The sequence below is a fragment of the Nicotiana tabacum genome, chromosome 9 (assembly GCF_000715075.1).
Source record: "Nicotiana tabacum cultivar K326 chromosome 9, ASM71507v2, whole genome shotgun sequence".
Classification (NCBI taxonomy): domain Eukaryota; kingdom Viridiplantae; phylum Streptophyta; class Magnoliopsida; order Solanales; family Solanaceae; genus Nicotiana; species Nicotiana tabacum.
In genome coordinates this window covers 99,314,722-99,458,900 of record NC_134088.1, presented here as the reverse complement: position 1 = coordinate 99,458,900, position 144,179 = coordinate 99,314,722, and the positions used below count along the sequence as shown (strand labels likewise).

Here is a 144,179-nt window from a genome sequence, read left to right as displayed (position 1 = left end):
CTAAGATGATTGAAAGGGATACCGAGGGTGGATCTTCTCAGACAATAGAAAATATTTCAAAGGATGAGTTCGGGATAGTTGATATTAGCGGATCCCCTCAGATTTCGGATGCCATGATTCGAGAGGCCGTCATGTTGGAGGATCGGTCCTATGAGGGTATTCAGGAGTCGGCTGATATCCATGGTTTTCTGGAGGGGCTTGAGTCAGGTGCCTCGAAGGAGGTTACCAGTTTTGGTGGAATGTCGGTACCCAAAAAAACATCGTGGTCGGGTTCTACCGAGCCTTCATCGATTCATAAACTGGTGGACCGATTTTCAGCCCCGAGTATCGATCCCGACCGAAAGCAGAAGATAGTGCTCTCCGTACCTGTAGATACCCGAATTTTTTCTTCCCCTGTAGGGATTGCTAGTTACCTTCGGTCCTTAGTGACCGAAGAAGATCAATCAGTGATGAATGCGGTGGGGCCCGCCTGTCTCTTCAACGAGGCCCAACATGCTTTGAATTGGGTAACTCTGATGGCGTTTTTGCCATTTCTTTTACACATAGAATTGTAGGTAATTCTAATGTTTCTCCTTTTGTTTGCAGGCTTCGGTGTTGCATCACGAGGCCTTTCTTCGAATCCGGGAGGAGCATGATGCTGAGGTTTGGAGCCTCACTGAGAAGAGTGACTCGTACAAGCTCCTTAGTGAAAAACTTTGAGCAGATTTGACAGCGGATCGGGAAGAGCATGAGGAGATGGCTGAGCAGGTATTCCGAATGTTCCATGATAGTGAAGATGAAAAAGAGATAACCACTAACGATCCGATTCTGCAGGTTCGGCAGAGGACCGAGCAGATTGGACGGCTTAACTCACAGGTAGATGCGCTACTGGCCGAGGCAGAAGAATTTGAAAAGTGTATGGATATACCTGCCTCGAAAAAGGAAGTCGTTCAAGCTCGGTTGGAGTTTTCTGATGCCCAGCTTCGATCTGCGAAAGAAAATGCTTCGGGGTTGATCGAAAAGACGAAATAGCTTCAGCATCAGTTAGATTTGGCCACTTCAGATAAAGCAGATTTGGCTAAAGAACTTGAAGTGGCCAGATCTGAGGTGATCGAGGCCAATGAGAGAGCTGATGCCAAAGTGGCTCAATTCAGGATCGATGTCGAGGTTAACCAAGCCAAAGCTGAGAGCATGGTCGAACATGCAAAATGGCAAGCTCGGAGAGCAGCTCTCGAGGAGGTCAGAGCTCAGGGCTTCGATATTAGGGCCAAGATTGAAGTTGCCAGGTCGGAGGAGAACAAAGCTCGAAGGTTAGCCTTTCCTAAGGAGGACTCCGATGACTCGGGGGAGTCTGAAGATGAGGACGATGCCGAGAATACGGCCTCCGATGAAGATTGAGTCATTTAGGGCCTTAGGTCGTTTGTTGTGTTCTTTTGATACCGCTTTCAATTTTTGTATGGAGAACTTCCCTTTGGCAGAGTAGCCGCCTCTGTATAAAAATTTGTAAATTATATCTTTCTTCCTTTCGAAGCAAAATAGCCTTTTAAGCTAAATAGATAGTTTGAATTTTAATCTCTGTTGCCTTCGGGCCTTGAGGGTAGTCCCCTTTGCTTTATCGGGTTCGAACATCCTTCAGCCTTAAATAGTCAAGCGTTCATTTGAATTCGAAGAAATGAGTAATTTTACTCGCAGTAATGTAGCCCGTAGGCGTAATGGTCTAGTGAGTGTTTGCTCGAACTCGAAATAAAAGTAGCTTGTAGGCATTATGGTCGAGTGAGTGCTTTCTCGAACTCGAAATAAAAGTAGCCTATAGGTTTAGTATTAGAGTGAATGGTAGGCGTAATGGTCGAGTGAGTGCTTGCTCGAACTCGAAATAAAAGTAGCCCGTAGGCTTAGTAGTCGAGCGAATGATTCGAACTCGATGTAATATAGCCCGTAGGCGTTATGGTCGAGTGAGTGCTTGCTCGAACTCGAAATAAAAGTAGCCCGTAGGCTTAGTAGTCAAGTGAATAATTCGAACTCGATATAATGTAGCCTGTAGGCACAATGGTCGAGTGAGTGCTTGCTCAAACTCGAAATAAAAGTAGCCCGTAGGCTTAGTAGTCGAGTGAATGATTCGAACTCGATGTAATGTAGCCCGTAGGCGTAATGGTCGAGTGAGTGCTTGCTCGAACTCGAAATAAAAGTAGCCCGTAGGCTTAGTAGTCGAGTGAATGATTCGAACTCGATGTAATGTAGCCCGTTGGCATAATGGTCGAGTGAGTGCTTGCTCAAACTCGAAATAAAAGCAGCTCGTAGGCTTAGTAGTCGAGCGAATGATTCAAACTCGATGTAATGTAGCCCGTAGGCATTATGGTCGAGTGAATGCTTGCTCGAACTCGAAATAAAAGTAGCATGTAGGCTTAGTAGTCGAGTGAATGATTCGAACTCGATATAATGTAGCCCCTAGGCGCAATGGTCGAGTGAGTGCTTGCTCGAACTCGAAATAAAAGTAGCCCATAGGCTTAGTAGTCGAGTGAATGATTCGAAATCGATGCAATGTAGCCCGTAGGCGCAATGTTCAAGTGAGTGCTTGCTCGAACTCGAAATAAAAGTAGCCTGCAGGCTTAGTAGTCGAGTGAATGGTTCGAACTCGATGCAATGTAGCCCGTAGGCGTAATGGTCGAGTGAGTGGTTGCTCGAACTCGAAATAAAAGTATCCCGTAGGCTTAGTGATCGAGTGAGTGCTTGCTCGAACTCGATCTTATTTTCGTAATAAATCTTGAACATAGAATATCGGTGAAGAAGAGGGCTTTCTTTGCAAGTCATTATACATGTGTTCATGTTTTGCGTCACGGCTCGGGCCAACTACATAAGCATGGTTCGTTTTGACCATTTGGCTCTTACAACATTTCCTGTCGAGACACTGTTTGTCATGAAATAATGAAGTAATTCCCTTTGCACCGACCTTGATAATCATCACAGATACGTTCAATGATAAAGCCCCCCAGTATACGAGGTTGATTTTAAAGAGGCCTCGGATACTCAGAAGTAGTATCGTTTTAGGCGTTACACGTTCCAATTGCTTGGTAGTTGATTGCCATTTTATCATAACGGGTTTGGAGGATTTCCGCTATATGGCCGGTATCGATCTCTGGTCGACCTTTGCTTGGTAGTTCTTTTGATAACGGAGCTAGAAATCGACTGGGCATCTTTGATTCTTATTTTGGATTGATATCAATTGTGCACATCGCTCCAAGTAATAGCTAGGTACTCGATCAGATTTTGCTTCAGCCGCCGTGAAGCCATCGAGCTCCGCTCGTTTAGACCTTGAGTGAAAGCTTGAACAACCCAATCGTCTGTGACTTGTGGCAGGTCCATTCGTTCCATTTGAAAACTAGATACGAACTCCCTTAGCATCTCGTTATCCTTTTGTATTACCTTGAACAAGTCCGACTTTCTTGTTTCGATCTTTATGGCTCCGGCATGTGCCTTTACGAAGCAATCTGCAAGTATAGCAAAAGAATCAATAGAGTTAGATGGTAAATTATGATACCATACCATTGCCCCCTTTTGACATGGTTTCACCAAATTATTTCAATAATACAGATTCGATCTCATCATCTTCCAAATCATTGCCCTTGATGGCACACGTGTAAGAAGTGACGTACTCGTTGGGGTCGGTCGTTCCGTTATATTCGGGTATTTCGGGCATACAAAATTTTTTGTGGATTGGTTTTGGGGTTGCACTCGAGGGAAAAGGCTTTTGAATGAATTTTTTCGAATCCAGACCTTTTATCATTGGTGGAGCTCCCGGGATCTGATCGACCCTGGAATTATATGTTTCTACTTTTTTATCGTTGGCTTCGACTCATTTTGTGAGTTCCTCGAGCAATTTAGTTATTTCGGGAGTAGTCCCCGATTCTTGCTCGTTTGACTTCACTATGGATGGCTCTGTTCTGTGGGTGATTCTCGAAGCGGATCGGGCTCCGGCCTGCTTTGTACCTGAGTTTGGCTCTGCAACTGGGCTATCGCTATTTGCTGGGCTTGTAACATCTCGAAGATCATCCGTAAGCTGGCTCCGATCTCCTCCACGTTATGGGCGTCTCGAGCTATGGATCGAGTACCGCCCTGAATGTTTTTTTCCGGTTCGGAATGTTGGTTCGCCTCAAGAGCCACTTGTGAATTGACATCTAGCGGTACTCCGACTCGGATTTCAGGTACTTCGACTCGAGCTTCAGTGACATCGTTAAGTGGCCTTCCCGCCCTGGGTATCAAGTTGTTGGTTTCATCCTGAAGGCCGACTTCGTGGTCGATAGGTAAAGCCATTGCTGATTTGAAGTTGTAAGCTAGTGTGTACTGTAGATTTATATCAAACAATCACTGTTATCCTTAGCCCCACGGTGGGCGCCAAACTGTTTACCCGAAAAATCGGATAGAGTTAAATGTGTACATGGTTCTAAGGACACGTGATAAATCTTGATACAAATTGTAGAATGAAATGCAAAAATCTCTATTCTTGGCAAATGGAATGAAATATAAGACAGGGAAGAGGAAAATGTTCAAGAACTAGCCCCCTTTCAATGTGCCAACCTACTCCTCTTATATTGGGGGATCCTACTTTATCTATAATAATAATATATAGTGGAGGACCCACGATGAATTGTCTTCCTCAATTTCCGCCAAGATTCTCTCCCATAATGCGGTTGCAACGGCTCTTGTCTGCGAGCTCGATACTGGCCCGAGCTCGGTATTGGATCGAGCCCTCGGCCTTGATTCGAGCTCGATTCTGACTTGGGGTCTTGATATTCGGGGTGAGTGTTGGTCGGTCTATGCATCTTCGATAATCTCCGCTTTGCCTCGTAGTTCGATTTGGATATGAGCTCGATAACGATACCGAGCTTGTCATTGATCTGTCTTAGAGCTCGAAGCTCGACGCCCTTACTTCGGACCTCGACCGAGCTTGTCATGCAAATACCCTTTGATCGAATTATTATCGTCTCGACCAGTCCGTACGACTGACTCAATCGGTTTTGACCGTACATAAGTTGACTTTTCTACGGTGATTTCATGGTTTTTTGTGAATTTTTCACGGTGGTTTAAGGGCTGATTTAAGGCAGCAGTTTGGTGAGGAAAAGGAGGGTTATTTTATTCTTCTTTTTAACTAAAATAAAATAAAAAATACAATTATCTTTTAATATAGAAGTTCATAATAATTTTAGTTTTAAAAAATACGTGTCACTCGATAATTTGTAGCGAGTGTAACTCACGCACGAAGCTTGTTGAACTTCACGAGACACGCCTGAGTCAAATAGAAGTGTATCTGGTCATATGCCGATGTTCAACTGATGGACAAATTAAAGGGGTCTATTTATGTATTTCTATTTGTTTTTATATCTTTTCCATCATCGTTTTCTCTGGTTGGCATTGACCAACCAACCAATTAGTTGATCAAAATTGTCTTATACTATTTACAATAAATTTAATGTGTTCCGATCTTTCTCAAATCCTATACATAGCGAAAGCTTAGTGCACCGAACTACCCATTATTAAATCTTGCTAACTTTCATTCTTATCTTATCAACTCCAAAAGAAGGAACATATCCACTTTTCCTCATTTACTCTCTTATAGTAATCTCTATCTGTACTTTCTCTCGACTTCCTCAGTTGTCAGCCAAAGGGTTAAGTGCCTCATAAGGATAACTAATAGTTTTTTAAATAGTGAAAAGTTATTATTAACATTTTGTTATTATAGTAATATAATTTGAGTGCTAAATCATTTCAAACTATCTATAAGCGTTAAGATCAATTTTAGTAGAGTTCAAGTAACAATAGCGCGACTTAGGAGAGACTATGCTGGTGGCTGTTTTACTGCAATTCTTACTACCATGCTTATCCAACAGGCAAATGAATATACAGAAGTATAGCTGTAAGATTATAGAAAACAACCAAGACAACAGGGTTTTTCATTGACCAGGATTGACTATCAACATGTTTCTCATACAAAAAAGACATTGAGTTGGCCAATTGGCAAGTCTCAAGGGATGTACAGCTGATAAAATGACAAACGACTACTATACAACCTTCGCAAAGAGGCGAAAATTTGTCACCTCACACTGAAACAAACAGCCCGGAGTTTCTGACTACTTTGGACGGCTCAGCAACGTACAAGATGCATATGTAAACAGGTCCTTGTCATTTGGGAGAGCTCTCTGCTTTACTGGATGTAGAAGTGAAACTAACAGGGCTCACCGCATGATCCCTCACGATCAAGCTAAGAACTTCAGGTCTTGCATAGTGCCCAACCACATCAAAATCAAACTTGGCTCGAGCTATTTCTCCAAGATCTGTTAAAATTGCTAGCTAATTAATAAAGGCTGGAGTATAATTCCTTGTGTGTGTGTGTGTGTGTGTGTGTGTTTTGGTGGGGTTGTGGGGGTAAATAAAATGTGTGCTAGCGACACCAAACTTCTTAAGAACAGGAGACAGGAGGAGAAGTGGAGTGAAATATCCACGTGTGAATCATGTTGAATGAATTCAGCTATGGATATATATATGATAAAGGGGTGGGTATATATATCCTGTACAAGTACATACAGTTTGGTAATTTTTAGTATGCTTTAAATAATCTGTATAAAATATCCACACACATGCCACACTCCTCCAATACGGGTACGTCAAGGCAAATAAACGGTCTATGTCATAATGCGTGAACAAATTTTAACTTGTCTTTTCATTGATCATACCGAATTTAGAAACCTGAGTACAATTGCAGTCAACTGCACTTTGCTTATACAAGTCAATAAACATAGTAGGAGTACCAAATGCAGCAAGTGTAACCTGTCTCACGTAGATCAAGCTTCCGATACCACAAAATAGTTAAATTAAGAAATGGTTAGATTGACAGTATTAATTAGAACAACTATCATAAAGGTAGTGTTGCAGGAGCTCAGAGATCTAAATGCAAAACAAGAAACAACGGAGGCACAACCAATATGCATATATCTAAGATATATGTACCTCATAGTCTCATAATGAGGAAACATTTCTGCCATAATATAACCAATGTTATTCAGCAGACCAATTCATGAGCAGCATACATGCTACGTGGAGAAGTAACTGGGCATAGGATTGGCGACAAGTAAAACAAACACCACTCTTTTTTGCATTCTTCTCTTTTCTTTTTTGGGGATGAGAAGACTTCTTTTCTTTTTTCCTACTATAACAAAGAAGCTGAGGTAATCACTTTTCAACAGCTAATGTATGACAATTCCATGCGTGGTACATAATGTCAATTTGAGAACACAAAATAAGAGAGCTCACTGATGTACCTAGATCAGCTGAGATGAGCGCCTCCCCTACATAATTTGGTCCGGCCAGCACAGCCCCTGATGGCGATATAATTACACTACCACCAGCACAAACAATGGAATCTGGTGTAAGATCTTCTTCTGTGCCGGAAAAAACATATTCAGGTGGAGGGGGATAATCTTTCCTTCGACAGAACTGATTGGCTGATAAAACAAAACAACCACCCTCCAATGCAATGTGGGTCATTGATGCCTGCCACACATCCCTAGAATCAGCTGTAGGTGCACAATATATCTCAATTCCTGCAAAAGAAAAGAACTTAGAAATTCATTTGGGAGCATATTGCAAATATGAACATCCACTTGCTTTCTGTGACATCTCAAGTAGTATCCATTTCTCAAACAAATGTGTTGAATTGTGTAACCATCTTAAACTAAAAGCTTAATCTATCAGAGATAACACACTTTTATTTATTTAATTGTCTCTTCAACACGCCCCCTCACGGGCAAGGTTTCATTTTTTTCATTGGCCAAGCATGTGAAATTCATTTTTTATAATGGGTGGTGGTGAGACTTGAACCCAGACCTTTGCCTGCTCTAATACTATGTTGAACTGTGTGACCATCTCATCTAAACGCTTAATCTATTAGAGAGAACACACTTCTATTTATTTAATTCTCTCTTCAACAAAATGTTACACAACAAAGGAGATAAACCAAGAAATCACATAGGACGATACAAAATACAAATTTCCCCCCTTTCTATTGCTAAAAAGAGCAAGATTAGTGGCTGAATACATCTCTTATTTACATTTTCAATTATCAAACTCTCTTATTACTCGTGTAAAATAAAAACAGGCCCCCTTTTTTAATGACCGAGATAACCTGTTGTTACAGCTTCAAACTCCGGGATAATGGTCGATTTGTCTACCCTTCTCAACTTAAATACCGATCTTGGTGCAACAACCAGGGTTTCAAACTAGTGATGTGCACCTAACGCTCATCCCAAACTGTACTACCTTTGCCATTGAACCAAAAGGGGGCTCAAAACAGGCCATTAAATGACAGCAATCATTTAAAGGCACATCCACAAAACTAATGATGATCATTCTTCTGTGGACAGCGACAATGAAATTCAGCTTCATGACCTAAAGTAAAAATAAGTATTTGACATTAGAAGACAACTGCTATACCACCCTGCGAAAAGACTTGCAAAATTCCCCCATAATGTATCCAGTAATTAAGAAGTTTGAAGACATTGTAATCAGAAACTACTAAAGCGTGAAAAAACAGTCAGTTCCAGATCAAAAATTATGCATAATTCTATTATCAGAAGCTGCACCAAGCCAGAAAAGCATCTCATTACCCCGGCACTTTGATGCCCTAGGGGTTCATTAATCATTACTTTAATAGCACAAATGAAACAACCGCTTTCATAGATGAATTTTATCGCTAAAGATGCTAGGAACTTAGAGGCAATTGGCATGGGAGAAAAAGCATGGCTCATTCCTCATATCAAAGGGTCCCTAAAAGCTAGGTATTCGACAACAAGAATAGAAGAACCTAAGAGATTAGCAACAAATGTCCAACCTTTAGCATACATTGCGGTCCTTAGAAGTGGCATTCTGTTCTCCCAACATATTGCAGCACCTATTTTTCCAAGTGGAGTGTCATAAACTGGAATTGTTGATCCGTCGCCAAAACCCCAAATTATCCGCTCCAACGCTGTTGGCATTATCTTCCGATGCTTTCCAAGAAAGTGACCCTGAGAGTCGAAGAAAAGCACGGTGCAATATAGTGTGTATCCATCTCTCTCAATAACACCCATCACTAAGTACACCTTGTATTTTCCAGCCATTGCTGCAAGACGATCAACCTCAGGACCTGCAACCAATCCCTGAGAGAGAGAGAGAGAGAGAGAGAGAGAGATGGGAAGCTTTTGCAATGAAGAAATTAGAAGCTGGGAAGAAAGGTTACAGAAGAGCACAGACAAGCAGCATACATATGTTTAGAGAAATGTAAAGGACCTAATAAGTTTTAGTATGAGCTATCTTAGCCACGAAATCCAGAACGAAAATTCAAATTTCATAACCTTTTTTTATCAAGATTTTCAGAACATGTTTGTCGCTTCTCTTTATCCCGAATCAACAGCTTTTTAATTCTTTAATTATCAAGCTAAGGTCCTCTTCTCTCTGTGCTGAAGTAATACTGAATACCTTCAATTTTCCTCTAACCACAATTAACTAGAAAATGGAACTGTGTTATACTGTTAAAAAAGATATGTAACTTAATCCTAGGAATGTGTCGCAAAGTATTTATCATCTTCTTAAATATACTTCTTTTTGTAAGTAATGCAGTGAAATAATCCAGTGAAATATATTCTCGAACCTGGAATATGCTCAAAGAAATTTCATGGTAGAGAGTTAATTGGTCAAGAAATCAAAGAGTTTCTGACCTGGCACATCAATGGCAGAAGCATGATATTTGCGAAACTCCTCCTTCCCCTTGGCTGTTCGATTCCCAATTGAGACACCAAAAGTTGATCCACGCGGATAACCACCGATAAATGCTTCAGGAAACACCACAAGCTGAGCACCATAAGAAGCCGCTTCTGCAAGCAGCCTCTCTGCTTTAACTGAAAAATTACCAAACAGTAACTATCCCAATTCAAGTTTTTTTTAACAAGTCCCAGATCAAGAATTTAACAAAGCCAGAAAACTTATAGGTCAAGTTATAACATTCCAGCTTCCAACCACACAAGTTACAAGACATAATTTCAGGAAGTAAACTCGATGTATTTGGCTCTTTTTTCTGCCCCACCCACTAAAACAGAAGCTTTCCTTCTCATGTGCAAGGAAAGAGAGTGGCAAAGGATCATATAATTTGAACTAATTGACCAGACATGATTGATTTAGGATAAGCACACTTCCAACTGCATTCGAACTCAAGTTTCATACTTTCTGCTGATAGCAGCTACTACTAAGCATGTAATTCTACCTTGCAATATAACGGATCAGCTCACAGACGCTGCTCATAAATGGTTAGAGGACTTCAGTATCCTTAATTCTTAATCAAGAGAACCACATGGTAACGCTTAAAAAATATGCCTTTGAAAAGAACTGAACGTTTAAAGGAGAATAAATCAACGTAAAGTGCCATTAGCGGGAAAGCTTTGAAAGAAAGGTTAAAGGAGTTCCCAAGTCAGAATCTTCTTTCTTTAATTAAGGATACATATTTAGTAGGACACCACGGAAATCTTCAAATCCTACACTAGACTTTTTAAATTCCTTGCTCCATTCTTTTTTGCTTCTCCCAGAGGGCTTCTGGAAATAACGCAATCAGTTCTCATCCAAGCCTTTGTTGGGGCTAATGCATTCCATTTTTTATTTTATTTTTTTTTGGGGGGGGGGGGGGCGCCTTAAAGTTCCAATGATTAAGTCTCATATGGACGCAAGGAGCTGAAACAACAGCGGAAAGACTTTGGATATATCCAGATTATGAGAGTGAAGTACGTCTCCAAGTTACTGAAGACATGCGTGCTTTGGAAGTAAAGGAGATTCTATATGGTAAAACAATTTTATAAGAAAGCTGCTGAAATAGGTCCTCGTGCCTTTGAGAGTCCTGGCCTTAATAGAAATGATGAAGAATCTACCTTCAGAATCACATCCATATGTTTTAGCCTTCAACCCCGGCATCTCCCATCACTATACCAGAAGGAAAATTTTCAGTTGCCCTTAATTGCAGTATTGTCCGCCGATGTTTTCAACATTGCCGTCTTCCATTTTTATTTAGCTTACAAAGATGATAATATAGTTTCTCATATATCCCCCTGTTGGTGCCTCTAGGTAGATGAATAACGGTGAAGATGAATTGCACAAAAAGGTCAGAAAAATGATAGACACATATTTAACCTCGTCTCTTCATTTAGTTGAAGATTCGTTCTGAATAATTTTTGGTTTCAACTGTATGCTATTTTTTACCGGCAAGATTTGGCACTGGCAAGGGATTTGGAGTTTTAGGAGGGGGTTATGGTCATGACGGTGGTGTATACATGTCGTTAAAACCTTGCTTGAGGTGCACTTAAGCCCTTAACTTAGGTGCAATGCAGGTCTGGATGCTTCAGTCTCATTCAGACAGTACTTCAGTGCATGCACCAAGGTTTTAAGGCATTGCGCTCAATCGCCATGAGATTTATCTTGATTAGGACAATACTAAACAACAATATAGTTGGCAAAGCAATTTAAGGAATGTCATGAATGAATTTTCCACTTACTAGGAATAAGAAATTAGAAATTTAATATAACAAAGCTACTTGATAGAACTTACAACTGTATCTATACATCTAAATGGGAAATCTAAAATGGGTTTCAGCTTCATTTACAAGACTTTTCTTAAGTTCATTTAGTGTTTTCCTTTTTCCAATCTTTTGGCTACAAAATAATTATTTGGATTTATAGTTTTTTTTTTTTTTGCATAAACCCGCAAGTCAAATGTTAAATCAACCAATAAAGAAACAAAAACCAATACTCAAGAAAATATAAACCCAAAAAATGAAACCGCTACAAGAAAAGAACATAGTAGTTAGATGAAGGAAAAAGGGGGCTAACCAAGAGTGGCAGGGGTGTCGTAAAAGATGGTAGAGGCCTGAACTACAGTGGCACGGACAGTGGGGGTGGAGGAATTATCTCCCATATCCACTTCAGCAAACAAAGGGCCTTCATTCACTGCTGGGGTTGGGACCAAAGCCATTTTTTCTTAGTTTTGCGCTTATTTCGTTATCTGATTCTGAATTTGCAGATGTGTTTTGTGTGGATTTTGCCTCTTTGTCACGGTGTTTTGGCAATGTCAGTAAAATAAGGATGTTGGTGTATATCCTTTTTGGAGAAGAGATTTCTAGAAATTATAATACATATACTAGTATACTTTATAATTTGTGGTAGGGTGATGTGGAAATTGTTTTTTGAATATTACCAATACCATGATTACTTGCTTTTCTTTCTTTATTTTTTCTTTTTAATTTCTTCATTATGATGTATTGCATAGAGCAATGTTTTTGTTGACTCAAATAATGGGGAAGAAGTCCACAAATATGCAGCTCTGTCAAAGCTATGCGACAATAAAGTTTTGGAAGAAAAAGAAGTGATTTTTAGGAGAAGTACAAGCAATTTTGGAAAACTTGAAAAAAATAACTTCTCTTCTAAATCACTTTTGAGAAAAATACATTTAGAAGTAGTATTTAAAAGTTTGGCCAAATACTAATTGTTGCTCAAAATTATTTTTCAAATTAATTAGTCAAACACAAATTGTTTCTCGCCAAAAGTACTTTTGAAAAAAAACACTCTTCAAAATAAGCTAATTTTTGCAGCTTGGCCAAACAGGCTACAGTTCTCTTCAAACTCCATAATATAGTATAATTTATGATACTTCTTAGGAGACTTAACATGATAAGTTGAGTGTTGTGCTGCTGGGTTCATCTGAACGTTGTACTTCGACGTGAAATATATATTATTGTGAAAAAAAGCCTTCCGCTTCAAGTGTATCCAACAAATATAAATTTGTTCGTCTAGCCCTATCATTTTATGTGTACTAATTCCCCAAGTTGCACATGAAAATGGATACAAATTTTAAGCTAAAATTGGTCAAGTTCTTTTAACTTCTAATATTTCTACTAGCAATAAGATAAAGTAAAAAGGAATGAAAGTTGCAATAACTTTCATGTTCTACCTTAAAGTTATATTTTTAATTCTTACAATTAAAGCTTTTTTATTTTTCAAATATGCTTCTCTGAATATGGCCTAATAATTGATGAAGTTAGTATAAAAATTATGTTAGATCAATTTTGTTTACCCTCAAAATGAGATAACAATTAAATTTGTAAATAATTTTAAAGATATGTAGATTAACTTGACACAAAACGATAAATTAGATTGCAATTGAAATAAATAATGATAAAGTAAATACAAACCACACGAATTGAACAGTCTCAGTCTTGGAAGATTAATCACCCTTGAGCCGGACGTACTTCGATCGGTATCAAGGCACAGAAGAATAAGAGATTAAAGAGAATAATAATGTATTGCTTTGAATTGCGTGTTACGATGTCTTTTACAGGTAACCATACCCCCTTTATATAGTAGGGGAGTCCTACATTAGTTATAACTCTATAAAAGGTAAAAATCTCTTGATTTGCTAATTGTCGATTCTTTATTGATACGTGCCGAGATTCCTGTCATAATATCCGACCAGTCATGGATATTTCGGTCTTCTGTTATGCTAACAATGTTTCTTCGAGGTTGTTTGAACCATGACTGATTCCGGAGTCACGGCCTTGGTGTTATCGAAGATAGGTGTTTGCACCCGGTTATTAACCCGATGAGGCTTGGGGGCGATCTTCAGCCCTTTATTTTCATGTCTCGAGCCTGACCTATCATGTCGGATGCTAGGGTATACTACAAGATCGATTTTACCCGTATACAAATAGTCCCCTCATTTTTCGGAGAGTAGATGACGAGAAACAATATGAGCTCCCGATTCTCACTTCGATATACCATGACAGAAACGACAAAATAGTTGAAACGTCCCGTCGGTCTAGTCTTAATGGCATTAAATGCTTGTCAGTTGCCGATCGGCCGCTCCCAGATTTGAACCGTCGCTGGAAAACTATAAAATACCCATCCCTTTGTTCATTCAAACTTTACATCCAAGCCTTCTGCCCTCGTGTCTAAGAATTTTCAATACTTTCAAGCACTTATATTCTGGTTACTTTGAGATCTTTTATAAGAACTTTCATTCGTCTTCATCTCAAACCATCAAGCGTACTATTTTAACTTTTTCTTTTCCCTCGTTTTTTCTCCATCTTTCAAAGAATTGGCGAATACTTCAAAATCCATTCCTCAAAAAGAAACTCCCTCTATCTCGTGGCCGACTATCGAGAAAAACGTCTTGCGTACTGTTGTCGAGGAACCGGTACCGGAACCTCCTCTAAAAATGTTCCTCCGGGGGATGCCCGATCAATGTTGATTTTAAGGTCGAAAAGCCCTCCTCCGTACCAGGTCGGTGTGAGGAGGTCTCGAGGTACATCTCCTCGATCACCAAGGATATTTTCTCTAAAGTCAAAAAGGATTGCAACTGGGTTGACAAACATGTGGTGATTCCCGAACCTGATGAAGCCATCACCACCCACGTCGAGGAATTTTTAAGTGTTTACACTTATCCCTCCATGTTGGGCCCCTTGGATCCGGTTATTATCAACTTTTGCAAAAGATACGAGGTAACCCTTGGTCAAATTCACCCTTCTTTCTAGAGCATCATAATCCTCCACCATTTCTTTGTAAGTAAGATCGAAGGGTGCCCCTTCACTATCGACCACCTCATGTGTTTATACAGTCCCCGACTCTACTGGGGGCTGATCAAGCTCGCCCATCAGGCCAGTAAAGCCCCGTTCTGGAGTATCAATAAAGATCGGTACTGAGGCTAGCTAGGTCATTTCGTCCGAGTGAGGACCTCGGACTTGATCCCAACCAAGCACATATCGTTTCCTAAGAAGCGGAACATGTCACATAAGTATGATTTTGCTTCCAAGATTTAATTTATTGCTTTTTTTCTTTCTTCTTATCGGTGTTCTGTGGTGGTGCAGCTGTTGCTCGGATCCCAAATGCAGTTCCTCGACTCAAGGAGTGGGTCGAGGGCATCGTATTACAAAGGCCTTATTCCGAGCGTTTATGGCGCGAGTTTTCAAAGGGGCGATGGAAGGCCCGTTCGCACTGTGAGATCTCTTTCATGAGTAATATTTGGTTTCCCTTTTGCATCATTAAATTCTCACTTGTTTATTTCTTTTTGCAAGTTTATCCAAGGATGTCAAAATGAGGGCCTCATCCGGTAGCGATGATTTCCCCACTAAGTCCCATGCTCCAAGACAGGGTGAAGAGAAGAAAATAAAAAGGGCTCCGAGTTCTCCGAGCTCGGAGAAAAAGAAGCCAAGGAGAAGTTTGGTGCGTAAATCCAAAGAAAGCACTAGTGCTCGAGCACCGTTTCCGGATTCACTCTATTGGCTGAGGGACGAATCCGAAGGAGAAGGAGAAGTTTTCGATCTGATGGCCAGCATGTCGTCACGGCTCGAAGGGCAAGGGGCCTCCGAACCAGAGGGAGGCGATACCGATCTTCATCAAGTTAGGGAGGTCGAGGAGGAGGTCGGGACCGAAGCTTCCCGAGATGTGGTCAATGCCCCGAAGGAAGCACTCCGTGAAGTTTTTGACCAATATTGTCCCTTATCTTTGAGGGTAGATCTATTTTGGTCCCTCAAATATAACCCTGAGCATATTTAGTTCCTTAAGTATGCTAAAGTGGAGCATCTTTAGTCTCACTAACACAATATGTTCAAAAACGAACGGTGTTACCCAACTTTAATTCATGAAACAAATCTTATACTCTGAAGCAAAACGTTTCCTTTGCTTTTATTGGATAACGCAAATTATCATTTTAATTTCTCATTTTTAGATAATGTCTTCTAAAATTTTGACCTTGAAAATAACCCCTTATGTGTCAGTTTTCAATGAGAATTTGACCTTGAAAATATCCCCTTTTGTGCCAGTTTTCAATGAGAAAATGACACTGTATAGCCGCTGTAAAAATAATAGCCGAAAAATGTATTAAATTTGTATATTTTTTTGTATATATATACATTTAAAAATTTCGGTTGATTTTTCCAAAAAGAAAAGTTAAAATTTGAAAAACATATAGCAGTCAGGATCACTTCTAGGCATATTATTGAAAGTAAACGAATAACCAAGTTGTATTATCACTTTTACCCCGTGCCAGAAACTATTTACATATGGTAGTGAAAAAAGTATATAAAATTTGTATAATTTTTGTATATTATAGGTTTATTTTGGTCCCTCAAATATAGTCCGGAGTATATATTTTTTTTGGCTATTATTTTTATAGCGGCTATACAGTGTCATTTTCTCATTGAAAACTAGCACAAAAGGGGATATTTTCAAGGTCAAAATTTTAAAAGACATTATCTAAAAATGAGGAATTAAAGTGATAATTTATTATCTAATAAAAGGAGAGGAAACGTTTTGCTTCAGAGTAGAAGATTTGCTTCATGAATCATAGCTGGGTAACATCGTTAGTTTTTGAACACATTATGTCAGTGAGACTAAAGGTGCTCCACTTTAGCATACTTAAGGGACTAAATATGCTTAGAGCTATATTTAAGGTATCAAAATAGACCTACCTTCAAAGATAAGGGATAATAATGGCCAAAAACTCCACTCGATGTGATAGAGATCACCGGGTCACCCTCGTTTACTGAGTCCATGTGCAATAAAGCCCAAACGGCTAAAGGTGTCACGACCCGAAATTCCACCTTCGGACCGTGATGGCGCCTAATATTTCACTTGCTAGACAAGTCAACGTTAGAATAATTTTAGCCATTTTTTAAACAAAATATTAATAACAGAGAAATAAATACGGAAGTAAAGTCTGAAATGTAGTGAATAATTCATAAAATAACAGTATCTAAATACCATCCCAGAATTGGTGTCACAAGTACACGAGCTTCTAGAATAATACAAATAAAGATCTGAATAAAATAAAGTTGTCTGGAAACAAACACACATCTAAGGTAAAATAGATGGGGACTTCAGAACTGCGGATGTAGTGCAGTTATACCTCAAGTCTCCTCTGATAGCTGAAATCCGAGCAAGTCTATGGTACGCCACTGGGACCAACTCCGAAATCTGCACAAGCAGTGCAGAGTGTTGTATCAGTACAACTGATCCCATGTACTGGTAAGTGCTGAGCCTAACCTCGACGAAGTAGTGACGAGGCTATTCAATACTCTCATATATTTATTTGAATCAAGTATATGTAGACTTTTAAATAATTCTGTTGCGGCGTGCAATCCGATCCCCCAATATTGACTTTTAAATAAGTCTATTGCAGCGTGCAATCCGATCCCCCCAATATTGACTTTTTAATAAGTCTGTTGCGGCGTACAACCCGATCCTCCAATATATTTATTTACCAATTCAATTCTGTTGCGGCGTGCAACCCGATCCTCCAATATATTTATTTTAATCAATTCTGTTGCGGCGTGCAACCCGATCCTCCAATATATACATTTACCAATTCAATTCTGTTGCGGCGTGCAACCCGATCCTCCAATATATTTATTTACCAATTCTTATAGAAGAAATTTTTCCAATAAATACAACAATTAATATAAAATTATAAGACAACAAGCAAAAAATAATTATGATTTAATTATGAAACAAACAATGACAAATAGCAAGTTATTATGGAAATGAGGGAGAAAATAGGCAGTTTAATATTTAATATGCTAAATGTCAAATAACAATTAAGACACGTAATTCAAATAGCATGTAACAATTAATGCAGGAACTCAAGAATTAATATTTGACAAAGAATATGAGATAAATAATTATTATAATAATTAATTCATGTTGTAAAACAATTTATGATTTTTCAAGTAGGCAAACAACTAATTTGATGATGTATAGACACTCGTCACCTTGTCTATATGCCGTTCACATGCATTTCACATAACAAATAATTTAAGGGTTCTATTCCCTCAAGTCAAGGTTAACCACGACACTTACCTCGCTTTGCAAATTCCAATCAATTACTCGACCAGAGCTTTTCCTTTTAAATTTGTCTCCAAAAGCTTCAAATCTATTCACAAACAATTCGATATACTCAATACGAATCATAGGAATTAATTCCATATGAATTTACTAATTTTTCGGATAAAAATCCGAAATTCATTTAAATATTCGACAATGGGACCCACGTCTCAAATTTCGGAAAAACTTATGAAATCCGAACACCCATTCCGAGACGAGTCCAACCATACAAAAATTATCAAATTCCGATGTCAAAGGTAGCTTCAAATCTTAAATTAAAGTCTGTGAAGATTTCTACCATTTTCAACCCAATCTTTACCCATTTGAACTCAAAAATCTTCCCACAAACCTTATTGGTATAAGCATATATAAATAATACTCTTACACCCAAGAATCATACTCCTAATCAACCGTCTTCTCCCCAAATCCGAAATTGAAAAACTAGGGTATGAAACCTTACCTCTTAGATGAAGAACTTAAGAGATTTCTTGTTGGATTTCAAGGCTTGAGCAAGATTTGATGAACAAAAACACTTGAGTTTCTTCCTCTCTCTCCAGAACACTCTCACTTCTCTCTAAAATATCAGTTTTTAGCTCAAAAATGACTTAACGTCGCTCCCTACCCAGCCTTGGGGGTATTAAATGAGCTCCTACGCGTGCAGCCGCGCACCTGGGCAAGTGGCCGCGCATCGGCCGCACACCTGAGGCAGAAAGTCTCAAATATGTGCGGTCGCGCATCGGTCGCGCACCTGATACAAGTCCAGTAAAATGGCCATAACTTTCTGTATATATATATCCAAATGACAAACGGTTTTAAGCGTTAGAAACTAGACTCGACGATATTTCATTGGATAGGCTGTACATCACATAACTCCTTATATATATGTATATATGCTAGTCCAAAGTTTTTTTTTGTGCGTATTCATTTGGAACTTTAGTCTATTATGAAATTTTCCGACTTGGCTTAGACTTAAGACTTTCCTTAGAGCCCATATCACTTTTAATATGCCTCGTACACTTATTATCATATCCAAAAGTTGTCCATCATGTTAATAGTCCTCGAATGAGAAGTAGAGTCTGTCCCCAAACACATAACATAACTTATCTCTTCTTTCGCACATTTCAATTTTCCCGAATTTTACTAACTCCCAAAATTTCCAAAAATTTCGCTAGAGTTTCCTTTGTAACTAGGCCTATCCACCTGCCAGAGAATCCAAGAAACCATCCTAACAACACATACATAATCTAATCAACGTAACATAACATGAAAACAATACTAACAACGGCCTCATAAGCAATATATTTCTAGAAAATAAACGCCATTAACATCAACTATTCAGGTGATACGTAACTCATAGCAGGTAAGCTCCCAACATCTTCATAAAACACAGAAATAAATGTTTAAATTAAAGATGACATTTTTGGGTCATCACAAAAGGACGCCCTAATGAGGGGGCCCATGGAGAGGACGACCCATTCCGTGTGTGTTTTGACAGAGTGGACTCTACGGCCACGGAGGACGTCACCGGGTTGGGTGACTTAGAGATACCGAGGAAGAGCCCATCTTCAGGAGCAAGCGAACCTACCTCGAGCCCCAAACTGGTCAATCGATTCCGTGCTCCGAGTGTCTCCGAGTGTAAATCCTGGCTGGAAGTGATCCATCGTTATCTCCCTTCCGTAGGATGCACGAGTCCTCTCCGCCCCCGTAGGGGTGGCCAGTTATCTTCTGTATCTGGTGACCGAGGATGATCAGGTTAAGACGAATGAGGCAGATGCACCATGTGTATTAAACAAAGCACAACATGCATTAAAACCGGGTAATCTTCATATATTCCTCGATGGTTTTCAATTTGTACTTAGGCTATTTTATAGATAACTCTAACATTTTCTCTTTGTGCTTGTAGGCCTCGGTGCTTCACCACGAGACTTTTCTCCAATACCGGGATGAGCTGAAACAGCTCGAAGCCGAGGTCCGAGGGCTCACTAAGAATAGAAGTGCTTATAAACTTCTTATCGAGCAGTTTAAAGGAAAGGATAAGAGCTTCCGAGCTGAGCTAGAGGTTGCACGGAAGGAGCATGCCGACCTGGCCGAGCATGTAAAAATATTTGAGGTTAGTGGCGATGAACTAGGTTCGGTGACTGATGGTCGAAATCCACATGTCCATTAGAAGATCGATCGGATCGATCATCTCCGAGTCGAGATGTATGCAATTAAGGCCGAGACTGAAGAATGGAGAGGCAGAATGGACAGTCTGACCTCGGAAAAAGAGGTTGCTCGGGCGAAACTGACTTCTGCTGAGGTCCAGCTTTGAGCGGTAAAGGAAAAGGCCGAGGTGCAGGGCAAAAAGGTTGAAGAGCTCCAGTATCATCTAAGTTTGGCCGCCTTTGATCGAGAAATTATGGCCAAGGCTTGAAACGACCAAGTCAGTGGCCGTGGTGGTCAAAGCCGAAGCCGACGAGATGGTGGCCCAATATAAGGCCGATGCCGAGGCGGCCCAGGACCGCTTGAAATACTTTGTTGAATATGAGAAACGGTTGTCACGAAGAGAGGCCCTTGAGGAGATTCATGCTCGGGGGGTTTGATATGTCAGCTAAGATCGAAAACGCTAAGGGGCTTGAGGTCGAGGCCAAGAAGTTGGCTTACCCAGAGGAAGAAGAAGAGGAAGACTATGAGGGTTCCGGTGGATCCGGGGCTGGAGAAGACCTGGCTATTTAGACGCATTTGTAAATGTTTTTTCTTTTTTGTTTTTTATACTTGTGTACTTTTGTATTTTTTTGTCAAGGCCATTTGGGTTTTGTAAAGACTTTATGTATATATAATACAAGGCTTCCTTTTCCCTTCGACAATTTCTGAGTTTTGTTTTTCTTTGCTTTATTCTTTATGTTTGCAAAGATCGAAATTCCTTAGAATGAACTAATTAGGTCATGTTCGGAGGTTCGAACATGCCTTGCCTTTGACGTTATTTTGTCTAAGGCATCGTGGGTGTCGGTATGACTATAACTTTTCCCCAAAGTACTTATAATTATTTTTATTATAGTTTGTCGAGGGTAGCCTTTATAACCGATTTAGAAATTTTTCAAGGCCTTGTTTTTTTATTACGGGTCACGGACGTCTCCGAGCCATTTTAAAATGATCGTAGCCTCTTTAATTCGGGTGTTGCCCAGTGGGCTTGTCACCTCCGAGCTCCCTTAGCTCGAGCCATCCGAGTTTGTTTTTGCAAGTGTTAGTTCAAAAATAAAAGAAATGAATGGGTTCGTACCTTAGCAGTAATATCGTTTCAAGTGAGTTATATTCTAGTTGTTCCGTAGTTGCTCGCCGTTCATTACACAGAGTTTGTAGGACCCCTTTCCGGTGATCTAGATAATTTGATACGGATCTTCCCAATTCGGCCCCAACTTCCCTTCGTTCATGTTTTGGGTGTTTAGTGTAACCTTCCTTAATTCCAAGTCCCCGACATTGAAGTGTTGAAGGTTAGCTCTTCGATTGTAATACCTCTCAATCCGCTGCTTTTGGGCGACCAGTCGAATAAGGGTGGCTTTGCGCCTTTCATCTAATAGATCCACGCTTGTATTTATGGCCTCGTCGTTTGATTCCTTGGTTGCATATAGGAACCTGAGACTTGGTTCTCCGACGTCGATCGGTATTAGAGCTTTGGCGCCGTAAACCAGCAAAAATGGGGTGGCCCCAGTACTGGACTTCGAGGTCGTGCGGTATGCCCATAAGACTTCGTGCAGGATTTCCTTTCATTTTTCTTTGGCGTCAGTTAACCTCTTTTTAAGGTTATGGAGTATGGTTTTGTTGGTCGATTCTGCTTGTCCGTTCCCACTAGGATGGTAGGGCATTGATATGATCCTTTTGATCTTATGGTCTTCGAGAAATTTGCTTACTTTGTTGCCGATGAATTATTTCCCGTTATCACACACGATCTCGATCAGCATTCTGAAACGGCATATGATGTGGTCCCAAATGAAGTCGATGACCTCCTTCTCCCTGACCTTATCGTATGCCCGGGCTTCCACCCACTTAGAAAAATAGTCAGTCATAAACAATATAAATTGAGCCTTACCGGGTTCCCATGGAAGGGGGGCAACGATATTCATTCCCCACTTCATGAACGACCATGGTGACAGAACCGAATGCAGTAACTCCCCGGTTTAATGAATCATCGGAGCATGTCTTTGACATTCATCACATTTTTGTACGAGCTCCTTCGCGTCTTTTTCCATATCGATCCGGTAGTAACCGGTTCTGGTTACTTTTCGAACCAATGATTCAGTGCACGAATGATTTCCATAGGTGCCTTCATGGATTTCCCTCAGAACGTATTCGGTGTCTCCCGTTCATAGATATATCACGAGCGGGCCATCGAATATTCTTCTTAACAGGGTTTTGTCTTCGGACAAAGTAAACCGAGTTGCCTTCGTATGCAGGGCCCTCGATTCTTTCTGATATGAGGGTAGTTTTTCGGTCTTCAAATATTCTATATATTTATTTCTCCAGTCCTAAGTTAGGATCGTTGAGTTAATCTCGGCATGGCCTTCTTCCACAACCGATCTCATAAGTTGTACGACTGACCCTGAGTTGAACTCGTCGTCCTCGACCGATGATCCTAAGTTAGCAAGGGCATCAACCTCACTGTTTTGATCCCAGGGTACGTGTTGCAAAGTTCATTCGTTGAACCGATGTAATGTTACCTGCAACTTATCCATGTACCTTTGCATTCGTTCTTCTCTGACCTCGAACGTCCCATTAACTTGGTTCACTATGAGGAGGGAGTTTCACTTAGCTTCGATCACCTCTGTTCCCAAGAGTTTTGCTAGTTCGAGACCTGCAATCATGGCCTCATATTCGACCTCGTTGCTAGTCAATTTCACAGTCCTAATAGATTGTCTAACTACATTGCCTGTTGGTGGCTTCAATACGATGCCAGGTCTGGTCCCTTTTGCGTTCGAGGCACTGTCCGTAAAGAGGATCCAGATCCCCGAAGACGTCCCCGAGTTCACAAACAACTCTCTTTAGACCTCGGGTATTAGGCCCGGCGTAAAGTTGGCCACGAAGTCCGCCAATATTTGAGATTTAATGGCGGTCCGGGGTCAATATTCAATATCGTACCCACTGATCTCTACGGCCCATTTGGCCAATCGCCCCCGAGAGCTCGGGTTTATGCATTATATTTTGCAATGGGTAAGTAGTCACAACACATATAGGATGACATTGAAAATATGGTTACAGCTTCCTAGAGGCACTTAGCAAAGCGAGCACCATTTTTTCTATGTGATGGTACCTAGTTTCGGCCTCACATAGAGTCCTGCTAACATAGTAAATTGGAAATTACGTACCTTGCTCTTGCCGGACCAGGACTCCACTTACCACTATCTCCGATACTGCCAGGTACAGGTATAGTTGTTCGTCTATCTTTGGTGTGTGAAGCAACAGTGGGCTCGATAGATACCGCTTGAGTTCCTCCAAGGCCCATTAGCACTCCGAGGTCCAGGAGAAGTTATTCTTCTTCTTCAGTAGTGAAAAGAATCGGTGGCTCTTATCGGAGGACCTCGAGATGAATCTCCCCATGGCGGCTATGCATCCGGTTAATCTTTGCACGACCTTCATGTTGTCCACGACCGTGATATCTTCGATGGCTTTGATATTGTCAGGGTTGATCTCGATTCTTCGATTGAATACTATGAATTCGAGGAATTTACCTGATCCAACTCCAAACACATATTTCTCCGGGTGCAGCTTCATATTGTATTTCTTCAATATGCTGAAGGTTTCCTACAAATGTTTTAAATGGTCCTCTGCTCGCAAGTACTTAACCAACATATCGTCATTGTAAACCTCCATTGATTTTCTTATTTGTTTCTCGAATATCCGGTTTACTAGGAGTTGGTAAGTGGCACCAACGCTTTTTAATCCGAATGGTATCACATTATAGCAGTATGTGCCGTATTTAGTGCTGAAAGAGGTTTTTTCCTGATCACCCCAATTCATCCGTATTTGGTTGTACCCAAAGTAGGCATCGAGAAAACTGAGGATCTCGTGGCCGACCGTGGTATTGATTATGCGATTGATGTTGGGAAAAAGGAAGGAGTCCCTGGGACATGCCTTATTCAAATCCTTATAGTCTACACACATTATTAATTTATTCCCTTTTTTAGGGACTACCACTAAGTTCTCTAACCAATCTGGATATTTAACCTCCCTAATGGACCCTATTTTAAGGAATATAGATACCTCGTCCTTGATGACAATATGTTTAACCTCGGACTGGGGTCTCCTCTTCTGCTTGAGCGGATGAAACTTCGGGTCCAGGCTTAGCTTGTGAGTGGTTATTTCCAGCGGGATCCATGTCATATCAAGGTGGGACCAAGTGAAACAATCTATGTTAGCGATAAGAAACTGAATGAGTTTTTTCCTGAGCTCGGGACTTAACTCCGTGCCCAGGTATATCTTCTGGTCGGATAGATGCTCGATCAATATGACCTGTTCCAGCTCATCGACCGTCGATTTAGTGGTGTTGGAATCATCGAGGACTATAAAAGACATATGAACCCCATAATCATCGTCTTCATCAGTCCTCTATTTCTCCGATTGGGTCGGGGCTGGTGTCGATAATTGCTATTTAGCTTCTTGCTTTGAGACCGAATTATCAGCCCCTTTGTCGTTGCAAGTGTGGATATCGGAATCGCCTCTTTGACCGCAAATATCTCCTTTACGACTAGCTGTTCTTTGTAGATTGTTTTAATCCCACCTAGTGTTGGGAATTTTAACACTTGGTGTAGAGTCGAGGGCACTACTCTCATGTTGTGGATCCATGGCCTCCTGAACAAAGCGTTGTACCTCATGTCTCCTTCGATCACATAAAACTTAGCTTTCTGGATGGTCCCGACGATGTTCACTAGTAATGTTATCTCCCCCTTAGTGGTTTCACATGCCATGTTGAATCCGTTTAGGACCCGGACTGCATGCACGATTTGATCTTGTAGACCGAGCTGCTCTACGACCTTCGATCAGATGATATTGACCGATCTACCTGGATCAATTAACACACGCTTATCTCGAGATTTATTTATAAGTACAGATATTACCAGTGCATCATTGTGTGGCTTGATAAGTAGGGATTCTGACTGTTTATTTGCTATCTTTTACTTGCATTTTAGCTCAAAAATGCTTAAAGGTATTCCCTAAAACTAATGAAATATGCTTTCTTGCAGGAATATTGGGAAACATGCCAAAAAAGTGAAAATCAACTCAAAAAGGAGTAAAATTAGACAAGAACCAAAACAAGGCAAAAAGGGCCACACTGCGGACCACACAATACTGTGTGCGGCCGCAAACTCTGAAGATGCACTGATGTAATTCCTTCACAGAGTGTGGACCGCACAATTATTGTGCGGCCGCAGAAGACTAGATTCAGAGACTTGTAGTTTGGGAGCTTAAAGATGTGCGGACAGCATCATTATTGTGCGGCCGTAGGATGCCAAAATACGACCGCACTCATAAATGTACGGTCCGCAGAATGAAGTCCATATCCAGTCCAAGAGCAAGAGTGCGGCCGTACTCAGAAATGTGCGGTCCGTATAATTAGAGGAAGTGCAGCCGCATCTCACTTTTATGTGACCGCATAAAGCCAACATGACTAGTCAATCTCAAAGTACGGACCGCACACATAATTATGTGGCCGCACAACATTCACAGGGCAATTTTGTTAGATATTTTTAACTGGGTATAAATAGATCTTTTTATCATTTTTAGGTTAAGTTTGGTGCACCTGAACACTTAGAGCCGTTTTTATTTACTGTATTGGGTAACTTTGTACTAGTTTAGCATTTAAACATCAGATTTTCTTTCCTTAATCAATTATTATGCATTTTATCTTAGTTTCTTCTTTAATTTTTTCATTTTCCATGAGTAGCTAAACCCTAGCTAGGGTTGTGACCCAAAACTAGTATGGGTACTTAATGGATGCTTGATTTAGGGCTTATTTATGATTGAGTATATGATATTTAGCCTAGTTCTTTCTTGAATTTGAGAATTGATGGTTGCAAATGTTGATTCATGTCTAATTGACTTAGTCTTTATTTGAGAAAATAAGACTAAGTCTAGGAAAACTTAGCTAACAAGAATTTGGGGTGAACTCAAGAAATTGACAGCCCTAATGAAAGGGTCAAATCTAGAGATAATAAGACTCGACTTGAGCATTTATCACTTGTTTCGTGGGATACCCATTTGGACTTGAGAAAGCCAAATTGGGCAAAATCAAACTACTGAGAGGTATAGAGTGAGTAATTGAGTATGATTGCTATATTGTATCCCGATCAACCAAATATGTCCTAAAGCTCTAAATCTGTTAGGTAACTAACTAGGGAAAAGTCGTAACCCTAGATCTTTTATAACTTAAAAAATAACCAAAACCAAAAACATTGTCTCTTACCGTTACAATTGCAAGCATTAGCGTAAAAGTAGAAGTAGAAACAACTATTGAAAATGTGGAAGTATAATCTTAGGCACGTCGTACATTTACACTAGGTATATACCTAATACCACATCAAGCTCCCTGTGGAATCGACCCGACTGGCATTGGCTTTTTATTATTGCATCGGCCGCCTCGCAACCTAAATTAGTGGTGTGAGTTTGGGCGACATCATGGTTGCACGATCCCTTCCGTGTCCTCGTCGTTAAAAGACAATGTTCCTTATGGTATGTAGTCTCGAGTCCATTTTTCCTCGTGATGGATACTTTGGTGCGTTTCAACATCGACCCCCGAGGGACATCGACCCCACCAATGATCATGTTAATGACGTGTTTAGGTTCTTCTTGTTTGGTCTGTTTGTTAGAATCCCTATTCCTGAAATGATTCTTGGCTCGGTCGCTCAGGAATTCGCGAAGATGCCCGTTGTTGAATAATCAGGCTACTTCCTTTCTCAATTGTCGACAATACTCTGTTCTGTGGCTGTGAGTGCCGTGATATTTACACATCTGGTTAGGCTCCATTTGGGTTGGATCAGATTGTTGAGGTTGAGGCCATTTGGTGTCTTTGATGCGTCCGATGACAGATACAATAGTGGTGGCATCGACGTTACAATTGTACTCCGATAATCTCGGTGCTTCTTTAGACCCAACGGGCCTGTCAAAGCTATTTTTGCTCATGAGTCCCCGGTTGCTCTGACCTTGATCACTTCTCCTTTCATTTTTCATAGAGCTCCGCCCAGACCCATTGCTTCTCCGGTCCTCATTGTACGACTGATATCGATCCCTGTTTGATCTCGATTCACGATCGATGTCTCTCTTGACTCTGTCAATGGTTCTGACGGGATACACGGACCTGGAAGGGCCCCCAAGTTGATCATCTTCGACCCTAATTTTCGATTGATATCGGTTATGGGCATCGACCCAAGTGACATCCAGATATTCTACCAAGTTTTGTTTCAACTGTTGTGAAGCCAGACGAGCTCAGAACGTTGAGTCTTTGGGTAAAAGCCTGAACGACCCAATCATCAGTGACCGGTGGTAGGTCATCCGTTCCATTTGAAATCGGGACACGAACTCTCTGAGCATCTCATTATCCCTCTGCTTTACTTTGAAAAGGTCCGATTTCATGGTCTAGGCCTTGATAGCCCCAACTTGTGCTTTCACGAAAGAATTTGCAAGCATAGCAAATGAATCAATAGAATTAGGAGGTAAGTTGTGGTACACTATCATAACTCCCTTTGACAGGGTTTCTCCAATCTTCTTCAACAAGACAGACTCGATCTCATCATCCTCCAAGTCATTCCCTTTGATGCCACACGTGTAGGAGGTTACATGCTCGTTTGGATCGGTCGTTCCATTGTACTTAGGAATCTCGGGCATGCGAAACTTCTTGGGGATTGGCTTTGGAGTCGCGCACGGAGGAAAAGGTTTCTGCACGAACTTCTTGGAATCCAGGCCTTTCAATATCGGCGGTGCTCCTAGGATTTGGTCGACCCTGGAATTGTAGGTTTCCATATTTTTGTCATTAGCTTCGATTTTCTTCTCCCCTGATTCTACCCGTTTGGTCAGTTCCTCGAGCATCTTTATGATCTCGGGGTTAGTCTCCGATTCATTTTCATTCGACCTCTCTACGACCGATTCATCCCTGCGGGTGACTTCTCCGGACGGATCGGGTTCAATTCTACTCGGTGCGCGACTTTGGTTATGTAACTGAGTTATCGCTGCCTGTTGAACCTGCAACATTTCAAAGATCACACGTAGACTGATCCTGTCTCACCAATATTTTGTGTATTTTGAGCTGCCGATTGGGTTCCACCACGGGTGCTATTCTCGGGGTCGGTAGGCAGGTTTTGTGTTGATAGCCACATGTGAATTAGCGTCAATTGGGTCTGCGACCGGAATTTCGATGGGATCAACGAGTGATACCTCGTCACCGGACGCTATGTTGTTTTCACCGTGATGACCGGACTCATTGTCAACATGTAGGGGTGATGATTGAGAGTTCGACATTTTGAGTTTTAACCCGAAATGAGAGACACTTCAAAGAACATGTGTAAAGTAGTATGTGTTATGGATAACAATTGAATTTGTAAGTGATTTTAAGGATACATGAATTAATTTGACACAAAACGATAAATTAGATTGCAATTGAAATAAATAATGATAAAGTAAATGCAAACCACACGAATTGAATAATCCCGGACTTGGAAGGTTAATCACCTTTGAGCCGGACGTACTTCGATTGGTATCAAGATAGAGAAGAATAAGAGATTAAAGAGAATAATAATGTATTGCTTTGGAATGCGTGTTACAATGTCTTTTACAAGTAACTAGACCCCCTTTATATAGTAGGGGAGTCCTACATTAGTTACAACTCTATAAAAGGTAAAAAATCTCTTGATTTGCTAATTGCCGGTTCCTTATTGATACGTGCCGAGATTCCCGCCGCAATATCCGACCGGTCACCGATATTTCGGTCTTTTGTTACGCTAACAATATTTCTTCGAGGTCGTTTGAACCAGGACCGATTCCGGAGTCACGGTCTTGATGTTATCGAAGGCAGGTGTTTGGTCCTGATTACTAACCCGGTAGGACTTGCGGCCTATCTTTAGTCCTTTATTGCCATGTCTCGAGTCCGGCCTATCATATCGGATGCTAGGGTATACTACAAGCTCGATTTTACTCGTATACAAAGTTACATGATTGTTTTTTAAATTTGCCTAGAGTTTGACGGGCAAAATACAAACATTAATTGTTCTATCTGTAGTCACTTTGACATGTATACATTTTCCCGAATTTTAAGCGAGTAAAGTCAAATTTAACCTTATTGTTGAAAAGAAGTTACAGTAGAAACAAAATGACAGATGTATTTCTTAAGTAAATAAAAACGTAGTAATGTTTGAGTTGAAGAAGAAGATTACTTATCCCCGTAAAGTGCGACCAGAAAGCTACTGTCAGTCACATTATTCAAATGCTCGACTCGTTCAACGCTTCCCACTCTCCAATGGCCGAAAACGCAGTCTCATCCAACTTCCCGTATTCCGTCAACGTTAACGGCGATTTCCCCAATGATTGTTTACCGCCGGATCCGCTGTTACAGTCCGGCACCTACATCCACGCCGATTCAAACGCAACCGTTGAGACCACACCGGAGAGGAGCCTACTAGATGAACCGCACGTGTCCGATCCAATGCCGGCGGCGCCGGCGATGGAAAGTACGGCGGAGATTCAAACGGTGTCGCCCGAGCTGGTAACGCCTAAGCGGCGGCAGAATAAATCGGTGGAGGTCACGTCGGAGAGGCCGAGCTGGTTGCCTGAGAATTGGAAGATTGAAATGAGAGTTCGGACCTCTGGCGCTACGGCTGGATCTACTGATAGAGTAATTCCCCCTCTCTTATTTTATATATATATATAGCAGCTCTCATGTTATGGATTTAACAAAGCAAATCTAGATTTTTACTTCATTCTGCTACGGAGTTTGAATTAGAATTTATTTCAGAACTCAAAGCATTAAGATTTTTTTGTTGTTGCAATATTCAGTAGAAGCAGAGAGACTGATGTGTTTTGATTATGTTCAAATGATAAGTTGTTACTATTTCACAAGTTTGTCCATAGGTTTTGTGGAAATTATTGTGTTTTCATTTTTATCATAGTGCATCTACTTCTCTGTTTTCTTTAGATATGGTTTACTCTCTGTCATTATTGGTTAGTGAATTCGTGTGTTTTATTGATGTATTGTTGTGATTAATCTGCCACAAGGTTTATTTGAGTGATACTGTCGTGTTAGAGCTTGCAGATTATTGAGAAATGGAGATTACTAATGGATTATACTAGCAAGAACCAATGGATTAGTTGCAAATTAGCAACAACTAGAGGGAAAATTGAATTGCTTGGTAATTCCCCCCTTGCTATTTGGAAAAGTTTAATACCAGATTTTGGATAATGATAGGCATCATACTGTGCCCTTGGTGAAATCGCACGTTTAACATGGTTTTATAGGGAAAAGATAGTATACATATTTTTCCTTTGGATTCAAATTTATGATTAGGTACTCCAACAGAGATATCTTTGCAAAACTGAAAGTATTCAAGTGGAAACGCGTATTATATAACATGAAACACCCCTAGCTCTCCTTCACTAAATTTGCACTTTGTGGTGTATTTCAAGCTTTTGACTGGAATTGTGATGGTCAAAATTGGGATTTCATCCCTATGCGAACATTTAGTCTCCAATCAAAGCTCTTTTTAGGAAGGGTGATCAATTGATTTTATTCGTTGAACTTTGCGGCAGTGAGATTGCTAGTGTTTTCTGTTGAAGCGGGAAAACATATTTCTTTCAGAGTTTTTGGACTTTGATTAGTTGAATATAACTGTGGTGATGAGATGATTTTTCCATTGAAGGTGAGTGACTCTTTGCTTGCTTTTCAGACTCTTCTATGTGGACTATCTCTAGCTCCTTTCTAGGTCAAGTGATTTACTTGAGGAAAGGAAAAACTTCTTCTTGACAAGTGCAACTTGTTATGACGGTAGCATTTTAGGTTTAGAGGACCTTATAATGAGATTAATATTTTCATATATACTAATTAAAAACAATGAGATTTTATTTTCCTATGAAAAAAATACTTGTTTTCAAGTGGAAAGGGCAAGTAGAAATAGATTGTTGTGCACACGCTTTAAGCTAAACTTGTTGGTCTTTTAGTTTTCACATTTATTACTTGATTTCCGGAAGAGAAGTGTGAACTTGAGGTCATTGATATGCTTTTGTGAGGGCCAAATACATAAGCAGCCCCTTAAACTTGTCAAGATATTCCATTTAGACAATTAAACTAAAGACATAACCTATTGGACACTTAATGTAGGTAAGAAGTGTGTCTATTAAGTATACACTGCTGACATGGACAATGCGTGTTTGTCACCAGAACTTTGGGCGTGTGAATGATTGAAAATTTAAATATAACAACAACAACAACAACAAATCCAGTATAATCCCACATCTGGAGTCTGCGGAAGGTAGTGTGCACGCATACCTTACCCCTCAGCTCAAGAAAAGGTGGCAAGGAAGAAAAGGGAAGAAGTAGATGAAAGAGGGGAAGAAAGAAAGACGGGGAGGAGGGAGACAAAAGACAATAAGGAAAATGGGGAGAAAAAATAGCATCAAATAGTAACAACTTGGGAGCAATAATTTCCAGTAAAAGGGGAGAAAAAGTAGTATCAAATAGTAACAGTTAGGGAGCAACAATTTCCAGTAGCAGTTTTCAAACAAACAACAATGGACGTGGTAGCTAAATACCAGATGCACTAACAATCTAAAAGAAAGTATCTCTCAACCAACAATCAGGGTACTACTAGTACTACTGGTAAACCTAGGAGGAAGTCACAACTACCTGTCAACCCACCACCTTAATCCTCGACTTCCGTACCTTCCTATTTTTAGTCATGTCCTCGGTTAGGTGAAGCACCGACATGTCCTGCCTAATCACCTCTTCCCAATATTTCTTTGGCCTACCCCTGCCTTTCCTCAAGCCCGCCATGTTTAACCTTTCACACCTCCTGACCGGGGCATCTATGTCTCTCCTCTTCACATGCCCAAACCATCGCAGTCTCGATTCCCGCAACTTGTCTTCCACAGATGCCACTCTCACCTTGTCCCTAATAACTTCATTCCTAATCTTGTCTTTCCTGGTATGCCCATACATCCATCTCAACATCCTCATTTCAGCTAAGCTCATCTTCTGGACATGTGACTTCTTGACGGGCCAACACTCAGCCCCATACAACATAGCCGGTCTAACCACCACCCTGTAGAACTTACCCTTAAGTCTAGGCGGCGCATTCTTGTCGCATAAAACCCCCGAAGCTAGCCTCCATCTCATCCAACCCACTCCAATGTGGTGAGTAACATCCTCGTCAATCTCCCCGTCGCCTTAGATTATAGACCCAAGATACTTGAAACTATCTCTTTTGGGAATGACTTGAGGATCAATCTTTACTAATGATTGAAAATTTAAATATCTCTGACAAATCACCCTGAACTTCCCCAGCCCCTCTTCCATCCCTTAGCGATGGTTGTATTCATTCACGCCGGAGCTTCAAACAAAAGCAAATGTTTATCTCCAAAGAAAATCTGAAAAACCTAAAGGGGAGAGCCAAAAAAAAGTAAAGAAAAAGTGGTTTTGCCTTAACCCAGTAGTGGCAAAATTCATTTTTCCCAGCAACAAAAAGGAAAGGTGCATTTTTAACCTTCACTGACTCCTCTGCATTCATATCCATTCTAAGAAGGAAAGAAGAGTACTGTTGCTACATAAATGTAAAGACACCATTAATGGGGTCATACAACATTCATGATTCATGAGGTGGAAAACAGGTGGTTAGTCACAAAAACGCTGATCTAGTCGACTAGAATTGGAGCTGAGCTTCAAAGCCAGTTGCTACAGTTGGGTTTACACTGACTTGCTAAATCTTTCTTCTTTAACCATCACAGATCAAAAACTTCCCATAAAATCAATGCTTTGAAAAACAGAGAGTCAATGCAAAGAAGAGTGAAAGTTAAAGCCCCGTATTAGTTGCGATAAATATAAGGAAGAGAGGGGGGTTGAAGGGCGGCGAAGATGGAGGTATTCTGGTATTGTCGGGGAATTAAGTGGTGGAGGTGAAGACTCCGCAAGAAGACTTTTTTTCTTCCGGCATGTCTCTTTTTTGCTTTTTGTGTGTGCTGATTTGTCCTATTTTCATTTGTAACATGCCATGTCAACCCCAAATGAATCTCACGCGTTTAAGTTTTTTGGTTAGCTATGAGTTTAGTGTTTAATAGACACACTTTTCACATACATTAACCTTAGTTTAGGTGTCTAAATAGAATATCTTGACAAGTTCAAGGGAGATTGCATGGTTTGTACTAAATTGTACTCCCTTTGGCCAACATTTAGTTTAACTGCATATGGAGGCTAACCAAACAAATATTAGAGTGGAGATGATAGATACAGTACAAGGATAAATATTGAATGGTGGCTGGAATCTGACAAAGATATAGATGTCTTATCAAGTGAAAAATATTGAAAAGCTATTTGATTTTTTTGTGATATGGCAACAACAAATTCCCACAAGTGGGATCTGGGGAGGGTAAGATGTACGCAGCCTTACCCCTACTCTGGGTGGGCAGAGGGGCTATTTTTGATAGACCCTCAGCTAAAGAAAATGTGAAAAGAAGCAGTGCCAACAAGTAGTAATAACAACAAGATAATAAGAATGCCAAAGACTAGACAGCAATTAACAGTATGTAGTAATAGCAATGTAGGAATAAATGATATCATTCTAACATTAATGCTATCGAATTGAGGAAGACAAATGGAAACGCTCGACTACCTACTAACCTTCTACCGTAATCCTCGACCTCCACACTCTCCTCAGTAAGCTCCATCGGTGCTTTTTTGTGATATGGCGAGATACTATAAGTTGTTGTAACAGTAAGACTTGAGATTTACGTCTATGGTTGAGAAACTGTTTCTTTGAGTTTCTGCAAAAAAAAAAAAGGTTCTTGGCGTTTGGTTGAAAAACAGTTTTTGCAAAAAACTTTCCATGTTCTAGTGTCATTTTCGTGGTAAGTCAGAGACGAGAGGTCAAGAGGGTATGATATTTTGCTGACCATCTAGTATGAAACTTTTTCTTAGCCTCTTCCACCAAAACTAAAAACTACGGAGTACTAACAAACTCCAGGGAACCACGAATAAGTTTTCGATATCTTTAATAGTTCTTATCTTATTAGAAAACAATAGATATCCTTAATAACTCCTATGTCATTTCCTGCTTTTCACCCCAATCAATGGACCAGTTGAACTCTTTTATGTAGCCTCTCTAGTCTGATCCCTTGGTTTTTTTCTCGAGTGAATCATGAAGCATCTATCTAAGCAAATAGTGTCTTCATAATCATAACTAAAACTCTTTTCATGAATCATGATCATAACTAACTAATCTGTTAAGTTTTTTATTCTTAAACAAACTTCTCATTTGTTTAATCTGTCTGATGTAAGAGATCCTTCCTATAACTCCAGTACGGTACCTGTGCATTTAGATAAAGCATGAAACTTTTGTGCTCAACCCATAATGAGAATGAAATGGAGGTAGAGTAGTCCAAAAGTTCAATTTGATGACCTGGTGTGCTCTAGAAACAAGAGCAAAAGATGATATTGTGTTTATTGAAAGGCAATCACAGAGACCTTTTGGAAGTATAGGAGGCAATGAATGTGAGGTGTGTAATTGTCCATCTCCCCTTAATGGGCAGTGTTATCCAAATACCTATACTAGTGAGAGGATGCAAGTACCCCGGGAACAGTCGATGTGTGGCCAAGTTATCCTAGACACCACCGTTACTCCAAAAAGAAATTGAATCTTCCATCTCTTAATGGCTGTATGATGTTGCTCGCATCAAGGAAATAATTGCTTGCTTGGGTAGCTTGTGTGGACAGAACCTCTTCTGCTCTCTCCTCTCTCACTTTGCTCTTCTTTGTAATCTCCTGTGATTTGTCCCTTCATGTTTTGTTGTTTCAGTTTCTTTATTTGTGAGAGCGTTGTATTTCTTTTTTCACTTCCAGTTGCAGGCGGTGGAAAATTATTGAGTTGGTTTAGTTGAAAATACTACTGCGTCATGTGCTTTCAATTTGCCTTCTTATTATTTAATTGAAGTCGCTGACATAGAAACTGAATTGCATAGCATTTGGCCTGTGTGTCTAATTGTTTGTGCCCTGGATTGCGCAGTACTTTTTTGAACCAGTGTCGGGGCGTAAATTCCGGTCAAAAGTTGAGGTGCTTTATTTCCTGGAAACAGGTGGCAAGCGCAAGAAGGGAAACACTGGCAATGAAGCTACAGTGAGTGAATCAAAACATTAATGACGTACCACTCTTCCATTTGCCAGAAAGAAACTTACATCTTCATTTGTGTTTTGATGGTACAATTTTTTTTTCCAGCCATCTGAAACCTCTAAGAGCCAAAAACAGAAGAAGGGTGGCTCAAAAACACAGAAAATTACCTCTTTTTACTTCGATTCTGGGAATCCACCACATAGTGTATGCTGGGTTCAGACGGATGGTTTTGCAGATACCTGGGCACCTTCTTGTAACGGTGGCATGATTCCTGAACGCAGAAGACAAGAATGGGATGCTGTCTTCTCAAGTGTATCCCAGCTACGGCGAAGAAATGTGTAAATTTTTTGTTAGGGATATAGGAGGCTCTAACTTGCACTAACCAGTTCACACGCTTTCTCCATATGTCTATCGTGTGTCAAATCTCATCTGAATTGGCCTTACTTCTTGGGTTTTAGTGCAGAGACTGCATAGTTCATACCTTTTTGTTTGCCAAAGGAGTAGGCAAAAGTTGCTCACCTAAATTATGTTCAAGATGTAGTATGGTATGTTCTTGGTCCCTCGATTGCTTAGTTAAACTCTTATTTATTTTGAAATTAGTTTCAAGACCTGCTTTATGAGCCTGTAGATTTTGAGCATTTAGCTAGGACTAGGATATATATTTGAGAAAATTGTAAGGAGAGTACGAAAATACTGGCTATTGAGTACGAGAGAGGGCTAAATGCTTGTGAAGTTGCAAGTGTGGTGAGTTAAAAGGATTACAAATGACATTATCTGCATAGGTGAGCGGATTACTCACCGAGGTTGGGTTATTTATCTTTTAAATGAAATTTTCATTTAATTCAATTTCTGTTACTGCAATTAATCCTCAGCTAGGAGTAATTGATGTGTACTTTTGGTCCTGTGTTGGAGAAAAATGATGATTTTTTATCATTCATTAAACACCTTCATTATCAACTATCACCAACCATTTCAATCAACAGCTTTTATTGCACAACCATCACTATGAAACAACACCACCAATCCTCACCATGGCAAACCAACACCGTCAGCTATTATTTCTAGTTGCAATAACGCAGCACCGGACAAGCATCATTGCCAGCCACTCATACCAATCACAACACCTAAAATAAACTTTTTCTATGATATTTTGTGATTGAAATATTTAACTATTGACTTTATATTTATTAATTTCAATAATAATAAATTATAAACTTAACTATTTAGTATTCGAATTTAAAATGATACTTTAATAATTGTAATATATTTAAAGTTAAATATTTTTATTTTAAAAAGAACAAATTAAACTTGAAGGGGATCCAACAATTATTTTCCTCAGGTGTAAAAAAGAGTGAGCATTATTATCTTTTAAAATAGGAAGAATATGGATTATAAAGCTCCAAATCAACATAAATACAGGAAAAGATGTGACACAACATCTTTTTGAATAAGATAAGAGGGGGAAAAAAAAAAAGAAAAAGGGGAAAGGTAAAAGCTTTATTAGCACACACATCTCTAGCCTCTAGCTGGTCTCTAGGTAAGATTTTTCCTGAATATCCTCCAAATTTATCTTGTTTCTTTTTTACCTTAAAAAAGAAAAAAAGTAGGCACGTGGACCCCCATGTCATCAACAAATGCAACTCTCTAAATACGTAGTTACGTACCAATATATATATCAAAGACAAGTACATGTTGAATTCCCACGTGAATCTAACGTGGCCACTACAAAAGAAAAAGCAGCTGACTCACTTCTGTTTTCTTCTTTTCCTCAAAAGTAACCGAAAGTAGAAATCTTCCCACAGGTTAAATTTTCCCATTGATTCTCTTATTCTTCTTCAAAGATCCCTCACACCCTTTTTACTATTCATACTTGTAAACCTTTTTTTAACTAGACGAGAGAAAAGGGTAAATTAAGAAGTTGGAGAAGAAGGTGGTTTGGTTATTTGTGTAATGGAAGATGGGGATGTATCAGGTTCTACAGATGAGAATAAAGCCAGAAAAATAGTACAAAGAAGTGAAAATATTAATGGCAATGACAAGAATGTGGGGATTTCAGTAGCTACAGCTTCTACTATGTTTCCAGGTTTTCGGTTTTGTCCAACGGATGAAGAGCTGATATCGTATTACCTGAAGAAGAAACTTGAAGGGTCTGATAAATGTGTTGAAGTTATTTCTGAAGTTGAGATTTGGAAACATGAACCTTGGGATCTCCCAGGTACCCCCTTTATTCTTTTTTCTTTTCTCGCACAGTGTTAATTAGTTATTTTAAAATTTAAATGGCAACTTTTTGTTCTTTATTTTTTGATTTATTGGAAGATATTTACAATTTTTACCTGGTGGTAAACTTGACACCAGAATATAGTCGTAGACTTTATCCTTACTAGAAGAGGTGATAACCACATGTAAGGACAGTCAGGGCGGATGCAGCTTGAAAGCACCGGGATCATCCGAACCCAATGCTTTCAACGCGGTGTATAAATTTAAGTATAAAAATTCACTAAAATTGCAAGAAATAGTAGATATGAACTCACAACTTTAAAAATATAATGGGTTTGAACTCATAAAACTTAAATTCTGAATCTGCCTCTTGGGACGGTAAGGTTATATTAGGAGAAGCAATAACCACCCAACATAGGTTGGTGGTCTTAAATGTAAAGCGTAAGAATAGAGTGAGAAAGGAGACAGAATTCGGTGATGGACATTAAAGGGCACTAACTAGCTTAGCTTTTCAAGAAAAAACTATGGGAGGAGGGAGTACACGAAATGTTAGGTTGCATTAGAAAAGTAGCAAGCGAAGTGTTAAGTATGACTAAAGGTTTAGGATCTCGACCGCAAGAATCTTGATTTTGGAATGAGAAGGTGCAAAGAGTTATTAGAACTAAAAGAGAGAGTTGTAGAAAATTAACAAAAACTCTGAAGCCTTTGAAGAGTACAAGAGAGCTATGAGGGAAGCTAAGAAAGCTATTAGTAAAGCTCGATAGGAAGCCCTAGATGGCTTGTAACAAAAGTTAGGGGCACGAGAAGGGGAGAAAGAAATGTTTAAACTGGTACGTCTGTGAGAGAAGTGGAGTAATTAAGGACTTAAACTCAATGAAGTATATTAAAGAAAATTTACAACAAGTGTTGACGAGAGATAATGAGATCAAGGAGAGATGAAGAGGTTATTTTGATCAATTGTTCAATTCGAACCACAAGAATAACATTTTGGATCTTCATACATTTATGCACACAAGAAACTTTGGCTATAGTCATAGAACTAGGCTGACAGCGGTAAAGGAGGATATGAGCCAGATAGTATCTCCATAGAGGTTTAGAAGTGTCTTGGAAAAGTTGGAGTAGGATGGTTTACCAAGTTATTGAGTGCTACTGAGAAGTGGTAGGATGCCTAATAAGTGAAGAAAGAGTACCTTGAATCCATTTTATAAAAAAAAGAGGTATTCAAAGTTATGCGAACTATTGTGACATTAAACTTATGAGTCATATGATTAAACTTTGAGAAAGGGTGGCAGTGCATAGTCGTAGGGACAGTACAAGAGTGACAGAGAACCAGTTCAAATTTATGCTTGGTAGATCTAACGGGTGCTACATTCTTGCTAAGAAGTTTGATGGAAATATATCACGAGAGGGAGAAAGATCTATACATGGTGTTGATTGACCTAGAGAAACATATGATAGAGTACCAAGAAAGGTCCTTTGGTGGATGTTGGAGAAGGCAGTAATTCATGTTGAATATGTAAATTCCACAAGAACATGTATGAAAGAGCTCTCACTAGCGTGAGAACAGTAGCATCAATCTCTTTGTCCTATTTGACCTACTTTGATAAACTAAGTCAATTTGACCCCTTGTAAGAGTTAGATTGAAATCAGGTTAGTTCATCCTCTTCAAATATTGTTTAGGCATCAATCTCTTTGACCCATTTATATCAAAATTTATCATCTTGATACATCCATGATATTTGATGAAGATTCTTCAAGTATAATTGTCTATATCAACTCAGCTGATCTGAGATTCTAATAGTTTTCTTTTTGTCCATCCTGTTTTATACCTTTTCTTTTCCTAGTAAATAAAATTGCACTCTCACTATATTGTCGTAGTTCTCTTTAGATTTTCTTTATCTATCCATTGTGCTCCTTGTTTTCTCGTCTTCTGAGGTGCTTCTTTCTATTCCTAACTTTTAATACTCTTGTATTGGTGAAGTAAATGGGAAAGCGCGCGCATTAAGAAAGAATCGTGCCCTCTTCAGTTAATATGATTCTTCTGCTGTTCACGTTTCTTCAATTGGATTTTAGGGTCGATTGAGTTGCATTGCGACTAAAAGGTAATAAATCTAGCTTGTTTTGATAAAAGATCAATCCTAGGAAGAATGCTCCTGCGGGTGTCATGGCATAGGGGTAGAAATCCAAAACAATGTAGACTACTTGCTGGAACATCTGTCCATACTTGCTCTTGGCATCTCTTATACCACATCCTTGTCAATATCTCAGCTGGCTTTGGGTTTGGACATAAGGTGCACATACCTTTTCTCAAGTGATTGTGATTGAAGATCTGTAATTTGGTTTTGTGGTCGGATTAGACGAGCTCATTCCTCGTGAGAAGCTATATAATGAGAAGTAAGATGTTGCACAATACAGCTTCGCAGATTTCTAAGTGGATCAAACTACATAGGTATCATGTTAAGACAATAGAAGAGAGACGTGAAAGGCCAAATATGGATTTGGAACCGCCGGATAATAGGTGGTACTAGTTAAAATTAGGGGAAAATAATGAGTTGCAAACTGATTTCCAGAGCCCCAAAGGAACACCAGAAGCAATGAATTTTAGCTGTATGAATCATCGTCATTATGCGCGATGGTGCCCGTGTATAGCAATTTTCGTCAACTAAGCCTGCTTCCCCTATTGATGTATTGATATACGCAGAAAATAAATATCTACTAGTGCAGAGTGTTGAGTCCTCAAGAATGAGAGGAGATACAGTAAAAAAGATCTTGTCAACTCATAAGTGAGGTCATACATGCTGAATGGGATAATTGCGAGTGTGCATGTCAACGCCATTTCCAAGAGGTCTAATGGCCAAAATCAAAATAAGTCGTGTCAAAGTAGAAACTTCTGGATGACCTTCATAGCATCTTCACTAGGACTTCCATTTTTTGGTTGGCTGAGTTTTGGATTATATTGCAAACAGAGACATGCAGTGGACAAATCTTTGTTTCAGAATTGCATTTCGTCGTGTGTACTCTAAGAACGATTAATGGAATTTGTCAGACATTGAATGAAGTTGGTGACAATTTATTCCTTTGTTCTCTACTCTAGATGATAATTCAAATGCCACCAACTGCTCCTCCTCATGCTAACTTCTTTCTTTGATTATTGGTATCTATTATTTGCATATGTTTACTCCATCCAAAAGGAATGAGCTTAGCTTCTGGATATTCAGAAATTTGGTCAGTGATAAAATTCGAATGTTGTTTTCTGAATCATACAAAATCTGTATGTTTTATTTTAAAAATAGCAACAATGTCTAAAATCAGGCCATAGTCTATTGAATATGAGATGGAGGGAGAATATTTCTTGCTTTCATTTACCTTAAATGGAGCAAAATATTCACTTTTCTCTTCTCTTAGAGTCTTAGTTATATGCTTTAATGTGTTGAGAATCTTAGCGTGGCTGCAACAATGGCTAGAGATGGGTCATCATAAACTATGTAGTACCCAAATTTTGCCATTATTATCATAATTTCCCTTATATATGTTTTTTGTTTAAGTTTGATTCTATAGCTTTTTGGGCATAAAAGCCGCAAAAGGAAATATATACTGAAGAGTAGCTGGAAGTCCAAAGAAACATTGCAATTTCATGCGTCCTTTGCTTCAGTATAAATATGTAGATGACTGTTTCTAAGTAACTTTCTTGACGTCATTCTTCCCAACCTTTCTGATTCATTACTTGATCATTCTTTTATTCATGCTTTACCAGATAAATCCGCTGTTCAATCAGATAATGAATGGTTCTTCTTCTCTCCTCGTGGAAGGAAATACCCGAATGGCTCGCAGAGTAAAAGGGCAACTGAGTCTGGTTACTGGAAGGCCACAGGAAAAGAACGTAATGTGAAGTCTGGTTCTAATATGATTGGCACAAAGAGAACCCTGGTGTTCCACACGGGTAGGGCACCGAAAGGACAGAGAACACAATGGATAATGCATGAATATTGCATGACCGGGAACTCTTATTATCAGGTATAAAAACTCTATAAGGTAACTATTAAACCATCGTCTTTTTATTAGAACTGCTGAATTTTGAGTTACAACTGCAAGCTAATAAGTCAGTCACTTAAGAAATTGAAAGTCACTTAAGATATATTTTCTGTAAAATATGAAAAAGAAACTTGAGGCTGCTAGTTTTAATTATTAACCGGTCCTATTAGTTTAATCTGGAAACTGGTTTGCTTATTATTTAGAATGTGGTTGACGAAAGATTAAATTTTACTACTTGATTGTTGAGCTTTATTTCAAGCTGTTTAAGTGGTATCATAGTAGCAAGGCACCATTCGTAATTTAGGGATTACCAATGTTAAATCATTAATGGTGAAATATGGTAATTGAGATGTCTATCTGGTAAACTCTTTTTTATTGATGTTTCAATAATTCTTCCACTTACTGCAAACGTGGAAGTTGCTGCCATGTGACCAGGAGGTCACGGGTTCGAGCCGTGGAAACAGCCTCTTGCAAAAAATACAGGGTAAGGCTACGTACGATAGACCCTTGTGGTCCGGCCCTTCCCCGGACCCCGCGCATAGCGGGAGCTTAGTGCACCGGGCTGCCCTTTTTTTTACTGCAAACATGGAGATCTTGTATTCTACAGATTGTGTTACAATGTTATGCTCGATGAAACAATTCCTTTGCTGCAGTGCCCAGCTTGCTTAAAATGTCATCTTCTACATGAAGGTAGTTATTTTAATGTTCTGATTCCATGTTTTATACAGGATTCAGTGGTTGTTTGCCGCCTACGGAAGAACAATGAATTTCATTTGAATGACACCCAAGGAAATCGAAGGAATCATCTGGCTGTTGACTGCTCCACTGCTTTGTCTGGGGCAGCACAGTTGGACAGTTGGGACTTGATAAATGGAGGGGAGTGCTGTTCAAAAGAGGGTAGTAGCAGTTTTAGTTCTCATTCGGTTGAGAAGGTTGAATCTGGATCAGAATCCGATAAGCTGACTAAAGTGTTGCCTCAGCATAATTCCTCTAGTCACTGGAAGGTTTTGGTTCTGCCTCCCTTCTATGTAGCTTGCCTTTGTACTAGTGTCGGCCTATACATTTGTTGCTTTACATATTTTGAGATAATTTCTTCAGTAAGGGGGATCTTGAACTAAGAAATAGACTCTAGAAGCTAAAAAAGGCTTTAGAAGATCTTATGTTGGTATATTCCTTTTATTATTATTTAAGAATAGTATTATATTATTTAATAATACTCCTTTCCTTGTTTGGTGTACCTACTTGAGCCGGATGAAAGGAAACTTTCATGTCCGATTTTGAAGGGGTTTCAACCTGGCATAAGCTAAGGTACCCCGCTCATTAGTCACTTCCCCTGCATGGTCAACTCTTGCCGGGTTAATGTATTTGCATTAATCATATATTCATTCTTACGCGTAGAGATACCAATTTATAGAGGTTTGTTCCTGCATCAATAGTAGCTTGAAGTAAGAGAAATGACAAGATCATCAAAAAAGGAATTCACTCAAGCTTGACTATACGATTGGAAGGAAAGATTTTAGACATGAGCATACGCCTTCTTCCTCTATGGATAGGGCGACGTGACACACAATGGATCGGTTAGGAAGGAGAACAAATTGATCACATGTTCCCTTCTCAACAACCTTTCCCACATCAGTAGATAGAGTAGCTTTCCTATCCTTGGTCAATCTAAGGATTTTCTTCTTTTTTGCCCCCTTCTTTAACTATATGTTTATATATGCATCATATTGTGAAGCTGATTCTGTTAAAGTAAAACTCAATAGAATAGCCCTTCAAGATGTCATAATGCATTGCTAGCCGGGCCTCACCCAAAAATTGGTTTACCTGAAAATGATTCTATCACATATGCAGTCTCGGAGGGATGGCCATTTCCATTCTTTTTTTTATCCATCTTTAGATGTAGGATGAGGGGACTGAGCCATGGGCGGAGCCAGGTGGGTGGAAGGGGGTCCGAACCCCGTTCGCCAGAAAATTACACTATATATACTAGGTCAAAATTATTCTATGTATAGTGTAGATGTTTAATCCTTTGACTTTTTCATATGTTTACGTCTTTATATTTTGAACCCCCTCACTAAGATTCCTGGCTCCGCCACTGGAGCAGTCTTACCATTCGAGTCATCGCTAAGCCGTTCTTTCTGTTTATCTGTGTTCTCTTCCAAACCTGATGACTCGTTATGCTTGAGTGCCAACCGTGTCAAAACTTGGGGTCCTAATATCTTGGTGTTTTGAATTCCAGGATTGCGACGAAGAGGACTGTTTTGCTGATATAATGAAAGATGATATCGTTAAGCTAGATGATTCTTCATATAAGGCAAGACAGAATCTGTTGCCAATAGTCACTAGAAAGCTTGAATCATCTACAAAGTCAACACCCCAGGAATTCCAAGATCTAATGTCTCATAGGCTGCCTTTCCAGGGCACTGCAAATCGAAGACTAAGACTACAAACAGAAATAGTGCCTCGTCGAGTAGAAGCATATGAAGCTAATAAGAAGAATAGCCGTGCTGCGGACACCACTAGACGTTTGATGATTAACATAATTCCAGTAAGAAGAATAAAGCAATGGTCGATACCTCTGCTTCTGGTTTCCTTGGTCTTAGCGGTCATATTTCTTTGTATGTTTGGAGTTCCACAGCAAGTAAAATGGCTTGGGCATCTTCTTGTTATTACTCCACCTGAAGTGAATACCAGACCTGCATAGATTTCTTTGTAGTATTTGGAGTGGCAGTTCAGAGAAAATTGGTTCAACTTTCTGGTGCACGAAATGGTAGCAGCTCAAAGAAGATTGGCTCAACTTTTGATGCATGAAAGGGAGGCAGCTTATGTCCTATGATCTGGATTTTTCCAACAAAACAAGAATGTAGAGGATGACACATTGTAAATTTGTATAGTAGTTGTATGGTAGTAACAGAACTTCAGGGTGGTGTCTAACTTAACATAGTTGTATAAGTCCTTGTAAAGATGTGTAGTTGTTTAATACTGCGCAGACAACAGTTTTTCATATTTTTCTGCATTAACAATTACCAATTTTGGGTTGATATGTAAGCCCTTGAAAGAATTCCTAATTTAGACTTGCCAAATGGAAGTTCAAGTTACATTACCATATTGTTGTAGTTATGCTTGTTTTGTGTGTCTGCCTTTGCCCTTGGGGGTGTAACTAATTTGGCATAGTAGTCGTATGTTGGAAAATCTGTTAAGAACTGGATCGGGATTTATCACTGATTATTGGCTTTTCATAGTGTTGTGTTTTAGTCTTTACTCCCCAATTTTGAAAGGATGGTAAAGGGATGGAGAAGGTTTGTAGAATTGTATAAGTACAGTTATTATGAGTTTCAGCAATGTCGGAATATCACGAGGAACCAAGAACTTATATGTAGCTTTTATATCATACCAATTAAGAATATTATCACATTAATAAGTAGTTTATATTTATTTTATCAACTTTTAATGTAGAATTTTGTTCGCACATCATAGACGTACGAAATATTCACACTTAAAATATAAAATAAGCAGGACTCTTGCATCTATGACAAGGGAGATTGTGTTGGGAAATAACAAGCACATGCAATGTGTATGACGAGGTAGCAGCGGAATAATACCCAAGTCAAACTTTCTCAATCTACTTGAACCAAGAGAAGACAATAAATTGGCACAAATGGTAATACGGGCAGCAACTATACCACAAGTAAATGAAGAATAACAAAGCAAACGTAATCAAGATACGACACACCAAATTTACGTGGAAAACCCTTTCAATGTGAAGAGGTAAAAAATTACGGGACCAAAGGCCCTCGAAGCTCCACTATATCAATCAACAATAGTTACAAAAGTTCTCTAAATTGGCCACAAAGCAAGTGTCAAACCAAGAACAACAATAAACATAAATTGCACTAAAACAATTGAAAAAAGGAGAGAAATCACCCCAAAATTGAGTTATTGTTCACGCCTCCAAAATCAAAGTTACAAGTCTCCAAATCCAATCTTCACCGTTGAACTCCAAGAACCTGATGTTGAGAGCTCCCAGTTAAAATTTGAGCACGATCCAACGGTTAACGAGTCGGAAAACGCTAATTGAAGCTAACTGCCTGAGAAATTTTCTCAAGTAAAAAAACACATTTTTTTCTCTCACAAGGCTTCAAAAACGGCGGCACCCTTATGTTTTCTCTCTTGTTACGTAAAATAGGTTATATTTATATGTTTTGATATTAGTAGGCTATAGGACAAAGTGGGCTAGGTCCAAAAGGTATTTTATTTATCCACGTAGGAAGGGAAAAAGCCCCAAAACCCAATAATTCTCCCCCTCCCGACTATGTGGAGGAGACAACCATCCCGGCGATCATGAAACACTCTTCAAAACTTTCAGCTTCTCCCCTAAAAGTCAAGAGTACATACTCAGTAGGAGTATAACGAGATGAAAGTACTTTCTCTCTAGTAGATCTTCTGAAAGAACTCTCTGGAGCATCGATAGTAGTTGGTAGCAGGTTAACCACATCGTCTTGCACCGGAGCATCAACAACATCATGTTGGTTATTTTGAACATGATCACCATCTTCATTATCAACTTGATTATCATTAGTTTGGATATTGAGAAATCTACGCGGTATGCCTACTAGAAACACCAGTTAACTCCATATACTTTTAAAATATTTATTTTACCTTGTATATCTACTTTATATAAGTTTATTTCATTTTAAAAATTTTAATATTATTATATGCCATTAAACAAATTTCACCTTTCAAGAAACTAGATTATTTCTCACTGATTCTCTCACGTATCTTCTATCTTCAGTCAAATAAAATCTTGGTATGCCGAACGCCCTTAGCTTAAAGCAAACATTCAGAATTTTAAAAACCAAAACATCATTAATCGTAGTCACATTCTTTAGGGTTTTTCATTAAAGGAAAAAAAAATATACAATTACTACACGACATCAACTTGAGTTCGTCGGTTATTTTTCCTTCTTGACTAGGTAAGACGATTGGACCATGAGTCCAGTAGTCTCTCATTGAAAGTATCGTTGATCAACCAATAGATGGAGTACTTTAGAACTGAGATTTAATTGCAGTAATGCAAATTTATTATGGACAAGATAATACTTCTTCACCATTTGTTTGTCCAATGTTTCTTCTCTTCCATCATGTAATCAAAAGAAAAACTAAAATAAAGTGAAAATATTCTAATTTGGAATACAATATCCAAATTAATATACAATATTAGAATATAGTATTCAGACCAACATATTACAATATTCTAATAAAAATACAATATTCAAATCAAATATATCACAATATTCTAATTTGGAATATAGTATTCAAACAAAACATACCACACAATTCTAATTTGAAATACAATATTCAAACAAAACAGGACTAATTGCAATATTCTAATGAAGAATATAATATTCAAACCAACGTACCATGATATTCTAATGAAGAATATAATATTCAAACTAAATATATCATAATATTCTAATTTGAAATATATTATTCAAACGAAAGATTCCATAATATTCAAATTTGGAATATCGTATTCAAACTAAACATACTTTCATTTTATTGGAATATTATTATATATATTTTATTTTGATTGGAATACTAGCATACTTTAATAGTATACAATGGCTAGTTATTGTATAAATTTGTATTGTATAGAAGAAAATAAGGACTAAGGTTCCATAATAAAAAAAATTATTTAATGAATAATCTTCTCTTATGTTCTTTAATTTTGGTCCAAGTTTAAAACGAATGGAGTACGATTAATTGTCGCTATCCCATACTCCTCCATGTTGAATCATGATTGGTATATTTTCCATTGCAACTGATGAAGTTTTATTGAATTGCATAAAATTTGAATACTGGAAAAAACAATATGGTGGAGAAGAGGAATATGTCTTGATTAGGAGAGATGTGAATCTTAATAATATTCTCTACATACATGTACAATAATCATGGCTACGTTTAAGGGATATTATCCCCTAAAATATTGATAGTTAGGATTATGTATATTAGTAAATGGGATATACGCTGTAATTATGTAAGGATTTCCTATGTAATTTTTATATTTAGGCATAAGAGTTTTTATAGATGGGTATACGATATTTTTTTCCCTTGGATATTTTCTTCAGATGGAACAGTCACAGGAACTGGATCAACATCAACTAAGCTCTCATTGCTTTGAGAATCAACCTTCTCAACCTTTTCAAAATCTTCAGTTGTCTGATCTTCAAAGAATACAACATCACGGCTTCTAACAAGTTTCTTTTCAACTGGATCGTAGAAACGATAGCCAAATTCATCTTAACCATAACCAATGAAGATACACTGCGTAGTTTTAACATCTAGCTTTGACCTCTCATCCTTATGAACATGCACAAAGGCCCTACACCCGAAGACTCTCAAATGATCATAAGAATCATTCTGACCAAACCAAACTCTGTCAGGGTCATCACCGTCCAAAGCAACAGTAGGAGACAAATTGATAACATAAGCAGCAATATTAAGTGCTTCTCCCAAAAGGAGTTTGGTAGCTTAGTATCTGAAAGCAAACATCTAACCCTCTCAACTAAAGTTCTATTCATCCTCTCTGTTAAACCATTCAACTGAGGAGTCTTTGGAGGAGTTTTCTGATGCTGAATACACTGCAATATGCAATAATTATCAAAAGGACCAATATACTCACCACCATTGTCTAATCAGATGCATTTTAATTTTTCCCCCATCTGCCTCTCAACTAAAGCCTGAAAATTCTTGAACACATCAAGTACTTAATACTTGGACTTCAAAGGAAATACCCAGAGTTTGCGAGAATGATCATCAATAAAGGTCACAAAGTAAAGTGCACTACCATGAGACCTTACTTCAAAAGGACCACATAAATCGGAATGCACCAATTCCAGCAAATCAAGCTTTCTCGAAGGCGGATGACTCTGAAAAGAAATTCTTTTCTGTTTTCCAGCTAAGCAATGAACACAACTCTGTAATTTTGCTTGATTTACTCCAGAAAGTAAATTCTTCTTAGCCAAACTATCAATCCCCTTCTCACTCATATGACTCAACCTTCTATTCCATAACTATGATGAATCATTCTCCACCAAATTAATTGAGTCAATAGAAATTGAACCATGTATTTTGTACAAGTTAGATACCTTGATACCCCAAATCACATCCATTGAGCCTCTAATAAGCTTCAACTGGCCACCACCAAGGATGTTATAATAGCCATCATCATCAAGTTTTCCTGCAGAGATTAGATTCATGCGGACTTCTGGAGCATGCTTGACATTGTTAAGAACTAACCTAGAGCTATTGTTAGTTTTCAAACAAACAGTACCAATGCCAAATACATCAACCTCACCATCATTACCCATTTTTAACTTTCTAAAGTTACCTGGAGTATAAGAAGAAAAGTACTCCTTCTTTGGCGTGACATAAGAAGTGGCACCTGAATCCACAAACCAGCTAGCCTCATCATGAAATAATTAATGGTATCTTCATTGTGGGCAAAAAGAAGATCATCATAAACAACTGTAGCAATACGATTTTCATTGTCGTCGTCTTTCTTTTGTTGTCTTATTTCTCTCTTAAACTTAAAACAGAACTTCTTCATGTGCCCCTTCTTGTTACAATAATCATATGTAACATTCCTGTACCTAGACGTTGACTTGCTTCTACTTCTGCCTCTATCATTCTGACCTCTGAAGTTACTTCTCCCCCTACCTTCAGTAACCAAAATATCGGAGTGTGAAGCTGAAGAAGATGAAGCTTGAGATCTTCTCCTCATCTCTTCATTTAAGAAACCACTCTTAGCATATTCCATAGTTACAACACCACTGGGAGCGAAATTAGTCAAAGAAACTCGAAGAGTTTTCCAAGAGTCAAGCAAAGTATTCAACAACCAGAGTCCCTGTATTTCTTCATCGAATCTTATACTCATTCCATACAGCTGGTCTAGGACACCCATAAAATCATTTATATGATCAGAAATAGGATTGCCCTTTTTGTATTGAATATTCATCAATTGGTTAAGCAAGAATAACTTATTATTGCCAGTCTTTTAAGCATAAAGTGTCTCAAGCTTTTTCCACAAAGTTCTAGCATATGTCTCATTAACAATATGATTACGAACATTATCTTCAACCCATTGTCTGATATAACCGCAAACCTGTAAGTGCTCAAATTCCAATCCTCATCAGATAGAGATTTAGGTTTGTTGGAAGCAAACATAAGTAAGTGCATTTTCTTTATAAATATAAGATCTTTTATCTTGCCTTTCCAAATGTGAAATTATTGCCATTCAAACAAACCATCTTGCTCGTATTTGCCTCCATAATTCAAATAGACAATCAACACAAATAAATATAACTGTCACGACCCAAAATCCGTTAAATGTCGTAATGGCGCCGGACACCACTGTCACGCAAGCCAACACTAAATAGTTAATTAATTTCTTATTTTAATATTTTTGAAATCCTAAATTCACTTTAATTTATCAAGTAAAAGATGTATTTACAGAATAAATAACAATGTTTTCCAATTTCAATACTGAATATCCCATAATCATCCCAGAACCCGGTGTCACAAGTACATGAGCCTTTTATAGGAATTTAAAATAAAATACAATAACTGTCCGGAATACAAATTTGGACAGGAAGGAAAGTACAATACTCTGAAGGAGACTCTGCTGGCTGCGGAGCATCGTATAGAATGCAGCTCATCTAAGTCCCCGCCATAATCGCGCCTTTGCGCCTACAAGGCCGCTAAACATATGTGTACCTGCACAAAAATATACAGCAAGTGTAGTATGAGTACGTAAATCAATTTGTACCGAGTAAGTATTCTGCCTAACCCCGAAGAAGTAGTGACAAGGGGTCGACTTTGACACTTACTGTGGGCTATAAATAAATGGAATAATATCATTAAATTAGACATTGATTAATTAATACTGTTGCAAGCCCATTATTATGAAGTAAGTAAATAGTTCTTTCATAATTAAGGAATCTCCAAGTTTTATCTCCCATTATTTAATGATTATATCTCCGGCCAATGAGGCCATATCAAATTATCAGTTTATCTCAGACCAGGGAGGCAATATCGTTATTTATAAATTTCAAGGTAAGCAATACAAGCATGCGCAAATCATGCCGAGGTCGTACGACCCGATCCAACAATTATTTAAACTATGCACTATCAGAGGGTCGAATGGCGCGAACCATAGATGCATTTATTTACTACCGAGGCGCTCGGCCCGATCCATAAATAACAATTATTTTCAAGAAAATACAAGTTTCTCATTTATAGTCAAGTATCTCATACAAACCTTCCAGTAAGTGAATTTAACCTCATATAAACCTTCAAGTAGTGAATTTAACCTTATACAATTCTTTTTATCAATTTCTATCGTGACTAGGTGATTATATTAGCAAGTAAGGGCACAAACATTCCAAGTATAGTATGATACATGTGCTAAACTATCCGGACAATAGCATAATAGCAGCTACGTATGGACTCTCTTCACCTCGTACGTACGTAGCCCCCACAATTAGGTACAAACATTTATTTAGTTCACCTATGAGGTTAATTCCCTCTTACAAGGTTAGAAAAGAGACTTACCTCGCTCCGAAATTCCATATCTAGCTCCAAAGCCTCCATAACACCTCAAACTGATACCAGTCGCTCCAAAACTAGTCAAATAAGTTACAACCCAATCAAAACATACTCTAATACTCATAATTAATCAATTGGTTACAATTCTAGCCCCGATCGAAAAGTCGATAAAAATCACCCTCGGACCCACGTGTCCGGATTCCAAAATTTTCGAAGATAACTTTACCCATAACCTCAAGAACTCAAATATATAGTTTATTCTCAATTCCATGCCCAATTTCGTGGTCAAAATCCAAAAATATCAAATTCTAGGTCTTCTACCAAAACCCCACAATTTATACTAATTTCCATGTTCCAATCCATGTATAATTTATGTTAACTCACAATGGGAAGAACTACTTACCTAGAATTGCTTGATGAAAATCTCCCCTTGAAGTTCTCCAAAATCGCCCAAACCAAATGAAAATGGGAGAAAAATGGCCAAAACCCTCGCTTAAAAGCATTCTGCCTAGCCCGGCCTTCACACTTGCGGTCCAATAGCCGCTCCTGCGGCTCCGCGGGTGCGGTCCAATTTTCGCTCCTGCGGTCCTCAACCCAGCCAAATCTCGCGCCTGCAGAAGTTTCTTTGCTTCTGCGAGCTTCGCAGGTGCGACCTGCTATGCGCATCTGCGCAAATATTACGCACCAGCCAAAGTCACTCAGGTGCGATTACACCAGGAGCATTAAGCTTCAGAAATTCTTAAGTCCAAAAATCGATCTGTTAACCTTCCGGAACCCACCGAGGCCCTCGGAACCTCAACCAAATATACCAACACGTCCCAAAACACGTTACGAACTTAGTCGAGCCTTCAAATCACATCAAACAACGTCGAATTCATGAATCACACCCCATTCCAAGCTTAATGAAATTTGAAACTTCAACTTCTACAATCGATGTCGAAACCTATCAAATCACGTTCGATTGACCTCAAAATTTTCACACAAGTCACATTTGACATTACGGACCTACTCCAACTTTCGGAATCAGAATCCAACCCCGATATCAAAAACTCCGCTTCCGGTCAAACTTCTCAAAAACCTTCAAATTCTAACTTTCACCAAACTACTCCAAAATGACCTACGGACCTCCAGATCCACTTTCGGATGCGCTCCCAGTAACGGAATCACCATACAGAGCTATTTTGAGACTCGGAATTTCAAACGGACATTGATATCATTGAAATGCACTTCAACCCAAATTTATGGAATTATTCTAAAATGCTAACTTCCACAATAGGTGCCGAAATATTCCCGGGGCATCCAAAACCCGATCCGAACATACGCCCAAGTCCGAAATTATCATACGAACCTGCTGGAACCTTCAAATCTCGATTCCGAGGCCGTTTACTCTAAAATCCAATCTTAGTCAATTCTTTCAACTTATGGCTTTTGAAATGAGAATTATCTTTCCAAATCATCTCCGAACTTCCCAAAATTAAATTCCGACCACGCGTACAAGTCATAATACCTGAAGTGAAGCTGCTCATGGCCTCAAACCACCGAATGATGTGCTAGATCTCAAAACGACCGATCGGGTCGTTACATTCTCTCCCACTTAAACATATGTCCATCCTCGAACGTGCTAAGAACTGCTCTGGAGTTATCCGAAATTCCCGGTTAACACCTCGTGCACCTACCCGTGCTACCACAACTCAGTTGAGCACATTAGCTCGATCAAATCTGAAGATATTCTCTTTTATTTAGGAAAATAATCCTTAGAGCCCATTTCCAACATCTGAAATCCTCTGCCAGGCCTGCTTCCAACATACGAACACCGTATCAATCACCACACGGTGTACCAGAACACGACTGCATACCTTTTCCGAATTCATACCATATAAAGCAACATTCACATGACCATAATAACATTCTCTGATCATAATAGACGACATTCCCCGAATCGGATGCTCGCCATGCACCTCATGACATATATAAGTCTGGTTCCAACTCTTGCAATACCGCCACGACAGAAGAGACGTGTAGAAATTCATAACCGACTGCCGAGTTAACAAAGCATTGAGTCTCTCCTCCTGACTAGAATCATCACCCCATTATAACCAAATAATGGTATTTGCTCTTTACTATACTTCATATAATCTGATCGCATTGATCCCGGGTCCAATAATCTCGTCTCACCCCAGTACAAGCTGCTCAGGCAATAAGCCACCTCAGACACGATCAAAAGTCTCATGTGATGCCACAATGTGCCAACAAGCTACCAACTCGAACATGATACATAAAGAAAACGAACTCTGGAAAGGACTACTCAACCCACGTAACTGATTAAACAACCGAAAAGGCGTTATGAACCTTCCCTGGAAAATGAGAAACAAAGCACACAAGAATAGATATAGGGAATTGTACTCCACATCACACTATTGCGGCGGGCAACCCGATCAGAACATAAAATCTATATAAGGAGATACTTATCGAGCTAGAATGTTCATTATTACAAAATACCCGAATATCAGCCACGAGCACGTTAAGTGAATAATACCATCCATGGGGAGACAGATAGTGCCATACGCTACAAAAGTCAAGCACAACTAAAGTGCGATATATGATCTGAACCTCGAGAGCCATCCTGCTCACATAACATCATCGCTACGCGGAACCTCAACACATATGAAATTAATAAGCCGTTTCACAACTCACACAACACAATATAGTATTACATGAAATAGCTGACGATGAAATAACATCCAACGTCTGAATACTCCTCCATAAAGAGCGCTATGCCGAAATGAATGCATCCTGCCTGACATAGAGCCCATATTCACTTTTACATCCATCCACAGACCTTAAGACGATTCTGATCGCACCGTACTAGACTAATAACCTTTCAGGGATTCATAATAACACTTTTTCCCATAACACACAAGAACAACCATCATAACCGGAACAAACTTCCACAGTCCACAACCAAATGAACCGAGTGCTCTCTAAATATAAATTCCCAATTAGCGATATTACCAAAATCTTCATACTTGGTTTTCATTCTTCAAACAATAAAGTGACTACATGTCACACTTATACAATCTTCCCGTGGGATATGCTCCCATGACCTGCCACACCAGGTAATAAGTCTGTACATTCATACTACTGGCCACACCAATCGCGGTAAAGCAAATTCAAGAATTTGCTTTCAGTATGCCAAGCCTCTTCACACCAGGTACCGATCTCAGGCAGCGCCAAAGACCATACCAGCTTACTCTAACGATCTAAATCCTTTCCCGCTCATCCGAGCTCTTGACATTCTTGTCGACACCAAACTGTAACCTTGATCCTCAACTTTCGAATCCCATGCCGATCACTACACTTAATCCTACAAATGCGCAAGAGTACAAGAATTTCATCTTAACCTCCGAACTACTAATAGGGTAACACTTCACCATATAGAACCATTTTACTTAACTCATTCCAAGAGAACCATCTCAACACGAGACTGAATCCTCATATCTGTAGAAATACCAACCTCAAGTAGTGGTCTAAACCGCCATAACCCTTCCGGGATCCATCTGCACATAACATGCCATAATACTCGAAAGCCTCCAAATAAGATCAGTTATGGCGACCGTCAAACCTCGCACGTACGGTCATAAATCACATGAATAACCCAACACACTGAAAGAGCTGATCATTTCCATCAGTATGCTGATTCAACCATTGCTAACCAAACCCGATTTCTCCTAATTTACTCTGGATCTTCCTTAGAACTAACAACAACCCCCTTATCAATATAACGAACTCAATTCGCACTTATCCTGAGTGACCCCATATCACGAGACCACATTGTCCCCAAAACCAACGAACCATCTCACACCTTCCTTGTGCGCACATCCGCATCTTCAACTGGTACACCCATTCTAATATTTTCTTTACGATTCCGAAGTTATTTTCTCCCATTCTTACATTGCTGCACCGCATACCGAAGATAACATAGAACACTACAAGTCACTTTTATCATAATCCGCTGCAAAAGCTCGATATTCAACCATACTATGGACTCGAAATCCTTAGACACCACATCTTAACTTTTGAATTTACTAGGACCGTTATTGGGAGTCACCCACTCTAACTTGGTCCCGAATATAATCAACTCCAAGGCTCCTCTAGCACATGAGAACCCTTTCAAAGAAGCACCTGGCCAAGTCATCTTCCTTGTAACTCGCCTCTACACGAAGCAGAAATCCTGAGTCTTCCCAAAGTCTGAGCATGAATCGGTAAGGCCAACTATAGCACACATTCCTCAAATCGCTTGCTCAAATTATCACTGATGTTCTCTTTCCTTAGTCGTAATAACCCATCAATATGATGATAACTAGAAATCTTTCAAATAGACGACCATGTAATCCAACTGTAGGCGGTGGGACTCTCCCACTTAGCTTGAAGCTACTATTGTATAAACCTGAAACCCACCAAGATTCTTCCTTCATCGACGTGATCTAGTACAATCAACCCGCTAAATTCCTCGAAATCCTTCCATTAACCTTTAATAAACACTCCGAACCACTAGCCACATTTACATATTAAATCTCTCACCGGATAGCCAGTAGAATTCTTTGCAGAAGCTTCGTCAATCACCACACGACCACTAACCTGCTCACAGGAGATAACCCACCTGTGGAGATTACATGCTGACATATTCCAATGTCGCTGCACTGGGTATAATTACTGTGAAATCAGTAGATCATCCTGAGTGTGAGTTTATTCACCAACTGCACCAGTCTGTTCACTCCTCACGGACGTCAACTAAAGGTGTGACAATACATTCCAATCCAAAGTCATGTGGTATCCTTCTTCATATCCTGCAACACCTTTCTATCACACCCAATCCTCCTCAATATAGCAGCCAATATTCCAAATTAAGTTCGTAGACCTAGTCACTGCCCACCATGAATCCCAAATCACTCTAAACTTCCTCAAGACGTGTAGCTATCCTACCCCGTAACCCATATGCTACCTTGCCACTCTCCCACTTTGGTCAAACTCTCTCCTTTAAGCAACTACTCGGCTTATGTTTCTCATACTTGGCCTTCTAGGAACTTAACCACCACAAGACACCTCCCACATGTCCTTCCTCATCCCTCGCTGCCCAGTTGTTGCCTTAAATCAAAATCTACTTCTGTAGCACTTGAACTGATGGACCACTACCAACTTTAAACCCTTCCAGAAATTATCTTTCTCGAGCCATAAATATCGGGAATGCCGATTCGATCCTGAACCACTGCACACTGCAACCTCAGACAATCGCTTTCCCGAAAACCATTTATAATACTCTGTCCCAAGGCGAATTGATGAAGACCATAACATCGGCGAACTTAACACATTCAATCCAGGGCGATGACACCACATCACAGATAAAAATTGCACCATGCTCGAAATACCAAGTCTCGCAATTCCGTCAACCTAAACCTCAACATTCATAGTCCGATTGCCTTTCCTTCGCCGGAAATAAAATATTGGATCTCTGAATCATGCAGTGAGTAAACCTCATTCCAAGTCATTCACTGCTTCGACACATAGACAAGCATCCTACTATTACATAGACACGGTACGATAGCAACGCACGAATCGTCATAACAATCAATGCCAAACTTCAAAATCTTAGGTAACACTGATACTGAGCTGCAACGATAGAACGACCTTCCGCAAGGCGACGACAATAGCCCAATCAAATACGCAGGGAGAAACATCCTGCACCACATCTGTAGTATCATTAAAATTCCTCGATCCCCAATTTATAACAAGCGCTTCACGTCACATAAGATTGAATAGAAAAGAAATGAAGGCATAAGCCTCAAAGGAATCAAATCACACGATGAGAAATCAAGAAGGGAAGTACTCCTAACAGCCTTGTAGCCTCTCGAAGATAAGTACAGACGTCTATGTACCGATCCGCAAGACCCTACTAGACTCGCTCATGAATCGTGAGACCTAAGTGAACCTAGTGCTCTAATACCATGTTGCCACGACCTAAAATCTATTAAAATTCGTGATGGAGCCGGACACCACTGTCAGGCAAGCCAACACTAAATAGTTAATTAAGTTCTTATTTTAATATTTTTAAAATCGTAAATTTACTTCAATTTATCAAGTAAAAGATGTATTTACAGAATAAATAACAATGTTTTCCAATTTCAATACTGAACATTCCATAATCATCCCAGAACCCGGTGTCACAAGTGCATGAGCCTTTTCTAGGAATTTAAAATAAAATACAGTAACTGTCCGGAATACAAATTTGGACAGGAAGGAAAATACAATACTCTGAAGGAGACTCTGCTGGTTGTGGAGCGTCGTATAGAATGCATCTCATCTAAGTCCCCGCCATAATTGCGCCTTTGCGCCCACAAAGCCACTAAACATATGTGTACCTACACAAATATGTGCAACAAGTGTAGTATGAGTACGTAAATCAACACGCACCCAGTAAGTATTCCACCTAACCCCGAAGAAGTAGTGATGAGGGGTCGACTTTGACACTTACTATGGGCTATAAGTAAATGGAATAATATCATTAAGTTATACATGGATTAATTAATGCGGTTGCAAGCCCATTATTCTGAAGTAAGTAAATAGTTCTTTCATAATTAAGGAATCTCCAAGTTTTATCTCCCATTATTTAACGATTATATCTTCGGCCAATGAGTCCATATCAAATTATCAGTTTATCTCAAACCAGGGAGGCAATATCGTTATTTATAAATTTCAATGTAAGCAATACAAGCATGCGCAAATGATGCCGAGGTCGTACGACCCGATCCAATAATTATTTAAACTATGCACTATCAGAGGGTCGAATGGCGTGAACCATAGATGCATTTATTTACTACCGAGGCGCTCGGCCCGATCCACAAATAATAATTATTTTTAAGAAAACACAAGTTTCTCATTTATAGTCAAGTATCTCATACAAATCTTTTAGTAAGTGAATTTAACCTCATACAAATCTTCAAGTAGTGAATTTAACCTTATACAATTCTTTTATCAATTTCTATCGTGACTAGGTGATTATATTAGCAAGTAAGGGCACAAACATTCTAAGTATAGCATGATACGGGTCCTAAACTACCCGAACAATAGCATAATAGCAGCTACGTACGGACTCTCATCATCTCGTACGTACGTAGCCCCCACAATTAGGTACAAATATTTATTTAGTTCACCTATGGGGTTAATTCCTTCTGACAAGGTTAGAAAGAAGACTTACCTCGCTCCGAAATTCTATAACTGGCTCCAAAGCCTCCCTAACACCTCAAATTAATGCTCGTCGCTCCAAAACTAATAAGTTGCAACCCAATCACAATATACTATAATACTCATAATTAATCAATTTATTATAATTTCTAGCCCCGATCGAAAAGTCGATAAAAATCACCCTCGGGCCCACGTGCCTGGATTCCAAATTTTTTGAAGATAACTTTACCCATAACCTCAAGAACTCAAATATATAGTTTATTCTCAATTCCATGCCCAATTTCGTAGTCAAAATCCAAAAATACCAAATTCTAGGTCTTCTACCAAAACCCCACAATTTATACTAATTTCCATGTTTCAATCCATGTATAATTCATATATTTAACTCACAATGGGAAGAAACTACTTACCTAGAATTGCTTGCTGAAAATATCCCCTTGAAGTTCTCCAAAATCGCCCAAACCAAATGAAAATGGGAGAAAAATGGCCAAAACTCTCGCTTAAAAGCATTCTGCCTAGCTAGACCTTCGCACTTGCGGTCCAATAACCGCTCCTGCGGCTCCGCAGGTGCAGTCCAATAGCCGCTCCTGCGGCTCTGCAGGTGCGGTCCAAATTCCGCTCCTGCGGTCCTCAATGCCCAGCCAAATCTCGTGCCTGCGGAAGTTTCTTCGCTTCTGTGAACTTCGCAGGTGCGACCTGCTATGCGCATGTGCGCAAATATTACGCACCAGCAGTGGCTGCCTCGCGCATGCGCACACACAGGTGCGCTTCTCTGGTACACTTCTGCGGCTCCCCCAGCTCCAGTCCCTTCTCGCTTCTGCGAGCAATTCGTCGAACCCGCGATCTCGCACCTGCAGCCAAAGTCACGCAGGTGCGATTACACCAGAAACATTAAGCTTCAGAAATTCTTAAGTCCAAAAATCAATCTGTTAACCTTCCGAAACTCACCCAAGGCCCTCGGGACCTCAACCAAATATACCAACACATCCCCAAAATACGTTACAAACTTAGTCGAGATTTAAAATCACATCAAACAACGTCAAATTCATGAATCGAACCCCATTCCAAGCTTAATAAAATTTGAAGCTTCAACTTCTACAATCGATGCTGAAACCTATCAAATCATGTCCGATTGACCTAAAATTTTGCACACAAGTCACATTTGACATTACGGACCTACTCCAACTGTCAGAATCGGAATTCGACCCCGATATTAAGAAGTCCGCTTCCGATCAAACTTCTCAAAAACCTTCAAATTCTAACTTTCGCCAAACGACTCCAAAATGACCTACAGACCTCCAGATCCACTTCCTAACGTGCTCCTAGTACCGGAATCACCATACGGAGATATTCTCAGACTTGAAATTCCAAACGGACATTGATAACATTGAAATGCACTTCAACCCAAATTTATGAAATTCTTCCAAAATGCTAACTTTCACAATAGGTGTCGAAACGTTCCCGGGCATCCAAAACCCGATCCTAACATACGCCCAAGTCCGAAATCATCATACGAACCTGTTGGGACCTTCAAATCCTGATTCTGAGGCCGTTTACTCTAAAATCCAATCTTAGTCAATTCTTTCAACTTAAGGCTTTTGAAATGAGAATTTGCTTTCCAAATCAAGTCCAAACTTCCCGAAATTAAATTTCGACCACGCGTAAAAGTCATAATACTTGAAGTGAAGCTTCTCAGGGCCTTAAACCGCCGAACGACGCGCCAGAGCTCAAAATAACAGGTCGGGTCGTTACAATAACCACAAACTATGATACCACTTGTTAGGATAAAAAAAATCAGGTGTCATGCAGAATCTAGTAAAGCAAACTTTGAACGACAATAAATCACATAACAAAAGAGAAATATACCAAAAGAGACACAAATATGTAACGTGATTTAGTCAATTGACCTACATCCACGGCGGAGATGAGCAATCTACTATATAAAAGAGAGTACAAAATATCGAAAGAACAACCTCAAGAAAAGGCAAACTCAAGTGACACACTAACACTTATCCCGTAAAGTTCTCCCCCTAAACAAGACTCTCAAACCCCTTATGGTTACAATGTGGATGCTACTTAAAAAGAAAAAATGATCCTCAATTTATAAAAGTCTAAAACCTTTTCTTATAAGAAAAGGAATTAGCCAAATATGAGAGATTTATACTTTTCTTCTACAAGAAGAAAAACTCAATTATGGTAATTATATTGCCCTTTTCCTTCAAGATATATAAAAACTAAATATGATAAGAAAACCAAGACAAACACCTAACAATTCTCCCCCTCTAGCCTAAATTTTCTGACAAAATAAATTTGATCCACATTCTTCACATAATCTTCAAGAGGTCGCATCTCCAAATCTCCACCACAAAATTTGTCTCAACGTGAGTAGTAATCGGTCAAATTTCCCATACAAAAATTACGATTACCGTCAAATAGGTTGAGACTAGAACTAAACCCACCAAGATGAACCTGTCTTAAACCTCGCTCTGATACCACTTTGTTAAAAAATAACAAGCACAAGCAATGTGCACGATGAGGTAGCAACGAAATAATCAAGTCAAACTTTCCCAATCTACTTGAACCAAGAGAAGACAATAAATTGGCACAAATGGTAATACGGGAAGCAACTATACAACAAGAAAACGAAGAATAACAAAGCAAAAGTAATCAAGATACGACACACCACATTTACGTAGAAAACCCCTTCAAGATGAAGAGGTAAAAAAACTACGGGACCAAAGGCCCTCAAAATTTTACTAAATCAATCAACAAGAGTTACAAAAGTTCTCTAAATTGGTCACAAAGCAAGTTTCAAACCAAGAGCAACAATAAAAATAAGATTGCACCGAAATAATTGAGGAAAAGAGAGAAATTACCCCAAAATCGAGCTACTATTTACGCCTCCAAAATCGCCGTTACAGGTCTCAAAATTCAATCTTTACCGTTGAACTCTAAGAGGCAGATGTTGAGAACTCCCCGTTCAAATTGGATCACGATCCAACGGTTAACGAGTCGGAAAACACTAACTGACGCAGACTAACTGAGCAGAAATTTTCTGGAGCAAAATAACACACTATTCTCTCTCACAAGGCTTCAAAAACGGTTGCACCCTTATGTTTTCTTTCTTGTTATGTGGGATATAGGGCAAAGTGGGCTAGGTCCAAAAGATATTTTATTTATCCACTTAGGAAGGGAAAAAACCCAAAAATCCAACTAATTGGCCTTCCGTGCTACACAACTACATGGAAGAAATGTCCACCGAAAATAAATTTATCCGCACTTAATATATTTACTTCAACTCAATCCAATCAATACATAATACAATCTTTTAATGTATTATTCTCACTTATTATGGTTGACTAGTATTAGTACCCGTGGAGATGCACGGACATTGATCATGTCAAATTATGATCTTAGTTATTTGGCTTATGTGTAAATAATATTAAAATTTAATTCTTCTACATAATTATAGATAATCATGGGAAATTAATAAAGAAACAATAGATGCTCACCCAACTGCTTAAATTTAAAATTTAAATGATGTATAATTTATATACAATCCATGTATAATATATATAATCGTGAATAATTAGTGTATCATTTATGTATATCAGCTATAAAAGATAAATAGTAAATTTGAACGCATATTTTATATAAATATTTTCTAAGATTTCAGTGACATGATTTAATACACGATATGACTTCTCTTATAATAATTCGAAAAAATATTTACTAAAATTCATAAATGTCTTATCCTTTTATTTTTAAAATGGCACTATATTCTAAAAAATATCCCATTTCGAAATACATATTTTTATAGTTTTTAAAAAATATTTCATGTCATACCAAATATTTTTTAAATATATACTTTTTGTTAAAGTTGAAAATTTATTTAGAAAACTATCAATTAGAAACCAATATCTCTTGTTGAAATTCGGGAAGAAAAATTTTCGTATAATCTAATGACTCAAAATTAATATTCTTAAATAAAAATAAATTATATTCTTTAACAATGAATATGATTCTAATGTTATTTATACCGTACCGTTGTGGTAGATCTTAAGAAATTCCATCATCTTATTCTGAGCTAGATAGCTTTCTTAACTTTAAAAGATTTAGTTTTTAATTCAAACTTATAGCTAAAATTTAGATGATATTATTTTTAAGTCGAGATATTTTTTCACACTTAATATTTACTTCAACTCAATCCAATCAATACATAATATAATTTTTTAATATATTATTCGCACTTATTATAGTTGATTAGTACACCTTTTTGCTTTAATTTTAACACGTAGATCATAATAAATTACTGTAATTTAGTGTAAATAGTAAGAGTGGATAAAAGATATTTCCCATTACTAACCATAGTCATCCTTTAGAGGACTAGAATCACACGTGAGCTAGTATGGGCTTTATATATCTATATACATATATATTAAAAGAATAAAATTATCATATATAATTGACATTGTGGTTAAGCCAAATATCAAACTATTAAAAAGTCACTTGGCATTTTTAAGTGAGTTTAGGGGGGAGATTTTCAAATAAGAAAATAGAACTTATATGAAATCCCATTTAATGGACATCTAAGTTTTTTTAAAATTTAGTTTTGACTCTTATATGGCAATCTTCAACTCAATTCTGTTATGAATCTTTAATTGTTTCATTTTCGGCTAAGTAGTTTTATTTGTCCAGACAAATATGAAAAAAAGGAAAAGTAGGAATTTATTAAGATAACTAAAAGATGTATCAATTTCCTAAAAAAATGTAGATGTCATATAGAATACTATAATTATGGAAAAAATAGAAAAGACAAATCCATCGAAACATTCATGGATATAAAAAGCAATAGGAATTACTTTAGCAAAAAGGAAGACGAAATAAATAAAGTTATTTGAACTGTTAAAAAAGAAAAGAGTAAATTGCTCTTCCACATAGTGCATTTGATATATATAATTGTTTATGTGTTTGAAATATAATAACTAAGAGAGTTTTATTTGTTTTCGTATTTTTCCTTTTATTCATAAAAAAATATATAAGTAAATTTACTATAAGAGCAAAAGGATAAACAACAAATATATTGAAAGGAAGAGAAATCTTATTAGAAGAAGAATAAAGGAAGATTGAAAGTGATGATTTCAAAAAATAATAAATATATTTATATTGAATAGTAGGTCAAAACTGATAAAAAGTCACTTAGTAAAATTAAGTAGCAAGCTAATAAAATGTCACTTGGCAAATTTAGGCCAAAACTAATAATTAAGAATTTGAGAAGGAAACATGATTAATGGGAAGCAACTGAACGAAGTTATCTAAAGTATAATTAATAAAAGTAATTAAATAAAGTTATCTAAAGCATTAAATAGTTTAAGTAATCTAACTAACGTTTTAGAAATATATAGAGAGATAAGAATATTTGAATTGAGAATTGTATTTTGAAAGATAAAAGTATATTAGTTTTAAATTTTGCCTCTAATTTCTAAGATCTAAAATAAAGACAGTTATAAAATTAATTACATGTCACGACCCAAAATCTACTCTAGGTCGTGATGGTGCCTAAAGCCGTTGTCAGGCAAACCAACGTTAATTCGTCAATTTGTTTACTCATTTTATTACTTTCGAGATCATAGTCTTCCTTACTTAAATAGTATAAAATGGAAGTTACAGGGTAAAAAGATAATAACTACGTGAACTACAATAACAAACAACCAGTAGGAACTCCCAAAATTCGGTATCACAAGTGCATGAGTATTTTTCTAAGGAGTACAATAATAATACAATATCTGTCCCGAATGTAATAAGACGGGATAAAATAAACAGTACAATGGAGAAGAGGTGGACTACGGTGTGTAGCCTGGAATATAGCTCACATAAAGTCTCCTCAACAGGCGTGCCTACGCGCCAAGGTGATCATCAAATGAACCTGTCAGATCCTGCACATTTAGTGCATAAGCGCAGCATGAGTACGTAAATCAATGCGTACTAGTAAGTATCTAGCCTAACCCCAGAGAAATAGTGACGAGCGGTCGACATCGACACTTACTAAAAGGTAAAGGGTCAAATATGCCCCTGAACTATTGAAAATATATCAATTATGCCCTCCGTTTGCATTTGGGTATAAAATTGCCCTTGCCGTTAATAAAGTGGTTCACTTTTTCCCTTCCCCACTAACAGACTTCACATCAAGGACAATTTTGTACCCAAATACAAATGGAGGACATAATTGCTCTATTCAATAGTTCAAGGGCATATTTTACCCTTTTCTGTATAAAATAATACTTTTTTGCTGAGTTGAAAAGGTCCAAATATGCCCATAAACTATTAAAAATAGAGCAATTATACCCTCCGTTTGTATTTGGGTACCAAAGGAGGGCATAAGTTTGTACCCAAATACCCACATCAGAGAAATGTAAAAGTGGAATTTGTGATAGTAACTTATGGATGTATCGATATGCGGTTGTAAATTAAAACAAGAAGACGAAACGAAAAAACTTTCACCATTAATTACTTGATACTCTAATAATAAGATTTTGCATTAAGAATTGATATTACAATGTAAAAGGTCATTTTATTACGGATACATCAATGATGAACAATGACATTGTATCCTTTGAGCAGATCCGGATTCGAGTCCCTCTAATGGGGTATTGTTTGGTTATCTTACATGCTAGGACTTAGGAATTCAAAGAAAATAAAAAATCAAATCACACGAATTTGATCTAGTAAGAAAATAATAAGTAAAAAAGTGAAGCATGAGGTTGTGATCAGCTGGCCGGAGAGATTTTCCGGTGAGATTTCTCGTCATCGTAGTAATTACTATGTAAAAGATATGGTAAGACATTCCTTTCCCTCTTTTTTTTTTTGAAGAGAAGACTTTTTCTCCAACATGGATTTTTAACTCAGCAAAAAAATATTATTTTATACGGAAAACGGTCAAATATACCCCCGAACTATTAAAAATAGAGTAATTATGCTCTTTGTTTGTATTTGGGTACAAAAGTGTCCTTGATGTAGAGTTTGTTAGTGGGGAAGGGCAAAAGTGAACCACTTTATTAACGACAAGGGAAATTTTGTACCCAAACGCAAAACGGAGGGCATAATTGCTCTATTTTCAATAGTTCAGGGACATATTTGAATATTTTTCGCTTACTAAAGGTCCAATAAAATAATGTAATACAACATGAGTAGATATGAAGCATACGACAATGATGAAGTAAATCTGTAAGTTACATAATCTTCCAATTACTTCTTTAAAAGCAAGAATTCTAAATATTGTATTCTACCTTAACAGTTCAGAAAATGGAAAATGTCATTATCAAATCAATAAGGAGTACCATATAAATGTCGGGCATGAGTGGGAAGATTAGCTCGTGAATAATCGGACTACTAGCGATATAACGTACGATTTTGCCGAAATCGTTCGGCCCGATCTAGAATAATGTGTACACTGCCGAGGGTCGAGCGACACGAATCATATATCCATCTATATACTGGCGAGGCGTTCGGCCCGTTCCTCATGAAAATGAAGGAAGTTACTGAATCACGAGACACATGTTTACAATCCAGCACATGAGCATAAAATGAATATAATCTTTACCATTTCTCAAATAACTCACCCAAAACTCAAAGTGTCAAGGCTTGACCTAATGTGCATATATCTATTTCTAAATCAATTTCAATTATAACTTCAATTAATTAAGCCAACGGAATGAGTCCAAATAATTCAAATATTACATGATAAGGGCCTAAGTCTACCCGGACATAAACATGTCGTAGCTACATACGGACTCTCGTCACCGCGCGCGTACATAGAAGTCACAACTAGTTGCACATAATAATAATTATCACCTAGGGGATAGTTTCCCCTTCACAAGGTTAGACATGAGACTTACCTCGCTCCGAAGTTCCATAACTGACTCCAAAAGCCACTCAAACACCTCAACCTGATGCTCGTCTCTTCAAAAATAGTAAAAAAACGTGCAAACCAATCAAAATATACCCCAATACGTATAATTTAACAATTTATAACAATTTCCAACTTCGCTCAAAAAGCCAACTAGGACAACCCTCGGGCCCACGTGCCCAAATTCCGAAATTTTTTGAAGATAAACTTTATCCATAACACAAAGAACTAAAATATATAACTTATTCTAAATTCCATGTCCAATTTTGTGGTTACAATCTAAAAATGCCAAATTCTAGGTTTTCTACCAAAATCCCAAATTCCTACTAATTTTTATGTCTAAATCCGTATACAAACCATGTATTTAATTTGTAATAGGTGGGTATCACTTACCTTGTGTTGCTTGATGAACATCTCCCCTTGAAGCTCTCCAAAATCTCCCCAACCAAATGAAAATGGAAGAAAATGGGTCAAATCCCGTTTTTATAAAAACACCTCTGCCGAGACGACCTTCCGCTTCTGCGATCATCTTGGTCGTTTCTGCAGCGTAATCCACGCTTCTGCGAAGTCGTGTCCAACAGCCCTGCCTGCTTTTGCGCTCACATAGGTGTGGGAATTACTTCGCACCTGCGGCCTCTGCCCTGGTCACCTCTAGTCGCTTCTGCGACCCACTTCATCGCTTATGCGGGCCTCACCCCGCAGGTGCGGTTCCGCTTCTGCGGACAGTCGATCGCATTTGCGGTCTCAGCCTTCCCCCAGCACAATTCGTATTTGCGCTAGCCTAGCCACTTATGCGGAGTCGCATCTGTGGCCCTGTTTTCCGCAGGTGCTATTGCACCAGCAATTGGCCAAAACCAGCATTCCTTAACTTTAAATCTTGATCTGATTCCAATTTGAAACTCACTCGAGGCCTCCGGGACCCCGTCCAATCATACCAACCAGTCCAAATACATGACACGAACCTGCCCGAGGCCTCAAATCACATCAAACAACATCAAAACTACGAATCGACAACCAAAATCCTTCTTAAAAAATTTCAAACTTCTAAACTTCGACGAACGCGTCCGAACCATATCAAAATATCCCAGAATGCCGCCAAACTTTGCGTACAAGTCATCAATCACAATATGAACCTATTCCAAGGCTCAGAATCCCAAACATACATCGATAATACCAAAGCCTACTTCAAACCAAACTTAGGAAATTCTAAAACCTTCCAAATGCCAACTTTCCACAATAAGCTCTGAAATACTCCCGGACGACCCGATACTCAATCCGAACATACGCCCAAGTCCGAAATTATCATGCGAACCTATTGGAACCTTAAATCTTGATTTCGAGATCATTTACTCAAAAGTCAAACCTTAGCCAATTCTTCCAACTTAAAGCATCCGAAATTAGAATTCTTTCCAAATAAATCTCGCACTTTCCGAAATTCAATTCCGACCACACGTACAAGTCATAATGCTTGAAGTGAAGCTACTCAAAGCCTCAAACCGCCAAACGAAGCGCTAGAGCTCAAAACGATCGGTCGGGTCGTTACATTCTCCCCCACTTAAACATACGCTCATCCTCGAACGTGCCAAGGACTGCTCCGGAGTTGTCCAAAATCATTGTTTAACATCTCGTGCACCTACCCCGTGCTACCACAATCTAGTTGAACACATCAGCTCGAGTCAGACTGAAGATCACTCCTTTTATTTGGTCAATAAACCTTAGGACCAAATTCCAACTTCCTAATTTCTCTATCGGTCCTGATTCTAACATACGAACACCATACCAATCACCACACACTGTACCAAACACATGATCACACACCTATGCTGAGATCACACCATGCACCACATAAGTCGGTTTCCCATAATAACATCCTCCGACCACAATATCTGAAATTTCACGAATTTGATGCCCGCAATATATCTCATGACACATATAAATCTTGTCCCAACTCTCGCAATAATGCCACGATGAAATAGATGTGTAGAAACGCATAACCACCTGCCGAGTCAATAATTAATGGAGTACCCCCTAATGACAAGAACCATTACCCTATTCTGAACTGAATAACGATATTTCTTCTTTAATGTACCTTATATAAATTTGATTGCACTAATTTCGGGTCCAATAATCTTGTCTCACCCCGTACAACTGCTCAGGAAATGAGTCACCTCAAACACTGACCAAGATCTTATGCAGCACCATCAAAGCGCCAATAAGCTACCCTTCGAATATAACTCATAAGGAAGAATGAACTCTAGAGAAGGACTACCCAGCCCGCGTAACGAATAAAATGGTCGAATAGATGCTGTGAACCTACCTCAGGGATGAAAACAAGGCACACAAAATAAGTGTAAGGAACTATGCTCAACATCTCATTGTTACGGCATGCAACTCGATCCGATATGACACTGTTGCGGCGTGCAAATCGATCCATATAACATGCCCGTGGCGGCGTGCCACCGGTTTCAGACAATATACCCGTGGCGCCGTGCCACCCCATCCGCACATAACATCAAGAAGAAAACACACACATCAAGCCGTAACGCTTATACTTACGAAATGTTCGAATATCGACCACAAGCACGCCAAGTGCATAATACAAATCTTGGGGAGATAGATAACGCCATATGCTACGAAACCCAAGCATAACTAAGGTGTAATGATGACCTGCATCTTGAGAGCCACCTGCTCACATAACACTACAAGCTACACGGGACCTCAACACGTGTGCGAATAATCAAGCCGCCTCGCAACCCACATGGTACAATAGAGATTTACATGGAATAGCTGACGACGAGAATAACATCCAATGCCCGAAGACTCCTCCGTTGGCAATGCTATGACGAACGAACACATCTGACATGACATAAAGCACACACTCGCACTAAACCCACCAACGGACCTCACACTAATTCTGATCATACCATACTTGGCCAATAACCTTCCAAAGATCCACAATGTCCTTATTCATGAAACATAAGAACAACCGTCAAATCCGAAACAAACACACACGGTCCACAACCCAAGGAACTTGACACCTCTCAAGCATAAATTCTCGCATTTGCGATATAACCATAACATCCATACTTGGTTTCAATCTTTCACGATCAAATGACTAACATGCCACACTTATACAATCTTCTCGTGGGGCACGCTCCCACGACCTTCCATACCAGGTAGCAAAATTCGTAACTCCGTACCACCAACCGTACCAATTCTGTAAGGCAAATCACAATTCGCAAATCAATACACAATGCCTCTTCCACAGAACACTATTCTCAGGCGACACTAAGATAACGCCAGTTTACTCTAAACATCTGAATTCTTCACTGCTCATTCGAGCTCGTGACATTCTTATCAACACTGTACCGCAACCTTGATCCTCAACTTCCAATTCCCATGTCGCTCATGGCACCCATCATGCTGTCATACAAGAGTACAAGAATTCATCATAAACCCTGAACTACTAGTAGAATGAACACTTCATTGGCTAGAAATCTTTCACTTAACTCATTTCAGAAGAACCAATGCAACACGCGACTGAATTTCCAAACCGCAAAAAAATACAAACCTCAAGTCGTGATCTAAACCGTCATGACTCTTTCGGAGTCCATTTACATAACAAGACCATTCGAACCCAATACTCCCCAATCAGGTTATGGCGGCTGCCAGGCCCGCGCACACAGCTACAAAGCACATGTATGACTTCACACGCTGAAGGAACTGATCATTGCCACAATCTTGCTGATTCAACAATTACTAACCGATCCAACTTCTTCCAATTTACTCTAGAATTACCTCAGAAATAATAATAGCTCCATTCAAACATACGAACCCAATCCTCACTCATACCGAGTGACCAAAATCGCGAGACCACATCGTCTCAATACTCATGAACCATCTCATACCCTCCTTATGTGCTCCATTGTATCTCCGACTAGTACACCCATTTTGCAAGCCCTTCCGCGAATCCGAAGCTAATTCTTCCTTCCCTCTAATACTGCACTGCATACCCGATGATAACATAGAATATTTTGAGTCCCGTTTGCAATCCATTGTGAAGGTTTGATCCTTAACCACACAGGGGACCCGAAAATCCTTAGGCATTTCACTTTAATTCTTAAACCACTAGAACCGTTGTTGAGAGTCACCCACTCTAACCTAATCCCGAATATCACCAAACTTCAACGCTCTGCTAGCACATGAACACACTCTCAAAGAAGAAACCAGCTGAATTCTTTTCCTTGTACATTACATCCATAAGAAGCATAAACTCGGAGTCTTCCCAAATTCTGTACCTCAATCGATAAGGCAAAGTATAACACACATTTATCAAGTTCCTTGTTCTACTTACTCCCGACATTTCCTTTCTCTTAGTCATAAATAATCCACCAATACACCAACAACCGAAAACCACACAAGCAGACATTCTCGCAATCTAATCGTAGACGGTGGGCTCCCCCACTTAGCTTTAAGCTACCACCACATAATATAAAGCCCACAATGATTCCCCCTTCTCAATTACCTTGATCTCGCACTGTTAACCCGCCAAATTTCTCGAAGTCTTTTGTTAAGCTTTTCATGAACATTCTGAATCATTAGTCACAATCATATATTTTGACTTCTTATCGGGTAGCAAGTAGTATTCTTCGCAGAAGCTTCATCAACATCACGCAACCGCTAACCTGCTCACAAGAGATAACCCACCTGTGGAATTCCTTACCGACATCTTCCAACGACGCTGTACGGGATACAACTACCAGTTAATCAGTAAATTCTCCTAAGCCTATGATCGCCCACCAGTTGTATAAGTCTATTCCTTCCCCCATTGACATCCACTGAAAGTTCGACAATACCCTCCAAATTCAAAGTCATGTTGCATCTAAAATGATAATCAAATCTTCACACCCCTCTCCATTTCAAGTAAACTCCTTTCTACCATATTCAATCTTTCTCCGTACAGTAACCACCAACCTAAATAAAATTCGCAGACCAAATCACCTTCCATCACGGTTCCCAAACCGTTTTGCGCTTCCTCAAGGCACACAGATAGTCCACCACAGAATTCATATGATAATCTGCCACTCTTACTTCAGTTAAATCATCTCCTTAAAGAAACTCCTCGACCTATGTTATTCATACTTGACCTGTTAGAAGTTCAACTACCACGAGACACCTCCCGTCCTTCCTCATACTTCGCTGCCCAAATGTTGCCTCAAATCAAATCCATACCTGTAGCACCAGAACTAATAAATTACTGCCAACTCTAAACCTTCTAGAATATCATCTTTCTCGAGCCATCAACATTAAAAATACCAATTCGATTCTGAACCGCTGCACATCTCTATCTCTAACAACCGCCCCTCAAGCACCATTTCACGACACCCTGCCCCGATGGCAAAATTAAAGAAGATCAAAACACTGATGAACCTTAATGCGTTCAAACTAGGACGACGGCACCGCATCACAATGAATATTCCAACACGCTTGAAAATACCAAGTCTCGTTACTCCATCGACCACAACCTGAACATCCATAGTCTGATTGCCTTTCCTTTGCTGGAATTAAATGCTGAACCTCTAAATCATGCACTGAGAAATCCTCCTTTCGAGTCATTCACTTCCTCGACACTAAGCACCTTACCATTACACCAACATTGTGCGATAATAACACATAGGCATCGTAGCAATCCGTGCACAGTCTCGAAACTATAGAAAATACAGATACTGAGCTGGAAAAAAAGAACAACCTTCCACAAGGCGACGATAATAGCCTGCCCGAACACGCAGGAAAAAACATCCTACACCATGTCTGCAGTACCACTACAACTCCTCGACGCCTAATTGATAACAAGCGCTTTGCGTCGCATCAAATTGAGTAAGAAGGAAATAAAGGCACCAACCTCAATGGAATCAAACCGCACAATGAGCACCAACTCCTAACAGCCTTGTAGCCTCTCGAAGATAAATACATACGTCTCTGTACCGATCCGCAAGACTCTACTAGATTTGCTCATGACTCGTGAGACCTAAGTGAACCTAACGCTCTGATACCAAGTTGTCACGACCCAAAATCCACTATAGGTCGTGATGGCGCCTGACATCGCCGTCAGGCAAGCCAATGTTAATTCGTCAATTTGTTTACTCATTTTATTACTTTCGAGATCATAATCTTCCTTACTTAAATAGTATAAAATGGAAGTTACATGGTAAAAAGATAATAATAATAATACAACATATGTCCCAAATGTAGTAAGACATAATAAAATCAATAGTACAATGGAGACTCGGTGGACTGTGGTGCTTAGCCTGGAATGCAACTCACATAAAGTCTCCTCAATAGGTGCGCCAACGTGCCAAGGTGATCATCAAATTAACCTGTTAGATCCTGCACATTTAGTGCAAAAGTACAACATAAGTACGTAAATCAACGCGTACCTAGTAAGCATCTAGCCTTACTCCAGAGAAGTAGTGACGAGGGGTCGACATCAACACTTACTAAATTCCCAATAAAATAAAATAATATAATAAAACATGAGTAGATATGAAGCATACGACAATAATGAAGTAAATCTATAAGTTACATAATCTTCCAATTACTTCTTTTAAAGCAAGAATTCTAAATATTGTATTGTACCTTAATAGTTCAAAAAATGGCAAGTGTCATTATCAAATAAATAAGGAGTATCATATAAATGCCGGGCATCAATGAAAAGATTAGCTCGTGAATATTCGGACTACTAGCGATATAACGTACGATTTTGCCGAAGTCGTTTGGCTCGATCTAGAATAATGTGTACACTGCCGAGGGTCGAGCGACACTAACCATAGATGCATCTATATACTGGCGAGGTTTTCGGCCCACTCCACATGAAAAGGAAGGAAGTTACCGAATCACGAGAAACATGTTTACAATCCAGCACATGAACATAAAATGAATATAATCTTTACCATTTCTCAAATAACTCGCCCAAAACTCAAAGTGTTAGGGCTTGGCCTAATGTGCATATATCTATTTTTAAATCGATTTCAATTATAACTTCAATTAATTAAGCCAGCAGAATGAGTCCAAATAATTCAAATATTACATGATAAGGTCCTAAGTCTACCTAGACATAAACATGTTGTAGCTACGTACGGACTCTCGTCACCGTATGTATACGTAGCACCCACAACTAGTTGCACATAATAATAATTATCACCTAGGGGGTAGTTTCCCCTTCACAAGGTTAGACACGAGACTTACCTCGCTCCGAATTTCCATAACTGGCTCCAAAGCCACTCAAACACTTCAACCCGATGCCCATCACTTCAAAACTAGTCAAACACCGTGAAAACCAATCAAAAAATACCTCAATACGTATAATTTAACAATTTATAATGATTTCCAACTCCGCTCAAAAAGCCAACAAGGACAACCCTCGGGGCCACGTGCTCGGATTTCGAAAATATTTGAAGATAAACTATACCCATAATACCACGAACTAAAATATATAACTTATTCTGAATTCCATGTCCAATTTCATGGTTAAAATCCAAAAATGTCAAATTCTAGGTTTTCTACCAAAATTCCAAATTTCTACTAATTTTCATGTTTAAATCCGTATACAAATCATGTATTTAACTTGTAATAGGTGGGAGTCACTTACCTTGTATTGCTTGATGAACATCTCTCCTTGAAGCTCTCCAAAATCGCCCCAACTAAGTGAAAATGGAAAAAAATGGGGCAAATCATGTTTCTATAAAAACACCTCTGCCCAGACGACTTTCTGCTTTTGCGATCATCTTCGCCGCTTCTGTGGCGTAATCCACGCTTCTGCGAAGTGGTGCCCAACAGCCCTGCCCGCATCTGCGCTCCAGGCACCGCATCTGCGCTCACACAAGTACGGGAATTGCTTGCACCTGCGGCCTTTACCCTGGTCACCTCCAGCCGCTTCTGCGACCCACTTCATCGCTTCTGCGACGCCTCACCTCGCAGGTGCGGTTCCGCTTCTGCGGACACTCGACCGCATCTGCGATCTCAGCCTTCCCCCAGCAAAATCAACATTTGCGCTAGCCTAGCCGCTCATGCGGAGTCGCATCTGCGGCCCCCTGTTTTACGCATGTGCGATTGCACCAGCAATTGGCCAAAACCAGCGTTCCTCAACTTCAAATCTCGATCCGATTACAATCCGAAACTCACCTGAGGCCTCCGGGACCCCGTCCAATTATACCAACCAGTCCCAATACATGACACGAATCTGTTTGAGGCCTCAAATCACATCAAACAATATCAAAACTACGAATCGACGACCAAAATCCTTCTTAAAACTTTTCAAACTTCTAAACTCCAACGAACGCGCTCAAACCGTACCAAAACATTCCGGAATAACGCCAAACTTTGCGTACAAGCCATGAATCACAATACAAATCCATTCCAAGACTCGAAATCCCAGACAGACATCGATAACACTAAAGCCTACTTCAAACCAAACTTAAAAAATTCTAAAACCTTCCAAATGCCAACTTTTCACAATAAGCTTCGAAATGGTCCCGGGTGACCCGATACTCAATCCGAACATACGCCCAACTCCAAAATCATCATGCGAACCTATTAGAATCTTCAAATCCCAATCCCGAGGTCGTTTACTCAAAAGTTAGATCTTAGCCAATTCTTCCAACTTAAAACTTCCGAAATTAGATTTTTTTGCAAATAAATCCCGAACTTCTCCAAAATTCAATTCCGACCATATGTACAAGTTATAATGCCTGAAGTGAAGCTACTCAAGGCCTCAAACTGCCGAACGACATACTAGAGCTCAAAATGACCGGTCGGGTCGTTACATTACACATATAAAAGTAAATAACGAAAATTTAAAATAAAATTAAAACTCAATATTCTATATTGAAAATAAAGGAGAACATAAATTTACGCTTGAAATAATGACATATGCATTAAGCTATATGTTTAAGATTTATGTATTTTTTTGTTATGTGTAATAATAATAATAATAGTTTATATTTTTCTATCTATTTATTTTGTTAAACAAATCAAACAAAAACTTATCCAAGCTTTTGAATTGAAAAAGAAAACTCCAAAGATGAAAAAATACCTTGAGATTTTGGTAAAGTATAAAGTATGAGCATATGCACTTCTATTTTTTTATTTTATTATTATTAAATTAAATACTAGATGAAATAATTATATCAAATTTTATAGTAAGGGAAATAATATTTAAAGAGGGGGTGGATATAATGTGAGAAAATTTATACTTTGAGTAATGTTAAAAATAAAATAAAGACAATAAATAAATAATACTCAAAATATTATTGATAAGTTATAACATTAATCTGAGCTATAGAATAAAAGAATACAAGAATAAAAGTAGATGAAAATTTTCATTACAAGAAAAAAGAAAAATCAAAGTCATTGTTATAATTAGAGTAGCGGAAGATATCAACAATTCTAAATTATGGATAACTTAATAACATGGACAAGAAACCAAAAAAGGGAAAAAGAAATATGTAAATACAAAATTTTAATGTTAAGATATATAAAAGAATAAGACTTATTTGATCTTTGAGATGAGAAAGTTTTTTGAAATAATTCATATGGTCATGCTATATAGATAAGATTGCGTAACTGAAAATATTATAATAGATAAAACTAAAACAAAACATATAGACAATTGGCATAATTCTAAGAAACAAATAAGAATATAAGGAAATAATTTAAATTTTTATGTAATACTTTTAATAATAAATTAAAAGTCAACTTTCATATTAGCTACAAAAAGGAAGGAGAATTTACTTTAATTTCTTATTGCAAGTGGTACTAAAATAATAATAATTATATTTATTAGTAGATTTATGACATATAAGAAACAAATTTTCTTATTTAAACTTTGAGCTAATTCAACACCACGCATTTAGAAAAATAATATAACAATATTCACATTATAGATAAACGCTAAATACAAAAAAGTTAAAATATTATAGAACAAAAGCTAATGTATAAAGAGAAAAATAGAGATAATATGACTTCATCCATACTTTAAATTTATTTGACAAAATTAAGTAAATAAATAATACCAAAAAATATTATTGATAAATTTGAACAACGAGAGAATTTGAGAAGTAGTCAATACAAGATAAAGTCAAGTTAAGTTTTATGAGTACTACAAGACTATATCCATTTTATTATAATAAAGTGGTAAGTTAATAAAAACTTCATGTCATAATTTGATAATACTAAATAACAGACAATACAATTAGAATAGGTAAGGAACAAAAAAAATATAAATTTTAGAAAACATATAGAATATAAGACTTATAAGTAGAACTATGATGAGAAATTTCTTACATATACTCATAATTGAATTATAATAAACAAAGAGTCATAAAGGAAAAATATTGAAAGAAGAAAGAATTCCAAGCGATAGCGTAAAATGTATATATTAATTAAAATTTTAATATAAAAAGTTTTAGTTATTAAATAGAAGAATAGAACTCATAATTCCATATTGAAAAATAATAAAAAATAAAAAAATATTAGAATATTTATACATAAGATAAGAATATTATATACATAACACAAAATAACAATTATTAAAAATATTAGTATATTTTTAAAAAAAATTAAAGGGCTTATCTTTTTATATTTTTGATAAATTCAAAATTATAATTTAACAAACCAAAAAAAGATATTACATAATTTTAATTACAAGTAGAATGCAAAATGAGAAAACTAATTAAATATTACATAGAAAAGAATGTATAAAAATAGAGGGATAAAGCTAACATTAGAATATTTATAATTTAAATTAACTAATAAAAATAAGAGGTAAGTAAATAACACTCAAAAAATATATTGATAAATTTAGATAATTATATAATTTTAAACAGTAAAAATAATAAAAATATTTTCAGAGTAAGATTTTTTTTTTTTTTTTTTTTTTTGTGGCAACAACCTGTCTGACCTTCTTCTAATTTTCTATCTAACCCACTCCAACCAATATCCAAGAAAAAAAATAAAATTATGAAGTAAATAAAATAAAAAAGAAGTTGGACCGAAATTAACTTTTATGAAACTTTTGGTTACCTTGTTGTAATTTCAAAGAATCTTTCATCTTCAACAGGACTACAGGAGAATCCATCTCTCTCAAACTTGCAATTTAAAGACTAGTCCTAAAATTCTCTGTAACCTCCCCAATCAGTCCCCAATCATTTTCCAAATTCACCATCATCATTTTTTGCTCTCAAAATCCCAATTTCCCTATTTGAATTTGTCTTAGTGTAAAGCAGTTTGCTTCTTGGAAACTGCTAGAAGTTCTAACACCAAACTCAAAAAAAGAAGCAAACAGTGAAACCCCAAAAGACCATTTTTGGTACTTCACAATTAGAGGACCTATGGTTAGTTAAACTCCACTTCAAGCTTAGATCTTGTAAGTTATCTAGTCTATCTCTAAATTCTCATTTGGGTCTTTAGGAATTTTTGTGGAATTGCAAATTAAATGTGAAAAAGATAAGTTCTTTATAGTTATAGCACTGTTGTAAGCTATTCTGTTACTTTGGGTTTTTAGATTTTTGGTCAATTTTTGTATTCTCTATTTGGGTCTCTGAATGATTTGTGGAATTTGATATTAAAAGTGAAAAAAGATCAGTTCTTTGTTGCTACAACAGGGCTACTGGCTTTTTAAAAGATTCTATCCATGTTATTTAGTGTTCTGTTACTTTGGTTTTTAGTTATGGAGTATTTTAAGTTATTTGGTCAATATCTGTACTCTCTATTAGGGTCTCTAGCAAATTTGTGAAATTTCACATTAAAAGTAAAAAAGATTAGTTCCTTGTTGCTATAACAGGGTTACTGATTTTCTTTAAATTTTATCCCTTTTTTTAACTGCTTTGCTACTTCTGTTTTCAGTATGGAGCATTGTAATTTAGGGGTTTCATTTCTTTTCTCTTTTGAGATAAATCCTGTTTTCTCTTTCGGTTGATGTTGAATTGCAAACATTAAAAAAAAAAATGCCGCTTTAATAATGTTACTTTGAAGATACTACTATAATCTATTGAATAAATGAGGGCATTACCGCTTAATGTTTGCTAGATTATAGTGAAGGTGGGTTCTGTTATGAATTCTGAGGATGTGTCTGTTTCTGAATTTGATGTGTATACTTTTTCGTTTGTTGGGGTTGTTGGCAGGTGGTGTGAGAGTAGCTCGTTATGATGTCGAGACCAATACTGCTTGTTTTTCTGTTGATTGTACTCATAATCACATCTCAATTGGAATGGAAGCAGCAGTTGGTGAGTGATGTCGAACCGAGTCCTAGTATATCTCAGAAGCAGCAACAGATTTCAAATAGAGAAGAAGCTGTTAAAGAGAAGGTAATCATGTGATCATGTTTTTGTTGCATATTGTGTGATTCTCTTGAATAAATTATGTACGTTCTTATTGCTTATGGGTAGTTGGGAGCTTGGAAGATGGGTATTTACATAAGTCATTGTATCTTACTGATGAATATTTGCATCATTAAATGCGCAACTGATATTTCACTGACAAATTCCAAGTGAAAAATGGACATAATATGCATTGGATAACTTAATTAGACTACCTAGTTACAAAATTGGAAATATCATAGTTTCATGTTACTGCACTTGTTGACCTCTTCCATCTTTTTTTTTTTAATAAAACTTTCTTTCAACTGTTTCTTATCTTGGTCGATTTTAAAGTCCGTTACATTTTGATACTTTATTTCAAGATTCTGCATTAATTAGGAGTAAAAGATTTAAAGGGATTCTGTAGTTTTCAGAGGTTTTGAACTTGGTGGTGAAAAAATCATAGCAACAATAGGAGATATGGAGTGTACAAGGGCTAGAGTTATCAACGGATCATTTGGTTTGTGTAAGATGAAATTACTGGATTATGTTTTTCATACCATCACTTCTTGTTGTCAAACCAGCTACTTTCGTATTATTCTTTCCTTCGGCTGGGCATACTATAGTCTTCCCCATGAATCCTTCTTATCCTAAGAATGGAAAGAACCAAGTTAATCTAACTGTGAGTGAGGAATAAAAACCAACATTCAACTCCCTCTTATCAATTTGCAATGCTTCAAGCACCTTAAATGCCTTAATATCTTGGGAAGATTCAACCCAAACACATAGTCGCTTTGTTTTGACCGTTTTGTTGCACTGCATAGCTTGCTTTGCACTTTAAAGCTTTTTTGTTATCTCACTTTGAAGTTTGAATGAAGTATGCCTCAGTTTTTGCGGTTATGTCATTGCATGGAGCTTGTATAGAAAATACTTTTTAACCGCGTAATATATATATTTTGAAGGCCAAGTATCTGTAAACTGCTCATTACTCATAGAGTTAGCTCCATGAAGTACCAAATCCGTCATGTTCGCTTTAAGTAGTCCATTTAACTTTGATCTTGATTAAAGAAGCATTAGTTTCTAATCTTATGAAGCTTTAGCCAAGGTTGCAACGAATCAATAAATAAATTCACAAGTATACTGACATTACAAACTTTTATGGTCTTGAAAGTGTATAATTAAAGGAAACATGAGAGTAAGGACAAAAACTAGGAAAGAACTTGCAACTACAATAGGGCTGGCGCGTGATTCCTTTTATAGCATGTATTGCATCAATTGTTTGTAGGCAAAAGGTGAATGCCTAATCCTGTGAAGCATGAGGCAAATTATGTGCAAGGCACAATGGATGCCCTGGGGCCCGCTTCAGCTTTACCTTTAGACCAACTGACATAGAGCAATGACCATCTACAATAAATCTCATGGACAAACTATCCATTGTATTATTTACCAATCAAAAACTATTTGTTGTATTGTCTTCCCAAGTCGGACGGTTTAAAGAAACTCATCTTTTAACAACTTTTGAATCCTAGACAATTCTTGTTTTAAAGTTATTATTAAAATGGTTTCCAACCAACTTGCATGCACCTTGGCTATTCTGTCGAGTACCTGCTGCCTCCCACCAGTACAAGAGGTACCGTAGAACTCTACCCCCAAAGTTTAGGTAGATGGGAAGAAGTCACTTAGTGTTTTTTGTCGGTGCTGGAATTTGAATCTTGGTCCCATGATTTTCACTCACTTCATGACATCGATTTCCCGTAAATTCTATAATGATATCCTTTATTTTCTTTATTGTTATTTTCTATAAAACAGCAACCGCTGAGTATTTAACATGAAATATGCACGATATATTTACCATTTTCAACGTATTATACCCATCTTTATTAGCCATAATCTCATATATCCTGGAGTTCATCTTATTTCAAACTGGGAGTTGCCTTCTAGAACTTGTGTCCCAGCAAAAAATATATAGGATCTAGGAAATCAAATTTTTTTGCTTCTGAAGGAGAGACAACTGCTGAATTGATAATAAGGGCTCTATATCCGCAATCCCCCAAAAGTTCACATCATCCCTAAGCCCCACTAATTAATCAAATGGCTCATACACTACAGTGTTAGTCAGACAGAAAAAAAATACCGATTAATTAAAAAGTCAAACAAAATAAAATCCACTTTACCCTTTTTACTAACTTCAAGGTGGCCATCATTTGCTTATATCTCAGAAATTTACCGACAAACTTTCAGAAGTTGAACGGGTAACAAAAGAAATAAATAAAATGGAATAGACAAAAAGTTAAGCCTTCTATATGTGCACCCAAGAGTGTGACCTAGTGGTCAATAAAGCGGGTTGAGAACCATGAGGTTTCAAGTTCAAATTTAAGCGGAGACATAAGCACTGTGTGATTTCTTCCCATTTGTCCAAGCTTTGATGGATAGAATTACCCGGTACCTGTGCTGGTGGGAGAGAGCAGGTACTCCGTGAAATAGCCGAGGTGCCAGCAGGCTGGCTCGAATACCACAATTATTAAAGAAAACCTAAAATAAATAAAGCCTTCTGGATATAGACTTAGGGGATAATGTTTTTCATCCAAGCAAAGAAATATGAAATATATTTATATAAATCTATTGTTAATGGAGGTTTGTCTTTTTTCCTCACTGCTAAACTAACTATTAGGTATGTATCAAAGTATCCTCTCATTATTATGAGGTCCCACCATCACTATGTGACATGATAAAATCAACAAAGGTAGTAACAAATTAGTCTGTGCTCTTACTTTCCCTGTGCTCCCTACTTTTTTCCCACACAAATATGAATCAAAATTAGCATCTTAACAATTAAAATGTGATGAAATTAGTAATGTTATTTTCAAATGCATTGAACTGAGGATATTGTGTCTACAAGAGACTAAGTAGACTTGGAAAAAGTTGGAGAGATTCTGATTGGCAATACAAGTTATTAATTGTGGCATTGTTTAAATGGCAACGAGATAGTAATCGTTTTAGAACCAAGACTTATAGATAAGTTGTAGAGGTAAACTGAAGTGGTGATAGCATTATCCTGTTAGGACCTATGTTGTTCGAACTCTCCTAAAATGTCGCTGAGTGCTTGTCGGATTCTCCAAAAGCAATGTATTTTAGGAGAATCTGACACGGGTGTGGCCCTATTTTGGAAAATCCGCGCAACATAGTTAGGACTAGTGTGGTGAAAGGTGACAATTAACATCATAAGTGCATGAATATGAATAGGATTAAATAAGGAAACCAAGATTAAATTTGGGGAGACATGGATATTTTGGTCCAATAGGATTCCAAATGACCAATTGATCTTTATTGGGGCAGATTTGAATGGACTTGTGGGCAATGACAGTTTCGTTCAAGTACATGGAAGATATGGTTATAGTACAAAGAATTAAGAAGGAAAAGCTTTTCTAGAGTTCGCCTTTGTTTGTGATTTAGTTTTGGCTAACAAATACATTAAAAAAAGGGAGTCCCACTTGATAACATTTAAGAGTGAAAGTAATCACAACATAATAGACTTCATTCTTGCCGGAAAAGGTGACAGAGTTCCATGTAAAGACCTTAAGGTTATACCAGCAGAAGCGTTTTACCCAACATAATTTGTAGTTCTGGATTTGAAGCGAAAGAGTAGAGTGGAAGAGGAGAAGAGCTGCAAGCAAACGAAGTCGGCGCTGGGACTAAATGATATAAATCAAATAACTTTCAAGGACAAACTATTGAAGGAAATGACAACTTACGTTATGATAGTAGCAAATAAAGTTCTAGACGTGTCTAAACAAAGGTCTAGGACCTCATAAGAATCACGGTGGTGGAAGAAGGGGTGTAGAGAAAAGGAGAGTGGTATAAAAATGATACCAAAAGCAGAATTTGGATAAGTCTTGGAAGAGTATAAGAGAGCTAAGAGGAAAGCTAAGAAGGTTGCTATCAAAGCTTGGATAAAATTGTAGATGGCTTGTACCAAAAGTTAGGAATGCATAGTGGGGATAATAAAATGTATTAAGTACACTTTGAGTAAAAAGAGGGGTAAATTATTAACATTACTAATATTAATATTACTAATATTTATATAACTTAATAAATTATAAAAAAACCAAGTAAAGAATTATAAGATATTAAAACAAAAGACTTGTAACGAAATATGTTAGTAATTATAATAGACTTGTAATTTATTTAATATAATCTCAAACTATAAAGTAATTAAGTAAGAAAATGGCATCCCTGTGCACTAAGCTCCCGCTATGCGCAGGGTCCCGGGAAGGGTGAACCATAAGGATCTATTGTACGCAGCCTTACCCTGCATTTCAGCAAGAGGTGGTTTCTACGACTTGAACCCGTGACCTCCTAGTCACATGGCAACAACTTTACCAATTATGTCAAGGCTCCCCTTCTAACTAAGACAACTCAGAAAAAAAATTCAAGGCTAAAGCTTTTTATTTTATTAATAAAAGTTTCAAATTTCACATACAAATACAAGTCTTTTGAAGAACACCTAATCTACGCACCCACCTCCTAGGAAGGGTTCTGTTTGAACTAGGCCTTTTATTAGCTAATTACAAATTATCATACTAATATTTGTAAGCTCCTATATAGCTTTGTTTTAACTGATCTATAGTTTCTGTGGGACATTGTTGTGGAATTGGTAATGTTGCTTGATGTTCCATTATAGTTCCATGCCGTCATTGCTCCCAGTGCGAAGTATCTTATTGTATTCTTCTTCTTCTTCTTCTTCCCTAGTGCTTAATTTTTCTAAACCAAGATTTCTTCTTTCTGAATTAATCCAATCTCTGAATAAGACGGAAATCTCTAGGTTGTCCTCTGCTAATGAATGTTTATGATCTCCGATTTGAAATCTTGTCGCGCTAAAAGCACTCTCCGATGCTACTAATGATGCTCGAATAGCAGTATATCTTGGGCCATTATTGAAAGTGTTGGAAATGCCTTGCTACGCTCCCTCCACCATGTCAAAAGTTGTTCGTTGTCTTCTTCGTCTTTAATACATTCCAATCCCTGATTAAGATAAGAATCAAGTTCATCATCAATAGAGGAATCAAGACCTATTATATCTTCCCATATATATTCTACTCTAGCCTTAGAAGTAGTAGGACCATTTACACCATCTGCAGTTGCTATAGATTTATAACTATCAAATATTAATCCAGCATAAAAATATATGTTAGCTTGGCAGTTTTCGAGAGATAGACTTTTCATTTTCTTGAATTTCTAAATTCTCATAAATTTTACGAACAAGTCCCTTTGCACCTCTTAATTTTAAAGATGGGTTAAGTGGAGTAGAAATTAAATAAACTTGGGGAATAGGGAAAAAATACTTTTTAAATTTTGCAATCATTTCATTTACGGCTTGTACATAGTCTGCATTTGTTTTATACTTACCAAATACAATAGAAATTTCACAAATATACCATAATATTTGTGTAACAGTAGGATAATGTATACCAAAAAATTATTTTGTAGCATAATAAAATTTTTCTAATAACTTAGTAAGCTCTTTGATCTCACACCAATCAGACTAAACAATTTGATCAGCATGTTTAGCATTATGCATATTAAATACCATTTATATAGGTAACTGATAATCATAAGCGACTTTAAGCATTCCATAAGTAGAATTCCACCTAGTACAAACATCTTTTGGAATTTTTCTATATGGAAGGTTAGCGCATGCACATCGTTTCGTTCTTTAAACTCACGAATTCTACTCGCTTTATTAGCACGAAAAATAAAGCGAGTAGAATTCGTGAGTTTAAAGAACGAAGCGATGTGCATTTGCTAACCTTCCATATAGAAAAATTCCAAAAGATGTTTGTACTAGGTGGAATTCTACTTATGAAATGCTTGAAGTTGCTTATGATCATCGGTTGTATATACAAATGGTATTTAATATGCATAATGCTAACCCTGTTGATCAAATTGTTGAGTCTGATTGGTGTGAGATCGAAGAACTTACTAAATTTGTAGAAATATTTTATTTATGTTACAAAATAATTTTCTGGTGTATACTATCCTACTGTTACACAAATATTATGGTATATTTGTGAAATTTCTGTTGTATTTGGTAAGTATAAACAAATGCAGACTATGCATCGGCCGTTAATGAAATAATTGCAAAACTTAAAATGTATTTTTTCCCTATTCCCCAAGTTTATTTAATTTCTACTCTACTTAACCCATTTTTAAAATTAAGAGGTGCGGGACTTGTTCGTAAAATTTATGAGAATTTAGAAATTCAAGAAAATGAACAACTATCTCTCGAAAACTGCCAAGGTAGCATATATTTTTATGCTAGATTAATGTTTGATAGTTATAAATTTATGGCAACTGCAGATAGTATAAATGCCCCTACTACTTCTAAGGCTAGAGTAGAATATGCATGGGAAGGTATGGAGGATATAATAGGTCTTGATGATAAGCTTAATTCTTATCTTAATCAGGGATTGAAATGTATTAAAGACGAAGAAGGCAACAAACAACTTTTGGCATGGTGGAGGGAGCGTGGCAAGGCATCTCCAACACTTTAAATAATGGCTCGAGATATACTGGCTATTCAAGTATCATCAGTAGCATCGAAAAGTGCTTTTAGTGCGACAAGATTTCAAATCGGAGATCATAGACATTCATAGCGGAGGACAACCTAGAGATTTCCGTCTTATTCAGAGATTGGATTAATTCAGAAAGAAGAAATATTGGTTTTGAAAAATTAAGCACTAGGGAAGAAGAATACAATGAGATACTTTGCACTGGGAGCGATGACGGCATGGAACATCAAGCAACAATGTCCCACAAAAATTATAGATCAGTTAAAACAAAGCTATATAGGAGCTTACAAATATTAGTATGATAGCCCTAGTTCAAACAGAACCCTTCCTAGAAGGTGGCTGCGTAGATTAGATGCTCTTCAAAAGACTTGTATTTGTATGTGAAATTGAAACTTATATTAATAAAATAATAGGCTTTATCCTTGAATTTTTTTTTTATGAATTGTCTTGCCTAGTTACTTTATAGCTTGAGATTGTATATAAATTACTAAAATATTTCATTACAAGTCTTTTGTTTTATAATTCTTTACTTAGTATTTTTATATAATTAAAAAAGTCAAATAACTAGCCGTTGCGAACTGTCAACTTTAAAAAAATAACCGTTGCTATCTATAAAAAAAAAATAGCGGGTGCCAACTTTAATGTTTAATATTTAAATGATTTTTTTAAAAAAAGGCCCGCTTAGGGCCCACGTCCCATCCCGTTTGGTAGTGGGATGGGACGGTTCATCCCGGTCAAATTTCGTCCCGTCCCGATAATTTCCTCCCCCTGCTGGACAGCCATATTGCCGACATATAAGAACAAATGAGATATTCAAAGTTGTGCAAATCATCATAGTACCATTAATCGTCCGATGAGATATTGGTAAAAAGTGATCAAATGTAAACTTAGGGGCATTATAAAAGTGAACCTGCTTAGGTTATGCTCGCTAGATCTACAACAAATACTATATTTTGTTACAAGATTGAAGAAAATTATAGGAAGAAAGAGGATCACATTATTTTATTGTCATGGAGAAAGTGTGTTATAGAGTGCCAAGAAAGGTATTTTGGTGGGTGTTGGAGAAGAAAAGAATTCTATTAGATACATAAATACCATAAAAAGATTTGTAGGAAGGAGATATCGCAAGTGAGAGAATAGAGAGTTGTGTTGGAGTTTCCCTTAATCGTGGGTCAGGGATCTGCTTTGAATTATGGATGGGTTACCACTTACCAATATAGTACAAGATACGATTTCGTGGTGTATGCTATTTGTGGACGATATCGTGTTAATTGGTGTAACTAGTGAATGAGCTAACCAGAAGCTTGAGTTTTGTAGAAACACTCTAGAGATTTATGGCTGTAGAATAAAAGTGAGACTAACTATCAATTTTAGCAGCATCAGAAAAATGAAGTAATACACTTAACTAAAAAAAAAAGCATTAGAAAAATGAATTCGATGTCAGACTAGACAGAACTGAGGTGCTTATATGCAGACAAGTTAAAGTCCTTCAATATTGACATATGTGTCGATAAATAAATTGGAAAAGAAACCTCCAAATTTAACAAAAAGCAACAAAAGTACAGTAGGTGTTGCACCAAATATACCTGTTTGACTTGGCATAAAAAATTTGATTTCTTAGGTGGTTGTGTTCATAGTGCAATTTTTCTAATTTTAGCTGGTTTATCATTTGACATGCTTAGTTAGAATAGATGCTATTGTGATTGTGCTCAGTTTTCCTATGGCATAAGTTTTGCACTAATATATTTGAATTTTAAAATCTGAAAGAAAAGAACAAAACACGCATGATTGTGAAATTAGTAAGGTTAAGCAAAATCTCCATTTTACAAATATTTGATTGTTGTGGCCATAGTTCTTCCTCCCAATTTTTTCTCTGTGGGAAGTCACTGTTCTGTTAAGAATGGAATGTAGTAATTGTGTGGGGAGCAAAGAGATGTAATGCAACCGAGTTGGCCCGACCAGTTTATTTGATGCAACCGAGTTGGCCCGGTATAGGCCAGAATTTTTCTGGTGCTACAGCTGAACTTGGTGCTTTTAATGATAGTGCAGTGTCCTCGACCACTTGCTACTATCTTGTTTCTCTTTCATCATACATTACTTTTCAAAATTAAATTTCTGACTTTTCTTCTCTTCCCTACACCTAATCTTACAGAATTACCAGTTCGCTCTTCTTTGTTACTGTTAATTGATAAAAAAACGAACCTTCTGGTTATGTTACAAGTTTATTGGACTTGTTTCTTCCCTGTTTTCCTTTTTCTTACTGCTGCTAATTAGTTCCATTTTGGCCTATCAAAAGTGGTCATATTAATTTTGTTATTATGAAATCTTCATCTTGAAGGGGAGCCTTGGAGCAACGGTCAAGTTATCTCCCTATGACCTATAGGTTACGGGTTCGAACTGTGGAATCAGCCACTACTGATGTTTGCATTAGGGTAGGCTGCATACATCACACCCCCTTGGGGTGCAGCCCTTTCTCGGACCCTGCGTGAATGCATGATGCTTTTGTGCATCAGACTGCCCCTTTTTCATGAAATCTTCATCTTAATATTTTTGGTCGCGGTAGAGCATTTGTTTTATTGCAGTAAGTCTTATATACAGATACACTGGGGACTGCTTATTTTAACCGGAATAGTCAATGAAGACTTGTTATAGCCTTGCTCTAACTAGTGTTTTCAAAATTTGCAGATTATTTTATCACAGGAGAAGAACATCCAGAGACTTAACGAGCTAGTGCGGAGTCTCAGGGAACAGTTACTTCAGTGCAGAAGTAGCAGCAATGAAACAATAAATAGCAGTCTTAGCTCACTGGCTGAAATTGCCGAATTTGAAAAACAGCAAATTCTTGAGGATTAGACTGTGACATCAATAACTTTGTCATGGTCACATTACTAAATTCTATTTGCTATCTGTAACTTGTTTTTTCTTTCTTTCTGCTTATTTTGTGTGTTAAATCTTGTAAGTTGCTGATGAAATGTGCAATTTTTTGGGTTAATCTGCCCGACTAATCCATATGTCAATGCTAGTTGTGTAAAAAGGTTCTGAAATTAGATTTCTGGCACAAGGATATGAGGGTCAGTTACTAAGTGCCCTGCAACTTGATATACTTGAGGTGTTTCAGATGACTAATTAAGGGGTCTTTTGGTTTTGAAGACACTTTATGCTGAGATTAGTTATGTTGAAATTAATTATCCTGGTTAAAATTATTTTTTATTGACTGTTTGGTATGTCGTAATCTTGGGTTATTCTTTCTTTTTTGTAAAGATTTTAATTTTTGGAGTCTTAAATTTTTGGGACCTAAAATAAGGTTATCAGCCGTCACCTAATTGTAAGTTAGACATCAATGCATATACGCAAATTATTAGGTGTAGTGACCAAAAACCTGCAAACTTGTAGTAATTGTTTGTGGCTCCCTTTTGGAAAATTAAGTATTCTTTTCTTGTTTGTAAAAAAGAAATGGGTCCAATTAATGATTGAAATAGCATTTTTCTTCTAAATATTTTTTTTAATTTACTATTTTTTAATGAAAACTATATTAAAATAGTGCTATCATGTACAATTATTACTCCATCCGTCTCATTTCATATGATATATTTTTTTAGTCTATTAGTTTTAGCACCTTCATTTTACCTTTAATGACATGATTGGTTCGGACTCACATCATATACAAGTTCATTCTTTTATAAAAAGAGCGAAAATAGAAAGTTATATAGAACTCTCATTACCACTTATTCACAATAATAATTTTGTAATTTGAATATTTAGCATATATATCAAAAATCTTCTTTAATTTCTTAAACATGTATAGAATTACGTACCTTCACATAAAACTGCACATAAGGAAACTAGCGTTGTCCCTTTCATTGAAGGTACACTCAATAACTTCAAATTTATCAGCATTGTCAGCTGGTTGGTACAATTATTTTGCGAAAGACAAAAAAAATATTGTTTGTCATTTATAGAGTAACATATTTTCATGTTGGGAGTTCTATAGTGGCCGACAATAAATTGCTCACATACATTATATTTTTATTGTTGGAGTTGCAGCTGCGATGGATGCTACTATTAACTCGCAGGCGGCTCTAAGAATTAGGGCCGTGAGGCCATTGACTTAGGCCCCAAATTTTGAAGGACCCAAATTTATTTTAAATTATTATTATTATTGTTATTATTATATATTATATAATTTATATAAATAATTAGAATAAAAAAAGTGTTACAGTATATTTTTTGTTATTTGATTAAGGTTATTTTATACAATAAATTTATAAATTATGATAATTTTTTCCCCTCATTAATTAGTATATTTGACAAGAGTGGGTTGCTCTAGTGGTGAGCACCTTCACTTCCAACCAAGAGGTTGTGAGTTCGAGTCACCCCAAGAGCAAGGTGGGAAGTTCTTGGAGGGAGGGAGCCGATGGTCTATCGGAAACAGCCTATCTACTCCAGGGTAGGAGTAAGGGTTGCGTACAAACTACCCTTCCCAAATCCCACTAATAGGATTATACTGGGATTAAGGGCCTACGAATATAGTTTTGTCTTAGGTCCCTAGATCTGTTGAGCCGCCCCTGTTAATTAACTATATAGGTTCAACATTTTAGTTAAATTAGATCACCTGTCAATACTCTTGCAATAATGAATTCATAAGCAGTGATAAATGATTGGTTATAAATATTTACGGAAATTAATTAGAGAAATTGTTTCGTAAGCAACTTCCGTTTAATTATTGATTACCTTTATTTTAATGCTCTTTTAGTGTTTGGTTTACATATATACAGCAAACAATTTACATTTCGAGTTGATTGTAGAGCAAATTTGTTGCTTGAAATAAAACAAGTACGTAGCTACTAGTTAAGAGTGTCACGAGGTAGAACTACACGGCCGCAGTCAACACGTAATGACCCGACCCACAAGACGAATCAAGTACGGTCAAATTTCTCTATAATATTCATCATTTATAACAAACTTCGCTATAACGCCAAGTTTTCTTTGGAACTAATTTTTCATGTTATGTTATAATATACATTTTCTATAACAATATTTTACTGAAGCACAAAAAAATATCGAAATAAACGAGAGTGAAAAGTTTAACAGTATCTTATACTAGTAAGACAACTAAAAACTGCATGCTCTTATCAGATCATGAAGTTTAATCATGTCATACTCTATTCAACTTCTTCAATTTTTAAACATTGAAAAAGGTAAACAAAATAAAAAAAAAGTGAAAGAGATTGCGGAACAGAAAAAGAATTATTTTCTTATTTCTTTTGTAGTTTTTCATTTTTCTAGTAAACCTTATTTTCTTCATCATTTGTTTATGTAGTATATAATATGAACTGAACAATAACTAGCAAACATTCAAGAAAACCTTATTAATTAATACCATAAACATTTAATGATGTTGTGTAGTAAATTAAAAGACCTCATCAACTTAATTACCAACCAGCATGCATACAGTGCAGAGAATGTTGGTTTACTAGGTAGTAGCAGGGGCGGATATAGCTATAGGTTACTAGGTTCATTTAAACTTAGAGCATAAATTTATATGTAAAAATTTATTACAATTACAATAATATAATTTTAAAAATATAATGTATTCAATGTTAATAACCTTAAAGTTTGAATCCATAGACCTTCTTAAATCCTAGATCTACCTCCGGGTATTAGGTAAAAGTTTTCAAAGTTTATGTGAACATGTATGGCAATGTTAGGAGATGGAACTGAGAATTAACCATTATAGATTAGGTAAATATTTTCTCTTGTGACATTAAAGTTATGTAAACATTAAGGGTGTGTTTGGTACGAAGAAAAATATTTTCCATGAAAAATGAGTGGTTTTATCACTTATTTTCTCTTGTTTGGTTGGTGAGTGGAAAACTTTTTCCGAAAATATTTTCTAGTGTTTGGTTAGATAGTAAAAAATAATTTTAGGAAAATAATTTTTATGTTACTCTCCTCAACCCACCTTCCCCAAAATCCCCATATTTTTTGTACTCCGAGTTTTAGAAAATATTTTCTCTTCTCTTGATAGGGAAAATATTTTTCTCTAATTGGCGGAAAATGAATTTACGAGAAAAAAGTTTTTCAAAATATTTAAGCCAACCAAATATAAAAAAATTAAAAAATATTTTTCGAAAAATATTTTCCTTCGTACCAAACACACCCTAAATAATGAGAGTACTCGGACATGTGCTCCATTAATGTAATGCTTTAACTAGGTTAGGTTACATAACGAGAATATAGCACGGTGATGGCCCCGGGCCAAGGGGTAGGCATTTCTTTTTATTTTATTTTTTTTTAATTTTTAGGGGTAGGCATTCAAGCCATAACCGACTAATTTTTTGATTTTTATTTTTTGATTTTTTTTTTGAGTTTATGTTTATCCAGTAATAGTGTAAAAATTATTTTACAAAATCACGTCACCTCCTGATAAGTATAAATTAGTGTAACTTGATAAATATGACAATTAGATTGGTAGAACACGTTAAATTATAATAATAGCATATATAAATATTAATATTATCTGTGTATGTAATTTGAATCCTATTTTTGTTTTACAGTCTGGAGGAGTCCTTCTAGCATGAATTAGTCCTTTTTTTGGGGTAATGAATTAGTTCGGTCATTTATATCAATCACGTTGCATACTGTGCTAATTTTTGTTGATGTTGAGTAGAGTTATCAAAACGTATCGTATAATATCCCCAAATATACACGACCTTTTTTTCTGAAAATTTTGTATTAATAAAGTAAATATATAGATAAACCGTTGATATTAATGTTTTGCAGTTGCTATGTTGCTGATGAGAAAGGGAAAATCGTAGAGTGAAGCGCTTTCAGGTTATTTGTTTAATTAATCAAACATTTGTCACAAATAGAGAAATATTTGGGAAATAATGACTATACACAAAAGGGTAGTAATACCAACTAATCAAAAGTTAGAAAAGAAACGACCTTCAATAAATCATGTTAAATTGAGGTCAAAAGTTAGAAAAGAAATGTCGATGAATCATGCTCTCATTTGATTAACTAAACATTTTCAAATTCGTGTGATTATATGGTTGGATGCCCAAAAAACTCTTCTTTAAAACCTATAATAAAGGTGGCATGTGAGAAATTAAAATGTATAGTTAGCCTTTAAATAACATCATAATGATATTTCCATTGTAGTGATAAGTTTTTAATCCTGAGAAAGCGATATTTTCCAAGATTTTAATGAAATCGTCCCTCAGCTTTATTAAAATGATCACATGACTTTATATAAAGTTGCAAAAATTTACTATCTCAAGAATCTACACGAACCTAATAAATAGTTCAAACCGCTATTTATCTGCCATACGAAATTTACACTTTTTAACTGCTTTACCGAATTCTTCTTCATTACGTTGTTACCTCTAAGTTAAAGCCTTCTCAAAAATATTCCTCGTTGTCCTATTGTATCCAAGTCGCAGTCATAATTAATTCTGCACTAAATAAACCTCATAATTAACTTCTCTTTCTTCTAACTTACTATATAAATCTTGGCCAACTTAGGCTCTTTCCTCCCACTCCAAGCTTACTTTCTTCCTTTCAATTCTCACAAAATAATCTTGATCTACTAGTAGGTAAATTGTCAACTCTTCTCATCGAGGTAATTTTATCTTCTTGACATGGTCACACCTCTTTTTATAGTGAAATATAATATAACATGAAAGATTGGTTCCCAAAGAAAATTTGACAGCCATGAATTATACATATATTTTACACTTATATGCTATTCTTAATTTAAGCTACTAGTATTATTTATTTCTGAATTATATATATGAATATAGGATTTCGTGATCAAGAAAACAAAATGAAGTATAGCAACGAGAGGCATGCAAAACTTGAGTTGAAGCTAAACTTATCACCACCAAGGGCAATTTTTCCAAGAGTAGTTTCACCTTCACCAAGCAGATCATCATCATCATCTTCTTCTTCTTCAATGGAGAGATCATCACCAGCAGTCAGCTCCTGTGTTTCTCGAGAACCGAGCCCCGACGATCAATTTATCGGTTACCCTAGCAGCCCAGAAATAACTTCAATGATGCTTGTGGGATGCCCTAGATGTTTAATGTATGTTATGTTATCAGTGCATGAGCCAAAATGCCCTAAATGCAAGAGTACTGTTTTGCTTGATTTTTTCCATGAGGAAAGAATCAAGAACTCAAAGTGATGAACTCAAGAAACAATCATATTTTCTTTGCTTTAAGTCTTAATTTAGGTTTTAGTTTTGATATTCTTGATATCAATTTTTTTTTTTTGTTGGGTGGCCTGTTTTCGAAAGATGCTTTTGTAATTTCGTATTACTTTTTGCAGCCAATTGAGACCTAGTACTATATATGGTTGGTCCTTCATATTAAAATTTTGATGTTAGCAGCTCGTATATATAGTTGCTATCTTTACTGAATGCATCCATTTTTGTTGAGACAACCCTCGTTATTACCTTCACTAATTAATTACACAAACTTCAAACGTTTGGAGTTCATTATAATTTAATTTTGTAAGATACTTCACATGGTTTGTTGGAACTTGGAATGAAGATGCTATTCTATGCTAGCACTATTCCCACGCACTCTCCACTTTCAAAAATACTAAAAGTACTACCTAATTATTAAAGGTCCAAATTTTAAGGTTTTTAGTAAGATTTTTGTATACACATTAAAATATTAAAGATATTTAATAGGCTTAATTAATTATAATGAGTTGTATATGTCTAAATATCTCTTTATGTCTCCAACATTTCAATTAATTAATGCTTCACTAATTAGAACAATAAAAATAGATTTGAGTCATTTGACCCAAAAGAGAAAAAAACAGAAGCAATATGTGACTTCTTTTTTTTTCTTCTAAAACATCATATCTTTCGAAAAATATTACTCCCTCCGGTCCACAATAAGTGACCATTTTACGTTTTTATTTTGGTTCAAAATAAGTGTCAATTTACATAATCAAGAAGGAATTAATTTTATTTTTTCAAACTTTTCCCTTATTTACATATTCCAATGTGTTAAGGTAATAATTAATTAAGGTTAATTTAGTGAATACTTCTGTAGGAGTTTGTATTTTCTTAATGGATATGCCAAAACTAAAATTATCGCTTATTGTGAAACGGATAGAGTAGCATATTAAAATGACTAATATTTGAAACCTGAGGGACGTAATTACATGGGACTAATGGTGGCAAGTGGGCCGGTCCAAACGGTTCCGGTCCCGGTCCCGGGCCAAACAGTCTTTTTGTAGGGACCGGCCCGGGACCGGGACCGTTTGATCCAAAGCTAAACGGTCCCGTTGCGGGCTAAATGGGCTAAGTGGGTCCAACAAATTTTTTTTAAAAATTAAAGATAAAAGAATATTAAAATTATATATACTTCTATAAAATGTAATGCTATATTAATACAACAACATTAACACATACATATTAATGCTAAATATTCTGTTGGTGGACAGAAGATATTTATAGAATAATTAACAATAATCTTGAGAATCTTATCGAGGAATCAAGAAAATTCTTGTGCCTTGCAAATTATTTTATAATAATATTTAGAGCCTGTGCTTTAATTAACACATGCTAAGGATGAGACAAGGTAATGGTTGCAATTGTTCACACTTCTGAAAAACATTAGACAACAATCAAGTAAGTACGTTTTCCTTATTTTTACTATTTTTTAACAGTCTGTGGCATGTGGGCAGTAGTAGTACAAAATGACTACTAGAAGGGACTCGTGCAAATTAATGAGATTGACTGCTTCCCTTTTATAGTAAGATAAGCACTAAAACAGGTGTACAATGTTTCTGATAATATTTAGTACGTAGAATAATATTTTCGCCGACAATGCCATTATCTATTAGTACTTAATGAAATCGTACTTCTCGAAAGTAATATAGTACCTCATTTGTTCCCCTTTTACTTGTCCCTTAAACAAAATATTATTAATTAATTAAATATTTATTTACTAAATTATCCTTACTAATGGCACTTTAAAATTTTAAATTTGACCACTAGTACTCCAATTAGTTTGAAAACTAATAATTTAATGATAAGGATAAAAATATAAAATAATAATTAATTGTCATTTGATTTATTAAAGTGAAGAAGTAAAAGAGGCAAAGGGAACATAAAGAGTATCAAAGAGTCTCCTTTATATCATAGTCAAATTGCAGCTGTTAGTTAATAAATGGGCAAATTTCAAAGTCCAACATGAATTACCAGATTGTCAAAATAGCGGCCATTGAATAAGCTGTTTTACATCTTTAACAATGGAGGTTAAATAACAAATGTAGGTCAGCTAATTAGTTGGTTTATTTATGATCTTTTTGTGAGCTGCTAACGGTGGCGGATCCAGAATTTTCATCGAGAGTTGTCAAAATATAAATAATTAGATACATCGAAAACTCAAGGATAGTCAACGTATAGTAAATATACATAAAATTAAAAAATTTATCTAGCAAAATAATATAATTTTTCGGCGAAAGAGGTATCGCTTGACACCCCTTGCTTCAATGTGGCTCCGCCACCGGCTTTGAATTCTTTACAACCTGTTCACGAAGTTAATGTTGTGAAAAATATCATGTTTAGAAGCCATAGAATTTTCTTCCTGATAATTCACAAGTTTGCACGTACCTTGGCGAATTAAATAGGGTATTTATCACCTTCCACCAACATAGGTGACGAGTGACTCTGTCCATTAATAACATGTTTGGCTAAACTTATAAAATCAGCTAATTTTGAAAAAAACTTTTTTCAAAAGTGTTTTTAAGAAAAATACTTTTGGCGAGAAGCAATTTGTGTTTGACTAATTAATTTGAAAAGTACTTTTGAGCAACAATTAATATTTGGAAAAATTCTTAAAAATTGTTTCTAAATATATTTTTAAAAGTGCTTTTCAAAAAAGTATGTTTGGAAATAAGCTATTTTTTTCTGCTTTTGCTCAAAATTACTCCCTCATGTCCACAATAAATAATTTTTTGACCTTTTTTTTTAATATATGATTTTTTCAGATTTGAAGAATGAATTAATTATCTTTTCTCTACATTGCCCTTGGAGTAAATAGTGTTGGAGTATGTGTTAGGAATGTTTATGTGAAGAGATAGTAAAGATTAATATGGTCAATTTCATTACTAATTAATATTAAAATATAAATTTTTTATTCTGTGTGAAAACAGCCAAAAAGTCACTTATTGTGGACCGAATAAAGTATTTTTTTTCCTTTTAAAAGTTCGTTCAATCACATTAACTTTAGAAAAAGAACTTTTGGCCAAAAAGTATCTTGGTCAAACATACTATAAAAGTTGAACATATGGGAAGAAATAATCTCCTAGTGTATTTTTGCATACGCTGAGATTTGAACTTAAAACCACTTGGAGTCTATTTTTGACGACTTGGAAACATTGACGCGAAGGTAATTTCTTCTTATTTTCTTGTGCTTTTCTTCCTTTACTGTTTTCTTTGTAGGTCAAACAAGAAAGATATATGTTCTTGTCTAACAAGATGATCCACACATGAAGAAGGATGTTTTAGGGTGTGAAGGGATGAGTACTTATTTTGGCCCGAATATCGGAGAGATTACTCTCAAGATGACTCGACTATCGGAGAGATTACTCTCATTGTGGCTTAACTATCGGAGAGTTTACTCTCAAAATGACCCGAATATCGGAAAGATAATTCTCAATGTGACTCGACTATCAGAGAGATTACTCTCAAAATGACCTGAATATATCATCATTCAATGAATTGTACTACTTCTGCCAATTATTCACATTAACCAATAGAAGCTCCCACATTTGGGTGTTTCCTAATTCAAGAACTCATTGAATATGTTCATCTCTATTTATTCTTGGTTAGGTCATGGAGTTTCTCGAAGCTATAAACTGTTACCTATATATATATTGTTTTGTGTCAGGTATCTGCCCATAGAGATTATATTATTAGACGTATTGTGTACCTGTGGCGGCTTATATACGGGGCACGTAAGCTAATGATCTTTTCGTCAAATTAGGTATTTTATGTACATATTTTCTCTGCTAGCACCCATGCTTCAAAGAGGCTAAATAGTGCACTTAGTTGGATGCTGAGTTATTTACTTAAAGGAGTAAGTATCAATTCTCACTTAATACTTTCTTTTTACTCCTTCTTTAGTGATGTACCATCTTATAAAAATTCTAGATCAACCTCTGATCCTGTCCACTGATTTTACTAATAGTGTTATCTTTTTTCGTTAACTTTTTACTTATATACAACGGTAATATAATTTTTATATTGTCAGATTATTTTTATCTATTTGTAATAAATAATTTATCTTATTTTTAAAATTACGAAATCACCTTTTATGGATAATTACTTGTATATATTTTTTGAGTGACCTTATAATGTATTTTTTTTCTTTTTCACTGTATTTATTTATATATGTTGATCTTATGAAACTCTTTGCACCTTTTCTCTTTTCAACGATTTGCCCGATAGCATAAGCACTACTTTTTTCTAAAAGGTAATTTCCACTCCCACCTTCATTGGTTTATGATTTGCCTCCTTATGTGTGCATCAGTTTTGATTTGTGCTTTCTCCTAGAATAATCATAAAGTATTTGATCTGTGAAGATAGAAGTGATATTATTTAAAGGCACTATAACAAATATTGGATGATAGCCGTAAGAAAACTGGACTTACATTATTAAATATTTTATTTATATTTAAATATTCGGGTTTGATAATAGTCATAAACGTGAGCCCAATTATAAATGTGATAATTAGTTATTGGGCCGTGCACTTTATGTGCCTGGTGGATCGGATCTAGTACGACGGTGAGTGTAGGCTCAACCCAATGAGGCCCGTAATGGGAGGGCTCTTCAAGATTTTATTAATTACAGCTAGGTTCTCTCTCTAGCCCTTATATAAACACATAGTCAGAGTTCTTTCATAAAATTTATTGTGTGTGATAGATGTCTCATTGACGCCGTCATATTGGAGAAAGGGTAATAGAGAGGAAGACCTAGTTCTTCGTCAATCTACGATATGGTTCAAACAGGTACGCAACCGTTCTTGCAAATTTTGTGAAACTAGGGTTTTAAAAACAAAACGAATTGAGTTTCAATTTTGATCCATTAAATTGTTGTTTTGATTAGATTAAAAGGTTCTATTAAGTTCCTTAGATGTTTCTACACTGGTTTATAACGTTTAATTGATTCTTTACGTGGTAAAGAGTGAATTTTTAAAGTTAGGGTTTACTATTTTAGAAGCCTTCAAATCCAAATTTAAAACTACAATTTTTGATAGATTTCTTGAGTTTTGAAGATATTAAATCATACAAATATATTTAGAAATACTTTTAGCATGATTTTCGTGGATTAAATCGAATCAAAACTAAGGAATATAAAAGATTTGAAAACGGGTCAAAATACTCACATTTATGCAATTTTACCCATTTGAGTTGGAGAAGACAAATCCAGCTGTCTTAGCAAATCCCACTCTAGGCAAGATGAGAGTAAGGGCGCGTGGGGCCCTTCCACAGCTCCAATTTAGCTGAAATGTTTACCGTAGATTTAATATATTATTCATGATTTGCTGATACGTTTTCATAATTTTTGGAGTTTGGGAAGTATTTGTCTTAAATTCATTACTTATGAGACTTTAAAAAAATTCAGTAAATAATTCTGGCCGCAAAAATTCTGAAATTTTACTGAAATTTATTGATCATTATTCTGAAGATATTAGTATTCTTCACTCTCCTTGTATATCATTAGATTAATTATTCTCTTATTTTTGAGTATATTAAGCTCACTTTATATTGCAATAAAAGAGAATATAATTTCACAAAATTGAATTGTTGTTCAATGTAGCAACTCAGTATGGCATACCCAATTTTTACATAAAAGCAATAATATTTTACACATATAATCCTATTAATTTATAAAATTATCAGCCTAATTTTAGGAATTAAATTTTTTGTTCATGGAGTATTTGGAATTGAGACTTGATTGAGAAAATATTTCTCTCAAAGGAGATTATTTTTAAAGTCATTATGTCTCGTGGGAGATGTGTGACTTGAAAAGTTTGTCTACTTAAAGGGGATAAATTGTTTTTTTTTTAAAAAAATCATTGTATCTCATTATATATTTTGAACTTCATGAAGTGGTGTGCTGTTGTATGTTTTTTTCTCTGCTCAAAGGAGAGTAAATAATCATACAATTAATTTCACAATTTTTGGTGGATTATATACTAATGTGTGTAGTGCCATAACTAATAAAATTTGTATTTCTTACATTATTGTTACAATCTCCTTTACAAAGAACAATAATGTTGCTGAAATTGAAATTCTGATTGGGTCAAATTATAAGAAGTGAAAACGTACTGTGGAGTTTGCTTTTGAATTGGTTGAAATGGATATGGCTATCCTAAAGGATGCACCGCAGTGTTTTAAAAAGGTGTAGGCATAAGGCGTGGCGTTTTACATATGTCTTAGCGGGGTGTAAGCCTCGAGGCGCGGGGCGTAAGCCCCATAGGTATTTAATTTTTAAAATTTTATAAAATAATATAATGACAGTTAATATTTATAAACAGGTAAAATTGCATAAAAATTGAAGAAAATTATATATATGTGTGCTCCATTCCCACAAAAAACTAATCAAACAATCTATTATACGTCACTTACAAGTACAAGTAATTTGAATCTAAAAGAATAAAGTTTTCTATATGGAGGAACAATAAAGATATTAACCTGCAATTTGAACTTTGGATTTGCTGCTATGAAGAAAAATATAGTTCTCTTTGTATTTGTAAAAAAAATTAAATATTTATTGCTTTTGGGAGATATTTGCAGACTAGCGGACAAGATAAAAGATTGAAAAAATCATGAATTAGAGCTTAAATCAATAAAAATGGTCTTTACTTTTAAATTTAATACTTTATAGTTTCTTTTTAAACCTTTTGAGTAATTACCAAACTGACTTTTGAGAATTTGGGTATTATATGAAGGACTAATTCAACAAATTTTGTTTTAATTTTAAAAAGTCTCTAGGGCTTACTCCTTACTAAAAAGATCCGCCCCGAATGCCACACCCGGGTGTACGCCCCAAATTGCGGGGCATACGCCTCTTGAGACTTTCGCTCCACACCATCGCGCCGGGGTATTTTTGGTACGCCTCGCCCCAGAAACGTCTTTTAAAACAGAGGCACCGCCAAAACCAACTGAGAAAAGGAGTAAGAAAGAGATAAACCTATCTGCTAAATGGGAAAGATGTTATATGTTGTGCTTAAAGGCCTTGAAAAGGTCAATTGCTGAGCATTTATTGGGGTCTCTACCGAAAACAGACAGTGCCAGAGAATATTTCAAAGCTGTAGGTGAGCGTTTTCAAGTTTCTGATAATGCTGAAGCCTCAAGGTTGATGGGTGAGCTATGGAACTTAAAGTATGACGAAACAATTAGAGTTCGCCAATTTATGTTGAGCATGGTTTCTATCCAAAGTAAGGTGAAGAACTTAGATGTGACCCTTCCGGATAGTTTCATCATTCATGAAGCTCTGTTATAGCTTCCATCCCAATTTAGTCAGATGATGACTGCTTATAATACTAGCAGTCAGCCATGGACTGCTAATGAGTTAATAACTAAATGTGATGCTGAGGAATCAAAAGTGAAAAGAGAAAAAGTAGAGTCTACTATTGAAAAGGTAGAATCTGCTAACATGGTTACTCAAGCTAAATCTTCCGCTCATAAATTTAAAGGGAAGAAAAAGTGGCAAGCTTCGAAAAAGACTTAGAGTTTCAATAGAAATGGTAAAAGTGCAAATCAATGGCAATGACAATAAGAATCAAAGAGGTACTGATATGAAATGTCATTTTTGTGATAAGAAGGGTCACAAGATCGTAAACTGCTTCAAGTTTAAGGCTTTTAAAGAGAAGCAAAAGGGTGATCAAGGTGAGTATGCTTATATTTATATAGAAGCTAATTTTGTTGATGCAACAAAAGATACTTGATGGTTAGATAGTGGTGCTACTATTCATATAAGCACTATTTTGTAGGAGGTAAGAAGTCAGAGGAAGCCAAGTCCAAAGGAAGAAAATGTTAGAGTCGATGGTAGCACTCTTCTTGATGTTGTTGCTATTGGGACGATCCATTTGGAGTTAGATACTGATTTTCAGCTTATTTTAGATAATGTGTTTTGTGTTTCAAATTTTGGACGAAATTTAATTTCGATTCAGTTATTAGACAAAAATGGTTATCTTGTTACTTTTAGGAATAATAAAGCTTAAATTTTTTATGACTCTAAATGTGTTGGGGTTTGTCCTTTAGTTGTTGATTTGTACAAATTAACTTTGGCTCTTAACTCCCCATTTCATGTTGAGACGACGAATGCTAATTGATCTTTGACTAGTGAGAAGTGTCGAACACTTTGGCATAGACAATTGTGTCACATTTCGAAAGAACGAATTGATAGACTGGTGAAGACAGATATTTTCTCTCCCCTTAATAATGATGATTCAGAAATATGTGTTGAATGTATTCGTGGTAACTTGACCAACATAAAAAAGAAGGGTTCCACTTGAAGACAAGATCTCTTAGAAATTATTCATATTGATATAAGTGGACCATATTCTACCACTTTGTGCGGCAACAAGTACTTCATCACCTTTATTGATGATTATTCCCGCTATTGCTACATTTATGTAATTAAAGAAAAATCTCATTCTCTTGATGTTTTTAAAAATTTTCGGGCTGAAGTTGAGAAGAAATTAGAAAAAGCTATCAAGGTTGTGAGGTCTGATCGTGGTGGGTAGTATTATGGAAGATACATAGAAACTGATCAACACCTGGGACCAATTTCTGAATATCTTCAAGACAATGAAATCATTGGCCAAGTAACCATGTCTGTAGACCCTGAGCAAAATGGTGTGACAGAAAGGCGTAATCGTACATTGATGGAAATGAAAAGAAGCACGATGAGTCAGACTAATATGCCAGAATTCCTTTGGGTGAAGCTATTAAGGAAACTACTTATATCCTGAATCGAGTTCCGAGTAAAGTTGTCCCCAAGACTCCTTTTGAGTTATGGACTGGCAGGAAACCAAGTTTGAATCATTTTCGAGTTTGGGGATGTCCTGCAGAAGTTAAGATATTTGGTCCGCTGCAAAATAAAACTGATTCTAGGATTGTTCGGTGTTATTTCATGGGATACACTGATCATTCAAAAGGTTACAAGTTTTATTGTCCTTCTCGTGGCACAAGAATTGTTGAATCACGGACATCTAAATTTTTGGAGACTGATTTTGCTGATTGGAGTAACTGCCAGTCTAATGAGCCTAAGGGGAGCAATTAACATGATATTGACCCTATGGTTATAGAAGATGAGAATATTCAAGCTAATGAATCATTTTCTGAAGCACAAGATAATTCGCTTCGTAGATCACAAAGAGAGAGAAGATTAGCTATTGCTACTGATTATCAAGTATATTTGGGTGAGGCTGATTATGATATTGGCCAAAGTGAAGATCCTGTGACATATAATCAAGCTATTAATAGTTCTGAATCAGAAAAATGGCCTAATACTATGAAAGATGAGATAAAGTCCATGTATGACAATGATGTCTGGGATATTGTTGAGTTACCGAGTGGGAACAAACCAATAAGTTGCAAATGGAGTTTACAAGATCAAGAAAGATAGTCATGGAAATATTGATCAATTTAAGGCTCATTTGGTTGCAAAGGGTTTTACTCAGAAAGAGGGAACTGATTATAATTAGACTTTTTCTCTTGTATCCACTAAAGATAGTTTCAGAATTATCATGGCATTGGTGGCTCATTTTAACCTCGAGCTACACCAGATGGATGTTAAGACATTGTTTCTAAATGTAGAGTTGTCTGAGAAAATTTATATGAAACAACCTGAAGGTTTCATCGAAAGTTGAAAGGAACACCAAGTGTGTAAGTTGAAGAAGTCTATATATAGCCTGAAGCAAGCTTCTCGCCAATGGTATTTGAAATTTGACAGTGTTGTGACACCATTTAGTTTTGTAGAGAACAAGTTTGATGAATGCATCTATTTGAAGATTAGTGGGAGCAGATTCATTTTTCTTGTCCTCTATGTTGATGATATTCTACTGGTTAGCAATGATCATGGATTACTTTTTGAAACCAAACAATTCATGTCAATACACTTTGAGATAAAAGATCTTGGAGATGCTTCTTTTACTTTGGGCATCAAGATTCTCCGTGATATATCTCGTAATATTCTTGAGTTGTCTCAGAGATCCTATGTGGATCATATTCTTTCCAGATTTAATATGCAATCTTTCAAGCCTGGGGATATGATGTCGCCCAAACTCACACCACTAATTGGGATTGTGAGGCGGTCGATGCAATTATAAATACCCAACGCGAGTTAGGGTCGATTCCACAGAGAGCTTTATGTTGGATTAGGTATATACCTAGTCTAAGTATATGACGTGCCCAAGATTGCACTTTCACATATTCAGTTGTTTCTTTTTTACTTCTAATTTTTATGCTAATGCTTGTAATTGTAAAGCTAAGGGACAATATTTTTGGTATTGTTATTTTTCAGGTTATAAAATATCTAGGGTTGTAACTTCCGCCTAGTTGGTTACCTACCGGATTGAAAGCTTTAGGGTATGTTTGGTTGGATGGGATGCAATATAGCAATTACACACGATTACTCACTCTATACCTCTCGATAGTTTGTGTGATTTTGCCCAATTTGGCTTTCTCAAGTCCAAATGGGTATCTCACGAAACAAGTGATAGATGCTCAAGTCGGGTCTTACTATCTCTAGGTTCGACCCTTTAATTGGGGCTATCAATTTCTCGAGTTTACCCCAATTTCTTGTTAACCAAGTTTTCCTAGACTTAGTCTCTCTTTCTCAAGTAGAGACTTAGTCAATTAGGCATGAATCAATGTTTGCAACCATCAATTCTTAAATTCAAGAAAGAACTAGGCTAAATATCATATACTCAATCATAAAAATGCCCTAAATCAATCACCCATTAGATACCTATACTAGGGTTGGGTGACAATCCTAGTTAATGGTTTAGCTACTCATAGAAAATAAAGAAATTAAATAAGAAACTAAGATAAAACTCATAATAGATGATTAAGGGAAGAAAATCTAATGTTCAAATGATAAACTATTACAAAGTTACCCAAAACAATAAAGAAAAATGACTATCTATTCTCAGGTGTTCAAACTTAACCTAAAAATGATAAAAAGATCTATTTATACCAAGCTAAAATTATCGGACAAAATTGCCCCTGCGGAGGTTATGCGGTCGTACAATTCTGTGTGCGGTCTGCACTTTGAAGCTGACTTGACAGGGTGGTCTTCTGCGGCCGCATAAATCTGGGGTGCGACTGCACTTCCTCTGATTGTGCGGACTGCACATTTCTGAGTGCAGTCGCACTCTTGATCTTGGGTTGGACATGGGAAATTTCTGCGGACCGCACATTTATGAGTGCGACCGCACTTTTGCATTCTGCGGCCGCACAATAATAGTGCGGTCCGCACATATTCAGGTCCCCAAAACACATCTCTCTGAATCTTGTCTTCCGCGAAAGCACAATAATTGCGTGGTTCGCACCTTGTGAAGGAATTCTGACAGTGGCTCTTCAGAGTCTGCGGCCGCACACAGTACTTTGGTCCTTTTCGCCTTGTTTTGGTTCTTGTCCAATTTTTACTCCTTCTTAGTTGATTTTTATTTCTTTGACTCGTTTCCCAATATTCCTGCAAGAAAGCACATTTCATTAGTTCTCGGGAATACTTTTAAGCATTTTTGAGCTAAAACGTAAGTAAAAGAGAGAAAATAAGCAGTCAAAATCCCTACTTATCAACTCCCCCAAACTTAAGCTTTTGCTTGTCCTCAAGCAATTAAGGCAATTCCCACCTCCACTAGAAAATGACTATTTCAGCCGGCCTAAGTTGAATCAAATACATATCAATTGGAACCAATAATTACCCACATATTTATAAATCATTAACAAGCCTATGATTTGAATGTTAAAGCACAAATAGCTCTAATGTGACACTTGAGCATCAAGAGTTGACTTAATTCTCCAAGGAAGTTCGCACTTTCATATAGGTCATTGTGGATCCCAAACTACTCCTCCTATACTCTTCTGAAGCTCATCTCACTTAAGAATATTACACTCAATGTAATGAATCGAGAAAGGTTCACTCATCACTTTCAAAAGAATGTCACAACCCGGCTCTAAGTACCATATGCTTTCCCCTCATATAGATCACCACTAATGTAAGTTTACTCGGCTTGAAATCACGTAGGGCTTTTTCGGCATGTAATGAAGGCTTTTGGACTAAGGTAGGAAATGTTAGAGTAGAACAGGTTCATCTTTCCTTAAGCACTCCATTTTCTCTTTGTGGCTCATGCTTTGCCGAATCTTTGAGTCATTTTCTTTTTTCTTAGGGGAACTAGAGAGACTTGACATCACTCTTTCTTGGTCATGCTATTCATATTCTCCTTCTTTGTTTTCTCCATGCTTTGCACTTTTGCTTTCTTTTGAATCTTTTCAACCCTTTCACATTATTCACTTTCTTTTTGTGTTTTTTCTTTTGTTCTTCCTTTCTTTTTCTTTGCCTTTCCTCTTCTTCATTTTTTTTCTCCTTTTGTGCCTTGATACCATCTTTAAACTCCTCGTCTCTCCCCCCCCCCCAAACTTATGTTTTCGCCATTTGTTTCTCATGAGTGCTAAAGAAAGCTTGGGTGCCAAGAGAGGGTCACTATAAAACGGGTAAAGACTTATAACGTAGTTATCGAATAAAAAAGGCTTTAGGCTTAAAAGGGTTGACTAAGGATGATATCATTGGTGGGCCATTGAAGGTTTCAAAACGAGTCAAGGAGAGCCTACAATCACTTCTCAAGCCAAGCTAACTTAGAATTTTGCCTAGAAACACATTTGGGGCAAGTTCTAGACCATTCGCACGGGTACTTGGACTTGTAACAAATTACCTCATTTCTCACACAACCGAATTGTTAAAGAGAATAGAGTCGAGGGCCCACAACAACCGCATTCAGGATTGAAAATCGCTAATGATTCAACTAAACCACCCGATGATTGCCTAAGTCAACACATGTGTCACAAGGTCACTAACTAGAGCCATTTCTTTCCAAAAACTTATTTTTAACCATAAGAGTGTAGTTAAGTGTGTTGATACCAAGTGAAGCATGTTTGACCCTTATTTATTCAGTACTACTATTGTTTCTACCTAAACATCAAGAACAGACTCGATCATTTAAGAAGGTTATCACGCCATCTATCGTTGGGAAGAGCCACCCAGTTCACACAAAACCCACATTTAGAAAGAACCGTGGCATAAAGAAAACCAAAGGCTTATTGTTCACTTAAACGTAAAAAGAAGCTAACAAATAAAAAAGGAGCTAACAAATCAAAAAGAAGCTATTAAAGTAACTAAGAAGCTATACTATTAAGAAAACAAAATGAAGAAGTTATGAAATAAACTACTGAAAGTAAGGCAAATGAATATACAGACCGAGAGAAATAGAATATATACAAGAGGGATGAATATATACATAATGAGGGAGAAAATAAAGATGAAAGAAAAAGAGTATTAAAGTTATTACAGGCCAATGTCATCAAATGTCATCAAATCAAACCAAAATAGACCACCCCCTTGAATAAGAACAAGCATTGTCCTCAATGCTTAGCAAAATCAAAATAAGGGAGGGTAGAGAGTAGAGAAAACTCCCTATGTGGTCTCAGGGTGACTGTCAGCATCACCACACTCGGGCTCCTCCAACTGTATCTCATCATCATCTGGCTAGGAACAATAGGGTTGGCGAGCATCTGAAGCATCTCTTCAGCAGTGTGGGCAGCATGATCTAGCTCGTCACACTGGCCATCTGGTGCCTTTGCTGATGGTGTTGTTGGGTCTACTGGTACTGATGGATCTGTCTCCAACAGTAGGTCAAATGGAAAATCACTCGCGGCTGCGATCTTCGTTACCTCCTTCCTCAATCTCTCTACTGATTTCTTTGAAGCCTGGGATTTCATCATCTTCTTTGCCTGCTTGCCCAACTTCTCAATAGCTCCCCCATGAGCCACCAGTGTATCCATAATGGTCTTCTGGTTCTCCAGAATCTTCTTCAATGTTTCCTCCACTGACGGAGGGACCTGTGGTGCTGCTGCGGTAGAAGACTGTGCTGCAACAGTGCTGGATATGTCAGACAACTTAGAAGTGGTTGTCTGCATCCAATTGTTGAGACTCGCCAATGTCTGGTAGACAGGCAGCGCAATGAGTGGATAAGTGGATGAAGCTGGCACTGGTACTGAGACTGATGGTCTAGAAGATGGAGGTGGTGGCATGTCAGTTGTCCCTGTGGAAAGCCTGGCTGCCATGGGAGGTATGGGAGTTGTAGATGGCTCAACAACAGACTTTGTACCCACCACCGTTGGCTCATCAGACTGACCAACGATGGTAGTGGCCTTACCCTTGAACTTTGGGTTGTCCTCACCCTGCAGGTGGTACCATGAAAAGGGTTTTTTGGCCCTCACTTTCGTATCAAATGTCCTTGGCTCCACCTTTGCATCGTTGAAATATTCTGTGAGGGTGTTGGTATATGGGTAGGAGCTTTCACCTTTTCAGACATCTATTGTCATGTTGGCCAACATGATGGCACCCACATTGATTGGGTACCCGGCCATAATCGAAGCCAATAAAACTGCTCGGGGAAGAGGAAGATTGTTCTCATTTCTGTTGGGGTCGTTACGGCTGCACACAAAGGTCTGCCACCCTTTTGCTTCAAAATTTGGGGTGTCCCGGAGGATAGGAACCTCTGCTGTGATCCATGGTGGTGGTGGTCCTGGTGCTGCCAACATCTCTTCTAGCAAGGGCGAGCTGCATCACCCATATCATGCTTCTCCAAGTATTGGATTGCCTCTACCTCTTCGAGTCCCAGGTAAGTGTTCAGAGTGATGGGTCGAATCTGACTTTCAAATTTCTCACTTTGGTCACTTTGGTACCCTTTTTGATGTGTGCCACATTGGTATAAAACTCCCGTACCAAGTGCTCATTTGCATCAATGAACTTTGGGTGAACCCCATCCACCCCTTTCGCTCCCGGAACTGTCGAAGGACATTTGGATTATATTTATCCAAATTCTTCATTAAGAACTATCGTTCAAGTGTGAGCGATCTTTGGGGCCACCACTCTCTGAACCTTGTGAAGGTTGTCAAACTCACAAATCGATCCTCCCGTGCTTCCTTCTTCTTCGACCTCTCTAGGCCGCCCACTCGAGTGTCACATCCTCTACCATCATCATCATCATCTATTGCTATTGGTGCCGGAGGAGTAGGTGTAGAGAAGGGCTCTGAACCCTGGATAACGGCATCAGAACCCTCAGAAGAACTTGTTGTAATGGAGGGTTCATCGCGGAATTGATATCTCCCAGTGGGTTGTGGTGGTTGGGACTGGGCCTCAGGTTGTACCTCCTTTGACTGACCCTCGGAGGCTTCCCTAGACGGGGCATCCGCTCCCTTTGGATGTATCGTCTCTATCTCGTGAACGAACCATTGGCTATAATACAAGGCACATAAGTCAGTTGGAGTTCAAAACATGTTAAACACTTGCGGTACAATTGCAGGACAACATGTTACAGAAGAGACAGTGCAGACCACACAATTTTGAGTGTGGCAGCAGACTGTCATGTGCGGACTGCACAATTTTAAAGTGCGGTACCCTGAAGTGCGAACCGCATAGTTTTGAGTGCGTCCGCACATGCTGAAGTGTGGACCACATAATTTTGAGTGCGTCCGCACAATTCCAAGTTGAGACATTGGTTCTCTGAAGTTCCAATGTGCGGACGCACACGTTTTTCTGCGGCAGCACAATTTTTAGTGCGGTCCACACTTTTCAAGCACATGTTTGCCCTAATCGACAAATCTGCGGACCACAAAATTTTATGTGCGGCCGCACAATTTGAAAACATATGGCAGTGACTTTAGGTTTCTTGCAATATTTTCACAAATTAGACATGGTATTTGAAAATAAACATGATCAATGGTCTACCCAGTCCCCAATGAACATACATGAAATTACCCACATGGTTTTAAGCACATATGAAGAACATTTGACATTCTTAGGCCTAAAAATAACTAAACTAATCAAGAACAAAAATTAAGAAAAATGGAAAAAGTGTAACATGGATTGAACATACCAGTGATGAAGGAATGCAAGTGAGAATCTAGATTTGATGAATTGATTATGAAGTGTGAACTATTTTGTGATGCACAGTGTTTGCTTAGGGCTCAAGAGTTCAGAGTGTGTAAAGTGTGAATAGTGTTCAAAAGCCTTTTTATAGTTTGACCAAGTCGGTCACCAAGTGAGCTGAGTGCGGCCGCACAATTTTGAGTGTGGTCCGCATTCTTTACCTGGACTTGTGCTGAGATTCTGTGGTCCTCACAAAAGTGAGTGCGGACGTAGAAATTTGTGCGGTCTACACATTTTTGTGTGCGGCCGCAGATTGGCCTATTCTCTGCAACTCAAAACTTCAGAGAGTTCACATATTTGGGTCTCCAGTTGTGCGGCCGCAGAGTCTTCTCTGCGGTTTCAATAATAATTGTGCGGTCCTCACAATAAATGTGCGGTCCGTACTTTTTCAACACTTGGCCAATTTTTCAATCACAGTACCTGCAATGCACGCTCATTCCTGCAAATCACTTCAAAACCAGTTAGCTCAATACAAAACCTATCTAAAAAGGAAGAAAATAAAAAATAAAAAGAAACATGGGTTGCCTCCCAAGAAGCGCCTGATTTAACGTCGCGGCACGACGCAGGTTACCATCAATCACTTGAAATGGATTAATGCCACAACGTGGACATCATCAACTTTGCCAAGGTAATGTTTCACCTGGTCACCATTGACTCTAAACACTTCATCATTATTGTTCTTCAAGTCTAGTGCACCAAAGGGTGTTACATGCACAACCTCAAATTGAGCACTCCACTTGGACTTCAACTTTCCCGGAAATATCCACAACCGAGAATTGAACAATAACACATGTTCACCTTCTTTGAACTCCTTGTTCCGGATGTACTTGTCATGGAGGCACTTCATCTTGTCCTTGTATAAGGACGAACTTGAATATGCATGATACCGGAATTCATCAAGCTCACTTAATTGTGCCACCCTTAAGTTGGCAGCGACATCCCATTCACGATTAAGCTTCTTCAATGCGCACCAAGCCTTATGCTCAAGTTCCACCGGTAGGTGACAAGCTTTCCCGAACACTAACCGATACAGAGACATACCAATCGGTGTTTTGTAAGCCGTCCTATAATCCCAAAGAGCATTATCAATTTTCTTCGACCAATCCGTCCGGATGGCATTCACAGTCTTTGACAAAATTCTCTTGATCTCCCGGTTGAAGACTTCGACTTGCCCACTTGCTTGAGGATGATAGGGAGTTGACACTTTGTGAGTGACACCATACTTTGTGAGAAAGGTATCAAAAGCTTTGTTACAAAAGTGTGATCCCCCATCACTAATAATGGCCCTTGGAGTTCCAAATATCGTGAAGATGTTCTTTTTCAAAAATGCCACCACACTTCGAGCTTCATTGTTGGGTAAAGCCACGACTTCAACCCACTTGACACATAATCCACAACTACCAATATGTAAGTGTTCCCACAAGAGCTCACGAACGGACCCATGAAATCAATGCCCCACACATCAAAAATATCAATCTCCAAGATGGTGGTGATGGGCATCTCATTTTTCTTAGAAATCCCACCGGCCCTTTGATATTCATCACAATGCTTGACAAGATCGCTAGCATCCTTGTAAAGAGTAAGGCCAATAAAATTCACAGCTCAACACTTCTGTTTCCGTTCTAGCTCCACCATGGTGATCACCATATAGTGAAGAGTGGCAAGCCTCAAGAATTTTCATTTGTTCCTCCTCCGTTATACATCGTCGAATCACACCATCGGTACAAATCCGGAAGAGATACTGCTCATCCCAATAATAGTCAAGGCAATCCCGTTTGAGTTTCTTCCTTTGGTTTGAAGAGAACTCATTCGGTACAATACCACTCACAGGATAATTGGCTAAATCGGTGAACCATGGCATCCCATTCATTGAAATGGCTAGAAGCTGCTCGTCGGGGAAGGAATCATTTATCTCAAGGCCGTCATGTGGCCTCCCTTCCTCCTCCAAACGAGATAAGTGGTCCGCCACTTGGTTTTCACTACCCTTGCGGTCTTAAATCTCTAGATGAAACTCTTGTAATAGAAGCACACACCGCATTAACCTTTCCTTTGAATCTTTTTTGCTCATTAAGTACCGAAGAGCTGCATGATCGGTGTGGACAATCACCTTTGTACCCATCAAGTACGGGCAAAACTTCTCCATAGCAAAGACAAAAACAAAGAGCTCTTTTTCGGTCACTGTGTAATTGACTTGGGCATCATTCATGGTCTTACTATCATAGTAGACCGGATGGAAAATTTCGTTGATACGTTGCCCCAAAACTGCTCCGACCTCCACATCACTTGCATCACACATGAGCTCGAAAGGCAAGCTCCAATTCGGTGCGGTGATAATAAGAGTAGTAGTCAACTTGAACTTGAGCAATTCGAATGCCTTCATACAATCCTCGTTGAAATGAAACTTGGCATCCTTTTCCAAAAGTTTACACAAGGGTTTACCACCTTAGAAAAGTCCTTAATGAATCGGCGATAGAACCCCGCATGACCCAAGAAGCTACTCACTCCCTTCACGGATGTAGGGGGAGGGAGTTTGGAGATCACCTCAATTTTGGCCTTGTCGACCTCAATACCATGCTTTGAAATTTTGTGGCTGAGGACTATGCCTTCCTCGACCATGAAGTGACATTTCTCCCAGTTCAAAACCAAGTTTGTTTCCTCACATCTTGCCAAAACCTTGTCCAAGTTGTCCAAGCACTCATCAAAAGAATTCCCCACCACGGAAAAGTCATCCATGAAGACCTCAAGAAAATCCTCCACCAAGTCACTGAAGATGGCCATCATACACCGTTGAAAAGCGCTAGTGCATTGGATAACCCAAATGGCATCCGTGAGAATGCGAAAGTACCATAGGGACAAGTGAAAGTAGTTTTCTCTTGGTCCTCAAGAGCAATAAAAATTTGATTGTAGCCGGAATATCCATCAAGGAAACAATAAAAAGCTCGCCCGGCCAACTTATCAAGCATTTGATCAAGAAATGGAAGCGAAAAATGATCTTTCCGAGTGACTTTGTTGAGCTTCCTATAGTCCATGCAAACTCTCCACCCGGTGACCGTTCTTGTGGAGATCAACTTGTTCTTGTCATTTGTTACACAGTCATGCCCCCTTTATTTGGGACACATTGCACCAGAAAGATCCACGAGCTATCGAAAATGGGGTAAACAACCCCGACATCCAAGCATTTTATGATCTCCTTCTTCACTACCTCTTGCATTGCTTCATTTAATCTTCTTTGATGTTCAATGGAAGGTTTGACATCCTCCTCCAAAATAATTTTGTGCATGCAAAAGGAGAGGCTTATACCCCGATAACCGCCAGTGTCCATCCTATAGCTTTCTCTTTTTTTGAAGCACCGCCAAAGTAGAATCTACCTGCACGTTAGTCAAGCAAGAGGAAAGAATAACACGTAAAGTAGAACATGGGCCAAGAAACTCATACCTGAGATGTGAAGGCAATGGTTTTAACTCCAAAGTGGGAGGCTCCTTGATTAAGGGCTTTGTTGGAAGAGTCTTCTGGTTCTCAAGATCTAAGGACAATTTTCGGGGTTCATAAGTATACGACCCCATTCCTTGTAATGCATTTACACATTCCACAAAGCCTTCCTTCTCATAATCATCATGATTATTCAATACGGCCTCCAAAGTATCATCAACATTCATCATGGCATCATCATCAACAATCACCTCGGTCACTAAGTCTACAAACGAACAAACTTCATTGCTATTCGGTTGCCTTATAGATTTGCATACATGGAAAACCACATTTTCATCGCCCACCCGAAAGGTGAGCTCACCGACTTCCACATCAATAAGAGCCTTCCCCATAGCAAGGAAAGGTCTACCTAAAATAATAGGCACCTCATAGTCCACCTCGCAATCAAGAATCACAAAGTCTGCCGAAAGGATGAACTTATCAACATGAACAAACACATTATCAATAATACCCAATGGTCTCTTCATAGTACGATCCACCATTTGTAACCTCATAGATGTGGGTCTTGGTTGCCCAATTTCCAAAGTTTTGAACACCAAGTAGGGCATCAAGTTGATACTCGCCCATAGATCGCATAGAGCTTTGGAAAAATCGGCGCTCCCAATAGTGCAAGGGATTGTGAAAGCGGCGGGAGCTTCCAATTTCGGAGCCATTGAGTGCACAATAGCACTCACTTGATGTGTCATCTTGATAGTCTCACAATTCATTGATCTTTTCTTTGTCACCAAATCTTTCATGAACTTTGCATAACCGGGTATTTGTTCTAACGCCTCAACCAATGACACATTAATGGATAAGCTTTTCATCATGTCAATAAACTTCTTGAATTGGTTCTCACTATTTTGTTTGGCGAGCCTTTGAGGGTATGGAGAAGGAGGCTTTGGCATTGGTGCCTTGACCTTTGGCACTACCAGTTCCGGTATGTCAATCACGTGTTCCCTAGATGAGTTCACTTCTTCTTGGGTCTCCTCCACACTTTCATCAATATCAATTCTCACCTTTTCATTAACTTGAACCACATTGCTTGGAATCTCATCTTCTTTGATTTGAGGTGGTTGCATCTCCACCTCTCCCAATATCATCTTGCACAAATTGTTTCACACAATTTTGCACTTGTTGACCCTTTGGCCTTCGCTTGTTCACCATCATATTGACACCTTCCATTGCATTTACTTGCTTAGGACCTTGAACCTGTTGAAGTTGAGCTTTGGCCAATTGATTCATTGTAATGGTCAACTCGGCAATTGCTTTCCCATGATCATGCAATTCTTTGTGTAGGTGAATCATATTTGGATCACCTTAAGGAAGATTTGCTCTACTTTGCCATGCTGATGAAGTATCTACCATTTCATCTAAGATTTCACAAGCTTCGGCATATGGTGTTGTCATGCAATTTCCACCAGCAAGTTGGTTGACCACACATTGATTGGTAGTATTGATCCCCCTGTAGAAGGTTTGTTGAATCATAGCCTCAGTCATGTCATTATTCGGGCACTCTTTCACCATAGTGTGGTACCTCTCCCATATCTCGTGCAAAGGCTCATTGGATTCTTGTTTGAATACTAGAATCTCGTTTCTAAGAGTATCCATATGCCCGGAAGAAAAGAACTTGGCAATGAATTTTTCCGCCAATTCATCCCATGTATGGATAGAATGGTTTGACAATCTTTCTAACCAGTCCAAGGCTTTCCCCCATAGAGAGAAGGGAAATAGCCTCAACCTTAGAGCATCCTCGGAGACGTTGGTCTGTTTACTCCCCCAGCAAGTATCCACAAATCCTTTCAAATGTTTGTACGCATTTTGATTCGGAGCCCCAGTGAAGAATCCCCGTTGCTCAAGCAATGTGAGCATAGCATTTTTGATTTGAAAGTTGCCCTCCCTAATGCGGGGCAGAACTATGGCACTTGCGTACCCTTCATTCGGGAACACCCGGTGTGGAGCCGCTCTTGGTGGATTTGGGAGTGGAACAAGAATGTTGTCTTGAGGCAGTCGACCTCGTCTATTTGCTTGAGGCTCATCCTCAACTGGGTCATCTTCCACGTCCACATCCCCCAAAGGCATGTTCCCGAGAGGATCATTGTTGAGAGCCATTTTTGTACCTACAATCGATTCACAAAAAAGTTAGTAACCCGGAAGGAAAAGAGGACAAATCACACACAAAACCAAATATATAGCTAAATCCGTTTTTAGCTCCCCGGCAACGGCGCCAAAAATTGATGTCGCCCAAACTCACACCACTAATTGGGATTGTGAGATGGTCGATGCAATTATAAATACCCAACGCGAGTCAGGATCGATTCCACAGAGAGCTTTATGTTGGATTAGGTATATACCTAGTCTAAGTATATGACGTGCTCAAGATTGCACTTTCACATATTCGGTTATTTATTTTCTACTTCTAATTTTTATGCTAATGCTTGTAATTGTAAAGCTAAGGGACAGTGTTTTTGGTATTGTTATTTTTCAGGTTATAAAAGATCTAGGGTTATAACTTTCGCCTAGTTGGTTACCTACCGGATTGAGAGATTTAGGGCATGTTTGGTTGGTCGGGATACAATATAGCAATCACACGTGATTACTCACTCTATACCTCTCGATAGTTTGAGTGATTTTACCCAATTTGGCTTTCTCAAGTCCAAATGGGTATCTCATGATACAAGTAATAGATGGTCAATTCGGGTCTTACTATCTCTAGATTCGACCCTTTAATTGGGGCTATCAATTTCTAGAGTTCACCTTAATTTCTTGTTAGCCAAGTTTTTCTAGACTTAATCTCTCTTTCTGAAGTAGAGACTTAGTCAATTAGGCATAAGTCAATGTTTGCAACCATAAATTCTTAAATTCAAGAAAGAACTAGGCTAAATATCATATACCCAATCATAAAAATGCCCTAAATCAATCACCCATTAGATACCCATACTAAGGTTGGGTCACAACCCTAGCTAAGGCTTTAGCTACTCATAGGAAATGAAGAAATTAAAGAAGAAACTAAGATAAAACTCATAATAGATGATTAAGGAAAGAAAATCTAATGTTAAGATGATAAACTATTACAAAGTTACTCAAAATAGTAAAGAAAAACGGCTATCTATTCTGAGGTTCAAACTTAACCTAAAAATGACAAAAAGATCTATTTATACCCATCTAAAATTATCGTACAAAATTACCCCAGCGGAGGTTATGCGGTCCACACTTTGAAGCTGACTTGACAGGGTGGTCTTCTGCGGCCGCATAAATCTGGGTTGCGGCCGTACTTCCTCTGATTGTGCGGACCGCACATTTCTGAGTGCGGTCGCACTCTTGATCTTGGATTGGATATGAAAAATTTCTGCGGACCACACATTTATGAGTACGACCGCACTTTTGCATTCTGCGGCCGCACAATAATAGTGCAGTCCGCACATCTCCAGGTCCCCAAAACATATCTCTCTGAATCTTGTCTTCTGCGGCCGCACAATAATTGTGCGGTCCTCACTTTGTGAAGAAATTCTGACAGTGGCTTTTCAGAGTCTGCGGCCGCACACAGTATTGTATGGTCCCTTTTGCCTTGTTTTGGTTCTTGTCTAATTTTTACTCCTTCTTAGTTGATTTTCATTTCTTTGGCTCGTTTCCTAATATTCTTGCAAGAAAGCATATTTCATTAGTTCTCGGGAATACCTTTAAGCATTTTTGAGCTAAAATATAAGTAAAAGAGAGCAAATAAGCAGTCAAAATCCCTACTTATCAGGATATACCAGTGGTCAAAGGGGACAAATTGAGTAAGAAGCAATGTCCTAAAAATGATATTGAAAGGGAAGCCATAAAAAATATTCCTTATGCTAGTGCAGTTGGCACAGTTTGATGTATGCACGTATTTGCACTAGACCTAATATAGCTTTTGTTGTAAACGTCCTTGGCAGATACTTGTCTGATCCTGGTCATGATTATTGGGTTGCAGCCAAGAAGGTCATGAGATATCTTCAGAAGACCAAAGACTATATATTAATCTACAAAAGAGTTGATAGTCTTGAAATAATTGGTTTTTCAGATGTTGGCTTTGGCGGGTGCATAGATGATTATAAGTCCATATCTGATTATGTTTTCACTCTTGCTGGTGGTGCCATTTCTTGGAAGAGCGTTAAACAGACGTTAGTTACACCATCGACAATGTATGCTGAGTTTGTGGCTTGTTATAGTGCATCCGCTCAAGCTGTTTGGCTCGGGAATTTTATTTCAGAACTCATAATTGTTGACTCAATTCAAAGACCCATTATAATCTATTGTGATAACAGTGCAACTGTGTTCTTTTCTAAGAATAATAAGCTGCGTAGTGGCACCAAAAACATGCAAATCAAATTTTTGACAGTGAGAGAGTTGGTAAAGCAAGGAGATATTATTATTCAGAATATTCGTACAGATGAAATGCTAGCTGATCCACTAGCTAAAGGTCTCAGGCCCATTGATTTTAAAAGTCATGTTATAAATATGGGTGTTGTAGAGTCTTTTGATTCTTTAGTTTAGTGAGAGTTTTAATACTCTGTGGTTGTGAACATTTATTATATGGAATAAATTACGCATTTAATTTTATATATATCATTTTATGATGATCATCATTTCTATTTACATTATTTGTAAGTCACATCATGGTATCTTGAGGTGAAAATAGGTTCGCCCAAGAGTTTTCAGATGTGCAGTTATATGCAACTTTAGTTGCTATATATATTGGATGCATTTCGGTAATACGGTATTTTGAGATGAAAAGTGGTTCGTCCAAGATGGCATATATGATGCAATTCAGTAATACGGTATCTTGAGGTAAAAATTGGTTTTCCCAAGATGTGCATATGTTATATGTCTTTATGACATATAAAGGACCGATAAGATAATAGTGCATGAGTACATACTATTCCTTACTACACTACTAGACCATGATCTTGTTTACTTAATTGAGATTGTTGTGATTATGGAAAATCATATGTTGACAATAATACATAGATCGCCAAAGTCCGATATTCAAGGTTGAGTTAATATAGGTCGATTACAGTTTATGGACTTGTTTTAAAATTAAATAAAATTGCGGCCACAAATGTTTTTCTTTCGTCATCCCGGAATTTTCTTTGGTTGCTTTTGTTTTGTTTTAAATAAAACTTTTGTTAATGTAGCCCAAAGTGGGAGAATGTAAGAAAAATGGACTTATATTATTATTTATTTTATTTATATTTAAATATCGGGGTTTGATAATAGTCCATAAACGTGAGCCCAAGTGTGATAATTGATTATTGGGCGTGCACTTTATGTGCTAGATGAGTCTAGTACGGCGGTTGGTGTAGGCTCAACCCGACGAGGTACTTAATGGGAGGGCCCGTCATGATTTCATTAATTATAGCTAGGTCCCCTTTCTAGTCCTTATATAAACACATAGTCAGAGTTATTTCATAACATCTGTTGTGTGTGGTAATTATCCCATTGACGCCGCCATATTGGAGAAAGGGTAATAGAGAGGAATACCTAGTCCTTCGTCAATCTGCGATATGGCTCAAACAGGTACGCAACCATTCTTGCTAATCTTGATTTATTTTGTGTCTTAATATCATATTTGATCTTGGGTTTATTATGTCAATATTCACACAATAGCAACATATTGTATCCCTCTATTTGTCAGCTCTTAATTTCCATCAAATTCATACTCAAAAATGACATGTGATTTCTCAAACCTTCAAGAAATTCCACACCTCATATGAAATTCGTCAAAATCATTTTAGTTAGGGGTATTTTTGTTTTCGCCATAAAGTTTTGAGAAACTGTTATAAAACAATTTCTTGAAAAGACTGTGGAATTAAGATACTATAAAGAGAAAATAGAGCGATAAGCAATCTGTTATTGACATAAGAGTATAATCAGAGCTCGCGAATCCAAAATTTAATTTTGAGTGATTGAATCTTAAGGTTCTTATAACCGAATCTATTACAATAACAACAACAACAACAACAAATTCAATGTAGTCCCACAAGTAAAGTATAGGGAGGATAGTGTGTACGTAAATCTTACCCCTATCTTGAAGATAGAGAAACTATTTTCGATATACCCTCTACTCACGAATTCTAAATTCATAATTTGTTGAAGTTTTAATAATTTTTTGCTTGGAGCGCCTTTAGCATAATTTTTTACTTGGATATCTTCCCTCTCAGGTCTCTCTCTCATCCCAAAACCATTATCGTCCATGTCAGTTTATTAAGTTCTCATCTCTCTTTTCTACCAAAAGAAAATACTAAATCTCAAGGAGTAAATTGAATAATAATAAATTTATCTAAAAAAATTGTTGGCAGTCCTAGACATGTTTATTATCCTAATGTGATAAAACAAATCAAGATATTTATACGATTATTATCTTTAGATCTTAATATTCAGCCCTAGAGATTATAGATAAATCAAAGCTAAATGAATGTAGGTGTACTTTTCAAATGAAAGTTTTACCCGCAAAAAGGTACAGTTCAATTTGTAAATGTATAGACACATGGATTAAGTTGATTTGACTAGTAAAATAGCAAAGAAAAAAGAAAAAAATAAAGATAAAAGAAAGAATAAGTATGCATTTTAGATTGATCCACGGCAACCAAGAGTAAGTGAAAATTTTGGATAACAATCTTATAAATCTTAAGTAAATGAGAGAAAGAATAATAGCTTTGTGATTTTGGTATTTCGTGTCCTTACAAATGAGTGCTAATGTTGTTATTTATAGTTAAATCAAAGGAGACAAGATCCCCAAAATTACGCCCTTTTAAAGATAAATAAAAATCTATGTTGATGGTTGCATAACGTTAGGAGTAAATGCTGTGATTTTTTGTAACAACTGTTCCTTTAATGCTGCTCTTTCCTTCCGGTACTTACTTTCAAATTCTCTTCCCCGATCTTTATGTCCTCGCAATCAACTCAATACCGTTCATATGACTATATCCGACATTAACTATTTGCTGACTCATCTCTACCCTATCATCACTGCTAGGGGAGTCAATGTTTCGGTTCGACCGATTATTTCATAAAATTCGTATTGTATCATTTTTCGGTTACTTCATTTTGTATAACCAAAATTATACTTTTTGAAACCGTCTCAATCATCTCGATTTCTCTTCGGTATCGATGCGGTTCGGTTAGTTTTTTGGTATTTTTTAAAAAACGCCATGCAAGAATCACTAGTCGAAGTTAAAATGCGATAAATGTGTACTTGCATATGACTTTGAAAAACTCTCTAGACATTTTTACTATTTTAAAAGTGATAATTAAAGGAACATGAAAGATGTCTAGAATACTCACTATCGTATGGTAGCGTAAAACAAATTAAGTAAAGATAAGAGAAATATAAATCATATGAGTAGAAAGATACTAATCAATTTGGGATGCAAAAATAGAGCTTGTTAGAAAATTAATATCCAACAAGAGAAATCTAAATCTTATGAGAGGAAAGATATCAAATACCCCGTGGCTTGCTACTGAAGATCACTGGAATACCTAGTGACTTGCTACTCAAGATATTAGAGCTAATTTAGTTTTGATATGAGTAGTAGAATAGGTATGGAAGTTGGGACTTTGGATATTAATTATTTGGTCACTTGTAACCATTTCTATAATCCCAAGACCTAGGGAAAAAAATTTAATGCTTTATTAGTTTTAAACTTAGTATATAAAATATATTTGTATTTTTTAGTTTATTTTTATAAAGTTAACGAACCTACTCTATTATTCGGTATGGTTATAAATTTATATAAAAATTTACGATTTTATTTAAAAAAACCTAATAATTTGTTCGGCACGATTTAGTACGGTCGATTTAGTCCATTTGCCACATATCTCCTCGAGAGACAACTATCTATAAACTACAAATCTTACCCAATACAAAAAGATCTACATCAGTAGATTCAGTACAACATTCTCCCTCGATATTATCATTTTTCTTATTCTTTTTTGTTCTTTCTTCTACCTTTTTTTTTTTTTTTTTTTTTTTTTGCATCATCCTTTCCACCATTGAAACTAGACACTATCAAAGGCGGATTTAGTCTTAAACTTATGGGTTCTTGTAAACCCAATAGTTTTTCGCCAAACCTTAAAATTGTTTTAAGAAATTCATCAAATATCTATAAATATTTAATTATAAATGCAATTATTATTGTATAGATAATTAGAGACTGTCATAGAAACCCATAAAATTCAAATTTTAAATCCGCCTCTTCCTACAACACAATGCATTCATTTTTTTCTCCCTCTTCTTATATAGTGATGCTCTCCACGTGTTTGTTTATTTGCTCAATTTGGTTCTTTGTTTATTTGTAATATCTGGGTTTTTTCTAGTTTTGTTTGATGCGTTTGTTTTAGATCTTTGAAAAGGAAACTTTATATGTTTGTGGGTGTCCTTAATTTATATGGATAATGTAAGAATATTGCTATAAGTTTAATTTTTTAGTTGGAAATGGCTCTAGTTGAATTTTGTTCATCATTGAGCGGGATGAATTAAATAGAGAATCGACATTAACAAATCTTTTCTTTAAGTGGAATCAAAGTTGAATGATAATATCATAATGATGTGCATAACTAACTAACTGTAGTGGTAGAGGTGAATGTGGTGGTGGTCGGAGGCGGTGTGAGCAGTGAGTGTTTAATAGGTATAAGCCTTATTTGATGTATCAAAGTAAAAATTATATGGCAAAATACAAAACTGGCCGTCTGGTCAAAATTAATTGTATTCGCTAACCAAATATTTTATAAAATATGTATAGTATATGCATAATACATATATATATATATATATATATATATATATATATAATATATTTTTTTGATTATTATTTTTGGGACCGGCTAAAAATATACATTTCTCAAAATTATAGCCAAGTTAATAGGGTTCTCTATGTATTAGGCTTATTAAAATACAAGTGACAATTTCACTTTTGGGCTCAAATAAACAATTTTAGAAATAATAATAATAATAATTTGCAAAGTATGACCTTTTTTTGGCCATTCTTTAAATTTTATCTCCTTATGAAATAGTTTACGACTACAATACCCTGCTGTAAAAATAGCACGGGCTAGCCAGTTTTCGGACTGGTAATTCAAAAATAGCCACCGTTTGCAAAGTTATTGAAAAATAGCCATTATTTTGCTGCAACACGGACCGGTCCAGCATAATATACTGGAGATTGGAGCACCTGTGTATGAACTTCCAGCATATTATGCTGGACTGGTATATTATACTGGAACTCCAGTATATTATGCTGGAATATTTTTCGAATTCTGAATAGTGTTTTCGTTCAGATTTATCTTTACATGAAAAGTGACTAAATTTTGATTACTTTTGAAAATGTTGCTATTTTTCAATTACTACTTATAAATCTGGCTATTTTTGAATTTCTCCCCACCCTGCTTGCATATTTAAATCTAACCCAAGGCCGGAGACAAGCAAAGTTGGCCGGAAATGACGCTGGATGGACTTTTTTTTAAATATTGTTTATATTTTGATCCCATTAAGAAAAGTTTTGAAAAAATAATTTCGTGTTAAAATTTTAAGTATGCTGGTCAGAATTTTAAAGCACCAAAATCCTGACAATCAACAAAATTTTCAGCCAATGCAAAAAATTATGTTGATCAGTTAGAATCTTTTGGTCAATTGCATAAAGATATGGCAACCATTAGAATTTTGTGGATGATCACTATAACTTACAAAATTATGGCAACCGTCAAAATTGTGATGAATCACCATAAGACCAGTCCAAAAATTTCTTATCTGCGTACTTTAAAATTTTAATCGGAGACTAATTTCTTAAAACTTTTCTTAGCAAGATCAAAATTTAAATAGTGACACCAAATAATCCTATATGCGTCATTCTCCTATAGTTGGAGCGTTGTTATTCAGATGTCAAAATCGTTATAGCCTCTGCATAATCGCAGGGCGGAGCTACAGTAGTGGGAGCGTTGTTTACGGAACTCTGTATTTGTATTGAAATATTTACTAAATCTATATAAATATATACTGCCGAACCCAGTAACAAAAGGGGTCTTAGTTCAATGGTAAGGGTTGTGAGTTTGTTGGGAAAGATAGGGGGTTCAATTCCCGCTGAAAGTAGTATTTTATTTTAAGATTTAAAACCCACACACTTCAAATCTTAGCTCCGCCTTTACATAATTGGACCTCTTTTGTTCCATTTTTCTTTTGGAGAGTAAGAATTTTTTATCTCAGTAGGAACTAAAGTTACATTTTAAGAATAAAAACATTTCTGATCAACTTCTATTAACGCGGTTTTCTTTAAATTGTTTGAAACTTCATATACAGTATCGAGAATATAAAGTTTGACCACTGAACAAGTCTGAGGCTGGTAATTAAATTACTCCAACAGAGAATTAAGGGATTCTCTAACTCGTCAGTAAGGGTGGGGATCTATCGGTTCGATTTGGCTGTGAATATTATCGGTTCGACATATCAATTATCAGTTTATAAATATTCTAAACGGATAACCGAACCGATAAGATATCGTATCGATTAATCAGTTATCGATCGTTATCGATTCAGTTATCGATTTACTCAATAACATAACTCAATATGGATGGATGAAACGTAGTATGTAATGCTAATTGATATTATAACCTTAACCCCTTTTAATTATATTCTAAAGAGTGAACAAAAGTTTCATTAACATATGTCTACCTAGATCAAAAAGTTTGTTCAATTTTAAACAACAGTAAAATTTGCTCTAGCGTACTTCATATATTCACTCATAGATGAACATCAATGAGATTATGAAATAAAAGAGGATGACATCACCATATTAACTACCATTTTTGCAAGAACTCTTTATTAATTTTTTTTATCAAACGTAACAATGTTTGATCTGAGAGAAACGGTAAATATATTGATACCATAAAATGCATTGATCTAACAATTATAACAAGAGCAACACCATATTCGGCATAACTTTAATAAGGTAAGTATCTTGCCTAATCTCGAGTGGGGGAATTACCCCTTAGACATTGAGTCTTATGTGAAAATTGTGTAATTGAAAACCATGTACGCGAGGTGACGAGTACATACTTGGTTTATATGTGCAAATTATATCGGTTGAAATTCGTAGACACCCTTAAGTATTAAGTTAAAAAATTATTGTAACTTATTAAATCCCTTATTGTCATGCCTCGTTCCTTGTTTGCCGAGGTTGTTTTTATATGATAATTTGGTGTGATTTCCACTTGACTTTTATGTGAACTCTGAGTTTGTTTGAGTTGCCATTTTTATGAAAAATACTTTCATTATTAATTTTACCTACACATAATTTAAATGAAAAATGTAGTTAATAAGATGAATAAATCTATTTATTTTTTGAAGTTGTGATTTAAAAGAGGTGTTGTTCCTTGGTGAATTACTTTTCAGTTCACGTTGTTGAAAAATTTGGTATTGAATTATAAAGGCTCTGAATCATATTGAGGCAAAGTGCCAAATTGTGAAATGTTATTCGGTTGAGTTGTTCACTCCCGAATATTTTGTTAAGATGTTGTGCACATTATGATCGAGTCGTGGGTACTTATTGTGGAAAAATAATGTGTTGTTGATTTCTGTGGCAAGTTGTAATATTTGAGCACTTGATGTGTAATTTGTGATATGTTGTAAGATTTGAGCACTTGATGTGCAATTTGTGATATGTTGTAAGATTTGAGCACTTGATGTGCAATTTGTGATATGTTGTGATATGTGAGCACTTGGGGTGCAGGTTGTATTATGTTGTGATATTTGGGCGCTTGAGGTGCGATTTGTAAAATATTGTGAGATTGATACGCATGCGGTGAGATAAGGGTGGCTTGAAACGCGTGGCTAGTAGGGGAACTACTAGAAGTCATGCGGTGATATAAGGTCAGGGTGTTGAAACGCATGCGGTGAGATAAGGGTGGCTTGAAACGCGTGGCTAGTAGAGAAACTACTAGAAATCATGTGGTGTGATAAGAGTGGCTAAAACGCGGGATGCTATTTCGGGAAAAATAATTTTTAAAGAATAATATGTGAAGGCTCCCGCGGTGATATAAGAAAAAATTGTGAATTTATTTATGATTTGGGACTACGAGGCGGTACCTCGGGGAGTGCCCTTTTTGATATTTCTCTATGGCTGCACTTGCATTTGGATATTTTATTTTTCCGTAATTTATAAATTCTTGTGTTTTTCGTGATGTATTATTTGACTTAATATTAAGTGTTTTGTATTTCTTGATGTATTGTGTTGACCTTGACTTTTTTGTACGAGACTTTGAGGATTTGTATTTTTGGGTTGTACTTATTTTTTATTATTGAGTTGTTTTAAATAAAAAAAAAATTCTAGTATGTTTAATTTAATAAATTTTATATCTAAATCACTAGTTTATCCGATGCTTTATTTTAATAAAAATGATATTTTTCCTCACTCAAACGATTTCTAAAAAAAACTTATCTTTTTGTTGATTTCTTACTTGATTTAAAGATTTTAACGTTATTTTATTGAAAATAAATTGATCCTGTGGATCGTATATACATTGATATTTTGGTACGTGGGTTGTCCGTGCAGTTATGAAAATAATATGGGCATGAGGTGCCGGGAAAAAATATGATGATTTTATTATTGACACGTGAGTCGTGTGTGTGATGGTGATAGAAATATGGGCACGAGGTGCCGTAAAAAATATGAAAGTGGGCTGAGACCCGTAATTTTTATGATTGTGAAATGAGGTGTCACATGGTGACTTTTACTTGAAAATATATTTATTTGAAAGAAGTATATTCGAAAGATAATTATTCAAAAGAAGTATATTCGAAAGATATTTATCTTAAAGAATAATATGTGAAGGATTTATATTTGAAGGACTTGACTTATTGATTGTACTTGTGTTCCTTATTCACCTGAGCAATAATTATGACGTTCTTGTTGCCTTGTTGTTATATCACTGGCTGAGTTTGTTGTTATCATTGCTAGTTGTTTTCCAGTACTATTGTATACTGCTATATTACACAGGTTATTTGACTAGTGAGTGTCTTGACTGTACCTCGTCTCTACTCCATTGAGGTTAGTCTTGATACTTACTGGGTACCGACCGTGGTGTACTCATACTACACTTCTGCATATTTTTGTGCAGAGCCAGGTATTGGAGATATCGGATTCGAACAGAGTTAGAGTATGATCGCAAGGATTCAAGGTAGAGTTGCTTGGTCGTCGTAGTCCCTTGGAGTCTTTTTATTTTATTGTACTGTTAATTATTAATCAAATAATATTGAGTATTCGATCCTTGAGATCATTTCATGCATTCAGTTAGAGTTCGTGACTCAGTACTATCACTCTTGGGAGGTTGTTATATTCATATTTGTTCCGCTGTTGGTTTTTGTTATCTATTTAATTCAGATTCAAAAAAACAAATGGCTTCGAAATGTAATGAAAATCGGCTTACCTAGTCTTAGAGATTAGGTGCCATCACAACGCCTGTGGTAGAATTTTGGGTCGTGACAAGTTGGTATCAGAGCTCTAGGTTCATAGGTTCTACGAGTCACGAACAAGTCTAGTAGAGTCTTGCGGATCGGTACGTAGACGTCTATACTTATCGTCGAGATACTACAAAACTGTTAGGAAATTTCCACTTCTTTCATTCCTGTCATGCGTAACTTGTTGAATTTGGAATTTGAGCCTTTGTATCTCTATTTTCTCATAGATGGTGAGAACACGTGCTACCGGGTTAGCTGAGAAGGCATCCGCACATACTGCTAGGGCTGCAAGAGGCCGGGGCCGAGGTAGAGGCCGAGGTAGAGGTCGAGGAAGGGCACATGTTGCGACTGGAGCACCTGTTAGAGCAGCAATTGAGGAGCCGCCAGTAGATCTAGTTGGGGGAAAGGTACCATAAGTACATGTTGTTACCCCCGGACTTCAGGAGACTTTAGCATAGTTCCTGAGTATGTTTGGTACATTAACTCAGGCGGGAATAATCTCTGTTGCACCAAATATTTCGCAGATTGGGGGAGTAGCTCAGACTGTTACCACGACTCCAAAGGATTAGGTTCACATTGGTCAGGTTCCGGGTGTAGTACCGCTACAACCTGTTATTCCGGTTCATCCTGAGGTCAAGCCATGAGCATCAGAAGAAGAACAAAAGAGACTTGAAAGGTTTAAGAGGTATAGTCCACCTACTTTCAGTGGCACATCTACAGAGGATGCCCAAGGATTTTTAGAAAATTATCACTGTATTCTCCGCACTATGGGTATTGTGAAAATGATCGGAGTTGCCTTTACTACATTTCAACTGTCAGGCGCAGCATATCAGTGGTGGCAAATCTATGAAAAAGGTAGACCGGTCGAAGCAACACCACCAACTTGGGCTCAATTTTCGGAAATGTTCTTGAAAAAGTTTGTTCCCCAGACTCTCCGAGATACGTGGCGCACAGAGTTTGAACGGTTGCATCAGGGCACTGTGACAGTGTTAGAATATGCTATCAGGTTCAGTGAGTTAGCCTGTCATGCACCTATCTTGGTTCCTACAGTTAGAGAACGGGTCCGCAGATTCATTGAGGGGATCGATTATGATATTAAAATATGCATGCCTCGAGAGTTGCAAACTGATACACCATTTCAACAAGTAGTAGAGATTGCAAGGAAGATTGAGGGTGTTTTAGGCGAGGAAATGGAGTCTAAAGAGGCCAAAAGGTCTCGAAGATCTGGAGGGTTTAGTGAATTTTTCTCTTCAGCTAGGACCCATTATAGCGGAGGCTCGAGCAGTCGGCCAGCTCAGTCCGCGCATCAGATTACTCGGAGTACTCCGGTAAGTTCTTACAATGCATCACCGGCACGAGATTCCTATAATGATTATTCCAGTTATCCAGCACAGACTCAGTATGAGCAACCGCTACCTCAGAGGGACTGTTATGAGTGTGGTGACACTAGGCACATTATGAGAGATTGTGCCAGACTTGAGAGGGGTGAATTTTATCAGAACACTCAGGCTATGGGCCCCAATGCAGTTACTACTCCACGTACACTACCAGTTAGAGGTGGAGGACACCTAAGAGGTGAAGTCCCGACCCGTTGTTATAAACGCTATGATTTGGCTGAGGCCGATACACCAAATTGTGTCGTTACAAGTATGATCCTGATTTGTTATAAAAATGATATTTTCCCCTTAATTTGATTCGGATCTGAATATAGAGGTGAGTCCTCCTATTATGCTCCACTTTTGGGTAAGCTTCATAATTTTGTGAACCACTTACATGTGTATCCCTGTTGGGAGGTTTGATGATGTTAGCCCGTATCTATCATTTTTATTTTTGTACACCATTGAGGGCTATAAGTCCAAACATGACTTTTTATTACTCACTACAGTGGGTTTTGATGTGATTTCAGAATAATTGATTTTAATTTTATGAATTATATGCCCTACCGGTATGAGAGTTCATTATGTGTTATGAAAAATGTTTACGAAATTATTAGAAAGAAGAAAGAATGGAAATTGAAATTTCAGTTGGCACAATGTGCAAAATACTTGTAATTCGGAGTTGAGGACGAGATCCTCGCATTTTTATATGATGTGAAATATTTAAACCAGGCTACAAGCCGCAGTGGAAGTTATATAAGGATAAGGTCCTTGTGGTGAAATATTTATGAGTTTAAATTTTTCCTTTGTGAAATTAAATTGTACTATAGTACTTATAGGGAGTCATGCCTATTAAGATTATTTGAAAATTCTTGTATGAATTTTTGTGTGCATAATTTGCCAAATTCGTGTTATAATTATTGAGTTTTATCCTACGAGGTGAGTGCCCAAGTGGTATGTGGTCTTCATGCCTCGTGTCTCGTTGTTAGTAAAGTGGAGGTTTGAAACGAGATTTTTGTTAACATGAGGTTAATTAGCGATGCTGGAATTAATTATGAAAAACTTTTAAGACCAGAGATGTGGTGATGAGCATACACATGATGTGATTCATGTCTTGATATCATTATGATAATGCAATGCTTGTAATGCTGAGATTTGTGTTATTGATATATACCTTGTGGTGTTTTGTTGGGTTGTGAATGTGTTGTTAGGAATTGTTTTGATATTACTCTGGTAGGTGGATAGGACCAATTACAAGGAAGGCTCTGCCGAAATTTTTGAAAAATTTGGGAGTTAGTAAAAAATTTGGGGGATTGAGGCGTGCAAAAGAAGAAATAAATTATGTTATGTATTTGAGGGTGAATGATCCAAAGCGAGGAAGAATGTAACACCACAGAAAAAAAAATTGAAGTACTTTAACACTATCAAGAAAGTTGATGTGTGTGTAGGTACAAGTGGCTATAGCCAGTTGAGACTAATACCGTGCGTTGATGTAAAAAATCAAGCCTTTTGAAAATGTTTGGAGTGTAATAAATTTGTTTTAAAGTTTATAAGTATGAATAAAAGAAATAATCTCAATAATCAACCGTGAGTATATGTGTAGAAGTAAAATCATTGATTTGGTAACCTCAGAATAATTTTTAGTACGTTTGAGGACGAACGTTTGTTTAAGAGGTGGAGAATGTAACGACCCGACTTGTCATTTTAAGAAATAATGCCTCGTTCAGTGACTTAAGGTCTCGAACAGCTTTGTAATATGTATTATGACCCACGAGTGTGGTCGAGTTTGATTTTCGGAAGATTCAAAAATAAATTGAAAGAACAATTCTTATTTAGAAGCTCAAATGGAAAGAGTTGACCAGATAGTTGACTTTTGAGCAAACGACCCCGAAATAGAATTTTGATGGTGTCAATAGCTTCGTATGGTGATTTAGGACTTAGGCGTATGTCCGAATTTAGATTTGGAAGTCCGTAGGTCAATTCGACGCATTTTGGCGAAAGTTGGAAAATAGACGATTTTCGGAAAGTTCGATCAAAGGTTGAATTTTCGATAACGAGAACGGAATCCGATTCTGAAAATTTGAATAGGTCCGTTATGTTATTTATGACTTGTGTGCAAAATTTGAGGTCAATCGGACTTGATTCGATAGGTTTCGACATCGAATGTAGAAGTTGGAACTTTTATAATAGACTAAAGTTTCAAGTGAGTTCGCACAAGACCTAACTACAAATGATCATAACTCTCATTATACGAAATGTTATGTGGTGTATTACTATAAAATTAAATATCTTTGAGTCTAGTTTCTAGCGCTTCAAACCGTTCATCATTTGGACATCCCTACAAGAAGTTATGACCAAATTACCAAATGCTGTCAGAATGTAATTTTGCGACTATTATGCGATCACATAAGTGGTTATGCGATCGAAAACTGGTCGCAGAATGGACCAGAACAGCCCAGTTCTGGGCACCGAATTTTGATACCATTGTGCGGCCCGCATACCCATTCTGCGGTCCATTATGCGATCGCAAACCTGCTTTCAGAGGGTTAATTGTTCTATTTTCATAACCCGACCCCATTTTGATAAATAGGCTTTGGGGCTTATTTTGGGATATTTTTCTGAGGGTTTTAGAGAGAGATAAGAGCATTTTAGAGAGATAAGGAGGGAACCTAACATTCTAATCATCCAATCTTCAAGAATCAAGGAATCTAATCACAAGATCTTCGTCAAAGAGGTAAGATTCAACCCCTAGTCTTCAATTTCGAGTTTGGGGTAAAAGATTGGTGATTGGGAGTATGATTCTTGGGTGTAAGAGTATTATGTATATATGCTTGTACCAATAAGGTTTGTGGGAAGATTGTTGAGATCAAATAAGTAAAGATTGGGTTGTGGAATGAAGAAAATCTTGTAGAAGAATCTTGTAACCAAATTTGCACACCTAGTATTTGATGAAATGCTCAAATGAGCTGAAACCATGAAAATCTTCCTAATTATGGTTCACTTTTGTTATGTTTCTAAATATATTGAAGTTCACTTTTGTTATTTTTCTAAATAGATTGAAGTTTCTAGGATTTTTGAAACCTTGTAGTAATGTAAGGAAGGCTCAAGAAAGATTGGAGCCGTCCGGAGATCAATTCACATGAGAAAGCTATTTTGGAATATCGGCATAACTTCAATAAGGTAAGTATCTTGCCTAACCTCGAGTGGGGAAATTACTCCTTAGGCATTGAGTCTTATGTCGAAATTGTGTAATTGAAAACTATGTACGCGAGGTGACGAGTACGTACTTGGTTTATATGTGCAAATTATATTGGCTGAAATTCGTAGACGCCCTTAAGTATTAAGTTAGAAAATTATTGTAACTTATTAAATCCCTTATTGTCATTCCTCGTTCCTTGTTTGCCGAGGTTGTTTTTATATGATATTTTGTTGTTATTTCCACTTGACTTTTATGTGAACTCTGAGTTTGTTTGAGTTGCCATTTTTATGAAAAATACTTTCATTATTGATTTTACCTACAGAAAATTTAAATGAAAAATTTAGTTAATAAGATGAATAAATCTATTTATTTTCTGAAGTTGTGATTTAAAATAGGTGTTGTTCCTTGATGAATTACTTTTCAGTTCACGTTGTTGAAAAATTTGGTATTGAATTATAAAGGTCGTGAATCATATTGAGGCAAAGTGTCAAATTGTGAAATATTATTCAGTTGAGTTGTTCACTCCCGAATATTTTGTTAAGATATTGTGCACATTATGATCGAGACGTGGCTCCTTATTGTGAAAAAATAATGTGTTGTTGATTTCTGTGGTAAGTTGTAATATTTGAGCATTTGATGTGCAATTTGTGATATGTTGTAAGATTTGAGCACTTGATGTGCAATTTGTGATATGTTATAAGATTTGAGCACTTGATGTGCAATTTATGATATGTTGTGATATGTGAGCACTTGAGGTGCAAGTTGTATTATGTTGTGATATTTGGGCGCTTGAGGTGCGATTTGTGAAATATTGTGATATTGATACGCATGCGGTGAGATAAGGGTGGCTTGAAACGCGTGGCTAGTAGGAAAACTACTAGAAGTTATGCGGTGATATAAGGTCAGGGTGTTGAAACGCATGCTGTGAGATAAGGGTGGCTTGAAACGCGTGGCTAGTAGAGAAACTACTAGAAGTCATGTGGTGTGATAAGGGTGGCTAAAACGCGGGATGCTATTTCGGAAAAAATAATTTTTAAAGAATAATATGTGAAGGCTCCCACGGTGATATAAGGAAAGATTGTGAATTTATTTATGATTTGGAACTACGATGCGGTACCTCTAGAGTGCCCTTTTTGATATTTCTCTATGGCTGCACTTTCATTAGGTTATTTTGTTTTTCCGTAATTTGTAAATTCTTGTATTTCCTGTGATGTATTATTTGACTTAATATTAAGTGTTTTGTATTTCTTTATGTATTGTGTTGACCTTGACTTTTTTCGTACGATACTTTGAGGATTTGTGTTTTTGAGTTGTACTAGTTTTTGATGATTGAGCTGTTTTAAATAAAAGAAAATTTCTAGTATGTTTAATTTAATAAATTTTATATCCAAATCAGTAGTTTATTCGATGCTTTATTTTAATAGAAATGACATTTTTACTCACTCAAATGATTTCTAAAATAAACTTATCTTTTTGTTGATTTCTTATTTGATTTAAAGATTTTAACGTTACTTTATTGAAAATAAATTGATCTTGCAGATCTTATATACATTGATATTTTGGTACGTGAGTTGTCCGTGCAGTTATGAAAATAATATGGGCATGAGGTGCCGGGGAAAAATATGATGATTTTATTATTGACACGTGAGTTGTCTGTGTGATGGTGATAGAAATATGGGAACGAGGTGCCGTGGAAAATATGAAAGTGGGCTGAGACCCATAATTTTTATGATTGTGAAATGAGGTGTCACATGGTGACTTTTACTTGAAAATATATTTATTTGAAAGAAGTATATTCAAAAGATAATTATTCAAAAGAAGTATATTCGAAAGATATTTATCTTAAAGAATAATATGTGAAGGATTTATATTTGAAGGACTTGACTTATTGAATGTACTTGTGTTCCTTATTCGCCTGAGCAATAATTATGACGTTCTTGTTGCCTTGTTGTTATATCATTGGCTGAGTTTGTTGTTATCATTGCTAGTTGTTTTCCAGTACTATTGTATACTGCTATATTGCACATGTTATTTGACTAGTGAGTGTCTTGACTGTACCTCGTCTCTACTCCACTGAGGTTAGTCTTGATACTTACTGGGTACCGACCGTGGTGTACTCATACTACACTTCTGCATATTTTTGTGTAGAGCCAGGTATTGGAAATATCGGATTCGGACAGAGTTAGAGTGTGATCGAAAGGATTTAAGGTAGAGCTGCTTGGTCGTCGCAGTCCCTTGGAGCCTTTTTTTTTTTTTATTGTACTGTTAATTATTAATCAAACAATATTGAGTATTCGATCTTTGAGATTATTTCATGTATTCAGTTAGAGTTCATGACTCAGTACTACCACTCTTGGGAGGTTGTTATATTTATATTTGTTCTCCTGTTGGTTTTTGTTATCTATTTAATTCAGATTAAAAAAAAATGGCTTCGAAATGTAATGGAAATCGGCTTACCTAGTCTTAGAGACTAGGTTCCATCACGACGCTTGTGGTGGAATTTTGGGTCGTGACAGATATAAACTCAAAGACCGATGTAGCAAATATTTAATTCAAAAACAATATCACGGAGTGAGTGTGTCATGTCATAAAAATTTAGCAATATTTCTCGAAAAAAATACTCTTAAGGGAATATTACATAAATGTCCCAAAAAAGTCCCAACTTACCAATGACACATGTATCATGCATGTATCTCACATGCAGGTATACATAGATATACATGTGATACACATTTGATACATATGTGATACATAAGTGATACACAGTGTGATATATGTATTATTTTTTTCATGTTCATCTTCTACTTCTAATTTTCAATTCAAACCACTTTAAAACTCCACCAAATTATCCCAAAACTGAAATTCAAGCTCCTTAAGATGTACCAAATCTATTCTGATAATACCCACTCAAAAGAAAACAAAAGTTTGATCTTTTTGGCTACAAATAGCTAATTGGCTAATATTAGTAATATTTTATGAATTGACCAATTTTTGCAATAAGTTACTTATAAATGAATATAGCTGGTATTTTTCCAAAATAAGGGAATCAAAAGAGAGGATCACTAAGACGGAATATTGCATCAATTGGTAAGCTGCTTTGGCAAATAGTCACTAAGAAGGATGTGTTGTGAGTTAAATGGGTACATGGGGTTTATATAAAGAACTGTAGAGACATCTAGGAACATAAACCACTTCAAGAGTGTAGCTGGTACTGGAAGAAGTTAAATTCATTGAAAGAAATGATGGCACAATGGTATAACAGAAACACATATAAGCTAACTCCAAATGGCACATATTCAGTAACATGTAGTTATAATGCAATACTTGGGGATATGACAAGGATGAGAGAAGCTGACTTGGTTTAGAGTGCTGTAATGTTGCCTAGACAAAGAATAATCTTATGGCTTGCTTATCAGGATAAATTGCTAACAATGGAAAGGTTACTGAGACTAAATATACTCACTGATGGGAACATGAATTGCTGCTTATGGGAGCTTGGAGTTCCTAAAACTCAACTAAATCTTTTTGCTGAATGTGAATGGATCACTAAAGTAAGAGAAAAACTGGCTACATAGACTGGTATCTCTCTCCCACAGAAGCCTGCTAGAAGCACCCTGCAATGGATCAGAAACAGACAAGGGAGGCAATTCAGAAAAGAAGTTGGTGTTGTTGTTTGTGGAGCCATGATTTACTATACATGGCAAGCTAGGAATTAGAGGATATTCAGAAAATTAAATATAAATAGTGAGTTTAAAGTTTTACAAATTCAAAAAGAACTTAGGGAGAGAATTAGCAATTGTACAGGTTCTAGAAGAGCTAGGAACTATCAAGTTTTGATTACTAGGCTCTATAATTAGAAAACATAGATGGCGGATTTGTCTTTCTGAGATCTTAGTATTCTGAGCACCCTTCCTAGAAGGTGGCTTGGAAACTAGATTCTCTTAGTTTGTAAAACTTTTGGTTGTTATGGTAATATTCACAGTTTATTACCAAAAAAAAAAAGAGGATCACCCTCAGAAGATTTTTTAAAATATTTGCACAAGAAAACTATATTAAATATGTGAGCTCTGTGTAAATATTGGTGACTGAAAAAAGAACTAAGAGAAACAATCAATAACACATCAATTCTAAATTAGTTGGAGTATACGAAATACAATCATTCCAATACAAAATTAAGATTTCTCTAATTTATATTTATCCTTACACTAACTCTCTTTCTCTCTCTCTCTCTCTCTCTCTCTCTCTCTCTCTCTCTCTCTCTCTCTCTCTCTCTCTCTCTCTCTCTCACACACACACACACACACACACACACACACACACACACACACACACACACACACACACACACACACACACACACACACACACATATATATATATATATATATAGTACTAGAAAAATGGCAGAATTCCGACTGCCAAAACGGTCGAAAATCACGAATTTCCGACTACTTTCCGACCAAATTGATCGATCAGAAAACAGTTGGTCGGAAAATAAATTTCGACCGAATTCGTCGGTGATTTCCGACCAAAGTAGTCGGAACGTTCAAAAGGTCGGACCACCAAATTATTTTCAAATTTTCGACCGAATCAGTCGTAATAAGATAAATAAAAATAAATATTTATTTAAAATTAAATAATAAAAAATATAATTTCCGACGGAATCCGTCGAAAACTGTTAAAAATTAATTATTTTTTTTGTCATTTCCAACCGATTCGGTCGAAAATTTGGGTATTTTTGAAAAAACAACTGGACAGCTGTCCTACCGTTTCCGTCAAAATTTTCTGTAAAACTGGGTAGAATTCTGCTCAATTTTGAGCTACACCACCTGTCAAACAATTACAATACAATCGCGAGAACAACCAATCAACAAATATAACATCTAAACCGACAAATCCAACAATTAATACAATCTAAACCAATAAATTCATTAAACCTAATAATTTTAGGCATAAAAACATCCAAATAGTAGCCTACATTCAAGTTTAAAAACAAAATATAAACTTGTCTCTCACAATCAAGTTTACCAATCAACCGAAACCATACACCTAAACTACTACAAATCAGATTCAGTTTTGTTCATCCTCATCGTCAGATAGATCATGCCCATGCTTTCATGAATTTCTGTATTTTAACAAATGTTTCAAATTGTGAGTCCAACTGTTGCTTCAAATCACAATTTTCTCTCTCTCATATCTTCCATCTGTTCTTGATTTTGAGAATAAAAAGAATTGGGTAAGAGTGAGTTTGGATGACCTGTAGGTCGACTGTTTACTCCACGCGCTGTCTCTGTCCACAATGAAGCCATATCATCAGGTGTTGGTTGAGTTGAAGGAGGCTGAGTTTGTTGCCATTCTTTCACCTTTTTATGATAATCTTCCTGAAATAAAAATATAACTATTATGTAAACAAACTAATATTAATAAACCATAGATAATTATGAAGTTAGTATTTTACATATATGTCTGACGCACACGTCTCCATCCAGTGTTCTCTTGTACCGTCTTTCTTCTTTTTCTTATGCGTCTCCTCGAAGACCTAGTACAACAAGCTTTATACCAAAGTTTTAAACTATATTAATAACCCACGATTTTGAATTGCAGTCTTTGAATTCTTCAAATTCTTAACAATCTTCTTTCTTCTATTCGAGTATACTCATATATAGTCCTCCATCCCTTTGGCTTAATTACCGTTGGAAGTGAAAGTGAAATTTTGTTTTCCTTCTTTCCTATCGTTGTTTTCTCAATTGCTTTATGCCAACATGTCACCTTTTTTATTTCGAAAATAAATTAATCAATCGCTAAAATTAGATTTTGGATTTCTTAACATATTCTTGTTTAACCCAAAATTGAGTGACTATTTATGACATTAGTTTTTTGGACAAATTGGACAATCTAATTTACATAATAACGGTAACAAAAGAATTTCGCAAAACAAAATCCCTATAGGAACAACCAATATTCTTCTCTTTTTTGTTTTATATTAAGTATCATTCAAACACTAAAATCCCTAAAATTTCAACCATACCTAATTCAACTAGCTAGGATGTTCATATATAGAAAATCTAATACAATAACTAAAATTACTACAAATCTAACAATGAAAATAAGATATATATGTCAACGAAGTACTTACCTCGACGAAAAAAATGCCGGAGAAGAAATGTCTCGATGCCGCTGCGGAACCACTGCTAAAAACGAAAAAAAAAGTTAAAAAATTAAGGGGAAAAGGGAGGAGGAAGGAGAGGGAGAAGGGAGGAGGAAACGAGAGAGAGAGCGAAAATACATTACCTATAATGAGGAGTATGGTGAAGAAGGATGAGAGGGAGAGAGGAGGAGGATGAGAGGAGGAAGAAAGAAATATTTCTGTTTTTGGGGAACGGGGGTCGGGTAGGGTTTTAAAAAAAATCCGATCGATTCGGTCGGAATTGTCATTTTAAATATATATATTTTTAAAATCGCTGCCGCCGCCGAACCACTGCTAAAAACAAAAAAAAAAGTTAAAAAATTAAGGGAAATATGGAGGAGGAAGGAGATGGAGAAGGGAGGAGGAAGGAGACGGAGAAGGGAGGAGGAAACGAAAGAGAGAGAGAGAGCGAAAATACATTACCTATAATGAGGAGTATGGTGAAGAAGGACAAGAGGGAGAGAGGAGGAGGATGAGAGAAGAAGGAGGAAGAAAAGAAATGTTTTTGTTTTTGGGGAACGGGGGTCGGTAGGGCGTTAAAAAAAAAAATCCGACCGATTCTGTCGGAATTGTCATTTTAAATATATATATTTTAAAAAACTACCGACCGAATCGGTCGGAATTGTCAAACTGGTTTTTGCGCCAAAAATTGCGACCGATTTGGTCGGAAATATGGTCGAAATTTAAAAAAAAAATATAATTGATATTTTTTTGAAATTCCGTCAGAAATTTCCGACAATTTATTTCCGTCGAAAATTTCGGTCGGAATTTTACGATTTTCTAGTAGTATATATATCAGGGGCGGACCCACATGGAGTCAAGAGGGTTCATATGAACCCATTTCGTCGAAAAATAATACTGTGTATGTAGGTATATATTTTCTGTCTTCAAAAACGTAATGGTATAAAACTTATTTTGAACCCATTTTAAACAAGTAAATCGCCTAGCCTGCTAGTAAAGAGGGTTCAAATGTGTTTAAATTTTCCACATGGTCCTGAGTTCGAAACCAGTTAGTTGCATATATTCCTCTATTTTTGATTTTTTTAAATATATGTCTCTTTTCCCATATAAACGACATCGTTTATGTCTTTTTAAAATATCCCCCAATTCTCCAAATCAGAAAACGATCAGAATCTCTAATCCCAAGCCCTTCAGTGCCTCTCTCTCTCTCTCTCTCTCTCTCTCTCTCTCTCTCTCTCTCTCTCTCTCTCTCTCTCTCAATTTCAAAGAGAATCACTTCCATAGTCACTACTAACCTCCTCTGTTAGCCCCTGCCGAGGTCATCTCCCTCAAAGACAAAGGGCTTCATTTTGGTATCTAACTAAAAGTTCAGGTGATCAATAACAATAAGAACCAATTCTAGTTTTTCAATTTTTAGTATTTATTCCTCTTTTGCATAAAGATTTAATATCAATAAATTTCCTTCACCTCTATGTGCTATATTAATAGAGACCTTTTTGCATTGCTAGTTGATGAATCATGTGATGTATCACGCAAAGAGCAATTAGCTATTGTCTTGCGATATGTTAATAGATGTGGATCTGTGGTGGAGCATTTTATTGGGATCGTTCATGTTCGTAATACTAGTGCTTTATGTTTAAAGAAAGCAATTGTTGATTACCTTACTCAACATTCTTTGAGTTTTTCTTATATGCGTGGACAGTGCTATGATGGAGCAAGCAACATGCAAGGGGATTTACGTGGCCTTAAAACTTTGATTCAACAAGAAAGTAAATCTGCTTATTTCATTCATTGTTTTGCACACCAACTTCAATTGACTCTTGTTGTGGTATCCAAAAAGTGTCTTGAAGTGGGAGAACTTGTATTGTTGGTTTCTAATATATTAAATATAGTGGGATGTTCTTTTAAACGTATGGATGATCTTCAAGAATCTCCAGCAGAAAAAGTTCAAGAGGCATTAGACATGGGTGAACTTGAAACTGGTAGGGGTTTGAATCAAGAACTTGGTCTTGCCAGAGCTGCCGATACTCGTTGGGGTTCGCACTACAAATCTTTTAAGAACTTTATTTCTATGTTTGGCTCAATTATTGATGTTCTTGATACTATCGTTGTTGATGCCCGAACTTTAGAAGAAAGAGCTAAGGCAAAGGGATATCTTAGCACTTGTCAAACATTTGAGGTTGCTTTCATGTTTCACCTAATGAGAGATGTTTTGGGGATCACAAATGAGCTTAATACATCCTTACAAAAAAAGGAGCAAGATATTGCAAATGCTATTCTACTTGTTGAAGTGGCAAAGAAACAGTTGCAAAAGCTAAGAGAAGAAGAATGTGATTCACTTATTGATAAGGTGTCTGTATTTTGTGTCAAGTATAATATTTTGATACCAAACTTTGATGACTTCTATGTTAACTCTGGAAGATCTCGACGTAAAGTTGCTGATTATACTATTTTACATCACTATCGTGCTGATATATTTTTTAAGATTATTGATTGGCAAGTTCAAGAACTCAATGCTCGTTTTAATGAGGTGACAACGAACTTGCTTGTTGGAGTAGCCTGCTTAAATCCAGTTGACTCATTTTCCAGTTTTGACATAAACAAGATATTGAGGATGGCTGAATTATATCCTGACAATTTTGATGAGAATATAATGGTTACGCTCAAGAATCAACTTGAAACTTATATTGTTGATATTCGTGATGTTGATGAAAGGTTCTCAAATCTACAAGGACTTGTTGATCTTTCTGAAACACTAGTTAAGACAAAGAAGCATTTGAATTATCCATTTGTGTTTCGCCTTGTAAAATTTGCTTTGCTTCTACTAGTTGCCACTGGTACAGTTGAAAGAACTTTCTCGGCGATGAAGTTGATCAAGAATGAATTGCGAAATCGAATGGATGACGAATTCATGAGCGGTTGTTTGGTACCTTATGTAGAAAGAAAAATATTTAACACCATTTCTGATGATACTATTATGAATACATTTTAGGAAATGAAAACTCGTAGAGGACAGTTATAATAATATATTTTATTAATATATAGTTTTTGTTGACCTCTTTGTATATTTGCTTCTTTGCATTTTGAACCCGCTTGATAATAATAGATGAAGAAACACGACGTTCCGATTCGAAGCTCATTCAAACATCTGACTTGTTAGGACTTATATTCAAATAACTCATGAATATTAGTGGACAAACAAATATTAAATGGAAAAAAATCTGATCAAATAAAGCAAGAAAATACTGAAAAGATTTACTTGGTCTCCGTGTACAGAATTGACCAGAAGTCGACCAGTGCAAATGTCAGCTTATCCAATAACCAATTGGGTCAAATTAGAAGGATGATATAGTAATCAGACCTAACTAATAAACTAACCACTATTATTAGAAAGGTCAAAGGATAAGAAAGAACGTGTCTTCTAAGCCAACAGTAGTTGACTAGGCCAAATTACTGACTTTTCTTTCTTCCTCACTTACTTTAGCTTTTAGTCACGTTTCCAATAAGATTAATGAATGATTAAAATTCAAAGCCGTCATGATATTTGTTAATTAATTATTGATTCCCAAAATAAAATCCATTTCCAATCCAGCACGTAGCTCCACGCGTAAATGTCAAATATAAAAGCTTTCTAATTGCTTTTGTTAGATATTTTCTGCCCTATATCCCCAATTATCTGTTCTGAATTTGTAGTTCTTAAAATGTTCTTCTGTTTCTTTTAGGGTTACTTTTCCTAATTTACATCCTTGACATTGGAAAGTCTTATTTTTATTTTTTCTTGTGAGTTCTCTTGCCTTTTCTAAGGCTAAGTCTATTTCAAAATCATTTGTGTTATTTTTACTATATATATTGTAGGAGATTTTTATTTTAGTTTCTTAGACTACATGCCTTGGTACGATTATTGGAAGATAATTTTTATAATATTATGAATTCCTACAAGGTAGATTTCAACACGAGGAAAGCAATCAATGCTCGTAGTCACTTTTCGTCAACTGGGCGACTGCTAGGCGGCACTAAGGACATATTCTTTTGTATTTAATGAGGACCTGAATTTGAATGATTCATATCTCAACTCACTAAATACATTTATTTTTTTAATTTTAAAATATCTAAATGGGTCTAAATCGGTGAGACCTGTGTCCAAGGCTAAAGTATTGGTTTCAAGAGAATTAACATAGTGTCAGGAGACCAATATAAAGACTTGTTTGCCTCTTGAAAACTTCGACTACTTGACCCCCTTTTATGTGTCTTAAAAAATTAACCTAATTACATTACTAGACATAAAGAGTCTAGAAAAGCACAATAGAAAGATACAATTATAAAGCTAAGCTATTTATTTATAATAGAAATAAACATATGGCCTATACAAAAACTTCAAACAATTTGTAAAACATCGTGATAAGGTGGAGTCACAAAGGCCGGCTGGTTAGTTTTTGTTAGAGAAATATATTTGCCTCTTTTCGATTTTGTAAGGATTTTCAAAAGAGTTATAATGTCCTTGCCTACTTCGCCCGTCACCTTAAGAATTTTGGTTGGATGCTCGAATTCTTTCGCATAATATTAGAGTCAACTTTGGTGAGTTCGTTTGTACAATCTATTTCTCTCAACATGTTCTATCGCTCTGGTTCCTCTCTCAAATAACCCCATGAAGCCGCTCTGGGTTTCTTCTCTCTCAATTCAGCTCATTGCGCCACAAACTACGCTCTAGGCCTACTCTTTAGCTTGTTGAGTTTGCTCTTTTCTCAGCTTCAGGCCTACTTTTCAGTCTATTAAGCCTAATCTTTCTCTTAAGTCTTCGCAAAAGAAAAAAGATAAAAAGACCCAAAAAGAAATCAGCCCACATATAAAATTAAGTTACACGTGCGAGAGCTTGCCTCATTTGTTTTTTTAAGATTAAGACGTCTGAATCTGAATACACGTCTAAATATCAAGATGTGTATTAAGATTAAGACATCTGAATCTGAATACACATCTGAATGTTAAGATGTGTATTGAGATCTGAATACTAAATGATTAAGACTATTTGATTTTTAACATCTGAATATATAAAATTTACGTTTATTTAAAAATTAATAAACATAAAGTTTAAATAAAATACTAATTAATCTAATATTCCATTACTAAAATATATAGCTTTTTAAAATATGATAGTCGCTAGTGGTGATGGCTAACGGTAGTCCTTGTGAATGCCGACTAAAAGCGGTGGTTGATGATATATTTGGTTGATGGTGGTGGTTTAGGGTAATAGCTAGTGGTGATTGGTAGTGGTAGCTATTATGATTGAGGATGGTGATTGTGGGTGGTGATAGTTAATAATGAAATAAGTCTTTTTCTTGATCGTCCGGGTCCATCCGAATTTGATTGTACCCGGAATAAGCGTCGAGAAAACTCAGTATCTCGTGTCCGGCCGTCATGTCGATTATTCGATCGATGTTAGGCAAAGGGAAAGAATCCATCAGACATGCCATGTTTAGATCATTATAATCTATTTACATCCTACGTTTTTTTCCTTTTTTAGGTACGACTACTACGTTAGCTAACCAATCCGGGTATTTAACTTTCTGGATGTAACCTATTTTCAAAAGTATCAATACCTCATTTTTTATGAATGCGTGTTTGATCTCGGACTGTGGCCTTCTCTTCTGTTTGACCGGATGAAAATTTTGATCCAAGCTCAGTTTGTGAGTTGTTATCTCCGGTGGGATCCCTATCATGTCTAGATGGGACCAGGCGAAACAATCGATATTAGCTTTAAGAAAATAAGTTTTTTCTTAAGCTCGGGAGTTAGTACCGTGCCCAGGTATACCTTTTGTCACGACCCAAATCGATGGGCCGCGACAGGCACCCGATAATTTACTCAACCGAGTACCAACATAACGTATCTTTCTTATTACATCATCATAGGTAAGTGGGCCAGAAGGGGCGTCATGAGATAAACAAAGTAAACATGAGAGAATTACCCGACATAGAACGACCCAACCTGATATAAAAACCCATACACATGACATACGGGCTTATAAGACCAATATGATCATTTATAAACTCAAAACATAGGCCGACAAGGCCATACAAATACCCGTACACATGACATCTGTCTACAAGCCTCTAAGAATACATAATTGTCATAAAGGTCGGGATAGAGCCCCGCCATACAAATCAATACATGTCCTAATGATACTGACCAAATAGCAACTCCGGAGCAAATGGAGCGCACCAACATCTTTCGCTGAGCTGATAGCTTACTTGGAGGGCTCTCAACTTGTCTATCGGGACCTGCGGGCATGAAACGCAGCGTCCTCAGGCAAAAGGGACGTCAGTACAAATAATGTACCGAGTATGTAAGGAATGTACATAAGTAAATAATAGACATGAGAAACATAGAGTAAAAGACTCAACATGTAAGTCTGAATAACTCTGTGAATCAATAATATTTACAATGCCATGCATATGCGTACAAATGCCATACCATGCATTGGTATATGCGTACATAACATCATCAAGTCTCTGAGGGCATCCCATTATATCATCTCGGCCACTGTGGGTAAATCATCAACGTATACCAGCTGATCAGGTGGTGGTACATATATAACACTGTAACCTTTTCCCATATCCCATATACATATATATGCGTATATAACACCATCGGATCATGGGTCAATTTACATGTATAAATGCATGAAATGCATAAGAAATACGTTAATAAGATTTCTCGGAATGTCATAAAAATAAATATGCCTTTCGGATAAACTTTATCAAATACGTATTTTTTTGAGACCCATGAACAGATGATATAGTAATAATTCATATGGGGAATCAAGAATATAGACACTCCGAGTATTTCTATGAATGGAGTTATTTATGAAAGTTGCGTATTTTGCTCGTTTCATTTATATTATTTAGAGCATGCCAAAAAGAAAGAAGTGATAGCCTTAACATACCTGAACCGATTCTCTTGACAATACATCTAACACACGTCTTTTGCGAAGAACACGTAACGACGGATTGAATTAGGGAAAAATCCGTATGATATTCTTGAGAAAGATTGCATCGTACTCCCTTAAAATTCTAAAATCTCACGTTGCTAAGGTGCTAAGA

General features: G+C 37.0%; 5 protein-coding genes and 2 long non-coding RNA genes across 8 annotated transcripts; 6 read left to right on the top strand and 1 right to left on the bottom strand.

Moving 5' to 3' along the window:
- Positions 1–5,893: 5,893 nt before the first annotated feature.
- Positions 5,894–12,162, bottom strand: LOC107804379 (bifunctional nitrilase/nitrile hydratase NIT4A). 2 transcript variants are annotated; one of them, XM_016628268.2, is made up of 5 exons: positions 11,875–12,162; positions 9,723–9,902; positions 8,858–9,127; positions 7,290–7,571; positions 5,894–6,305 (listed from the first exon to the last, which is right to left on the bottom strand). In XM_016628268.2, exons 1-5 carry the CDS (start codon positions 12,014–12,016, stop codon positions 6,154–6,156), a joined length of 1,026 nt encoding a protein of 341 aa, XP_016483754.1. In that variant the 5' UTR covers positions 12,017–12,162; the 3' UTR covers positions 5,894–6,153.
- Positions 12,163–29,274: 17,112 nt separating this feature from the next.
- Positions 29,275–36,088, top strand: LOC107804382 (methyl-CpG-binding domain-containing protein 5). The gene is made up of 3 exons (XM_016628270.2): positions 29,275–29,767; positions 35,139–35,249; positions 35,349–36,088. The coding sequence occupies exons 1-3, from the start codon at positions 29,360–29,362 to the stop codon at positions 35,583–35,585; spliced, it is 756 nt and encodes a 251-aa protein (XP_016483756.1). The 5' UTR covers positions 29,275–29,359; the 3' UTR covers positions 35,586–36,088.
- Positions 36,089–36,915: 827 nt separating this feature from the next.
- LOC107804380 (NAC domain-containing protein 60) lies at positions 36,916–44,598 on the top strand. The gene is made up of 4 exons (XM_016628269.2): positions 36,916–37,458; positions 41,215–41,474; positions 42,221–42,496; positions 43,732–44,598. The coding sequence occupies exons 1-4, from the start codon at positions 37,194–37,196 to the stop codon at positions 44,194–44,196; spliced, it is 1,266 nt and encodes a 421-aa protein (XP_016483755.1). The 5' UTR covers positions 36,916–37,193; the 3' UTR covers positions 44,197–44,598.
- Positions 44,599–77,372: 32,774 nt separating this feature from the next.
- Positions 77,373–88,170, top strand: LOC107804378 (uncharacterized). The gene is made up of 3 exons (XM_016628267.2): positions 77,373–77,665; positions 78,423–78,605; positions 87,851–88,170. The coding sequence occupies exons 2-3, from the start codon at positions 78,444–78,446 to the stop codon at positions 88,016–88,018; spliced, it is 330 nt and encodes a 109-aa protein (XP_016483753.2). The 5' UTR covers positions 77,373–77,665; positions 78,423–78,443; the 3' UTR covers positions 88,019–88,170.
- Positions 88,171–92,705: 4,535 nt separating this feature from the next.
- LOC107766324 (uncharacterized) lies at positions 92,706–93,518 on the top strand. The gene is made up of 2 exons (XR_012694985.1): positions 92,706–92,789; positions 92,971–93,518. It is a non-coding gene; the product is annotated as an uncharacterized LOC107766324 (long non-coding RNA).
- Positions 93,519–97,605: 4,087 nt separating this feature from the next.
- Positions 97,606–117,457, top strand: LOC142164265 (uncharacterized). Its single transcript, XR_012694984.1, has 3 exons — positions 97,606–97,665; positions 98,116–98,201; positions 116,808–117,457. It is a non-coding gene; the product is annotated as an uncharacterized LOC142164265 (long non-coding RNA).
- Positions 117,458–138,555: 21,098 nt separating this feature from the next.
- On the top strand, positions 138,556–140,076 carry LOC107788429 (uncharacterized). Its single transcript, XM_016610115.2, has one exon. The coding sequence runs from the start codon at positions 138,556–138,558 to the stop codon at positions 140,074–140,076; it is 1,521 nt and encodes a 506-aa protein (XP_016465601.2).
- Positions 140,077–144,179: the final 4,103 nt, after the last annotated feature.

What these genes read in the sequence shown, in the direction of transcription:
- LOC107804379 (XM_016628268.2), bottom strand. Translation starts at nt 12,016, where the DNA reads ATGGCTTTGGTCCCAACCCCAGCAGTGAATGAAGGCCCTTTGTTTGCT. An exon ending in GACCGCAATGTATGCTAAAG is followed by an intron (nt 7,572 to 8,857) that starts GTTGGACATTTG and finishes TTTCTTTTGCAG; the next exon opens with GAATTGAGATATATTGTGCA. An exon ending in GCTCATCTCAGCTGATCTAG is followed by an intron (nt 6,306 to 7,289) that starts GTACATCAGTGA and finishes CAATTTTAACAG; the next exon opens with ATCTTGGAGAAATAGCTCGA.
- LOC107804382 (XM_016628270.2), top strand. Translation starts at nt 29,360, where the DNA reads ATGCTCGACTCGTTCAACGCTTCCCACTCTCCAATGGCCGAAAACGCA. An exon ending in CGGCTGGATCTACTGATAGA is followed by an intron (nt 29,768 to 35,138) that starts GTAATTCCCCCT and finishes TGGATTGCGCAG; the next exon opens with TACTTTTTTGAACCAGTGTC. An exon ending in ACACTGGCAATGAAGCTACA is followed by an intron (nt 35,250 to 35,348) that starts GTGAGTGAATCA and finishes TTTTTTTTCCAG; the next exon opens with CCATCTGAAACCTCTAAGAG.
- LOC107804380 (XM_016628269.2), top strand. Translation starts at nt 37,194, where the DNA reads ATGGAAGATGGGGATGTATCAGGTTCTACAGATGAGAATAAAGCCAGA. An exon ending in CCGGGAACTCTTATTATCAG is followed by an intron (nt 41,475 to 42,220) that starts GTATAAAAACTC and finishes TGTTTTATACAG; the next exon opens with GATTCAGTGGTTGTTTGCCG. An exon ending in ATTCCTCTAGTCACTGGAAG is followed by an intron (nt 42,497 to 43,731) that starts GTTTTGGTTCTG and finishes TTTGAATTCCAG; the next exon opens with GATTGCGACGAAGAGGACTG.
- LOC107804378 (XM_016628267.2), top strand. Translation starts at nt 78,444, where the DNA reads ATGATGTCGAGACCAATACTGCTTGTTTTTCTGTTGATTGTACTCATA. An exon ending in AAGAAGCTGTTAAAGAGAAG is followed by an intron (nt 78,606 to 87,850) that starts GTAATCATGTGA and finishes CAAAATTTGCAG; the next exon opens with ATTATTTTATCACAGGAGAA.
- LOC107788429 (XM_016610115.2), top strand. Translation starts at nt 138,556, where the DNA reads ATGTGCTATATTAATAGAGACCTTTTTGCATTGCTAGTTGATGAATCA.